General features: G+C 42.1%; 4 protein-coding genes across 15 annotated transcripts; 2 read left to right on the forward strand and 2 right to left on the reverse strand.

Annotated features, from left to right (window-relative positions):
- Positions 1–16,595: 16,595 nt before the first annotated feature.
- IFTAP (intraflagellar transport associated protein) lies at positions 16,596–78,251 on the reverse strand. 10 transcript variants are annotated; one of them, XM_059709626.1, is made up of 8 exons: positions 78,127–78,249; positions 63,270–63,397; positions 60,330–60,485; positions 39,472–39,704; positions 37,596–37,667; positions 35,187–35,253; positions 24,642–24,817; positions 16,596–16,838 (listed from the first exon to the last, which is right to left on the reverse strand). In XM_059709626.1, exons 3-8 carry the CDS (start codon positions 60,460–60,462, stop codon positions 16,671–16,673), a joined length of 849 nt encoding a protein of 282 aa, XP_059565609.1. In that variant the 5' UTR covers positions 60,463–60,485; positions 63,270–63,397; positions 78,127–78,249; the 3' UTR covers positions 16,596–16,670. The 10 variants fall into 10 exon arrangements, with proteins under 10 accessions (XP_059565609.1, XP_059565612.1, XP_059565610.1 ...); XM_059709629.1 differs by having other exon boundaries at positions 78,170–78,243; XM_059709627.1 differs by lacking the exon at positions 63,270–63,397 and having other exon boundaries at positions 78,170–78,251.
- Positions 78,252–78,605: 354 nt separating this feature from the next.
- RAG2 (recombination activating 2) lies at positions 78,606–80,189 on the forward strand. Its single transcript, XM_059711220.1, has one exon. It carries the CDS (start codon positions 78,606–78,608, stop codon positions 80,187–80,189), a length of 1,584 nt encoding a protein of 527 aa, XP_059567203.1.
- Positions 80,190–89,360: 9,171 nt separating this feature from the next.
- RAG1 (recombination activating 1) lies at positions 89,361–92,492 on the reverse strand. Its single transcript, XM_059711222.1, has one exon. It carries the CDS (start codon positions 92,490–92,492, stop codon positions 89,361–89,363), a length of 3,132 nt encoding a protein of 1,043 aa, XP_059567205.1.
- A 23,857-nt stretch (positions 92,493–116,349) lies between these two features.
- On the forward strand, positions 116,350–135,757 carry TRAF6 (TNF receptor associated factor 6). 3 transcript variants are annotated; one of them, XM_059709636.1, is made up of 8 exons: positions 116,423–116,563; positions 120,170–120,325; positions 122,598–122,915; positions 126,559–126,709; positions 127,792–127,950; positions 130,019–130,090; positions 132,046–132,123; positions 133,209–135,757. In XM_059709636.1, exons 3-8 carry the CDS (start codon positions 122,620–122,622, stop codon positions 134,064–134,066), a joined length of 1,614 nt encoding a protein of 537 aa, XP_059565619.1. In that variant the 5' UTR covers positions 116,423–116,563; positions 120,170–120,325; positions 122,598–122,619; the 3' UTR covers positions 134,067–135,757. The 3 variants fall into 3 exon arrangements, with proteins under 3 accessions (XP_059565618.1, XP_059565619.1, XP_059565621.1); XM_059709635.1 differs by lacking the exon at positions 120,170–120,325 and having other exon boundaries at positions 116,350–116,563; XM_059709638.1 differs by lacking the exons at positions 116,423–116,563; positions 120,170–120,325; positions 122,598–122,915 and adding an exon at positions 124,084–124,233.
- The last annotated feature ends 8,422 nt before the right edge of the window (positions 135,758–144,179 follow it).

The following is a 144,179-nucleotide window of genomic DNA, read 5'->3' on the forward strand; positions in this document are numbered from 1 at the left end:
CCGGGTTCCATTCTGGTCAAGGGCATGGTTGCAGGTTCCCAACCCTGTTGGGGTGCAGGAGGCAACCAGTCACTGTGTCTCTCTCACATCAATGTTTCTCTCTGTCTCTCTCTCTTCCTTCCAATATCCTCAGGTGAGGATTAACAAACGAACAAACAAACAAAACAACAACAACAACAACAAAAAACAGGCTTTCAGCCATGGAAGCTAAAATTTTTTGTTTAACGTAAGGCTCTTGCCAATTTTATAACCCAGAAATGTTTCCACAGGGACCAGGGAGCCATCTCTTTGAAACCCAGAAAGACAGGGCTTCCATCTCTCAGTGTGCTGGGTCCTTATCGCCAACCTACCTCCTGTCATAGAGACATGAGACATTTACTTTTTTGGGGGGATAAAGGCACTTCAGCAAATGCAGAAAGTCATCCCCCTCACCAGGTGAATTTAGGAGGAACTGAGGGCAAATAGTTCTGTCGAGCCCTCTGAGTTGGGGAGCAGTTATGAATGGTGACCTTGAGGATGCTTATGTAATGGGTTGTATCTGCTTGGCTATATGAAAGTGAGAGGTTTCTCTCTGTCTTTGTCCTCTCTTAGTGGGTTGCCTGGGATACATGTTTCATTCTGGTTTCGTGCCTATTCAATAATAGGCACGATTTCCTTTCCCTTCTACCTCGGGGAGAGGATTTCTGGGTTGGCTGGGTGTTTTGGATTTCCTATGTGGTTTTTGTTTGCTCCAAGTTTTCTATATTAAATAAATTTTACATCTGTGATGTTATGCCATGAAATTCACATAATAATTAAATTTATCTGAATACTGTTTAGTTGTCTGGGATTTTTAAAGACATATATGAACTAAGTATCAGGAAGGAGGGATAGTTCTGGAATATCCTGGATAATATTTAACACAATTGATCAACTCTTATAGGCCTTGGCTTCTCCATCTGAAAAATGAGGATTATGTAACTCATGTATCAATCAATCACGGGTTTTAAAAGATGTTCAAACATCTTTTCAATATGTTCCAAAATAGAGTAAATATCTGACAATCACACACCTGTATCTCCATGCCCTCCGGCCACCTATAGGCCACCTATACAGCTTTCTTCAAATGAAACTGAAACTGCTTTTCAATCTATGGCTCTCTGTTAAGAAGAATGCGCGTGCGCGCGCACACACACACACACACACACACACACACGTTCATACCTTTTTCTGTGATTTCCAAGAAGTGAGAAATACAAAAATAAAGCCATGGTTCTATTTGACATTTGTATAAAGACAGCACTCTACCTCATTCACATTATCTAATTTATATCTATCAGCAAAATACTCAGAGATTTGCCGATTGGGCGTGTTTGGTTTATTTTTTAAAGTAAACAATGTACTTTCAATCCTAAAAACAAATATTTTCTATACTTACTTTTACTTACATTTGAAGAATGCCATAGCAATGAATAATGGCCTCATAACAAAGATCAATAATACTTTTCATTGCATTAAAATGTTTATCAACCCTAAATTCAAACAGGGTCATGCTAAGATAACCATGAGCAAAAGAAACAGGAGGCCATCTCTTCTCTAAATCCCTACATTACAGCTCACTATTAGACTAAACACCATATAGACCTTAGAAGGTATATTTTGTTAAATTGAGATTAATGTTAGCAATTTGGTATTTACCACCAACCACACAAGAATTCCCCAAAGTCCTAAGATCCTGAAACCTGAACAATGAAGAGCACAGATCTGGATCAACAGATCTGGCTTTCAATCCAGGCTTCACCATTAACCAACAATGCAAACTAGGTCAGGTTATTTAATCTCTCCGCAACGTTTCCTTAACTAAGAGTGAATTAAAATTAAGTGAGATACTACTCTCAAGAAAGAGTAGCCATTAAATATTGTGATGGAATTGTTCTATCCAGCTCTGTCATTCCAAGGTCTCAGGGTTCTGAGCTTTGTGGTTGCCAGTGTCTCAGTTTAAGATCTTGGTAATTGGTTTTGTCGTGTGTGCGTTTTTTAAGACAGAAAATAGGAGAAATTGGCAAAATGCTCTCAGAAATTATCATGCAATCAAAAGCCTGATTTCCAAAAGAGGCACAGATTCTTCAGTTTGTCCCTTTAAGAAAGCAGAGCTCTGAGTCCATCACTCAAACAAAAATAAAACCAAGACCCACCACAGCTCGTTCTGATCAGAGAGATGTTTTGCTTGCAACACAATTTATCGCCCTATCAGCATCACTACAGCCTGCTTCAAATTAATTAAAAGACATTCCTTTCCATCCAACCTATAATCAAGGCAATTTATTTCCAAACATAATCAAGAAATTATGTAAAGGTCGATTAAGTATATGAGCAACTTTTTCATATGTGCAGTTGATTTATTTTCATATCTTTTTATATGTTTCAAATGAGGATTCTAAAAGACAGGGTTTTCCTAAAGAACTCACTCAGCCGAGTGTTGAAATACTCCTTCAGAAGAGAGGACACTCCACCTAAAGCAGCTCCCGGGCTGTGGGGCGGGCCGGGGCACCTTGTGAACTCATGGGCCTGCAGCCGCAGCTGCATTCGGGATGCCCAGAACCCTGGGCCAGAATTACTTCTGAACCCTAGGAAGAGGTCAAAAGGAGTGAGGAAAACATGATCATTCTTTCTTTCAATCAAGCTTGGAGCTGGGTATTTTAGTCCAGCTGAGGACCAGATAGATCTCTAGTAGCTCTTAGAATGGGAGAGCAGTGGGGAGGGAAAACTGCCAGCCATGTTTGTTCATCTCCACTTTTCTGGGGGGAAACACTGTTCACTTGCAATATTCACTTCCATCAAGAGGACTGGTACCGCCGAAACCGGTTTGGCTCAGTGGATAGAGCGTCAGCCTGCGGACTGAAAGGTCCCAGGTTCGATTCCGGTCAAGGGCATGTACCTGGGTTGCGGGCACATCCCCAGTGGGAGATGTGCAGGAGGCAGCTGATCGATGTTTCTCTCTCATCGATGTTTCTAACTCTCTATCTCTCTCCCTTCCTCTCTGTAAAAAATCAATAAAATATATTAAAAAAAAAAAAAAAGAGGACTGGTACCCTCTGCTGAGAACCAAATCAGAGCCTCATGGAGACAGCAGACACAGCTGCCTCGGTTGCAAATGGGGGTTCTAATCCTTGGTCCCAAATCTCTACACCAGCATTTCCTGGGCCCTTAAATTGACTCCTGAGTCATTCCAATCAACCCCCCTCTGACAGGGAAACATTACACAAGGGCAACATGATGGCACCATGAACAGTTCTCACCCCCATTTACCCATTATCTTCACAATTAAGGATCCTGTGATCATACACTTCTCCACACCTCCATGGAGTCCATGTACTGAAAGATCTTGCCAATCAAACTTAGGGCATTTATTAGCCATCCCTTGAGCCCATTTTTTTTTTTCATTTATGAAGGACATAGCAAATGACAAGCTCTGGTCGGCACAGGGCTACCAACATCATCACCACAGTGAGTTGGTATAATTCCAACCAATAGCCAGTAAGAGTGGTTCAGAGCCAGAGCACCTGGCCTAGAAACTCAGCTCTGCCGGCTGCCAGCTGTGTGACTTTGAGCAAGTTATACAGCCTCTCGGTGCCTCCATTTTCTCATCTGTAACACATAGCCATCCCTTCCCAGTGGGCTGTTGGAGAGACGTAAGAGATATAAGTTAATTTACTTAAAGAACGTATAATCGTGTCTAACATATAGTAAATGCTCACTTATGAGAGCTCTAATTTTTTAAACAGCTTAATTTCTAGAGCTGTCTCCAGGAAATATTCCTAGAAAGTTGTGTTCCTAGATGTTTGGATCTACGTGAAGGAGTTCAAGGCCTTTTAAAGTTTCACCTTGTTTTTATGTAGTCCACAATGCAACTCTCATCACGATAATTCATTGTAGCTTTCATACCATCCTTCTGGTAAAAGTGAGGTGAGAATAAAAATTATCTGTAATAGACTGTGTCCACAACACTAAACTCTAGATCTTTTAAAATTACTGTCTCATCATTCATAAAGAGCCACTGGGAAGTACATATTGTTTCCATTTCCCCCATTTTATTTGAAAATTCAAGATACGAGATTTTGTCTGATAGAAGCCAGACACTCTGGGGAGTAGTGGGTTATAGAGGGGCAGGAGAAGTCACTGGGTCTAATCAGATGGCTGAGGGAAATAGCTCAAATGCCCTACCTGGGAAACTATGTTAGTATGCCCACATGACATGAAGAATGCAGGAAATTTCGACGTAAGGAAATTGGCAGTGGCCCAATCTTTCCAGTGCTGAAATGGATAACTATGCAAAGGGTGAGAGAGAGTTGGACTATACCACCCCCCTACCAGCCATCCTCGGGGCTCCCAGCACTTGGAACACTGTTCCCAAAGGCTGACCCTGTAGACAGACACCCCCCACTCCCTCCCCACCAACCAGTTTCCAACACTGGCTCTGTAATCTTGAGAAGTGACTCTGTGGCTTGAGTTCCTCATTAGTAAAACAGAGGTAACACCATGAGTTAATGTATGTAAAGTTCCTAGAACAGTGCCTGGCACAGACTGTATTATGTAAATCTAAATTATTGCCTTTATTTAAGAAACCTAAAATAAAAAAAATGGGTTCCTGAGCTTCTGCCCAATCCTAGTGAGTCAGAATCTGTAAACCTCTCCGAAGTGATTCTGATGTGCAGCAGGTTTGGGAACCAAGGGTGGGCACCTTGACTTTCAGTGAGATTATCACTTGGTCATCTTTTTAAAAATATCTCTGAATGGCCCAGGAAGAGAAATATGAGACACTTAGATGGATCAAGACCGCTACGCCCTGAAGACCCTCGATAAAACAATGAGATGCCTGTAAATCCTATTGTAGCTAAAGAGGGGTGCAGACAAGTCATGTCTGTTGCTTGGTTTCCTCGTGAAAGGCACCTCCTAAAGTTCCCTTGGCAAACACTTCCCACGGCCAATGTGTAAACTGAGCTGCAATAGCAGGTTACTGTATTTGTCCAGATGAATTTACAACTACACGCAACTTGGGTTTATGTCAAAACAGGCGGAAAATGGGTTCCCACGCCGATTTCACAGAGATGTGGATTTGTGAAGGAAGCTCATTGAAATCACAACGCTGAAAACTGAGCCTTGTGAAGCACCACCCGCCACCTCTGTTCAGTTTGTGGCGGGAAAGATCCGCATGTGCCCTTTCTGCTTGGCTTCGGGACCCAAGGGGACTTTTTCTTCTCAAACGATACCCTTGGGATATCAGCTTCTTCCTCTGTAAAATGAGGGAGTGGAACTAAGCAGTCTCCGAAGTGTCTTCCAGCTCCAAATTGGATGGCTTTCTGAAGTAGCCAAACCAGTTTCAAATCGCCCATTGGGAGCAGCTTATAGAACACTAGAGGCCCGGTGCACGAATTCATGCATGGGGCGTGGAGCGGGGGGGGGGGGATCACGAGAGGTTGGCTTGCAAATACACTGGAAAAAAGAAATGCTTCTTAGATGTCACAGCGATTTCAAATTGTTATAAAAGTTTCTAACTGTCTGCTTTTCACTTCCAACCTACCTTGGCATGGACCTGTAACAAACAGCTCAAAACAGAAAAGAAGGACGATAGCATGTGACTTGAGAAATATCATAATCGAGTAAGAGAACATGATGTTTAATTGGGAATGAAACCTCCTAATATTATAGGAGTTTATAATATTATACAGTGTTATGTTCACAAGTTCCAGACAAATCTCAACACTCTTTCAACACATTTTTTTCTTTATCCTGGCTTTAACCTGTGGAGACTGGAAGAGAAGCCTATAAAGCCAAAACCTAGGATTCGGCTTCTATCCTTCCATCCCCTAAACCTCCCCATATTTAAGCCCTCACTGAGTCTCATCAACTCCAGAAAAGATCCTGAATCCATCCCCCTGCCTCCACCTCCACCACTGACACCCAAGTCAATAAGCCACCATCACCTACCACCAGACCTGGCAGGTCTCCCTGCTTCTTCTCTTGACCCAACTCAACCCCATCAAGCAGATTTGATCTCTTAAAATATAAGTTCATCAAAGGCTTAAAAAGAACCACCCAAGGGTTTCCCATAGCACTGAGATTAGAAACCAAGTCCTGACCATGACCAACAATGTCATACAGTCTCTTGATCCCCCAACCTGATCACCTGGTCTCCAGCAATCTCTGCCTCCCACACCTGCCCTCATTACCCTCCAGCCACATAGGTTTTCATGTCCCTCTGGTCACCAAGCCTGTTCCCACCTTAGGGTCTTTAACTTAGCTACTGGTTCACCCAGGAACACTCTTTCGCCAGGTCATTGCAAGCCTGGCTCCATCTTGCCATTCCAGACTCAGCTTAACTGTAATATTCTTAATAAGTTTCACCCTGAGCACCTAAATGCTCTATTGTACTTCATCCAGATTGGCATGCTTCGTAGCATTTATCAGTAATATGCACTCTGCCTTGTTCACTGCTGGTGCTTTGCATATCCTAAGCACTCAACAAATATCTATTGTCTACAGGAAAACTTTCAACACTGCAGAAGTGTGTGCTTAGTTGCTACTTAGCAATATGAAAGAAAATAACTAATTCATTTCAAACATGGGGCAATAAAAGAAGCTGAGGGAATTGTTTGCTGACTTACTTGGGATTTAATTACATGGAGGATTGTGATGAAAAGAAGGAAGAATATTGTAGTACATTATGGTGTTAATGTGTGGGAGTTTCATTGTTTACCCTTGTCTCCTTCCTAGGGTTTTATTAATGAGCCAACTATCTTGTAAGGGAAAATGTATTACAATGAGTTCCATTTGGTTGTGGATCAAGATAAAAATAACACAGTGTAATTTAAACGAAATGATGTTTGCTCGGTGAATGGCAGACCCATTTAACACTTGCTTCTCTTCTTACGCGCTTTGGCGGTGCACACCCCAAGTTGAACAGACTCAGCCTCCCTCCCATCTAGCTCATGGGAGGAGGTTGATGAGCCAGCTGCTCAACAGCCCAACACTCTTTGCAAAGACTTGCCACCTTGCCTGGCAGCTTTTGAGTGTTAGTGGGTCTCTTGACAGCTACCTCTGATTTTCTGGGCAGGTATTCACCACCTGGTTACTTCTCAGAAGCAGCTTCATGGACCAAAGCAGGGCACCTATCCCAGGGAGGCGGCATTCCCCTTCAACAGATAACCTTCAAAAGAAGGGCAGCACCTTACGCCCACCTGTGTCAACTGCCAGCCGCCCACAACAGAGAGCACAGCGGTGGGAATGCCCCCGTTATCGCCAGCTTTCATCGCTGTGATGGAGAGGAGCTGCTCTTGTGGGCTGAGAGGGATAGATTTCAAGGGTTTCTTTGCCTTTGATGTCAACCCTTCACCACCACAAGGTGAACATGTGCCACCTGTGGTGTGGCAGCGTGTCTAACAGGGGAGTGGGATAAGCAGGGAGAGGCAAACATATACAGGTATTTGCCATTGGTGCCATCTCTCCCCAAAGAACATGGAGCTCAACTTCTAGAAAGTATGAAGAATGTTTATTGGCTTCTCTTCTGAGCTATTAAAGGTCAATACGTTAATTGCAGCAATGAATGTAGCTAGTGCATTACTGGGTCACTACCTGGTTCCCTGGCATATTGCACTGACTTCTCTGTCCTGTGTCAAATCTGCCTCTCTGTGATGTTGTAAAGTTTTTTTTTCCTTCTACCCCAGTTCACCTAAGACGATGCTGAAAGTATGACACCTAATTGATACTCAGCGTGTTCTTAATACTTTCTATTTTGATCAGTTATTGCTTAGGATGTAATGACTGTCAGATTTTGAGAAAACAAGCCTGGAAGCACAGTTTTCACAAAGTTTATTTTCTCATTGCGATGGCATTGGACTGGTTATGTATTGATACACAGCATACTAGACTTTAACTCAGCACAATGAGAGCTGATCACTTTGAGTGCCAACTATGGAAAACTCCCTGTGGTCCTTACAAATTGAGGACAATACCAGTAATAAGATATAATGGGCTCATTCACACTGACAAATACAGAAGCCATGATGTAAATAAAGAAATTTTCCAGAAACACTATGACTGACATTTCACACAGCCTCTGACATGTAAGGGTCCTATTGAGTTTTGAACACAGAAGAATCTCAAGTCCAACACCCAAGCCCTTATTTGCAACATGCATATATTCTTCTCTTTGTCTTCAAATCCCTTCTCCAGAGTTCTGTGCACCTGCCTGTGAGCAGCCAGGTGTTCAGCTGTTTAAACACAAACAACAGCCAGCATGCATTTCTCTCTGCTACTTACACCTGGCGGATGGGAGTGGGGATGGGGGAGGCAGATACAGATGCTACAGGCAAAGCCCCAAAACCAGAACAATGAATAGGAAGACCATTGAACAAAGACAAAAGCTGCATGATTTTTTCCTCTGAGAAATGTTAGCAAACTCAATTTTCAACAAAACAAAAAAGCAATACAGACTAATCTATAAAACTTAGATTTGAAAGTAAGTTGGAAAATTATATATATATACTAGAGGCCCGGTGCACAAAAATTTGTGCACTCGGGGGGAAGGGGGGGTCCCTCAGCCCGGCCTGTGCCCTCTCGCAGTCTGGGACCCCTCGGGAAATAACAACCTGCTGGCTTAGGCTACTCCCGGGTGGCAGAGGGCAGGCCCAATCCCTAGGTGCAGCCCCTGGTCGGGCTCAGAGCAGGGCAGATTGGGGAGTTGGGGCGCCGCCCCCTGTCATGCACAGAGCAGGGCAGATTGGGAGGTTGCGATGCCACCCCTAGTCACGTTCAGGGTAGGGCCGATTGGGGGGTTGGGGCACTGCCCCCTGTCACACTCAAGGCAGGGTCGATGGGGAGGTTGCAGCGCCACCCCCTGTCACGCATAGAGCAGGGCCCATCAGGGGGGTTGGGGCTCTGTACCCTGTCATGCACAGAGCAGGGTCGATCAGGGGGTTGGGGAGCTCCCCCCTGTCACTCACAGAGCAGGGCCGATCAGGGGAGTTGGGGCACCGCCCCCTGTCACATACAGAGCAGAGTGGATCAGGGGGTTGGGGCGCCGCCACTGTCACACTCAGGGCAGGGCCGATGGGGAGGTTATGGTTCTACCCCGTCACACACAGAGCAGTGCCCTTGGGGCGGGGGGGTTGGGGTGCTGCACCCTGTCACACACAGAGCAGGGCCGATCAGGGGGTTGGGGCACCTCAGCCTGTCACACACAGAGCCGCAGGGCGATCAGGGGGTTGGGGTGGTCCCCCCTATCAGGCACAGAGCAGGGCTGATCAGGGGGTTGGGGCGCCTTCCCCTGTCATGAACAGAGCAGGGTGGATAGGGAGGTTGTGGCCCCGCCCCCTGTCACACACAGAGCTGCAGGGCAATCAGGGGGGTTGGGCGCTGCCCCCTGTCACGCTGATCCCAGTGCCGGGAGGCCTCACGGCTCTGCAGATCCCGGTGCTGGGAGGCATATTACCCTTTTACTATATAGGATAGAGGCCTGGTGCACGGGTGGGGTCCGGCTGGTTTGCCCTGAAGGGTGTCCTGGATCAGGGTGGGGGTCCCCACTGGGGTGCCTGGCCAGCCTGGATGAGGGGATGATGGCTGTTTGCAGCTGGTCACACACCCTTCAGGGTGGGGGTCCCCACTGGGGTGCCTGGCCAGTCTGGGTGAGGGGCTGAGGGCTGTTTTCAGGCTGGCGGTGACTGAAGCTCCCAACCGCTCCTTTTTTTCTTTTCTTTTTTTTTTATTCTGGGCCAGCTTTAGCTCTGAGGCTTGGCTCCAGCTCTTAGGCCTCCACTGCTGAAAGCAGGTATCTGGTTTGTTGGGTTCTATAATCGAAACACTGTTTCAACTCTAGCTCTGAGATCCCGGCTGGCTGAAAGCAGGTTTCTGGGGTTTTGTTTAGCTTCTATATTTGTAACAATGTTTCAAACTGCAAGCTCAGAGGCTGGCAGCGGCAGGCGGGAACGTTGGAGTCCTCCGTCACTGAAGCAAGTAAGCCTCATGTTCGCTTCAAGCTGCCTGGCTGCCGGCCGCCGTCTTGGCTGGCAGTTAATTTGCATATCACCCTGATCAGCCAATGGGAAGGGTAGCGGACGTATGGCTAATTACCATGTTTCTCTTTTATTAGGTAGGATATATATATATTACACACACACACACATTTCATCAAAAATGATTAGCGTCAAATGCATCAAAACAGTGATCAAAACATTCAATGAAAGACATAAACTAGTCTTCATGAACTCAGCCTCTCCAGGAATCAGCAGGTCTTTGTTCTCCAAACATAAGTCCTCTGCAAGTCTGAGACACTAACCCATTTAAACCCAGAGGACCTAGAAAATCATTTTGCAAGGATATCTGACCCCATGGTGTGTGTTTTTTCAAGTCCCAATCTGTATGATTAAAATATTTTCAAAGGAAAAAGAAGATGAGGATAATTAGTGGGTTTTCTGCCTGGTTGTTAAACACCCTAATTACTTCAAGCGCCATTACCGCCACTTGCACATAAGCCGTCTTTTGAAACTACTTTTCAATCTAAACTAAAATTGATGCTAAGTTCTTCTGAGGGTATAGCCAATATTAACACAATTTGGAGAGTCGCTGAATTTACTCTTTTATCTTAACGTGGATGTCAATATTCTAAGTGCACACAATGGAGCTAATCTACTACCATCTGAAGTAGAACCAACACCAAAACCTCTTTAAAGAGACTGCACATTTTTTATAAACGTGAAAAGTATTATAATTATATATCATGTACCATAACTTTTACTACTGATTTGCCATTATTCGGATACTAAAATGTCTTTCTATTTCCCTTTACGCCAAATTTACTTACTGTAGAATTACACTGCTGGGTTTTTTTTCCCCTCCCACTTTTCACTGGATAGAATTGCTTGGTTCTGATTGTTGACTCAATAAATCATTCTGGTGCAGCGTGTGCAGACATTTTGCATTAGTTTCTTTACTATACTTTCAATGGGCTAATAAATCATGGCATTAATTATTCGTTTCTATAATAAACTGTAACCAAGAAACCAGACACTAGATAAATATTGGTTGAATACGAAAATGGGAATGGGATCCATTGTTGTCGGCACTCCACCTGGGCTCTGGAAGTAAATGAGGTCAGTGGGAGCACCATAACAAGCAAGAGACAGTGCTTAGCTGAAGCTGTAAGGATGAATGAGACTTGGTGCTTGCCCTCAGGGTCAGATGGGAAGACATGTACACGAATGGCTAGGATACAAGGCAGAAAGTGGGAAGCACCCATAGTGCTACAAAATGATAGCAAGGTTCTGGGGAAGGTGAAATGAAAGCTGGTTGGGAGGATCAGAAAGGCTGCATGAAGGAGGCAACCCCTGTGGTGCATCATAAAGGATGAGTGGAAACACACGGGGCAGAAATGAAGGGGGATCATCCGGAAAGAAAGAACAGTAGGAAGAAAAGCGTGAAGGTAGAAGGCAACCTTCAGGAGCCACGTGTAGTCAGTGTTGTCTGTAGCATGGGGGTCTATGGGAAAAGAGCCTTGAATGCTAAATTGAGAAGTTTTCACAAATTCAATAGACAATGAGCAGCTAGTGGTGGTTTTGAAACAAGATAGCAACATGAAGATTCATATGAAATCAATGTGCAAAACAAGCTAGAATGGAGAGAATAGAGACATTTAGAGACTAATTGGGAAGCAAGAAGACTCCCAGGAGGGGGTACGTAAAAATGAAGGCTTGAAGAGTGGCGAGGGGGAATACAGAGAAGAGACTGGAATCAAAGGTACTACAGAGGCAAAACAACACTCTGCTAACCAATGTAGTGTTGCAAAACAACACTCTGCAATAGGAACATCGGGAGGAGGAGGATCTGCTTTTGAGGATGGAGCTGCTAACACATGAATGCTCTATACATACCAAGGGCAACCCAGCCAGAGACCCAGCACCCTCATGCATCTCTCCCCTCCCTGCGCCGGGTGTCCTAGCTCTCAACTAGCTACCACATGGTCACATCTGAGGCTTTCTACAACACGATAGAATATGCAAAACCCTCCTGACATCTCGCTCCACTTCCTATTGCTCATTCACTCAACATAATAAGCGCAAGTGCTTATTACCATCAAGAGGCACTATCTCACACACTCAAGGATAAGACACTCTCTTCACCTTTTCTGCCTAATAGTCTCATCCTGATGCAACTCTGTCCCCCCCTCCCCCCCGGGAATGGCTTTACTGTTTTGCAGATTTAAAACTAAACTGAAATTTTTTTTAAAGAAAATAATACATTACAATTAAAATGTGGAAGGTAAAGTTGGGAAAAATATCTCAAAAAATAGAGCAAAATCAGGGGGTAAGATAGAAGAGAGTACAAAAATACTAGAGGAGCAATCTAGGAAGTTCAGCATCCAAAACATGAACATTCTGGAAAGGAGAAAATAAAAGGAAGAAAAATCATCAAAAAATAATTCAAGCCGAAACCGGTTTGGCTCAGTGGATAGAGCGTCGGCCTGCGGACTGAAAGGTCCCAGGTTCGATTCTGGTCAAGGGCATGTACCTGGGTTGCGGGCATATCCCCAGTAGGAGATGTGCAGGAGGCAGCTGATCGATGTTTTCTCTCTCATCGATGTTTCTAACTCTCTATCGCTCTCCCTTCCTCTCTGTAAAAAATCAATAAAATATATTTAAAAAAAATAATTCAAGACAGTTTTAATAATAATAACAATAACAATAATAATTCAAGACAACTTCCTAGAATTGAAGGACATAGGTTTGCAGACTAAATGGCTACTTAGTGCCCAGCACAAAGGACAAAAGAGACCTATGCCAACACATTCTACATTTTCAGAATACCAGGGATAACAAGGTCATATGAACTTCCAAAGAGAAAAGTGTGAAGGTCCTTCACATTCCAGCCCTGCACACCCCTCCATCCAGGTGACCTCCCCCAATACAATACAGCCCTACCCTCTTCCTACCATCCTCCATCAACTGAAGTCAGATCACGTCCCTCTGCTTAGAACCCTCATGTGGCTCACAACGCACTCAAAATAAGTAAAAATATAAAGAATGCAGGGGAATTAGGTTTTCAAACCACCTCTAAAGTTTGATGACTCTTCTGAGCATTAACATTATTAAGTGAAATGATAAAGGATTCTGCTTTACCGAGAGCGACAGTGACTGGGGTGAAAGTTTGTGAAAAGGGGTTAGATAGGTATTCAGAGAGAGGCTCTAGGGGGATACTTCTCACCTAAGACCTTAATAATGAGAAGGATCCAGCCTTTGAAGACCAAGGAAGACCAGGCACAAAGAAGAGTGAGAGCCAAGGCCCTGTGGTAGAAACAAGGTGGAGCGTTTGAAAAAGGAAAACAAATACAAGCTGGTCAGGACCGGATATAAAATGAGGAAGAAGGTAAGGGTAAGTGGTGGCCATATTATATAAGGACTGGACAGACCATGGTCAGGTATGAATTGCTCTTCCTCATACTGAGAAATATTTTTCTAGAAAAGTCTCAATAACATTGCCTCGTTCAAATCACTACCTATTCATTTACCATCAATTCCAAGAAATAAGCACATGAAATTAAAATTGTCTCTTTCATATTTTAATTCGACCATACAGTCACATACAGATAAAGAACATTTCTATTTTAATTGAGGATACAGTTCTATCTCTTTCATGGGGTTGTGGGGATTCTTGATGAAAGAATCAGGAATTTCAATACCCGGTCAATATTTTTTCTCTAAGATTGCTCAATGTGCCACCAAACTCAGGGTGGAAGGCTTGAAATATTCGTTCAAGCTAGTTTGTGTGGCAAACGCCACATTATTTCAAGACACTTTACAATTTCTCATGTTCTCCCCTCCCATGTTGGTGTATACATACAGGTGCACCTCCTTACCTTCTACTGCGCATTAATCTTACCTCGGGTGGCGCTACCTATTCCACATAGGCATTATCCATCAATACACACGCGGGCTTCTCCTAGAGGCACTCGGCTAGGGGTTGCCAGCTGGCGTAAAACAAGCCATTTACATCGATTCAGGGGATCCATAAAGCTGAAAGTCATGGAGGAGGAGTTGCTAGTTAGGGCAAGAGTAACGGTACAACTGAGACAAAACTATTTCATTGAGAGGCTTTCAGGGACCCATTTTCCAGTGTCACTTTGCTGTAATGCACAATTGCCCCCAAATAATGCAGGAATCAAGAATTGCTGGAAGGACCGAAGCCAAGACGCAGTACACCAACTCTACAGACAGAATGCTCTGCGGTATCATTCACCTGCCACCCACCCAGCCCAGGTAATGAAATACGACACAAAAATGCCATTCTTTTTAAACACTTGGAAGGATGGCTTTGTTTCTTCTATTAGAAAACTATTGAAGTCCATAAAATTGAGATGCCTTTAAAATGGTGAAGTCTTGTCTTTATTTAAAATGCCAAAGTGCTGTGTATAGATTGAGTCAAAAGAGTGTGTCTGATCCTGTGAAAAATTATATTACCACGGGATTCCCTCCTCAAGTTGGTGCGCTATATAGTTTGCATGCTAAAATCTCCTTAACCTTGCAATTGCTCTCTCATTCCCACATCAGTCAACAATCCTTGCTAGTTCTACATCCAAAGCTCTAATCAAATGTATGCCCTTTACTTCCAAGTACACCGCTTTAACTCGGGCTCCTATCATCTCCCAGACAAGCTATTCTAATAGCCTACAGTCAAAAACTCCTTTCTTCCTGGCCACCTCCTCTGTGAAGACGCCCCAGCTCTCCATGGCATGGTGCAACCACTCCAACTTGCTTTGTCCCAGGAGCTCACATACACAGGACTCTTACAACACTCTTTACTGCAGAGCTGCAAGTAAGAATATGCAAGCCGCATGTGTGATTGTAAATGTTCCAGGAGTCTCCTCTAAAAGGTAAAAAGGAAAGGGTGAATTTTAATAATACTTTTTATTTAATCTGGTGTATCCAAAATATCATTTCAACATGTAATCAATACAAAAATATAACAAGACAGTCTACAGTTTCTCATATTAATCCTTTGAACTCTAATGAGTATTTCACATTTGTAGCATATTTCCAATTTAGACACTAAGCTGTCATCAAAAATAATTGATCTGTATTTACATGTCATAAAAGTACAGTTGAAAAAGTACAGATGCACATATCTAAGTTGTTCCAAATGTACTAGAAATTTTTGTAAGAACTGTATCAAATATCAACTTATTTTAAATTAAAACAAAATTAACATTTAGAAATCAGTTCCTTGCCCTGGCTGGTTTTGCTCTGTGGTTAGAGCATTAGCCCATGGACCAAAGAGTCACTGGTTTGATTTCCAGTCAAGGGCACATACCTCAGTTGCAGGTTCAATCCCTAGTCCTAGTCAGGGTGCAAACCAGAGGCAACTAATAGATGTGTCTCTCTCACATCAATGTTTTTCTCCATCTTTCCGGCTCCCTCCATTCCACTCTCTCAAAAAATCGATGGAAATAGTATCCTCACTCCTTGGGTGAGGATTAAAAAAATCAGTTACTCTGTCACATGAGCTACGTTTCAAGTGCTCCATAGCCACATGCAGCCAGGGGCTATTCTGTTAGACAGCGTAGCTCTACGATAATTATTTGTGTATACATCTGTCTTCCCCACAACATCAGACCACATCTACTTGTATCCTCCCCATTGCCTTGGCACATAAAGGGTGTTTAATGAGAGTTTGTTGACTAAATAAAAAAAAAATGTGGAAATCACTTGACTCTATTGTAATGTTAAATCAAGAACATTCTTTCCTAAGGATATAAATGGCCATTTCTATGAATACACATATACACACACATGCATGTACATGAGCACAGGCCTGAGTGAAAACTAATTAAGACTAAGTGCATTTGATTTGTAACGGATTCCTTCAATAATAAAAATGACTTCATACATTCTACTCCCCCTGCACCTGTGCCTCCAGCCATCTATTCTCCTTTCCTTAAGGCATGTATGGGTAGTCTACACAATTAGCACTTCATAAGCTTTACATTCTCTAGTTGTTTTTTCTATCTACATCTTGCCTCTTCAAATTATATTTTATGCTTCTGCAGACAGAGATCATTCCTTGCACTTTGTAGCTATCACAATGGCGATAACAAAGTACAAGAATTTAATACATGACATAGAATCAATTCTCAGTTGCCTTCTTTTCCCGTCATGCCTTTCCCAATCAATCCTAGAAGCCCAGCCTCTCAGCAATCAGATTCATACCAATATGTCTGGATAGCTGTGGCCAATAACCTCCCCACATAATCAGTACTTCTCTCTGTGCTACAACGCATTTTGCATGTGTAACTGTCCTTCATCCCAAAAAAGGTGGGAAGATGCTTCCAATCTTTGTTAAAATGCCCCGTGTTACCTAGTTGTACTGCTCTCTTCAAACTGACCCTTCAGTGGGCGTTGACTCCTGTCCCAACTTGCCACCTCCATCGCCCCCTACCCGCCATGGATGCAGCAACAACGTGACAGAAGGGAGCTCTGTGAGGGTGGAGATCTCTGGTCTTGTTAGCAGCATCTCCCTATAGGCAAGTAACTCTGACAAATCAATGCACACATAAATTTCCACAGAGGGGCTTCCAGTAGGTTTATCATTTATTCTATTTTTGCTTGAATAAGAACAAAATGTAAACAGGAAGATGTCTTGGTGAATCAGTCACGGGGTTCCTCCAAGTCCGCGTTGGTGTTCTCTCGCTTGTGCTTGGATAGTTGTTCTTTGATGGCTTCTACCTCTGCAGGAGTGAACTTGGGGGTTAGCATCACAGTGTCATAATCAAATTCTTCATCAAGTCTGAAGGGCTGAACTTCATCCCCGAGTATCTGCAAGAGGTAGCAAAGGAGGAAAATCATTTACAACCATTGTAAATGAAGATAAAGTCCAAAACGTGAATTCCCTATTACGATTTAATTTAACATTTTTTAGACTCCAACTCTCTCAGCTGGTTAGGCCGTCTTTTAAGTAAAGAAATACAGTCACTTATTCAATTTGACCTAATGTAAGCCCCTTAAAATGCCCCATTTGTACCTCCCTGACTCTAAACAATATCACTAACTAATTCTGCCCACAGCAAGAAGCAGAAAATCTCTCTTGCACACATTCATTACATTTTTACCACCTGTAGTGTTAGGACTGGAAGCATATGGAAAAACTAAAGGTTTATATTTAAAGTGTGAAAAAATACACCTGAAGATTTTGATCAACCTTGAATACATTTTCACCATTTACCATAAAAGACATATCAACAAAACAATTTTCTTTTTTTAAATATTTTTATTGATTTCAAAGAGAAAGGGAAAGGGAGAGAGAGATAGAAACACCAATGATGAGAGAGAATCATTGATTGGCTGCCTCCTGCATGTCCCCTAGTGGGGACTAAACCCACTACCTGGGCATGTGCCCTTGACCGGAATCGAACCCGGGACCCTTCCGTCTGCAGGCCTACACTCTATTCACTGAGCCAAAATGGCTAGGGCTTAACAAAACAATTTTCAAAGTTAAAAGTACTTTATACTTATTTAATTTACTTCTTCAGATAATACCTATAATTCCTGGTCTAATAAGAGTAGGAATTAAAACACATAGTATCTCCTTAAATTTAAAAGTCCAGGATCCTTTTGTCCTACCAAGAATTTTTAAAATATTACAGAATTTATCTACAAGCCAGAGTAAATGCAAAGAGGTATAATAATTTTGTACCAATTTATTCATAATCTGTGTTTTAAACACTTTCTAAAAGAAGTTAGATTTTTTTAAAAGCGTATGTCCCACTAAACAAAAAGAGAATGCCTTAAATCTCACTGTATCACCCCTTCAAGAGCCTCTCCCCAAGCAAATGGTGTGTGACACGTGAACTCATCCGGCACCCCTGTGCAGCTCTATAATATGTATGGTGATTCTGAAATAATTGAAAACTATGGTTTATGCAGGAATGAAAAAAAATGCCCTGAAGCCACAATCAGCTTTAAATATTCTTGCCTGGAAAATGATCTCACTGAGTGGCTTTTGCAATGTTCTTGATAATGGAGCATATAGCTCAGAAACCGTGCTGTTATTAAAGGTGAAAGAAAGCAAAAAACCCACAACCATAAAAAATAGATAATCTCTGGTCCGTTGGACAAGTTGAACCTCATAGGGGTGCAGGGTTAATAGCAAATACCCGGCCATCTTTCGTCCTTTCTCAGTAAAACCAGCAAGGGGATGCACTTCAGAGGCCTGCTGATTTCCTCTTTATTAGAAAGTGCGCGCTCTCCTGACAAGGGTGATGGGAGCTCTCACTGGAGTGAGTTCCCACCAAGGGCCAGCCCGGTACTCGGAACTGTGTGGGCAAGAGCAGTGATCTTCAAACAACCCATCTCTCAAGGAGCTGAACGGCGAAGTCACGTGCCCCAGACTAGGCAGTCAGTTAGAAAGGGAAGTGAGTTCTGAATCCAGAGTCTTCAGGGAAAGCTTCCCCTTCTCCAAACACACAGGAAAAATCAACCTGGAAGTCTTCCCTAAGCCTGGTCATCGCCGTCGGGGAGAAAAGCCCTTTCCTGGATAAGCTAAACAAATCCCATGGCATAGAACAGAAAGCACTCAAGGCTCCACATAAGACCATGCCGTCTGGAGCAGCCAACAGAGGGGGCCAGTCAGCCTGCAGAGGGACCGATCATCGTGGTCACTTTCTGAGATGAAACTTCAACGCCACACAGTGACCATGCGGTAATACTGCTGAAAGCAGCTCAAGTGAAGAAACACAGCAGGCAACATGTTCATTTCCTGCATGTGAGCATCCCTGCAGTCTCCACGTCTACTCAGCGATAAGCACTGAGGCTTGCAGGCCTGGCCCCATCCTGAAGGACCCTGACAGGGACACAAGGGAGCACCATTTTACCAGTGCATTCCGGCTCAGGGGACCCTTGCTGCCTTGCATACCTGGTTAAAGGAAGTAGGCATCATGCCTTGTTTTTATATTACCGGACCCTGTGCTAGGCATAGGCGAGCAATGGTACTAGAATGAAAAGGCTGCCGTCCCAGTCTACCAAGAGATTACAGTTACATGGGGTCGAGCAAATTGAAAAGAAGCAAATATAACACAATGTTGTTCCGGGAGTACATACAAGGTGCAATGGGATCCTAGAGCAGGGACACTAACCCCAGCCTGGAGGTCAAGGAGAACTCCCGGGAGTGATGCCTAAGCTGACCCCAGCTCAGAAAGGACTAGTACAAGTTAAAGAGGAAACGAGAGAGTGAGTCTGAGAGAACAGAGAGGACAGAAAACACCCCAAGCAAAAGAAAATGAACATCTAAGAACTAAGGGCAAGAAAGAATATAAACTATTTAAGAAATTATAAGTATGAGAAGTAAGAACAAATGTTATAATGCAAAAAGTGAACCCAACTGAAGAAAAAATTGACTTCTTACTGAAGTTGAGGTGTCTAACTTACTTTAGGACTTAGTTTATTTTACACTATAATTTCAAAAGTAAACTTTCTACCTCACGTTCTTTCAGAATATGCACACACATACAGATACAAAGAGTGGTTGGGGAAGGGAGGTATAGATGGATAATTTGTAAATCGTAGCAATTTTAGCATACATTTTTACTAGGATGCATCTTGGGTTTTTTCCAAGCCTCTGACATTATAATTTTGTATTAACGTATTATTCTGAGTTTTATTAACATTTAGTATATATCAATGGCTCTTGCAGACTGAATAGTAATAAATCAGTTATTAGAGCAAAGTAATTGTGAATATGTAATTATGAATACCCTAGTATTTATAGATTTATAAATCAACAGAACATTTAGAAATTTATAAAACAACATAGGACTTAAAAGGTAACTATTGCCAAGCCGGCATGGCTCAGTGGTTGTGTCGACCTATGAACCAGGAGGTCACAGTTAGATTCCTGGTCAAGGGCAGGAATCCCTTGGGTTGTGGGCTCGATCCCCTTGGGGGGCATGCAGGAGGCAGCCAATCAATGATTCTTTCTGATCATTAATGTTTCTCTCTCTCTCTCTCTCTCTCTCTCTCTCTCTCTCTCTCTCTCTCTCTGAAATCAATAAAAATAATATTTTTTTAAAAAGTAACTATTATTTTACTATATATGTTACTGATGCCATTTAAAAATCCTAAATATAAATAAAAAGTATTTCGGGTTTTTATTTAGTATTTTTTACTATATACATGCCAAAATGGTAAATTTTACTCTGTAAGTGAGATCTCAATAAACCTGACTTTTAAAAAGGAAAGAGAGAAGGAGAGAAAGAGAGAAAGGGAGGAAAGGAGGAAGGGAGGAAGGGAGGGAGGGAGGGAGGGAGGGAGGGAGGGAGGGAGGGAGGGAGGGAGGAAGGGGACACACACTGCAACTCAGAAAACTTCACTGCGAACTTTAAAATGGCAGCTTTCAAAAGACATCAAAGTCGCAATTCTGTTTATGTATTTCAGCTGTTGGCTACTCTGGCACACTTTGGGAATTCCCTTCTTTCAAGTAAGGTTCATCTTAGGGTCCTGAGCTACAAGACTCCAAATTAGTTGCAAACTCCAATTCTGATTTATTTCAAAGAGAAGCATTTGTGCAATGGAATGCCAAGTCTCCCACTATTATACAGAAAACAACTGTGAATTAAGTTATTAACTTGTTATTTTTGCCTAAGGAGCTGAAATATGTGGATTTCAGGTATATAATTTCAAATCTAATTGAAATCTTTTTGAGCCTCTGGGGGAATAGAATTCGTACACTAGCAGAACACTGCTAGTTTCCTTAAATTGCTCATGTGACTTATTCTAAGTTCAACTGCTACAAGAGGAGTCATTTTCATTCAGAATACCACATAGGCAAGTCAAAGAAAGCAGAACTAATGCTCAAATCAATGACAGCAGCATTTGGCTGTAGGCTCTATTACAAAGCAATATGGTAAGTAAACTGTCTTTATAGGTGAAAAATTTTGAAGACCCTATATGAATTGGAAAAACAGGAGATCTCCCATCCTATCTAATAAAAGAGAAAAATGGTAATTGGCGTACGACGATACCCTTTTCATTGGTTAATCAGGGCTATATGCAAATTAACTGCCAACTAAGATTGGCAGTTAACTGCCAACAAGATGGCGGTTAATTTGCATATGTAGGCACAATGCAGGGAGGCGGAAGGGAAAGCAGGAAGAAGCCCCCTGCCACTGACAGTGATTGGAAACCCAGGGGGGAGCTAAGAGCTGGGGGGCAGGGCAAAGGCGGCCCCAGGGCCGCCTTTGCCCTGCCCCCCAGCCATGATCGGAGAATCAGGTGCCTTTTCCACCCTGGCCAGTGATAGCAGGAAGTAGGGGTGGAGCCAGCGATGGGAGCTGGGCACAGTCGAAGCTGGCAGTCCCAGGAGCTAGGGGTCCCTTGCCTGGGCCTAAAGCGAAGCCCACGATCGCGGGGCCGCTGCAGCTGCGGGTCCCCGCTGCCCGGGCTGGACGCCTAGGCCAGAGGTGTTGGGCCTGGGCAGGGGCGGAGCCTGCAACCACGGGGAGCTGGGGGTCCCCTGCCCAGGCCTGACGCCTCTGCCAGAGGCCTCAGGCCTGGTCAAGGGGCCGATCCGGTGATTGGTGATCGGAGGGTGATGAGGGTCAACTCCTCTGGCCGAGGCATCAGGCCTGGGTGGGGGGCGGAGCCGGGGATTGGGGGGATATGAGGGTCCCCTTGCCCAGGCCTGAAGCCTGGGTCAGAGGCGTCAGGCTTGGGCGGGGGCTGGAGCAAGCGATCAGAGGGAGATGGGGGTCCCCTGCCCAGGCATGATTCCTGGGCCAGAGGCCTCAGGCCTGGGCGGTGGCCAGAGCCAGTGATCAGGGGGAGATGGGGGTCCCCTGTCCAAGCCTGACACCTCTGGCGGAGGCGTCAGGCCTGGGCAAGGGGCCGATCAGGCGATCGGAGGGTGATGGGAGTCTACGCCTCTGGCCGAGACATCAGGCCTGGGCTGGGGGCAGAACCAGTGATGGGGGAAATGAGGGTCCCCTGCCCAGGCCTGACGCCTCTGTTAGAGGCGTCAGGCCTTGGCAAGGGGCCGATCCTGCGATTGGAGGGCTCCCAGTATGTGAGAGGGGGCAGGCTGGGCTGAGGGACACCCCCCCCCACACACACACACACCCAGTGCATGAATTTCGTGCACCGGGCCCCTAGTTAAAAACATAGTCTACAAGTTTCTTCTATGACCTCTTCTATGGGTTGGGGATGGGGAGGAGGAACTCACAATTTTTCATCTTTCTAATGTGAATTACTTTCATCAAAATATATTAACTAAGGCAAGAAATTATTCACAAATAGAAACTGGAAGGTTCTTGGGAAATGTTTGACTCTAAGGGGGGAAATGCACATGTATAAAACCAGTGATCAAATTAACAACAACAATTTTTTTTTAAATTGGTCTGATCCATACTAGGAAGCTGTGGATTCCTATTAGGCAATTACAGGAAGTTGGGCCATCCAGGGTACATTTTCATCTTTCCAGACTGAAGTCACAGAAAGCAACTGTGTCTAGCCCCTTGGTAGGCCCTTACAGGACACATTTGCTGGAAGTTGATGCTAATGGTCTTATACTGGCATTGGGTGCTTTAAAATAAGATTAATACTATTAAACCATGGCAGAGTTGGTGCAGTATTATGATTTCTAGACAGTTCTGAAAAGTTTCTCTTCCAAATGGTGATTAGAAATAAAAATCCCAAACCAAGGGATATTCAAAAGTTACTCATCTATGTCTCATGAGTTTGCCAACACAAACATGTTTATATCATTTTGATTCCAATATTTTAAAATGTTGACATTTTCTGGGAAGAAATGTATATTCTTTTTGAAGATACAATCATATACAGGGTTTTAAATAGCATTTTACTGGATGTTTGACAGGTTCCAGAAATCATTCCGGGTTTTCTTTTAACCCATCAACTAAAATCATTTTATAAACAGTTCCACAATGGCACCAGATGCAGTGACCACGAGTTGGTCCAATCATTTGTATGGTCACAATGGAAGTCATAAACAAGTCTTTGAAAGAAACTCATTTCTGCCAGAAATAACCTTGCAATTTTAGTTTCTTACTATTCAACAAAAGCAATCCACAATTCAAAAAGCACACCGAAAAGTGGCCAACCCTACCAGTTTACCTGGTAACCAATTTAGGGGTTTAACATAAGCCTACTAGCACCCTAGACATAAGTTTGCCATACCAGTGAACAAAGTCTTATAATAAAGGGGTAATTTAAAATTGAAGTGCATGGATTATTTCTGATTGAACGACTGCTTCCATAACCAAATATCTTCAAGTGGCAAGACTAGTACCTGATAATTAAATAATCAAGAAACATCCTAAGGGCTTTCTTAGAAAGAGATAGTGAAGAGCCCTTGGCAACCTCTGTTCCTGATCCCCTTTCGTGTTCGAGTGAACTGAGTGCTAAAGGTCACATCTGGCAGCCTCTGCTGGTGCACCTTTGTCGAGTACATGCAGAAGAGCTGTAAAGGACGGCGAAGGGTGACTTTCAAGTGGTGCATTTGGTAGAGGACGCATGTGGCAGAGGTTCCATTCTACCCTGCTGGGGAAGCAAACAGCTGATGACACTTCCCAGCCTCCCTTGGGGTGGGTAGGAACATGTGACTGAGTGGCTGTCAATAGGGCGTGAGCAGAAATGGAGCCCTGAGCTCTGAGCCTGGGGAAGCAGGCTGCCTCGGGCTCTCATCCCCTGCCCCGGGAAGGATGGGGACCTGACTCGCAGCAAGCGCTCTCATCCCCTGCCCCCGGAAGGATGGAGACCTGACTCGCAGCATGCGCTCTCATTCCCGCCCCCAGAAAAATAGGGACCTGACCCGAAAGCATGCACTTGAGGACAGTGTCTGGAGGCAGAGTGGAGTTCCAGAGAGAAGGAGCCGTGGTGAGTCCAGGGAACAGAGCCACTTGCTAACTTGAGAGACCCTCCACAGGTTGTTCCAGGAAAGAAAAAAACTTCTATCCCCTCCACCACCGAATTATTGTTGGGGTTCTCTCCTGGAGCAGCCTAGCTTTACCTTAACAAATACAGGATGTCTACAGGGCCTTAGGAACAATCATACAAAGAGAAAAGGCCAGTTCGGACTAAAAGACATAAGAAAGCCATCTGTCCCCTTCCTCTGTCCTTTCGGTTGCATTGTCCCCAGGTAGCACTGGCCTATAGAGATACGTCATGGAATAAAAATATTTTCCATGGCCGGTGTGCTCAGTGGTTGAGCATTGACCCATTAACCCATTGGTCACTGTCCGGTTCCCATTCAGGGCACGTGCTGGGGTTGAGGCCTCGATCCACACTAGGGGGCATGCAGGAGGCAGCTGACTGATGATTCTCTCTCATCATTGATGTTTCTCTCTCCCTCGCTCTCTCCCTAAAATCAATAAAAACATATTCTAAAAAAACTAGTTTCCATGTAAAAACACAATCGCTCTCTGTGTTTAAAAAGAAACATATACAATAGCAATAGACGGCCGTGAGAGAGGCCCAAATAAGCAACTTGAATTTGGAATTTTCCCAAATCTGAGAAAAATACAAGAGAGAAGGGTAGAGGAGCATTTCTCTGAAAGGACAAGTTGCAAAACCACTGCAATTTCGAGACAGATAGAGTCCACCATGGAGTACCTCGTCCTTTTGCGTGTCCGCTCTTTCCACCGTGGGCCTTGGATTGACTGCAGGGGTCAAAGGCTGGGCTGCGGGAAGAATGTCGGCTGCGGGAAGAATGTCAGCCGCAGGAGGAATGCTGGAAGGAATGTGGGTGCTTACGTCCTCCACTTCCCCGGGCAGCAGCGGCAAATCTGCTGGACAGAAAATATTTCATTTGATCCTTTCTCGGAATTTACAATTGACCTAAATCATCTAAAAGCCTGTAATGGTCCCAAGAATAAAGCAAATATGCTCAGGTAGAGTAGGTCCATCTCACAAGGCCTGTCCTGGTTTGCGATTCCCCTTTCTAGAAACTAGAAGTCCCTGGTACATCTATTTCTACCCCGTTGTTGCAGTTAGATTCCATCCAGAAGGTCTCAGAGAAATATTGTTTGGGGAGTAACTTGTTCATGCCTCTCACCCCTCAACCCACTGTCTACCTCTATAGGAAAATAAGGCAAGAAGATGCTGTTTTTGCCTCATTTTCCCATATTTTCCCGAGGGGAGAAGAGAAAGGAAATAGAGTGTAGAATTTCATCCTGTAAAGAGATGGCAATATTTCAACAACAACAACAACAAAAAAAAGCATATTAAAAAACAATGATGCCAGAAGGAAAGAACTTTAACTTTTAACAGAAAAATGAACTACTCTGTCACATTCAGAATGCATACTCTACGTTTCAACACCTGCAAACAACAAAAACGTGTTTCCGGCTTATTTGGCACAGTTATAAGAATTCAAGAGCCAATCTTGGTTTTCTGATCAACTCATGATGAAGGGATGCGTTCCCTTATATTTGCACGTGTGAGAGGACGTGGAGGCATCACAAGTAAGGGATATTCTCCCGCAGCTTTCTTTAAGGAGGACAAAAAAAACACACAAAACACACAAATAGAAGCACAACAGCCTTCGCCCTCAGTAAGTTTTCACAGAACCAGAGGCTGCAGGAGATACCCAATAACTTGCAGTTGGCTCAGGGATGCTGCCTGCTACTCAAAGACGATCTTACAGAAGAATACATCCTCCCTGGAAGTGACTAACAATAGGCATGCCTTGACCATTGCCAGTGGCAGCATATATGGGGAGATAACTGAGCATGATTCGATATTCAAAAACTGAATCTTATATGAAATACATCTTTCGCTATTGTGATGCTGTCGCCTTCACAAAAAAATGTAATTACAAAATTCATAAGACTCCAGCAACAAAGAACATAGCCTAGAAACTGAGCATGTGAGTGGAGGATTGGTGAACAAGGTGGTTTTACTATGATTAATTATGGAAACCATAAAATATGACCTGATTAACTAGCAGAAATAAAAACAATAATGGTCAACTCTTATAAAGCTGATATATTACATGCATTAACTCAGCTAATCCAACAGCTCCATTACTTCCTGTTTTATAGGCAATGAGCTCTAAGCACTAAGAGTAACCTCACTGAAGGTGCCACAGCCACAAAGTGGCACAGCGAGGCAGTCTGTCTGCAGAGCCCACGATGCCACATTATAAACTTCTTTTGAATAAGCATTTTCATTATATATATTTTTTAAATCTATCAGATTAGCCAAACTCAAGGCCAAGAAATGTCACTGCAATAGCTCATTAGTATGGCTAGTCAGTTGTAAGTGCACTCAAACATGTTATGCCCAGAGAAGTACTTTTTTAAAACTCATTAAGGTTGGTGGGAAGATTGACTTTCTAATATATCTATGTATGAGTTCAAAGCCAAACTCAGTGCAACTGCCTAGGACTGGTACAAGCCTGGTTAGGGGCCTGCCAACAACAAAGGCAAGATGAGAAAGGTTCGGGCCTCTTAATGTAAAAACCAATGTCTACCAGACCCATTGACCATCAGTGCAAACATCAGTTCAAGTGTAAGATAAAAATCAATTCTGCCTTCAGAGCTATTTAAAATCTGATTGAGAACCGTATGCACCAAGGAGGGCAACTCTGCAATTACTTTGCTAAACCTCTTCACCTCTAAAATTTTAGAGAAGACGTTTTCTTTCATAAAAATTCTACTGCCATGGGAACAACTTCAAAACAAGAAGACTCAGAATCCTCCACACTTTGCTTTGCCATTTGCTGCTTCAGTACAAAAGCAAAATGTACAAATGCGTATCTATTGGTGCCTAACACAGCACCTTACACATAGTATAGTCTCAATAAACACTTAAGGATAGGAAATAAATTTCCTGCATCTCAACTTTTAAACTGAACAGCAAGTATCAAGAGTCTGTGTGCTAATAGGACATTGTGGATGATGTAAAATATATATAGTTCTTACCCTCAATAATTAAACTTTGTTACAGGAATAAGACTTTCACACATAAAATCAAGCAGAGAATAATCAAAACAAAATTGAACAACCTTAACTCTAAAGAGGATAGATTCATAAAAGAGTAAAACCAATATAGATGAGAAGAGTCTGATAAGACAGTTATGAAGAAAGCTACCTTATCTTTTAGCCGTTCTATAATCACGGGTGTGTTATTTATATACGCATGTTCTCTCCAGGAGAAAAATGATGGTATTCATAAATGGTGGGGAATGGAATTTGGTATCTCTGTAAAACCTTCTAAAACTGAAATGTTTTAAGAAACTTGATCCTATCTTAATTGTTTCTGAAATACCAAAGGCCTTGTTTTCATCTTCACTAAATACCACTCTCTTGGCTGATGTACATGTAGAGTCAAGGCAACTCTCAAAAACAAATTTTGATGCTGGGCAGCAAGACTGAAAACACTTCACTCTCTTCTTTCTCAACTACATAAGAGTTTCCAATATTTATGGACCATGTGCTCATGCCATTTGTCTTTCTGAATGTAGTCAATAATCAGCAAGTCAAAAGCTATACTCACAGAATCCAATACAACATTATAAAGCAAGCAATCTATCTGACATCTAATAAATTAGGTAAGAATAATATTTAATTGTGTGACATAGGTATTAAATTAACCAATCTGTTCCTTTCTTGTCATGTAGAAATGACAAAAATTTTTTTGAAATTTTGGGCATTCTCCAAGACGAAAAAGGATGTAGGTAAATGCTTTAATAATCCAGGCCTCTTCCACACATAGCTTTCAGCTAGGACAGTCTATCTCAGTGGTCCTTATTCTTAAATTTTTTTTGAAAACTCCAGAGAACTTTAGTTTATGTAGGTTAATGTCCATGAATATTTATCATATTATAAATTAAAGACTGAGACTTTTTTCAAATATTTACTTAACTATTTAAAATATCATTACATATTAAAATAAATATTTTAATGAGAAATCTATTTTCCCAAAACAAAGAAAATAGTGAGAAGAGAAGCACTATTATATGGTTAAAAAAAATTTTTTTTTTTGTCTGCCTTAAGCAAAGAAAGCTGGATTCTAAACTTGTTAAGTACTCAAGTTTGGAATATTGTTTCACTTGATGTCAATGAAAATAATCTAGTCTCACACAGATTTATAATTGGAAAAGGGAGGAGTACTTTAATAGTCTTTTTAGATACTCATGGACATTCTTCTTTGATACTATACTAGATCTCAAAAAATGATAATGTAAAAAAAATAAATTCAATGTGCAGTCTGAAACCATTTCAGTGAATTTTTCATACTGTCATGTTAAAATCTTGGTCAATTTTACATGTTGAATGGTTCTTTTTCTAATACATGATTTTGTAACATCACAAATTTGGAAAATACTGATTCACTGCTTTATACAGGTCCCTCAAATATAGACATATTTCATTATACAGTATAACAATCACATTAGCTAACATTACCAATTTTATCAGAAAAGTCTTTAAATATTGGGGAAGTGTCAAGCTCACAGTACTGGATGCACGTCTCCAAAACTCTGTTTTTTCACTCAATGCACTGTCAGTTTTGTCACTGACAATGAATACTATCAGTTGCATCAGGCAGAGGCTCCTTTGGTTGAGCATCGTCCCATACACCAAGAGACTGTAGGTTTGATTTCTGGTCAGGGTACTTGCTGGTGTTGCGAGCTGGATCCCCAGTAGGAGGCATGCAAGAGACAGCCGATACTGTAGATAGTTCTCGCTCCTCAATGTTTCAATCTCTCTCTTCATCTCCCTTCCTCTCTCTGAAATCAATAAAAACACACTAAAAAAAATACTATCAGGTTTTTTTTCTTAAAGAAATAGGCCTACTTTATTCACTTTTTTTACTTCATTTTTTTGAGAACTATAGTTTGTCATTCTTTCAAGTAAAAATGTTGATCTACATAAAAAAAAAGAAAAAAAAAACTGGTTCAAAACACCACTCAATCACACGAATGATTTTCCATGAGACAATCATTGTATTTCAGTATGTAGCATTCAATGTTCAGCATTCAAACAAAAACTACCATGTCTACAAAGACAGTAGATCAAAAGGGGAAATTAATAATATAAATGGGCCCATAGGACACCTCAGGTATTAAAATTATAAGACACAAAATTTAAAATAACTGATTAATATGTTTTAAAAAATGCATCACAAAAAATTGAAAATTTCAGCAAAACTAAAGTCTATAAAAATAGATATTCCAGCCCTAACCGGTTTGGCTCAGTGGATAGAGCCTCAGCCTGCGGACTGAAGGGTCCCGGGTTCGATTCCGGTCAAGGGCATGTACCTTGGTTGCGGGCTCGATCCCCAGTAGGGGTGTGCAGGAGGCAGCTAATCGATGTTTCTCTCTCATCGATGTTTCTAATTCTCTATCCCTCTCCCTTCCTTTCTGTAAAAAATCAATAAAACGTATTTTAAAAAATAGATATTCCATATCTTTTGATAACTTTAACAACTGGAATATTTAGGCATTTATCAGCAAATTAGATCCAATTCAAGAATGGATTAGTAATCTACAATACAGATAGTAGAATATACTCCAACTGAAGCAAGAAAGGAAATAAAAAAGAATGGAAATGCTGATAAGAGCCCAAGAGATATAGGGGATATGTAAAAATGTTCAGGCACAGGTAATATTTGAAGAGAGAGCAGCTGAGGATTTCCCAACACTTACAGGAATCTCTGCGAACCCCAAACAAAATAAATACAAATAAAACAATACCAAGGGATAGTGAAAATCAGCCAAATGAGAGGGGAAAAAAACATATTATCATCAAAAAACCATATTACCTTCAAAAGAACAATAATCAGATCGATATCTGATTTTTCAACAGTTTTCAGTAATGAAGATAAGAAAAGATTAGCATATCATCTTTAAAGTGCTGAAAGAAAAAAATAACAAACCTAGAATTCTCTACCCAGTAAAAATATGGGAAGATGAAATAATAATAAAATAATACTGGATTAATACAAAATAGGCAAGAAATAAAGAAAACATAACTGGCAGGATAAGTATATATGTATAGATGCATGTGTGTAAATGATAGGCAGTTCTCAAGAGACATAAAATTCAGAATAAATGAAAGTAGGAGAAGAAAGAAAGATTAAAAAGTGCAAAAGAAGAAAGGTAACTGCTATCCAAGGAGAAGGTGGCCAAGTTCAGGGAAGACTTACTTCAAGGATGATATTGGCATTCAACAATGATAATACATCATACCCCTCTCCCTCCAAGTACAGAAATAAAAAATAAATACAGGAGTCAGAAAGATGGGGAGCAAAATATGAAATATATAATGGGTGGAGCTGAACTTAAAAGTGCTGCTTGTTCTGCAGTCACAATGGGCTTCTTATTTTCCCAATTCTGTTCTCTTCTCAGGAATGGACTGAAAGTTTCCTCATGAAATCATGAGGCCTGGGCAGCAGGTTTGCCCTGTGGTTGACATGGCTTTTGAGCTGGACCTTAAAGGATTGTTAAGTTTGCACATATAAAAATTGGAGGGACAGAGATAGAGGAACACTTAGAAGCAAGAATTTTTCCCTCTCTGTGTTTTCAGTGATCTAGGCAATGAATGAATGATTTTAACAGTACTAAGTATAAAATGAATGAAATGCCTAAACATTAAGTTGGCTGAAACATGCTATCGCCTAGCTCAGTCCCGTTATACATGCTGCACCTTATGCTGTTCCTATACTCTCCTAACCCTCAGCCTCACTCCACCCGCCTCATCTAGTTAAAGATTACTCATCCTCTAGATCTCAAGCTCTCAGAGTTTTCTCTGACCTACACACAAATTTAAGTTCCCCTGCCATATGTATGTTCTCATGAGATCTAGAATAATTTATAATTATACTAGGGGCCCGGTGCACGAAATTCGTGTACTGGGTGTGTGGGGGGGGAGTGTCCCTCAGCCCAGCCTGCCCCCTCTCACATACTGGGAGCCCTCAGGCGTTGACCCCCATCCCCCTCCAATCGCAGGATCGGCCCCTTGCCCAGGCCTGACGCCTCTGACAGAGGCGTCAGGCCTGGGCAGGAGACCCTCATTTCCCCCCATCACTGGTTCTGTCCCCAGCCCAGGCCTGATGCCTCTGGCCCAGGTATCAGGCCTGGGCAGGGGACCCCCAGACCCCTCCGATTGCTGGCTCTGCCCCTTGCCCAGGCCTGATGCCTCAGCCAGAGGCGTAGACTCCCATCACCCTCTGATCACCTGATCGGCCCCTTGCCCAGGCCTGACGCCTCCGCCAGAGGTGTCAGGCTCGGACAGGGGACCCCCATCTTCCCCCAATCACTGGCTCTGGCCCCCGCCCAGGCCTGAGGCCTCTGGCCCAGGAATCATGCCTGGGCAGGGGACCCCCATCTCCCTCTGATCGCTTGCTCCACCCCCTGCCCAAGCCTGACGCCTCTGACCCAGGCTTCAGGCCTGGGCAAGGGGACTATCATATCCCCCCAATCCCCAGCTCAGCCCCCCGCCCAGGCCTGATGCCTCGGCCAGAGGAGTTGACCCTCACCACCCTCTGATCACCAATCACCGGATCGGCCCCTTGACCAGGCCTGAGGCCTCCGGCAGAGGTGTCAGGCCTGGGCAGGGGACCCCCAGCTCCCCGCGGTTGCAGGCTCCGCCCCTGCCCAGGCCTAACACCTCTGGCCTAGGCGTCCAGCCCGGGCAGCGGGGACCCGCAGCTGCAGTGGCCCCGCGATCGTGGGCTCTGCTTTAGGCCCAGGCAAGGGACCCCTAGCTCCTGGGACTGCCAGCTTCGACCGTGCCCAGCTCCCATCGCTGGCTCCACCCCTACTTCCTGCTATCACTGGCCAGGGCAGAAAAGGCACCTGATTCTCCGATCATGGCTGGGGGGCAGGGCAAAGGCGGCCCTGGGGCCGCCTTTGCCCTGCCCCCCAGCTCTTAGCTCCCCCCTGGGTTTCCAATCACTGTCAGTGGCAGGGGGCTTCTTCCTGCTTTCCCTTTCGCCTCCCTGCATTGTGCCTACATATGCAAATTAACCGCCATCTTGTTGGCAGTTAACTGCCAATCTTAGTTGGCAGTTAACTGCCAATCATAGTTGGCAGTTAATTTGCATATAGCCCTGATTAGCCAATGAAAAGGGTATCGTCGTACGCCAATTACCATTTTTCTCTTTTATTAGTGTAGATGTGTGTGATTATCTGGTTAATATTTGATTCTTCCAACTAATTATGAATTTCATGAGAACAGGAACCAGATCAATTTCATTCTCCCTTATATTCCAGGCACCAATCACAGTTGTTAAATATTTGTTGAATAAGAGTCCCAGGTCAATGATAAGCTACATAAAGCTGCTTAAAGTTATAGATAAGGAAAGAATTTAAAAAAAAAAAAAAAAAAACAAGAAAGAGATGACTGATACCTTTGTTAGAATTGGGAGCACTGGAGAGCTTGAAAATGAAAATCAAATAAGGCTGCCAATCTTTGGACAGGAATTATTTGCCCGTTCTCCTCCAATACAATCAACCACAGAATAAGTACACACTGACTAAAAGAGTATAAGCCTGAGAAACAGACCTCAATAAGGCTCTTCAGCCCACCGCACTCAGCTAGAGAGCAGGCTGGGCCAACTGAAGGGAGAAATAAATAGAAGATTCTCCCTGCTCTAATGGCTCAGTATAGCTAATACCTACTCCAAATAATGATGATTCTGGATAAAAGCCAGGGGTACGCTAGTAATTACCCTGCTGGTTAATTACCTTATCTCAAATTCAAAGGAGGAAAAAGTGGTTAACTTGATTTCAAATACACACAGGGCCCCAAACTCAGTGGCAACTACTAGTGCTCGACACCACTGCAGTGAGCTGGTTCCTCTGAAAAACTGTGTCCGCCTGAGCTGCCAAAGTCAAACACTGGGGAAGCATCATAAAGCCAAACACTGGGGAAGAATCCTGCACCTGAGTCTTAAAAGAATATTTACGAAAGCAAATAAGGTGAGCAAATGACATCAATGGTAGAAAAACAATGCTCAGCTCACTTCCTGGTTGCCCTAGGCATATCTGCTGCTTGAACAATAACAACAGACTCTAATCAGTAAGCCTCTCAGCTGCCAACATTTTACAAGCAACTCGCCTATTTGAAATGTCACATTTCCCATCTGACATAACTGTTTGCCTTCTGCTCACAGTCCTGGGGCATAATACAAATTAGGCCCAAACTACAATTCGCGCTGGCACAAACTCTTTAATTTTTTCCTTGTAAGTGACCCAGACTGTGCATTATGAAAATTGTGAAGCCCTGGTGGTCCCTGCTGGTAATGGAATCGGGCAATGAAGCCAGGGTTGCTTCGCAGCCTAGGTTTCCCACATTATTTTACATGTGGGAAGGTCTTGACTAGCTCATTCTAGTCCACTGAGACTTGGTTCAGGCCCCAGTGACCTTTCTCATGTAAGTGCAAGATGGCCTGTTACCTGATTTCTGGAAAAATCATATTAGTGAGACTTTTTATGCAATTTTTTCAAACTAAAGAAATAGACCTGATTTTTTAAAAAATCATTAAAAACATAACTTGAAAAAACATTTAAGGAAAGACAATATGAAAATAATAAAAAGTGAAAAAGGCTAATTGAAGAGATTTCTATAACCAAAATCACATTCGTTGGTTAAGTAGGTTTATGTCAGTGTATACCAGATCTTCTCATTACTCGCAGGAAGCAAGAAATTTAAACCATCAGGAAAAATGCCCAACCAATGTATTTTTGTGCCCTCCTGTAAAACTAACTTTATATTGTAAATGTACTAAGTGCAAACTAGAACTATTTGTCTCCAAGTGTCATCCACACACGTGAACTCTGTCCGAATCCCCTGGGGTAGTGGCTGAAAACACAGATCACAAGATGCCACCGAAGACCTTCTGAAGTAGACTCTCCCTTGGCACTAGGCCCAGGAATGTTCCTTTTTAACAAGCTGGCCCTCCCAAAGTCACCCGCAGCCCCAAACCAGTGTGCTTGCTCTACAAACTTGGCTCTTGATAAGTCCATAGCTATCCCTTCTAATGCAACTGGAGTCCCTAAACTGCTCTTACACAGAAATTCAGAGCAACCTAGGGTATCACAGTTAAGAGAACCTTTCCTTGGACTATGTGATTCCATCAGATTTCTGATCTCACTTGAACCAAGTCTGCTGGTTAATAAAATGCTTGAAAAACAAACCCTTCAGTAGAGTATTGTGATGTTCAGAAGCAGAATATAAATGTTAATTGCTTCCAATTACCCTCAATCCAGGCAACCAAAGAAGCCAGAACAGGGCTTATGGCGTGTCATCATTCCCAAACCAAGTACACCCAGACATGCTAACTCCTGTCTGGTTATAAAGAAGTCCCCATCCAATAATCGTGACCATAATTCATGATTATGCTTATGACTGCCTAAACACTGTAAGCAACACCAAATCCCATGGAAACTGCCCCTTCCCTAACGTTAGTTCAACATTGACTTTGAAATATTCTTGCATATTAAATTAGGAATGAGAGTTTTCAAAACAAACAACTCTAATTTGGAACATATTTCAAAAGTCCTTTAAGCAAAAAAGGATACCTATGTTTACACAAAAATGCTAACCAGGAAAGGAAAAAGGACTCATCTACATAATCATCAGTTAATTAGCATAAAGCCTCTCTCAGGCCAGCCCATATGAGAAGATGCCCCCAAAAGAAACATTTATAATATACCTTCAGTCTTCTTAAGTGTTTGGTTTACATATTTAATAAATTTTTATGAAAGCAAAGATTTGGATTTTTTTGTTTATGATGAATTCTGATATTTTTTTTATTTTAATGATCAATTGATGTTCTATGTTTCATTCCAAAATAACCTCAACTTACAACATGGTGCTTCTAAGAAATTGGGTTTGACTTAGATGACTTTACTTGAGACAATCATTCAAAAATCAAGCATATGGTATATCAGTGTGGGGAGGGGTAGAGGGAGAGTGGACATCTTTATTTCATTTAAGATGCAAGACTTTACAACCTTCAACAGGCTTTGACCTTTCCACTGAAATCTCTGCTATTGAAAAAGAAATTGCAGAACTCCAGTTTTCCCTGTCTCAGGGAAGATGGAGATAGGATTGCCAGGAAAGAAAAAAAAAAAAAAAGCTGCCTAAAGTATTACTTGTAGCTTCTAGAAAGAGGCCAGGCAGTTTAGAAAGAAAACAGAAGGCATACCCTTGCTCATTTGGGGCTTAATCTCTTCATCCATGTCCAAATCTTCTACTTCTAGGAAATTATCTACCTAGAGAAGAATTAACATTATTTTTATGCATACGTATTAGACTTTTTAAAAAAAAAGGCAATTAAGAATCAATGAATCCACTTCCAAAACACTCAAGTGAGCAACTGAACCCAATTTTCTCATTAACTTTTGAGTCCCCGCTAAAGGTCTGTGTTCACACAGCTTTCCCAGAGACATCTGAAAGAAGCAGTAAATTTGGAAGTTGGCCTGGATTTTGCAGGCACCATAGTAAGGTCTTTATACTGAAAGGGAAAAGAACCATCTGGGGAGTTCTTGAAAAGGGACTTCGTTCCAGATTCTATCCCAGAATATATTCCACAGCCACGACAGTCCAAAACAGTGTCGTGCACAGGTGGGGTCCCTCTCGGTGGCCTGCGGGGATTGGGCCGAAACCCGAAGTCCAATGCCGCCTGCAGCTCCTACCTGCTGCTCCCGCTCATCCCGGTCCCACTGCGCCTGCCGGCTTGAGCCCCATCAGTGCTGATCTGGAGAGGATCACCAGCCTTGAGCCCTGTGGCTGGCGCCCTCCCGAGGGCAGTGGCCTGCGGGTTCGGGCTGAAACTGGCTCTCTGACATCCCCTGAGGAGTCCTGGATTGCAAGAGGGCACAGGCCAGGCCGAAGGACCCCACTGGTGCACGATCGGCTGGGGAGGGACCGCAGGAAGGCTGCAGGGCGAGTCTTGCTCAGTCCCAATCAGCCGGACTCCAGCAGCAAGCTACCCTACCAGTTGGAGCGTCTGCCCCCTGGTGGTCAGTGCACGTCATAGCGACTGGTCGACCAGTCCAACAGTCACTAACCTTTCAGACCTCACAGACCATAAGTAGTCCACGGACCATCGGTTGGCTACTGCTGTACTAGTCGACTGTCTGCTCCCTGGTGGTCAGTGCACATCACAGCAAGTGGTTGAGTGGCCTTAGCATATCATTAGCATATTACGTTTTGATTGGTTGAACAGTCAACCTGGTCACCAGACAACCAGATACTTAGCATATTAGGCTTTTATTGTATAGGATTATTACTGCTGCTGCTGTTTTATTGCTTTTGATTCTCAAGCAAATGATGGTGGTGGGTCTAGCTATTATCATAACAGCACATTTTTCACTGGAAAGAGCCAGAGAGTAAAAAAAAAAGAAAGAAAGAAAGAAAGAAAGAAAGCAGGAGAGAAGGGTTCATTCAAAACAAAATCATCCTGCCCTAGCCAGTTTGGCTCAGTGGATAGAGTGTCAGCCTGTGGACTGAAGGGTCCTGGGTTCGATTCTGGTCAAGGGCACATACTTCGGTGACAGGCTCCTGGCCTTGGTCAGGGGCATGTAGGAGGCAACCAATAGATGTGTCTCTCTCACATTAGTGTTTCTCTCTCTCTGTCTTTCTTCCACTCTCTCTAAAAATTAATGGAAAAAATATCCTCAGATGAGGATTTAAAAATAAAATAAAATATAAATATCGTTATTAAAAAAAAAATCATCCTGCCCAGGTAAATCACAAGCAAGGTGAGCAGGGCAAAAAAATCAAGTGTTCTCTCTTTCGAACAAATAAAACTGAATATTACTTCAAAGGTTAAAAAAAAGCAGAGCAAATGACCTTTACAGACACAATAGCTACATTTCAATGAAAAACTATTCCACGAGGAGTAACTGCTTTCCACTGCAAGCTGACAATGAGACATTTTAGATTAACAAAATGGTAACATTTCAGACACCAAACTAATTCATCTCAGGTGAATATCAAAGAGTGTAAATAAGAAAATGATTTCACCACTGGCTCCAAGGAGACCTAGAGTAAAGGCATAATGTCAAAACACCTTTTATGCTTATGACCTGAAATATGTGCATAACAAAATACCTTCAAATTGCAAATTTAGAACATTATGAGTTCAAAAGATAGCCTGGGCCTTTCTTCTTTCAGCTCTATTTGTCAGGCCATGGCTCTTACGTAGGAATTTCAAAGGGTAGATTCCAGGGCTTGTAAGTACAAAACTGCAGTTATTTCCTGGCATCCAAGTGACAGGAAAAATTTATCTTCCATATGCCAGTTTCAGTACGAAAATGGAAGAATCTGTTAAATCCCATTTTTCTTAATGGTATATGCTAAAGGGGACTAGAGCCACGTTTCCCTATTGAAGCACCCCTTCCATTTATTAAGCTTTGGGGGAAAAGATCTGGAACCTAGACAACCATGCATAGTGTAACATTCTCAAAAACAAATTTTTTTAAAAGTATAAGGATGAAATCTGCTGAATTCCCCAATTTGTATGAGACAGCAAATGAGTCCTGCAGGTTTTTCTGCTTTTATAGTCTTTGGGGGGTTTTGCCACAGGAACAAAAATTAAATCATGCCTTACCTTCACCTTTCCTGCCCAATTTGGATCACTTTGAAAGGAAATGCCAACTTGTTGGCCTTCATCCAGCACTATCTGAAAAATACAAGGCAGACATATTGATGGGAAAATGGAACAACTGAAAATAAAGGCACTGATCCTGTAGCCCTTCAGACAATAAAACTTTCCTTCCAGCTTTTGTAAATTAGCTATGCATGATGAAACCATCCCATCCGGTGAACCCTTGAAGGGCAAACCTGAAAATGCTAAAACAACTTTTTCAAGTTATTAGAAAACAATGCCATTGAACAATCCTTTGTGTCCAACACGCTGGTCAAAGATTCAATAGATGATATAATTCCAGTGGCTAAAGATTGCCAGTAGATAGTGAATTCACTGGGGGACAAAGTTTCTGTCCCACAATTATCTCTCTATATATATATATAGTCTCTGCTATATATTAGCACATTTCTAATGCAGAGATTTTTGTTCCCTTGGATAAAATCACAAATACAATTCTGTCCACAATATCACAGGGAAGATGTAATAAAGCAGAAACTCAAATGGCTTAAAAAGTAGAACATTTTTTGCTGGAGGCAAATACCAAAAAGTAGTTAACATGTAAATGCAAGAGGTCCGTCAGAAGGCTGATGGACCTTGGGCTTTAGCAAGGGCTAAAAGCTATGCACCGATTGTTCTGTGGAGACAATGGTGGCTGAAGGCAATCTCCTAACCTGAGAATCTTTTACTATTTACCAAACCTTACCTTTGATATGTCTGTTTGGTTTGCTAAAAGGCAAATGTATATTCTAGGAAATGAAAAGCCTTGGGTCCGGACATTCAGAGAGCTTCGCCACTAGAGTGAAGCCTCCGCCTGGTTCCCCACGCCTTCTAAATTTATATTTCTTGTCTAGTGTATCCATTTATGCGTGGCCCCTTCTCCAGATTCTGAATCCTTGCTGCAAAAGGCTGCGGCAATTTTCCATGACTATATCTACTGCCTTGTCTTGATTTATAAGCAAAACCTGGACAACCTACAAAAATGTGTTTTGTAGTTTATCTAAGAAAATATACAGAAAATATTGCTGTTATTTTTAATGAAGAAAATCAATCTTTATAGTTTATTTCAACCTAAATAAAATATGCATTTGGTTTTAAAAAATAATAACTTTCACTTAGATTCCTTGATAGTTAAAAACCACAGCTAAGGATAATATGACTACAGTCTTTTAAGTCTTGAAGGTTTGGGAGAGAGACTATAATATTCATTGACCAAATCCTGGAAAAAAAAACAAAGATAACAGTTCTACTTTAAGCTCGAAAGAGATGAATTCAGAACAGGTAGAAGAAACTCCCATTTTACACAGAGAATTTAAAAAGGAATTCTTTGGTTCCACATAGAGGACAAGTTAAAATGTATTTCAAGAAGAACTTGTAGATGACAAATTCTTAAGAGGTTTTTCTTTTTGTTTTGTTTTTTATCCTCACCTGAGGATATGTTTACTGATTTTAGAGGTGGGGGAAGGGGCAGAGAGAGAGAAACAGCGGTTGAAATGTAGGTTAGTTGCCTCCCATACACGCCCCAACCGGGATTGAACCCAGAGCAGGAATCGACCCGCAAACTTTCAGTGTATGGGATGATGCTCCAACCAACTGAGCACACCAGCCAGGCTGTTAAGAGGTTTTTAACAAGAATTGGGGATAACCAAGTTATCATCATAAATGATGGCTGTTAAAATCATACAATGTAATAATGATTTTCAATAAAGTATCCCAATGACATGCCTTCTAGAATTTGGAGTCTGAGTTATTGGTCTAATAACTGTCCAGTGATGTTCTTTCAGATATTTTTTTAATTAATCAAGAACGTCTTTTCTCAGACTGTTTCTAAAAGTATTACCTGTTCCTCTTCTGAAGACTGTGATGAAGTACGAAGAAAGATGGCTTTACTCCTAAGGCGGTGATCATTTGGCCCATTTTCATGAGTAAGTTGTACTGAAATAAATATGTCTTCTGAAGATCTGGTTCCAAACAAGCCTCTTTGGGTCACTTTATCCTCTGAAATAATAAGTGACATAATATTGGAAAACATCCACCACACCCAGACTAGTTCATTTCCAGTCGAGAATCTTCCTTCCAAACAAAAAAAAAAAATAGTTTTCAAAGAAATTTATAAATGCAAAAAAAGATAACACTATTTCATTTACTACACAAAAATATATGTTATGTGCTTACTATGCACCCAACATTGTTCTAAGTCACTGTTAAAATGTTGTTAAAGTATAGTACTTCCAAGTCTCCTTGGCATTACCTACCTCATTTTTTTTCCTAAATTTGAGGGGGATTTTTTTCTTATATGAAAGCAATATATGGAGGATTTTAGAACATTTGTAAGATAAAACATAAAAATTTGAAAAGTACTCCTAATAGGACAGAAAAGCTGCAACAACATTTTTTCGGTGGTATTTTTCTCATATTTTTACCTATGCGTTTTGTTTGAGGTAACACAGCTGGTAAACTGCAGAGTGGGGATTTGAAGCCAGGCCTTCTGACTAAGAACCCATGCTCCTAACCACTGTCTATACCACAAAGGAAGGGAATCATGCCACAAAGGAAGGGAACGAGTTCATGGAAAATAGAAGAATGACATGAGAAAAGAAAAAAAATTCCAAAAAGAAGAAAAGTTTACAATAGTACAAAAAGAACCAAAGGTGCATGGTACATTCCAAAATAGAACTCATTTGCTGCAACCGCAATAACAAATACAGGACTCCACATCAGTGATCACTAGACAAGTGATAAAAGGGTCCAAAGAGACCAGGTGGCAGAAATCAAGACGCTGTGAGGGTGGTAGAGTAAGGTTTCATCCCCTTACAATACTCTACCATGAGACACAGAGACTGTTTCTTCTGTGAGCTCCTTAGGCAGGTATGTAACTGGAGGGGTTATGAGAGAGCCTAACCCAGTGAAGTGGCCATGCTTGCTCTTGAGCTGTTAGTTGCATGGCATGAAAATAGGTGAGATTCTTGTTGTTCTAATGATCATAGCCTGGTGCTAGTCCAGTCAGGATCCTTTGTTTGCTTCTGAATACCCATCACTAGCAGAATTAAAACCTATAGGGATGTCTAAAGGACATTAATGCTGAGATACTGTTGGGGAGCAGAGGCAAGATAACCTGGGGTATAATTATTAACTCAATCAGCCAGAGAGGCAAAACACAAATATTGATTGAACTTAGCGCTTTCTCTGTAAAAGGGTCATATTAGTGAATGACACACACTCAGGCCAGCTCTCCCTACTGCCTCCTGCACCAACGCCCATGGCTCCTAACAAGCTACTCCTGGGACAGGTGACCCCTGCCTTTGGCCTCAACATCCCATCAGCAACTCTAATGTGAAGCACTAGCTTGGGCTGCTGGGGTAAAGGGGCTGGGGGCGCTCAGTGAGTAGGGTAATGGGAGAGTTGCTCAGAATATTGCTGCAATAACCAGCACTGTGAAAGATCAGGTAAGTGAGGAAGGGATAGTCTTAGAGGATTTATCCCCCTGAGGTCTTCCTCTTTAACAGCCACAAAGATGTCCTAAATCAGTCCTAGGGCAAAGATAAGCAGTGTAGTAGCAGGGTAGAGCAAGGTAGTTCTAAAAATGCTTGGAAACAGAAGAAGTTCTCTGAGAAATGAAAGGGTTCCTCAAAGTTAGAATCAGGGCTTCCTTTGGCCACCTGCCATTCTTCAGTGCACTGTTCTAATACGAGGTGGAATTACTTCAGTTCTCCCTGCTTATCCTTTAAGGCTTGAACAGACTAAATCTAGTATTTACTAAGAAAATACTGTGTACCCAGCACACTATTGTAACAGTCTATTGACTTAAATACTTGGAAGGCATTTAGTGAAACAGATATTCCATAAGGACACGTTCTATTTGTTCTCATATCACACAAGGCACTGCCATTTCCAATAAAATAACCAGGGTATTTGACAGATGAAACTCCTTTGAAAGGAAGAGCAAAATATAATGAAGTCCCCACTTCTGATGCTGATGTTGAAATGCTGGTGGGGACTCGGATCTAATAAAATTTCTTGTTCATGCTTTTAAAATTTCTTCATTTTGGAAACATAAAACTTTCATTTTTAAAATATTATTAAGGGTGCTGAAATAAATTACAAATTCCTAACTGGGCAGATCATGGTGGGTAGTCATGCCCATGCCTACAACTTCTTCAGAAAGGTGTGTAAGCCAGACCTGTCCATTGTTCTTGTGCATCTATATCAACACACCTTTGAAATGCCAGAAGTAATACCCCTTGAAGACATAACCCAACAGAGCACAGAATCTTAACTCTCCTGGGGTCCATTCCCTGCCTTGCTTTCTCCCACCTTCACTTAATCTTCCTTAAGTTCCCTCAATAGCAAGTGCATACTAGAAATTGCAAACTGCTATTCTCCTATTCTCCTGAGCATTTGAGATCTTGCTTCCTGGCAACAGTAAGTTTGGCTCAAATAAATTCTTAGAAAAATTCTCTACAGGTTTGGATGTTCTTAGGTCAGCAAGAAGGAGATTCAGGAAAGAACTTATTCTCTCTCCAATTGCTCCTACAGTTTAAGGCTCCTTCCTGCTCCTCACATGAATACATATTTATATCACTCCAAAGACCCAGAAGTGATTCTTCCAAGGCTTTTATCACTTTCATAAAAAACCAACAAATAATAAATCTCTTGGCAGAATGAGGTAGGAAAGAAGTTCTTTTTCAGTATGATAATGTCAAAATGAATCCAAAGGGGCCTAAACCTGATGAGACACACTGCTTCCCAGAGTTGTCCTGGTGGCCTGGTGACAGTCCACATGAGCCACCAAGTGTTTGTTTTTCATCAGTCCTTTTTTCAGTATTTCAACTTGTCCCTAATGTTTCTTGCTTTGAAATAAGTGTCAGACATAATAAATAAATAAAAATCTAACAGCAATATTTCAGAGAATAAGTAGGTTGTTCAGACCTGAAAGAGCATCTCTTTGGCATTTCTTTTTACAAAAAAATATATTTTTATTGATATCAGAGAGGAAGGGAGGAGAGAGAGATAGAAACATTAATGATGAGAATCAATGATCGGCTGCCTTCTGAATACCGCCTCCCCCCCCCCCCCGGCCACCCCCACACACATTGGGGATAGATCCCAAAACCCAGGCATGTGCCCTGATCAGGAATCAAACAGTGGCCTCCTGTCATAGGTTGATGTTCAACCACTGAGCCACACCAGCCAGGCTCTTTGGGCATTTCTGAGTCAAAACTTCAATACAAGTGAAACAAAGGTTTCTTAAAGGTTTTATTATTCTGAAGCAATGGAATTTTTAAAAAAATGTATTACATACCGAGCATGCAAACTTCCAACAGATCTGCCTTACTAGGCCACACCAGCTGTACCTACAATGTCTAATTTCAGGCCAAAGCAAAAGGTTCCACTCCTTGAAAAGATTGAAACTACTGATGCCTTGATAAATTAATACTAATCATACATTGATTATATGGCTTCCAGATGAAAGTGATCACTTTCAGAGAAGTCTGTTTTGAAAGAAACTCTGTAAAAACTCAGATTCTTCCATACAAGAGCCAAACCAGTGTCCACGCGCTGAGAAGCATCGCCACCCTCGCAGGAGAGTTTTCACAGATCTACACCAACCTCATCCGAATTCACGGCCAGGCCCTGTCAGCACGGCCGAGGCTCTGTTCTTCTGCACATGGTCAAGAGCAATATAAATCAAGAGCAGGTTCTCGGCCGCAAACAGATACTGAATATGTTGCTAGAAGGAACGAAAAATTCATGGGGGATATTTCTGTGCAACTCTGAGCAGTTGCAAAAGGCCTTCTGCAAAGAGAATAGGGGATAAGCAATCATGCTTATAACAAGGTTGGGTACTTTGAAAGCCATGGGGTGATTTTCACATTATACTCCTAGCCTAGAGCAATGTTTCTCTGGACAATAATATCTGCTCCTCATTTGTCCAGCCAAAGTACTTCGCTCAACTGCTTCCTGATCACATGCTACGTGGTATCTGGCCTCCCCTGGAGCGACAGTCGTTAGGATTAAATAAGCAATTTAAAAACCAATCAATCATAAATCAGAATGAATCCAAAGAAGCTAAATTCAGCAGACCGATGTTTTGTCTAAATTCCCTCTGCAGTGCTCTGAATTCCACCTGTTTTATGTTCTGCATTGAAAGGGCACAGGGAGGAGAGGATTACTTCAGCCTGGCTAGTGGGGAGTAATCGCGCTTTCCCTGAGGCCGGATGATAATTGACTCATTATTCACAGGCATAGCTCTCAAGCTGCAAATGCACAACCCAGGCCGGAAAAAACTGTGTCAAAAGCCCAAGGTGAGGGACACAATGGCAGGAAGTTGAAATTTTTCAATGTCCAGTGCTAGGCACTTACACAGAGAAAAATGTTTAGAGTGTCAAGTTGCTGAAAGTTTCTTTCCAGGAAGAAAATCTGAGTGGCCATTGAGGTAGGCAACTCATTCGATCCAAAAGTTATATTCTGGGCCTCAACCAAGTGCAAGGTGCCGAAGATGGGAAAGAAGCAATCCTGTCCTCACAGAATTTACAAACGAGGAAGTTCAGCCAGGTATGCAAACCACCAAAACAGAACACAACCATGGCAGATGATACAAGGGAGGGGCAATGGTAAAGAATGGTGAAAGCTCGCCATCCGTTTGGGAACCACGGAAGGCTTCACACAGGCATGGGGCGTCTGAACTGGGCTTTGCAACAAACTACAGTTTCAACAGGTGGACACTGCGAGGAGTTCTCCCACGAAGGGAGCAAAGCGGCGAGGTGGGAAAGCACAGAGCCTGAGAAGAGTCACCAAATACTCCAGGGAGATGGGAGTAACACTTGGTGACACACGGGAGGGGTGATATTTGACGGGCACAACGAAAACTCTGTACGTGACGCAGGCCTTTGGGAGTCACAGCGCTGTGCTCTCAGAGGAAGTGGATAGAATAGAGCAGAGTGGTTCAAATACGGGAGGTAGGAAGTACAGAGCGATTGTAGTCATCGGGGTGAGGGGTAAAGGGAGCCTCAGCAATGGGTTTAAGATTTTGAAAAACTCACCAAGGGAATTCTGTGTTTCTGAAACAGAAATGAAGACATTATCACCAAGTGCTTATGTTCCCTCCCTCTAGATATCTCAGAATGTTAACCTTATCTTTCCACTGCAATCTGTACTAGTCTTCTAGTTTAAGTCAGCATGACTTAGGTAACATCTTGGTTTCTTAACAATTTCTGTGATGGTGGAAGTAGATAATACAGTGTGCTTGCAGCTTGTCAAATAGGTTACAGATTGGTGCAAAGAGGCCACACGCATCACCCCACAAGGTCGGCTCCTTCCCAACCGATCCAGTCAAGGCCACGGAAGGGAGGTGGCCCAAGGGAGGCAGATGCAGCATCTTTCAGCACAGCTTCCCGTAGCTCCCAGAACCCCTACCAGAGTGACAGCTGCTGGTGACACTGTCTACCAGTGGTTCTCAACCTTCCTAATGCCGCGACCCTTTAATACAGTTCCTCATGTTGTGGTGACCCCCAATTTCATTGTTACAAATGGAACATAATTAAAGCATAGTGATTAATCACAAAACAATATGTAATTATATGTGTTTTCTGATGGTCTTAGGCGACCCCTGTGAAAGGCTCGCGACCCACAGGTTGAGAACCGCTGAATAAGCTTAAATCTTGCTGCATCCAAATAATTCACTTCTTTTTGTATGGCAGTCCTTACCTACTTAACACTTTCAAATCTATGCACAAATGACTTATTTTCTTAATAGGAAATATGTACTACAAACAGGACCTTCCTATTTCTTGAGCCAAATCCAGAGTCACAAGGTCATGTGAAGAACTCAAGGTCAGGACCTAAGTATCCATGAACAGCATCTCTGCCACTCCACACACAGCTTTACCGGCGTGTAATTTACAAAATGCATTTGTCTTAAGAGTACAAGTCTATGATTTTTAGTAAATACACCGACTTGTGCAACCATCATCATAATTAAATTTTTAGATCATTTCCATTCTCCCAAAAAGGTCCCTGGTGCTCATTTGCAGGTACTCCCCATTCCTACCTCCAATCGCAAGCAAAACCACCGAGCTACTTTTTACAGCTATGTTTTCCTTCTCTACACATTCCATATAAATGGAATCATACAATATGTGGTCCTTGTACCTGATTTCTTTACTTAGAGTATAATCCCACTTTTATAAAATAAATTTGCTGACTATATAAATGAAACTTTAGTTGAACCCTTACTGTAATTCACATACTGCTAATATAAATAAACATATATGTAATGTGTATGTGTGTGTTTATATATATATAATCATTTAATCCTAGTAAGAAGTCTAGGAGGTTGAGGTATTATATCCATCTTTCAGATGATAATTGTGAAGCTGAGAGATTTTAAAGACCACCTAGTTGGGAAGTTGCAGAGATTAGACTAAAATCCTGGTTGTCACCAATTCCCATGTTCTTAACTAATAATTATATATATATGTATATACACATAACTATATCTGTATAATTATATATATATATCCTTCCTGAACTTTTCTGTTGAATATGAATATATATATGTACATGTGTGTGTATATATGTGTGTGTGTGTATATATATGTGTGTGTGTGTGTGTGTGTGTATATATATATATATATATATATATATATATATATATATATATGTTCAGGAAGGATAAATACACCCATAGTTTATCTCTAAAACACAGGATTATGGTATTATTAATTAATTAATTGAGTATAGACATAGATAAGTCAGGGCTAACATGGTTGTTCTGCTCCACAGTCATCCCAGAACCCAGGCTCCTTCTATCTTTCTGCTCTGCCATCCCTAGGGCAGCACCCTCCTCCACATGGTCCAGGATGATACACCACCACACCCTTGCTCCAAGCAAGAGGATGAAGAAACAGAAGAATAAAGTGTGTAGTACATCTGTTCCCTTCCGTTATTAGTGAAGGTATGGTTTCAGCTACTGTATCATGGAAGCACCAAAACAGAGCAGCTGAGACAAAAATTGTTTCTCTCTCTCAAGTATCAGTTGAGGACAGGTGGGCAGGCTCTGTTCCATGCGATGATCCAAGGATCAAGGTTAGTGGGGTGCTCTGCTATCCTCAGCACACGTCTTCCATTTCTGCGTCTAAGGAGTTGCTCCAATGATTGCCTATTTCCAGCCAGGGGGAAAGAAATTTTTTTAAAAAGGCCAGGGCACATATCTTAAAGATATGGCCCAGAAGTTATACATATCAGTCCCCTCACTTCTTATTGGCAAAAACTTAGGCAAACGGCTATACCTAACTGCAAGGGAGACTAGGAAATGTAATCTTTATTTTGAGTGGCCACAGAGTAGCTAAAAATTCTATTGCTATAGAAAGAGCATGGCTTTTTGTTTGTTTGTTTTTCTCTGTGTTTTGATGTGTATGTGTATTTTCTAATTTTCCTCCCATGACGCCAAAATAAATTTTATTTGTAGAAGTGAAGAAGCATTTCCTCCTAAATCTGCAATCTAGGGAGAATACTTACATGTATCTCTTCTTTCTTAAAAAATATGTAATATTTTACATTTACACTTTTCCTATTTTAGAATCAAAATTCCTTTAACTTCATGTCTCTCTTTTAAATCATAATCACCCTCATCATAAAAGTTGACACTTGAGTAAATTTTTTGAATTTACCAAGTGCCTTCATGTATGAAATATACAACAGAAAAGGTACTAAAAGCAATGAAAGTACTGGAGGGGCATTTCCTAGAACTACATCAATAAGATGCCTCCATTGCCCATGTGGTCTCCCAAGACTCTTGCCTGTGCACTTGCTAATGGCGACTGCTCACAAAGAACCCAGTTCTTCGGCAATAGAAGTCGCCAGGAGATTTCCCTGTGATGGAGTAACACTGGCCCTACAGACATGTGAACAGTAATCCTTCAGCTTGGGACAGAATTTATGCTAAACCAAAGTCTGCAGTAAAAGTCTGTAAACTATTATATTCTAGCCTCTGGATCAGAGTTTAACAAGACCATAGTGAAATTATTCCTGTAACCCACAACACCATCAAAGTGCCTTATGAATAATATAAAATGGTGCCCTAGCCAGTTTGGCTCAATGGTTGGAGCATCGGCCCACGACTGAAGGGTCCCAGGTTCGATTCTGGTCAAGGGCATGTACCTTGGTTGCAGGCTTGATACCTGGCCCCAGTCAGGCCACATGCAGGAGGCAGCCAATGGATGTGGCTCTCTCACATCAATGTTTCTCTCTCTGTCTCTGCCCCCTCCCTTCTACTCTCTCTAAAAATCATGGAGAAAATATCCTCGGGTGAGGATTAACATAAATAAATAAATAAATAAATAAATAAATAAATAAATAAATAAATAAATAAATAAATACATAAATACATAAATAAATAAATAAATAAATAAAATGGTGACATGAAATGAAAAGTTATATTTAAAGTAAAATGATTGTTGTTACCCTTTGAGTGGCAAGTGCAAAGAGTTTCACAAAAGCTATGGTTCTTCTTCCCAGAAAAATGAAATATTTAAAAAGCACAGAATTTTGAGGAATTCATACATCTCCCCATACCCTCCTTGATCTCATTTAGGGTACACTTCTCACCGCTGGTCTGAAAGTCAAGGTTCCTGGGCTGCACACTAGAACTACGAGATCAAAGTGTGTGGCTTGATCCCCAGGAATCTGCATTTTAATAAGCAGATCTCCCGGGTGACCTTTACGCATACTTAAGGTAAAAGTCCCAGGTAAAGAGTCCATGCGGTAAAATCTAAAAATTGAGACTAAAAAAGAAGTATCTGATACCTCATTTTTATCAAAGCATAAAAAATACCCTTGCCTGAAGGCCATGCGTAGACAAACTATTTAATCCATCCACCAGAGGCCAGTGTAGGATTAGTCCCTGTAGTCTTACTACACAATAGACACTATACATAGACACTATTCAATACATACTAATAGTTGGTCTTAACTACTTCAAGGAATATGTTGTAGACAACTAACATTGTAGATAATATTTTACACTTTTCATATTGTAGATGCAAGATTTCTTAACCTTATGCCCCGCTCTTAAATCATAATAGTCCCAATAATCATAAAACTTCACACTTGAATAAATCTTTAAAACTTACCAAGCACCTTCATATATATATTTCCTCTGATCCTCACCACAACCATATGAGACACCCTGATCAGGCAGAATTATCCCTGATTTATGGGTTCAGAGAGAGTAAGCGACAGGCCTGAGGTCTCAAAGAATTAATAAATGCCTGAAGTCCGACTTCTGAATTCTATGCTAGAATTGTGCCTTTTCCATTACACTGGCCCTGCCCACGACGAATCAGAAATATAAGGGCACTCGATGAAACTCTTCATACAACTACATCCCTTCACCCCAAAATCATGCCCTTCTGTCTGCCTACACAAAGATGCGTCTACTTAAGACAACCTCTTTTACTCACGTAGGTGGAAGAAAGTTAGAGGGAGTAAATTTTTTCTCTCTCCTTTTCAAATAAATGCTTCTTAGAAGTTTTCAAACTTTCTGAGGTAGAATAACCTCTTCTGCACAAAACTGTATAATCCAGGACTCATCCATTGGCATACAGCCAGCATTAGGAAATGTAAGAGCAGACCTAAATGCTACATGTCTTTCATTCCCTCGTTCTTTCAGGGCACTCCAGAACATCCCTGGGGTGGGGTGGGGGTGGGGGGGGGGGAGCTTGAAGTAAAAAAAATAAAAAAGAAGCAGTCTAAAAATTCACAGATCTTATCATTTTTATTGCTATTTTACTAACTCATAAACAGTATTTATTCAAAATAAAACTGAGACAATCAAAAAACCAACAGCAACAGTTTGGATATTGTTTTATCAGCACCAACTAGAGTAGTTAGTATTGCCCTACCAACCCCTACACAGTCTATAAGCAGTTGCATTGCTATTGTGCCTTCATACGTCGAGAACATGTGGAACACACAGCACACAGAAATAAATAAGAAGGACACATCAGAGTGGGGACCCTGTCTCCTTCACCTTGTATTCCCAGATTCTAGCTCAATGCCTAAAATATAGCAGAACAGTCAGTACTGAAATGACCTCCACATTAGCAAGAAAAATGGGATTGATGCTATAATTAGGGACTGAACGCAATACCCAGAAATTAGATGACTGGCTACAAGTCACACAAAACAGAACTTATGGGGAAGAAGAAGAAAAAAAGAAAATATGGTACTTGATTCACAATCTAATCAGCAATTCGTACACTGTAAAATCCACAAAACACATAAACACAGTGTGATGATTCCTCCCCGTGCTAATGAAGCAATGGGCTGCAACATGAATCTCTCTCATCTGGGACGAATCCAAGTAGGGGGAAAAGACACTAAAAATGTCATACAAGACAGACTGTGGTTTGATTTTCACATAAGAAAGATCTGAGTTTTGGTCAAGATACAGTTTCCTGTTTGCATCCTTTGGGTTTAGCTGACCATTTCAAAGAAAATATTATTGTTTTATGGCTGACAGAACATTTTGCTAAAACCATCCAGATGTGACTATTGTACCCATTCAACTGAATCAGGGGATGCAGTCTTATGATCACCTCAGTGTCAAACCGGGTAATTTACTCTTTTCCATCAGTATAACACTATCTTTAACAACAATGAGTCAAAGTAACGTCTCAAGTTAAAGAGAAATGCAAACAAAACAAACGGGCATGTACTTATCAGTGTTTAAATTGGCTACTTAAAGGTTGATAGTGACTATCTTAAAAGTTTATTTGTGTTACTATAAAGGTCTCTGCTTGTCTTTTGTAAAAGTTCAAAATTCCATTTGCCTACTGAAAGTTCACCTCTCTAATTTATATGTATGTATAAAATATACTGTAAAATATATATGTGTGTTGAAAAGATATTGAGAAGTAAAAAAATGATTTTTTATTTGCGCTTAAATCAAATTTAGAAACTTCCCACAATATCTTTCTTCACTGAAAAAAAAACAAAACAACTAGAAAAAAGTATTCATTGTAACAAACTACTAGGCACTAAAGACACCGCCCAAAGTAAAATTTAATGATTGTAATTCAAAATGTTGTAAATACTCAAATACATTTTCTTTCCTTATCCAATTATACCTAACTACAGCAGACACAGAAAACAAATGAATATCTATGGACCAAATATGCATGGGTAGACTAAAAATGAATTATCACAACTGCAGCTGAAGATTTATGCTAACATATCTAACATCAAAATGGTTCCATCAGCTCAAAACCCATCAAAATTGGAGGGAGGTAATTTCCTTCTGCAACTGAACCAGCATTTTTCTGTGTTTCATAATTTGTCAATTTATTCCCTAAGTGTAGTGATTTAGTGATGACAAAAGAATTAGGGAAACAAACGAAAATTGCTTAATTACAGTTTGCAGATGTTCCCCCAAAGAGAAAGAACAGGTTAATGCTACTGATGCTGTTTCTTCCATAGGACTGTGCTATACATTAGCTTCACCCAATACTATTTTCCTCCCTCAGTGTTCTATGTGATGTTTGATGTAATGTTGTGATAAAGGAGTCACATACAGATAGCTACTGAATTTATGATCAGTAGAAAGCCATAAGCTTTTTTTGTTTTCCTTTTATCCTTTGCAGCAATACCAAAAAAGAAAGAAACATCAATAAAAAGCTTTAAAATAACACCACGACCTTATTCTCTCCCTTGGGATGCCAGATTAATTGAGTTTTCTAATTTCCTCATTGCTTCTATTGGCAAGTCCTCATGAGATGCCTTCTACGAATTTCTCTTGAGGGTAACATCCCAATAGCCTAATGTCTTAAGTTAAAATATGTTTATTGCTGTTTGCTGTGTTATTTTCAATTGTGCGCTTTCCTATTCAACTCACATATGCAGGGGTGCTTCCAGAGTTGCCTTTTTTTTTCTTTATGTGGCTAACGGAAAAAAAGGAAACAGAAAGACATTGCCAATGGCCTGTGAACTAAAAACACCACTCAATATTCAGTAGGGAATTGAATGACTGATAACAACAGCGCAGAAAATGTGGCTTTAAGTGCCACCTGGAAGGGTAAAGCCGGTCAGTTCGTTTCCAACTTCCTGTGGCAGACGATCTGCCAGTTGCAAGGGCATCAAAACAATGCTAAGCCTGCTGGTCTCTGGCTAATGCTCTACGGAAAACAACTGCAAAAGGCTACCCAGCAAGACGTGTTTGCTGCTGCTGTGTTGTCCTTCATGAGAGAAGGCCGTTTTTATGCTCGGCTGACATTCCTTTCCTGCTCTGAAATTGGTTAAGAGGGCCAGCTGCTTTCTGCCATTTCCTCAGTGGTGTTTTTCTCAACAGGTTTTGAAGTCATTCTTCAGAGTGGGAAAGCCTCTTTGTGGCCCTATGGAAGCTTAAAGGTGCACTTAAAGGTGGCACTTAAAGGTGCATTTCTAATGCTAACATTCAAAACAGCTCTGGGCACCCAAATGATATGTCAGCTTAGGAGATGGGCTGTTTCCTGCACTGTCACCAGTTTCATTTTTAATTACATTTTTAGAAGCTGTTAAATGTGAGCAGTGATAGTCCTCTGGCTGAACGGACAACTCGAAATGTATCAGTCGGGAAGTATAAGCCAAACCCCGGCCCAAGATTCTAAGCTCTGGGCAGAACATACACTCAATAAGGAAAACGTAAAGGACTCCTGTAGTGAGAGCTGTGGCCTCCGTGGGCCTCAGCGTCTCCCAGGCAAGATGCTGGTGACTGGCCTTGGACTCTTTCTTCTCCCTAATCCTCTGTCAGTCACCTGTTACCAAGTGCAGCATCTCAATGGCCCTTTTTGCTTCCCATTTCCCCTTCCACTACCCTAGTCCATATCTCCACACACAGATTTCTGTTCAGCCTCCTAGCTTGTCATCAGATTCCAGCTGTCTTTCCTTCTTGCCTCTACCTTTCCCACCAAGTGTGTGTGTATGTGTGTGTATGTGTATATGTGTATGTATGTGTGTATGTGTGTGTATTGTATGTGTGTATATGTGTGTATATATATGTGTGTGTGTTTAAACTCTACGATGGCTCCCAGTTAGCTAATATATCACACCCCAACGTGAGGCATCGGGACACAGTGCACTTTGCAGGCTCTTCTTCCTGTGCCTACCCATTAAGTGTGAATGTTCTTTAGGACTCAGTCTGAGGCCTGTCTCAGTCTGTCTCTTCATCATTCTGAATTCTCCTATTTTCTTTTCACTTATTCAACAAATATTTATTAAGCATCTTCTCAGTCTACCAGGCACTGGTTCAGGCCCTGGAGTAATAATGGTGAACAAACCACACAAGCAACCAGGCCCCATGAAGCCCACATTCTGGAAAAGATAGAAGAATCCTGTTTTGAGATAGCACTTCTATTTCTGGCTCAAATCACCTGCATACCAGAGACTCCCTGATCCTGAGAACTGCCCAGCGCTTAAGGTAAGGCAGAAAAGTGAAGTGGGTCAGAGCATGGGCTTTGCAGCCACACTGATTAGGGCCGTAATCCAAGGCCACCCCTAAGTAGTCACGTAACCTTGGGCAAGGCTGTTAGGGCTGCCATCACAAAACACCACAGGCTGGTGGCTTAAACAACAGAAATGTATTTCCTAACAATTCTGGAGGCCGAAAGACTGAGATAGATCACGGTGTTGGCAGGTTTGCTTCTCCTGAGCCCCCCACCCCCAGCCCTCTCTTTCGCTGCTCTCTTGCTGTGTCCCCTCACAGCCTTTTCTCTCTGTGTGCACTTCCCTGGTGAGTCTCTCTCTTCTTACAAGAACACCAGTCATACTGGATTAGGACCCACCCTTATGGCCTCACTTAATCTTAATTGCCTCTTTACCGACCCTAAATCCAAATACAGTCACATTGGAGGTTAAGGTTTCAATGAATAAATTTTGAGGGGACAAATTCAGTCCTTATCAGTAAGTTACTTAACCTTAAGCCTTGGTTTCCTCATCTGTAAATTGGGAATAATAAAAATTAAAATGTAAAAATACTCACTAGGTTATTCTAAGGATTAATTAAGATGATCCAAGTAAAGTACTAAGCATAATTCCAAGTACTTAGTAACTGTTAGCTACTTATCAATAATATTACACTAGATTTCTTACAATCTCACAATCCCAGATGTTTCTGGGGGGGAAGGGGATAGAAGTACAGAGGAGGGCCAGAGGCCTGAAGTTTGAATGCTTGGCCACATCTCAAGCAAATTGCTAATCTACAACGACTTTCATTTCTCTGAGCTATAAAAAGGAGTAGTAAATAGCTATTTGTTTGCATCATTGTGGTAAATAAATTACTCAAGACAAATGCTTAGTGAATATACCAATGAAGGAATCCTATATAATAAAAGCCTAATATGCAAATTGTCCCCTCAGGCGGTCCTTCAACCGCTTGCTATGACATGCGTTGACCACCAGGGAGTGGCTCGGAACATGGCGGAAATCGGCGACACACTGCAACCTCTCGCCCACTACTTGGGGTGGGGGTGACGGGGGGGGGTAGAATACAGGGTGTCCACCGCCGAGCTCACTCTCGCTCCCCCTGCTACCCTCCCCCAGGACACAAGGGCTCGCAGGCCGGGGGACCACCCCCTCCCGCCCTCTCCCCGACCCCACGCAGAGCACCTGTGTGGAACCTGCCCTGGACCCACATGGCCTCTTCCGGGTGAACCGGGCCACAGCCACCAGGACCACAGCCACCAGGACCACATGGGCCAGTAGAGCTCCCTATGGGTTTATGCAGGAGCCGGTCTGTGAGGCGGGCAAGAGCACGCTGCCCGCCCACTTCCGTGCGGTGCCATTGGGTGGCCCAGAGGCCCACTCTGTGCCTCAGCCCACAGTGTCCAGCCACGCTCACCACATCTCCCAGTGGTCGCATCTCCGAGTGGGAACTCGGGCACCATGACTCAGGCAGAGGGGGCTGTGCAGAGGCCTGGGGGGTCCAGGTGCTGCCCAGGGCCCAGAGATTAGCTGGGACCTGCCCTTCCACCAGACACTTCCACTTCAATCACCAGCCAGGCCTAGGGACTGCACCCATGCATGAATTTCATGCACCAGGCCTCTAGTCTAAAACAAGGAGCACTGGACTGCCTCTTCCAAGCCTACAGTTTAGACAGAAACAAACCTGGAGCTGATGTCTTAAAGGAGTATCGGTAGTCTTGCTTTTGAAGGGTCTGCATTAGCAGAATTTGTAATCTAAACCAGTAGTGTTCAAAACCAGTGAGGCATCAGAATTACCTAGAGAGCCCTGCAAATATAAAACTTCCTAGACCCCTAGCTATTGGGTTCTCACTTAATAAGCCTGGGATAGTGTCTGGAAATTTCTATTTCTATAAAAGTTTGCTACTATACAAGTCTTTCTGAGTATCAGCCACTCAGAAACTACTGGACCATAGCAGCGCTTCCCAGTAGAAGTACAATGTAAGCCATACGTGTGGTTTAAAATTTTCAAGCATACTTTTTAAAAGTTTTTTAAAAAGTGAAGTTAATTTTAATAATATATTTTATTTAAGCCAATTTTCTAAAATATTATCATTTCAAATGTAGTCCAAAAATATTGAGATATTCACATCATATTTTAACTGTCTTTAAAATCCTGTGCTCACTTTGTACTCACCACATATCTCAGTTCACATGCAAAATTTCCACCAGAAACACTTGATCTGTATTTATATTTCATACAATTTACACTTTAAAAAATTTGATTTATAAGTTGTCCGAAACACATTTAAAAGTTATCCAACAACTGAATTAATTATTAGTGTTTTGATGGAGATTTAAATTAAAATTAAGAAGAAGTTAAAACTCAGTTCCTGGGTAGCATCTGCCACATTCCAAATACTTGGCTGTCACCTGTAGCTAATGGCTCCTGTGATGAGCAGCGCAGGCCTAGTGATCACAAATCATGTGATAAGTGTACATTCCTGAAATATGCAATGGTGGTAGACTATTGGCATAGCTCCTTAAAGAACTAAATATGAATAAAGTAAAAAGTACAGATTAAACTCTCTTGTGATTACATAATATTAGTAAAATCTAAGAAAAATTAAAGCCTATTCAGAGGTTTTGAAACTAAGTTTCAAAGATATTAATTCAAACAATCAAAGGTCTGACCACCACCAGTGAATAAAGCCATGGGAATGGCCATTTGTGCTGAACATTCAGATATATGATGTTCTAATTACAGGAAGGAAATTTAGTTCAAATATTAACAAGTACAAAAGGAAATAGAGAGGGTGAGTTGACAAGAATGTTATTCAAATACCTGTGGAAAGAATAGTAAAATGCTAAAAGGACAAAGTATTGCAAGTGAAATGAGAATAGCATAAAGAAAACTGGAAACAAAAATCAAACATTAAAATAAGAAACAAAATATTTGATCTAGACATAAAGTGGATAAATATAGCAGTGAATAGAAAGCTGTTTTAAATGGTAATATAGAAATTGGTAGAATCACTTGGGAAACTGGATCCTAAGGATTTTAAGAATGAAATGGGAGAATGAAAAACAAGGATTTAGTTAAGAGTTAATGATAAAATCATAGTGATTCACTGCAATTTCCAAACTGTTTTAAGATGAATAGCTGGCAAAATGAAAAAGTTTAATGGAAATTAATCATTTAGGCTGAAGCACAAAATAGTTGTGTGTGTGTGTGTGTGTGTGTGTCCCTCCTATGAGCTTTCACAGAACTCTGCTTCTGTCCATTATGGTACTTTTCACACATTAGTGTAATTTCTTGTTTTCTTATTTCTCTCTCACATTGGACCATCTAGAGCTTGAGGACAATTATTTATTCTTTGCTCCTCAGCACCTAAAATAATACCTAGACTATAAGGACTCAGAGAATGAATGAATGCATTAACAAAAAATCAAATGTAAGTTTTCATGTCCAAGTTTTTATAACCTAAAAAAATGACAGCAATATGACAGACAAGGAAGAAGAGCATTTTTCCCTTTAGATGGATATTCTAGAAAGGCCTATAAACTAATCATATTCACAAAGAAACTGAGACACCTAAGACTGCAACCTAGCATCTTATCTTTAGCCACAATAATGTCAACAATATAATAATGTCTTCATCAATAATGAATAAAGCCAAAAATCTGCATTCTTATTTTCTCATGTAAATCTTAAAACTTGGTCTTACTCTCTTGAACTGAAGACACTATTGAGAATTCAATTATAACTGTCTCTTTAAAATAAATGTCTCCTTAAAGATTTTGATAGAACATTATATTTATTATCAAATATGTACCTCAGTTTAAAAAAACAGAGCAGCCCGGCCAACGTGGCTCTGTGGTTGAGCATCAACCAAGAAGTAGGAGATCATGGTCGATTCCCAGTGAGGGCACATGCTTGGGTTTCAGACTTAATCCCCAGTGTGGGGCATGCAGGAGGCAACCGATCAATGATTCTCTTTCATCGTTGATGTTTCTGTCTCTCTCTCCCTCTCCCTTCCTCTCTGAAATCAATAAAAATGTTTTTTGAAAGTAAATAAATAAATGAAAATTAAAAACCAGAGCTGTTCTAAGAAAATAAAAAACCTGTAGAATATGATCGACATAAATGTACTGTAGGGAGGATTATGCTATAATATGAACAGTTTCCAACTGTTTTCCAAGAGACTGTAGTGGTAATGTGGATATCTTTCAATAAAGCTATAGTTTAATTTTTTCCAGGGAAATATTTTTAATAGGATTACTGACCCTTTTAACACTCTTAGAAAGAAAATGAATCCCATCAGCACTCTGGCATATAACTATTATAAAATTAAATAGAACAGTCAATCAGTGGAAATGAGAATAGACCTGAGAAACAAAACTTATTGAAGAAATGTGCATAAGTATGCATGGTTTTAACCACACATACTCTTTAACAGAGAAAGATTCCACTACATAGCAGCAAAACGACCAAACAGACTAAGAGAAATTAAGGGCTGAAAAGAAGGGGAAAACTGTGAAGAAACAACTTTCATGTTTTCCTTAAAACTGAATGAAAGCCTGGCCGGTATGGCTCAATGGTTAAGCATCAACCTATGAACCAGATCAAAGTTTGATTCCCTGTCAGGGCACATGCCCAAGTTGCAGGCTTGGTCACCAGTAGGGGGCGTGCAAGAGGCAGCCAATTGATTTTCTCTCATCATTGAAGTTTCTCTCTCTCTCTCCCTCTCCTTTCCGCTCTCTGAAATCAATAAAAAACATACTTTAAAAAAACACACAACTAAATGAACCATATTTACTTTGATCAGTTCTCCTATCACTCAACTCTTAGGCCTGTCCCTAAGTCCCGTTTGGTTCTTCAGAAAGTACTTAAATGTTTCAGGAGGAAAAAGGATGCTTACTGATTTAAGACACATTTCTGCACTCACAACTCTTTGTGCTTTAAGAGGAATTTTTTCAGGTCATTAGTTTATAATGTGAATGGCGCCTAGGGATATTTTGAAAGGAAAAAAAAAAAACTAGTGTGCTTGGCGATGCAGTTTATGTGATTTGTGTCATCATTTATTTCAGCTCAATTTGGGGCCCAAACTAAACTCAAAATGAAGTGACCACATGTGTAACAGTTTCTGTCTCAGCATGCAATTATCATACAGAACTCTGAAAAGAGAACAGCCCTCCTTACCCCCAAAACCAAAATATTATAACCTCCTTAAAACACCCAAGTCCTTGCACATTCTTACTCTGCCATAGTACAAAAATAAAGTCAGCTTTACAAATAATTTGCAAAATAATTTTAATTATCAAAATGCCATTGGCATACCAAATTGCATAAATTCAGCTGGTTCTACCCTTGTTTTCACACACACACACACACACCACTAGACATTGCATACCGGCATGTTTGGGTCCAGTAATTATGGAACTAAATCATTCACCTCAAAGAAAGCAAGCATCTTCCTAAACCCAAGTTCATAGATTAAGGTGATTCGGCCATTATCATGATTAATCTGATCCACATATCATGTCAATATAGATCATTCAGAGTCCTAAAGGTAACTAGAGATTTCCGAAAGTCTCCATTTCCCTTAAGGATAAACAAAACCACAGTCCACAACTTTTAAGGGTAAACAAAACAGATATTGATATTCCAGCTACTTTGTACAATGAAAGAAACAAGTTAGAATCACTTTCTCTTTGCTTCCTGATAACAACCCTACTTTTACATTTGTCAAGGACACATGAATCATGACTTAAAAGCATGACAAGTATTTTGAGTGTCATGATCTTTAAGATTATGAAACTCCTTATTCTCATTCTCAGGTACATGTTAGAATCACCAGAGGAACTTTTACAAATTATTGATTTCTAGACCCCAGCTAAGACTTAGAGTGAGCCCTGGTATCAATATGCTCTAAAACAGTGGTTCTCAACCTTCTGGCCCTTTAAATACAGTTCCTCATGTTGTGACCCAACCATAAAATTATTTTCGTTGCTACTTCATAACTGTAATGTTGCTACTGTTATGAATCGTAATGTAAATATCTGATATGCAGGGTGGTCTTAGGCGACCCCTGTGAAGGGGTCGTTCGACCGCCAAAGGGGTCGCGACCCACAGGTTGAGAACCGCTGCTCTAAAAGTTCCTCCAGTGAGTCCAAGGCGCAGCTAAATGGAGAACCAATGGCCTCACAAGTGTGGATCAATGACCCAGAAAGGACCAAGGTTGAGATCAAGCCAATGAAGATCCGAAGCAGAATTTACAATATAAATTACAAACTCAAATGCCTACAGGAGCCACTTAAGTGAATGAAACAGGCAATGTATACACACATTTTTAGATTGTGTGAGTGCCAGAGAGCGCTACAAACTAGGGAGCTCACGGGGCAAGGGCTCCTGAGCTCTAGCTGATATTGCCGACAGGGAAATTACAGGTACCAGATCTCACTTATCAGAAAAAACACATCAAGATTTTTATGTACAATTTCGCAACTCTTAAATGTTGGCTCAATTTAAAAAACAAAAACAATGCTGTGGGTGGCAAACAAAAAACATAATGACACACACACGACACAGGTTTGGCCTTGAGGCTTCAGTTAATCACTTCTGGTCTAAAAGTTCGTTCTCGTTGTACAAAAATCAGAGCACCATCATCATCATCATCATCATCATCATCATCATCACAACAACAACAATACCTAGCCTTCAGTAAGTACTTACATGTTAGCCAACATGCTAAGAGTTCTACACAGATTCTCTCAATTCACTGGCACCAACCTTTGGGGGTCTATTATTATTCCCCTTTTCCTCGATAACCCTGTTCCCCAAGATCACATAGCCAGAAAGAGGCGATGCCAGGATACAAATGTTTGCAGTATAACTCCACAGCCTATCCTGTGCTATATTTCTTTAAAGTTTTAAACATGCTTTAAAACCCCTCCACTGTTTGCACTTGGGTTTCTCCATAAATAAAATGAAGAGATTATACTGATTGATTTCTCAGGTCCTTTTTAACTCTCAAATTCAACAGTTCTGACTCCATCGTACAACTCCTGGTTGCATTAAAAATGTTGGTATTTACATGAATCAGCCATGAATGCCCTGATAAGAATTGTCTGATCAAAGGAATGGAATGAATGAATGAATGAATGCTCATCAAACAGTCTTTTGGAAAAGGAGCAAAGACATAAAATTACACTAAAATTCTTTATCTCTACTACTATAGAAAGTTTACTTTTCCATTTTACCTTTCGAAAGATGAGTAAAGGTGCTCAGAAATTCTTCATATGTTTGCTCGTGACAATTAACAAACTTATCCAAGACTTCTTTCATTATTTGATCTTCATCCATGGTCTCCAGTTCTGGTATTTGGGCAGGCATTCCTATTCACGGGGCCACTTTATCTATGAAACGAAGAAAAGCATGAGCTGGACAGAGTCACGCAGTACCAGCCTCTCAGAAAATACTGTCATGAGCAGGTGAAAGAATTGCAAGACCCAAAAGGACAGGTCAAGATAGTTACTACAACAGTAATAAGGTCTAGTTCAAGAGGTCAGAGTTCATTCATATCCTGGCTTCTGAAGTGCTATCACAATTTTATTTTTGCTTCAGTTTCCACATTTCCATCTCCTTAATTCACGCCTTTTCATCTTTGTATCCCAAATGTTTAACAGCTCAGGAAAGGGCATAGAGCTGGCAGTCAATCAATATGAGGCTAAAATTATAGACAGTCCCTGACTTAAGATGGTTCAACTTAGGATTCTTTTTTTTTACTTTAGCAATGGTGTGAAAGCAATATGCTCTCACCATACTTCAGATTTGAATTTTGGCCTTTTCCTGGGCTTATGCTATGCAGTACGATACTCTCTCCTGATGCCAGGCAGTGACAAGAGGCCGCACCTCCCAGTCAGCCACATGATCAAGAGGATAAACAACTGACACTGTCTAGTGCAGTATTAAATGCATTTTCAACATACAATATTTTCAAAAGCTTATGCTGGCTTTATCTCGATGTAAACCCATCATGAGTCAAGGAGTATCTGTTCTCATTTGAGCAGGTACTACAGTCTGATGTGGCTAGAAACTGGTAAAACACTCATGTAAACTTGCCCAATTACTTCACCTGTGCCTCACCGGACATGGGTTCAAGTCCTTTCATCCTCCTGATCAAGCTACCTGGAAAAGGTTACACACCACCTCCTTTCCTTTAAAACAGGCCATCCAGAAATGAAATATGGACACGGTCTGGATACACTGAGATGGGACTAACTCCCACCCTAAATATTGCACTCCTGCTACATAGCTGAAGACCACGTTCACGTTGCTGGTGGCCCCTCCAGTGTCAGTTCACTTGCCATAACTAAATGCCCGTTGGCTAAGACACAGTGACTGCCTCAATCCACACACAGTTTAAACTTTGTCTTTAGTGATGATGTTTCACCTTGTTAAATTCCATTCATTCTGGATGGAATGTTAGTCTCACCTCGCTTTGAGAAAACTGACTACCTATAAAAAGCACAAGGGCCGTTACTGCCTAAGTAGCTGGTGTGATTCGGGGAGGATAGTAAAGAGGAGGGGTTCTCCAATACTGTCTAGCAAAGAGAGAAAGCACCAAGATTCTTATATTTTTCTAAAACAAGAAAAAAATCAGTTCTGTTATTAATCATATTTATTTGGTTAGCTCAGAAAAAAAATAAAAATCTTTTCACAAGATGATATCTAACCTCATTTGATGGAAGGATCTGATCTGAATTAACATGAAAGTACTTACAGCTTTAATTTTTAATTTCACTCAGAGTAACTATTCACATAGTTCCCTGTAGAAATACTATCTGGCTTGCTTTTGCGATGCTTTTCCAGACCCCACTGGAGATTTTGTGTAATATGTGGCATTTGCCCTGATTACCTTTGTGAACTCCAAACTATTCTGAAATCTGAAATACACCTGATCCCAAGGTTTTAAATAAGAAATTGTGAAGCTACATGTACCTCCCAGGATTGGAATGAGGATTAAATGAATAGACACGGCACCTCAAGAAGTGTTAGCCATGATGATCATGGTGATGACAATGGATCGGGCTTAGCACTTGGTTCTCTGCCTACACAAGGACCTCTTTTGACTGTCACTCCTCTGACTTTGAAGGCGCTGCTATTACCTTCAGATAAATCAAGATAAGTAAGTCCTCACTCACTACAACCCCAGATAAAACAGGGTGCTATAAAAGACAGGGTGAAAATAAAATGTGGAGCTCTGTACCAACTCAAAATGAAAGAAACTGTTTCAAACTATTTTTGTTGTTGTTGCTAATCCTCACCCAAGGATATTTTTCCATTGATTTTTAGAGAGAATGCAGGGGAGGGGAGAGATAGAGAGAGAGAAACATTGATGTGAGATAGGCACATTGATTGGTTGACTCCCACAGGAACTCTGACCTGGGCCAGAGGACCAGGCTGGGGATTGAACCTGCAACCCACATACGTGCCCTTTGATTGGAATCGAACCTGGAACCCTTCAGTCCGCAGGCCGATGCTCTATCCACTGAGCCCAACTGGCTAGGGTTCAAACTACTGTATGAATTAGATATAGGAAAAAGCATCAATTAAGGTTTATGAAAGTTTACTTCTAACACTGCCAACCTTCAGCAATCCAAAGTTTAATCAATTATGTTTGGAGTTGCTAGATAAAAAATAATGATAAAGAAATTCCCAGGTAGCTAATATGCCACTACCAGTAGGACATGTACTTAATTCCAAGAATGTCAATGTCAATCCAATTTTCCAGAATTGAACCCCAACAAAACTCTAACACTGAATTATATCAATGTTGCTCGAACCATCTCAGGTAACTACTTCAGCAAGCAAACACCACACAGCAACAGTCACCCGTATTGGAGATTGCTGTAGATGTCTCCTTTAAGACTTTAAGTGATGACAGAAATTCCTTTAAACTTCCCAATTCTCAAACTGGAATAGTTTGAGTAGTTCACCTTAACACATGTCAGCTTCACTAAAGGCAAATAATTAACAGACTGTGCCCAGCACAAATTCAAAATCCTTCAAGACCTTTAATTTCCTTCACATGATTATCACAGTAAAGAAGAGGTTATGCTTTCATTGACTTTTTTAAAGACTTTTGGAAAATCAGTTTCACAAAATGTCATTATTGGAAGCACTTAACAAATACCCACCTTCAAATGTAGAACTTGCCCTGTCTGTGAAAATACAAAGAACCTAATGTGAAAAGTCCCCCGGGACTGACAGAGCAGCTCAGCGTTTGCCAGACAGTCGAGTGGTTTATGCAAATCCCAGTGGTTTTCTAAAAGGAAGCAATGCTTTTTCAGTTACTATTCATATTGTGTTTGTGTTTTGATCATAAAGTATTTTTCTAAAAGAAAGGGAGAGAGAGAGAGGGAGAAAGACTTGCCTGAATAACAAGATTCTTTGTTTTGCTTTGGTTTTCATGTTTTTGGGCTTAGAAGCTCCACATGAAAGACCCAGAACATATGATGATCAGTCAATGTGTATAAATATCTACCGGTAAATCATAAGTATCACCATCACAATCACAGCCTCCAGTAGGAAACACTGGGAGGAAGCATTGCTCTCCTCGGACGACTAAACATCACAGGAAACCACAGGTTTGGTGAGGAACAGGGTTCTCTTCTTATCGAGCCGCTGAGCTACAGCACAGGAGCCCTCCCTGGAGTCGCTTTCTACCACCACCCAAGCCCATCAGAGTGTGTGCTCTCTGAAAGGAGGTTATTATGAAATATGGGATGTGGAATTACCACCATGGAAGTAGCACATCGTTGATGTTTACCTTCAGATGCCTGCTCCATGCAGCTAACCTACACACAACTTTCAAAGACAAGAGTGTAAGCCTTAAGAAACAAGATGCCATGAGCTAGTCTCCTCTCAATGTGCATAGCCTGCTTTCTAAAATTATTTTATTGCTGAGAGAGAGAAAGAGAGAGAGAGAGAGAGAGAGAGAGAGAGAGAGAGAGAGAGAGAGATTGAGATTGTTTGGTTGTTCTACTTATTTATGCATTCATTGGTTATTTCTTGTATGTGCCCTGACTGGGGATCGAACCCACAAGATCGAACCCACAATCATGGCATACTGGGTCAATGTTCTGACCAACTGAGTGACCTGACCAGGGCCATAACCTGCTTTTTAACAGTACAGAGAGAGCTCTATGTCCACAAACAGGTTTTTTAAAAAAAAAAAAAAAAACACTGGGAGCCTTACCACTGATACTTAAATAAATAACACATTTTTAAAGATTTGTCCAGGAGCCATCAAAACGCACTTCCTCAAATTCTCATAGTTCTGCTCAACAAAAATCTCCTACTGTGCTCAAAGGTAAGATGGGATATTATCAAAATAAGTCTCCTTGCATAAGGAAACGAAACCATCAACCTTGATATATTATAGAATGGGTCTCCCTTTGTAGTTTGGAAAATGGACAAATCTCAAAAAGACCAAGTTGCATTGTAAGGGTACTGAGTTAGTTTATGATAGAAGAGACCCGGTGTGAACTAATTGCTTCTTCCTTGACAACTACACCTATTTTGCATCCTCTAATTTTTTTAGGTCTTTTAGTTCATATTAAGGAAAGAGAAAAAAGACCGGTGACAGAAGTTGCCATAGATTCTTAGACTTGAGAGAAACAGGAAGGTCATCTAGTCCAACCACTGTGAGTGAATCTATGAATCTGGGAAACTTTAGTTGGGGTTTTTGTCATCTAATGACTCTGTTGATGAGAACTATTGTGTGGCTCTCAATGTCATAAATAATAATGACATGCTCATGATTATGAATCTCAGGGTATATATGAAGTCAGCAGGAAATTAGGCAAAAAGCAACTATCTCCCCCCTGGATGGGTATATCTATGCCTCCGACTATATTCTGTACCCAGTAATACTGTTGTTTCAAATACTTACCAATACAAACAAGGAAACAAAGGAAAATATAAAAGGAATAAAGAAGAAGGCATAAATACAAATCTTACAAAATAGAAAAGAATCTCAACTCCTTTACTTTTTTCCCCCTAAGCATGAGATAATAACATACAATTCTAACATCAAAGAATACACTGCACTTCAAGTTATAAGCTTCTGCCAACAAATCTATTCTAACACTTAAAAGGCATGGAATTTTTCATTATCACCAAAAATGTTGATGGCATAAGCATCTATATTTTACAAAAATTCTCCCAGGTACACTGCAGTGAATATCAAAGGAAGCACTGAGAGAGAGGACTTTAAAAAAGAGAAGTTGTGTTGTCATCTATGCAGAAGTCTCAGTAGGAGGCATGTCTTAGCTATACTTTTTTCCTTGACCAAATCTCATCTTAAGGAAAAGTGAAGAAGAATTGCATGTAATAAAAAATGCGGGCTTACTACATGCTTACCATGAACATAGATATCACGAAGTTTGCCTTAACAGAACAGGTTCTAGTTCCTCTCCTAATGAAGATTGTAATCTACACGTTCAATACAGGACTCTATTTTTGTAACAGGAATGACTATGATGACCTGTTTCATGATTAGTGATATGAAATGGAGTGAAAACTTTCTATATAATAAAAGCCTAATATGCAAATTGACTGAACAGTGGAACGACCATGGAATGACCAGTTGTTATGACACACATTGACCACCAGGGGGCAGACATTCAAAGCAGAAGCTTCCCACAGCCTGTAGGTCCTGACATGTGTTGGTGAGGGAGGGTGGGGCCAGCGAGTGTGCCGGGAGGCGGTCCATCCTTGCTGTTTCAAAGGACCTGGCATATATGGCATACTGTTCTTAAAATGTTTGCTCACCTTCTTGGCACTATGTGTTTTAACCAAGGTCTCCTCTCTGAGAAAGGTTGTTTCCCCAGGTAGGGATTTTCCCCTGAAGTTAGGGGGGGAATAAAACCCCTCAACTAAGTGCCAGGCGGGTAATTAATCACTTTAATTACGAACAATCATGCTTAAGCTACATAATCTTTACTCCCTGGAATGGAGATAAGAAACGCCCTAACCTTTGTAATAGAGATTGATAGGATTGAATCAACTGGTATAAATACAGATGTAACAAGAGAGAAAGACACAGGACTTAGAAGACAGAACCAAGAGAGACAGAACCTAGGCACAGAACCTACACAGAACGTTCTCTAGAGACAGAAGGACTTTGCTGGAGAGAACATGGCAAAAGATCCTGGACTGAACCTGACTACAGAAATTGGCAAGAGAACCTGACTAGAACCTGGTGACTGAACCTGGCTGGAGAACCTGGACAGAACCTGGCTGGAGAACCTAGCGAGGGAACATGGCTACTGAACCTGGCTGGAGAACTTGGACAGAACCTTGCTGGAGAACCTGGAGAACCTAGCAAGAGAACATGGACACAGAACCTGGCTGGAGATCCTAACCAGAACTTCGCTGGAGATCCAGAGCAGAACCTCTCTGGAGATCCAGACCAGAACTTGGCTGGAGATCCTGGCTGGAGATCCTGGCTAGGCTGCTGGTCAACTGAACACTGTCTCCGTGTCCTTCCTTCTTCGCCGACTCCGTCTATGCCTTTGGGAACCCCTGGACCTGCTGGGGTTGGACCCCGGCACGAGTGGACGGTGCCAGGCCAGTCAGGCAGGTGTCAGCAGGAGGCCCCAATTGCCCTGCCAGTCACCCTGCAGATCAGCCCTGATCGCCAGCCAGGCCTAGGAACCCTACCCATGCACGAATTTCATGCACTGGGCCCTAGTTTTAAAATAAAGGATGTAATAGGAATAAGGACAATAAAACATATCAAGGCAAAATAGTGAATTTTATAAAGGAAGCAGGAAATATATATACATAGACAATCTGTAGGATATGGGACTAGGGAAAAGTATGATTCATAAAAAGAAAATTTGATCAATTGCACCTTAGGAAAATTAAAAACTTTGCTCTGTGAAAGGTCCTGTTAAGATGAAAAGAAAAATTTCAGACTAGGAGAAAATATTTATAAGTCACATATCCAATAAAGGACCAGCATATAGGATATAGAAAGAACTCTCAACACTTGCTAAAGAAAAAATCCAATTTAAAAAGGACAAAAGACACACATAGATATTTCAGCAAAGAGGATATATAACTGGAAAATAATCTCATGAAAAGATACTCAATATCATTAACCACTAGAGAGATGCAAATTAAAACCACAATGAGTAACTTATTAGAAATGACTAAAATAAAAAAATTGTGTTAACACCAAATGCTGGCAAGGATGCAGGAAAACTGAGTAACTCGTATGTTGCTGGTGGCAGTGCAAAATGGTTCAGCCATTCTGAAAAAGATTTCAGCAGTTCCTGACAAAACTAAAAATGGACTTAGCATACAAATGAACAATTGCACTCTTTGCATTTACCCCAGAGAAATAAAGACTTATTCCCAAGCAAAAAGTTGTATATGAATGGTCATAACAGCTATATTCACAATAGTAAAAAGAAAGGAAACTATCCAAATGTCCTTTAGAGGGTGAATAGTTAAACTGTAGTACGTCCCTACCATGGAATATTACTCAGCAATAAAAAGGAATAAACTATTGATTCATTCAATAAGCTGGATGAACCTCAAAGAAATCATGTGGAGCGAGAAAAAGCCAATCTCAAAGGGCTATACTAGTGTACAGACTGCATGATTCCATTTATATAACATTCATGAAATGACAATTATCAAGATAGATGGGGAACAGTTAGTGCTTGCTGGGGTTATAAACAAGGGGAGGAGATGGGTGAGTATCAACGGGGTAACGTAGTAGATTCCTATAGTGGTGTTAGATTAGTTAGTAGATTCCTATAGTGGGACTAGGGAAAAGTATGATTCATAAAAAGAAAATTTGATCAATTACAAATGTATTGATTGTGGTAGTGGTTATGCAAGGCAACACGTGTGCTATAGTTAAACTACTCACACATACAAATGAGTGTATATATACATAGCTAGTGAAATCAGAATATACTGTGTGGATTCTACCAATGTCAATTTCCCACATTATACTACTACATTTGTACAAGGTGTTAACATTGCAAAAGGCTGGATTATGGAATCTCCCTGGACATTTCTTTACAACATCATGTGACTCTATCCTGTAAATCTATAATTATTTCAAAACTAAAAGTTTAAGAAAAGGCAGGGCGGGGGGAGGGGGGGGGAAGTTGTAGAAGAAGGTTGAGCCACCTAAGGCAAAAGAGATTTAGGAAAAGAAAAAATTATCACTAAACGTTTTACCAGGAATGTTGGCACTCAGCATGTTGATTGCTTTCCCCCTGCAGAAAGCTCTGGGGGATGGGAATAATGCTAATCTATAAAATTACATGTTTAAGCAGAAACTTTCCTCTTGAAAAATTTGCTTCCCTATCCTGCTCATTCATCCAAGCTACTATAATGACGTTTCTTGAGGCTATCATTCATTAAGTCTGGCTGTTCATCAGCAGATTGTATAAAATCAATTTTATTTCCCCCCAAATATACTCTTCCTCCAAGCTGTTTAAGTCAATCCAGACATATTGGCATTGGCTCACTGAGGCAGGTCAACTGAGTATTAGGCTGTTTTCAATTACACAGTTCTGCATTCCATTAAACAAAGAAAAATGCAAACAGTTAAGCATTCAAACTTCCTCTCTCTGCTCACTCCCTGTCGTTTTTTAAAAAACAGATCACCCTTGGATGTGGAATCTGAAGGATACACCCATAAGACAAATTTCAGAAAATCCGTTGTTTCTGAAATCAGGAAGAATACCTTTTCACCACCATTTTTGTTTCTTTTACCTGCTTTTTTTTTTTTAAAACTTTAGAGTTGTGGGTAACCACAAGTAAATACCCTATCTTCATCCCCTAACAAAACTCCCACATCATTTGACCTCTAGGCTAGCACATTTATTAAGAAAAATGTGCAATATACATTTATCAACCATATTCAAAATTGATCTCCTACCTTCGTAACTATGATCAACTACATGAATGAGTTATGGACAATGACAGTGTTTGAGTGAACATTTCTTGAAAGGCCCCTTTCAAAGAACCCATAAGGTCAACTTACAGCTCTATAATCATGCAATAATGTTTAAATTATAAAAGGCTTATTAGCTCATTATAATCCCACCTTCACATGGGATGCAATGTCCCATTAACGCTTATTTAATCTGTACTGCACAACTATAACTGGAAGGCATCCACTCCTGATTAAAGGTATCCCCCTCTCTCCAGCTTCCTGAGCCTGTCGGCCACCTGCGCCCAGTGCGGTGTAGAGCACTTTACACCAGAAAGCCTATTTTAAAGCAAAATGTGCACAGTGGGTTAGGAGCAGGTGTAGACCAACGGAACTAAATCAACTCTGCTTGCAGGAGTTCATTTCTAAGTATTTCAAAATGCCAGATCTTGCAAATAAAATCGACCTTTTCATTTGACATTCTCTTAAGAGAAATGAGATTTTAAAGATGTATTTCCCAACTATTTTTAATTCTAAATTCCTAAGAATGTGAAATTATAAATGGGCTTTAAAGATAATGCAGTGATTCCCCAGCTTCCACTTAATCTCAGCATTTAAATTTGCAATTTTGCCTCAATGTACACAAAACAAACACACAGACACACATACAAAATTTCTTCTTTCCAACATGGTTTCTATACTCAAAGGTAGAAATTAAGAACACAAACTCCCTCATCTAAAAGTGAAATTTTTATTAGTACACCACTGTAAAACACCTATGAAATTTCCCCCCATTTAACTTTATAGCAAAGAGTACACCTCAAATCAGAAAACATGGAACATAGACAAATACAAGTGATTCTGGTCAGGTGGCCATATTTAATTAATTGCTTTAAACAAAAAAATGACAAGTCACTTGTCATGTTCTTCTCTTGACAATCCATCATACTAACTGTAGATTGCTTCTGTGCATATATTTGCTTTTCCTTCCTCTTTTCTCCTCTTTGTCAGTTTCGGTTGTGGCTCCTCTATTGCGGGATTCACTCAACAAGCCAGACTTCTCCCTTTCCTTTTCTATTCATATTATTTTCTTAAAAATCAACCACCTAGCCCAGCCAGTGTAGTTCAGTGGTTGAGTGTCGACCTACGAACCAGAAGGTCATGATTCGATTCCGGTCAGGGCACACACCCGGTTTGCGGGCTCAGTCCCCAGTGTGGAGTGTGCAGGAAGCAGACAATCAATGATTCTCTCTCATCATTGATGTTTCTCTCTCTCTCCCACTCCCTTCCTCTCTGAAATCAATAAAAAAAAATTTTTAAAAAATCAACCATCTATTAAAATTTCTTAAATTGTCTATGCCTATCCAAATGCTACGTAAAGTTCACCAGCCTTACTTCAAACGCTAACTCATTGAGCAACGATGTAATTTGTTTCTGCATTTATAAAATAGGGGTGGGGATGCTTGAGGGGTACCCTGGGCTTCTTGGTTAACACTGTCATGAGTTCACGGAACAGCGTTTCTCCCCTACCTCCGCTCAACCCACTAGGTACACACACCTGCAGCTCTGTCACCCTGGTCAAGTTACTTCACTTCTCTGGCCGTTAAGTTGTTTGATTGCAAAAATAAAGGGACTGGACTTGAAGCTGTCTTCCATTTCTGACATTCTATTTTTCTCCAATTATGTTGCTTTTTGTTCAATTACTATGTCAGTATATCTCATTACTTTTATGTCGCCTGTGGAATAAAAATTATTTTATTCTGTAATTACACTGATTTGTATTCTTTAATTGTCCACAGTTTCTTGGATTTAAGGTAGGAGAAATCAATATATTTCAGGAGGAGTTTGAATTTGATTCTGCCTCAAGGTTTAAGAATGGGCTGAGTAACCTATAATTGAGATTTCTTGGCGAACTTTTAAGGGTAAGTATGGGAAGAATGTGGGGCATCTTTATCCACAATCAAAAGTTGCTTCATCCTACTATCATGCATGTTCCTTAAGGGCAAGATCTATGTCTGTGATTTTCCCCCCATTTCTCCCCATGACTGTTCATAGGGGACATACAATAAGTTGTTTACTATTTCACATTTAGTTTCTATGCTGAGCACTTTGGTAGACTGGCACCTTGGATAAACATTAGACTAGAGCGCAAAAAAATGAACATTTTTATGGTTATGTGATAGGCTTACTGGGTGGTATATATTTTTCTTGATGCAACAGTTCTTAATTAATTGTTTTAAATTATGTCAGCTACAATAATTAAGGCATTGGTGAAGGAAAAGGCAAATGGATCGATGGAATAGAATAGACAGCCCAGAAATAGACCCACACAAACATAGTTAACTGATCTCTGACAGAGGAGCAGAGGCAATACAATGTAGCATGGACAGTATTTCTACAAATGATTCTGGAACAACTGGACATCCACATGCAAAAAACAAAAATAATCTAACCACAGACAGCACACCCTTCACAAGAATTAACTTAAAATGGACCATGGACCTAAATGTAAAACACAAACCATAAATTTCCTAGGAGAAAACATGGAAGAAAGCCTAGATGACTTTGGATATCTCGACAACTTTTTAGATACAACCCTAAAGGTATGATCAATGAAAGAAATAATTGATAAGAGAGACTTCATTAAAGTTAAAAACTTCTGCTCTCTGAGAGACACTGTGAAGAGAATGAGAACACAAGCCACAGACTGAGAGAAAATATTTGCAAGAGACATATCTGATAAAATGTTATCCAAAACACAAAAAAACTCTTAAAATTCAACAATAAAACAGTGCAATTTAAAGAATAGGTGGCCATATTTAATTAATTGCTTTAAACAAAAAAAATGACAAGTCTAAAGACCTTAACAGACACCTCAACAAAGAAGATATACAGATGACAAATAAGCACAGGAAAAGATGCTCCACATAATATGTCATCAGGGAAGTGCAAATTAAAACAATGAGATACCATTATACAACCATCCGAATGGCCAAAACCCAGAACACTGACAACACTGAATGTGCAGCAGCAGGAACTCCAGTGCACGGCTGGTGGGAATGCAAAGTCACACAGCCACTTTGGAAGACAGTTTGGCATTTTCTTACAAAACAAAATATACACTCACCATATGATCCATCAATCCCACTCTTTGGTATTTACCCAAAGGAGCTAAAACTTATGCCCACACAAAAACAGGCAAATGGATGCTTATAGCAGCTTTAATCATAAATGTCCAAACCTGGAAACAACCATGATGTCTTTCAGTAGGAAAGTGGATACACACACACACACACACACACACACACACACACACACCTATCAAGCCAGGAACCTTTAATGCATATTACTAAGGTAAAGAAACCAATCTGAAAAGGTTACGTACTGTGTGATTCCAACTACAAGCATACCTAATTTTTCTGTGTTTTACTTTATTGTGCTTCACAAATGTTTGTTTTTTGGTTTTTTTTGCAAATTGAAGGTAAGACCCTCCACCAGCAAAATGATCATAACTCGCTTTATTGCAATACTCACTTTATTACAGTAGTCTGGAACCACAATAACTCCTAGGTATGCCTGCATGTAACGTTCTGGAAAAGTCAAAACTATGGGAACAGTAAAAAGAGGAGGGAGGTATGAATATACAGAGCACAGAATATTTTTAGGGTAGTGAACCTATCCTATATGATGCCATAACTGTAGATACAGGTCATTTTTCATTTGTCCAAACCCGCAGACTACATCACACCTGATGCGAAGTATGGACTCTCGGTGATAATGATGTGTCCCTGTAGGTTCGATTGTAACAAAAGTACCGCTGGTGGGGGTGTTGATAATAGGGGAGGCTATGCATGAGTGACACAGGAGGCATATGGGAATCTCTGTAACTTCCACTCAATTTGCTGTGAACCTAAAACTGCTCTAAAAAATATTCTATTCAAAAATTAAGTCAACTTTTGCCATCTTTCATTTATTCTTCCTTTGATTGTGAAATTTCTGGGGTGGGAGTGGGAGAGGCTACCAACATAGTTGGATGGGCACTCTAAATACAATATCTCATTTAATCATTTGCAACAACCTTTTAATGTAAATATTTCTATTATCCCCGTTTCAGAGATGGGGAAAGAAGCTTGAAGATTAAGTAACTCCACCTGGAAATGGCAGAGTGAGCAAAGAAAATCAGGTCAGCTTGACTCCAAAGCCCACCGTCTCGATCATTCCCTTGTACAACATTACACAGACGCTCCCTCATATAAGCTAGTAATAGCTCTCCAATAATTAGAACTCCTTTCTGAGGTTTACATTAGAGAAAATGAAACTGTCAAAGAACAATTCCAAGTCAAAGTGACTGACAATGGGTCCAGCTGGTGCGGCTCAGTGGTTGGGCATCAAGCTAAAAACCAGGAGGTCATGGTTCATTTCCTAGTCAGGGCACATGCCCGGGTTGCAGGCTTGATCCCCAGTGTGGGGCATGCAGGAGGCAGCCCATCAATTATTCTCCCTCATCACTGATGTTTCTATCTCTCTCTCCCTCCCTCTCTGAAATATATATAATGATTAACAATGGTATTAATGGTCACTGCTTTAGGAAAAATAATTTCCCATTTGATTCATAATAGTATTTATTTAAATCATAGCAATGATATTCATTTTCTTCTGTGTTTTTCTAAAATTTTTTCAATAAAAATATAAATAAGGTTTCAACCAGATTTTTCCTTTGTCTTTACAGATGAACAGTGGGCTGTGTGTCCATTGTTTACCAGCAAGGAAATAGTTAAATCTTGAGGGTGCACCCTTGTGGATATCTCCCTCAACCATCTAAAGAAAAAAAGGTCACAGTCAGTTACTCCCGTTAGAGCAGTGTTCGCCTGAACATCTGCAGGCGCGCACACACACACACACTCTCTCTTTACCGTCCGCCTTCTGCCTGCCACGGCCAGAGTGGGCAGTCAGTGAATCTTCCCCAAGTCCCGCTGACATTTAATACCTGGTTTAGCGGCAAAGACTCAGAGAGGGGTGAAGCGGCCCCTCTGGCATTCAGGTAGGTCCAAAACCTTCATTTCTACCAAAGGCGAAAGATGGGCACCTATGTTTGTCATCTGTAAGGGAAAGACCCTTCAGCAGCGTGTTAGTTAGCAGGTGGACTGGATGTCCAGATGGGGAAGGGATGATGTCGAGTTTGGAAACTCTGGGGCCTTCTGGTCTCAAGCTGCTGCAAGGATTTAATCCCTGTGGCATCAGAGCCCATTATTAATCTTAGCGCATAAATGCTTCTCTGGCCTAAATGTCACAAGGAAGACCTCATTCTGGTTTGACTGCCAGCAAAACAAAATCAAACAAACAAACAAACAAATCAGATAATGTATGCCTCAAACCTGATTAACAGCACCAGGTATGGTTAATTCATGCACCAAATGACTGCAGTTGCATGAGATCACCTGTTATTTTGGAGCAATCAGAAAAACATTGGTGACACTGATGAGTAAGTTTTCATGCTTTGGAGTACAGTGGTTTTCTTTGAGAGGAAAAGAGTCCATTCAGGCACAAGAAACTACAAGCCCAGACCTCACACCATCAGTCCTCTTTTGATTCTCAGCTATGCCCTGGCTTCACGGTGCACAAATGAACATCTCCCAGCTGAGAAACGTTCGCATGGGGTTGAGAAAATTGTTTAAGTTTATTGAGCCTACAGAACTGTCTTTTAAAAAGAATACTGAATGTGTTGGTTTTGAAACTTCCTTTGGTTGAAGAACAGTGTCTTCTTTTTCAAAATCTGCCTGTTTTATCCAGCCTATTTAATGAAAGTTGGTTATTTTAATTCTAGTATAACCTTTTAAAAACTCTTACAAGAAAAGATGTCACTAATATAGGTATATTAAAACCATGGAAAATATACAATAGTCTATTCTAGTAAAAACATATTCAAGTGAATAAAGCAAAATTTCAAAAACTAAATAAATATTGCAAAATAATGTGAAAACACCTTCAATGTTCCTGTTTATTCTTTACATACCTAAGTTATCTGGTCACGGTTCAGTTATGGGTAATCTAACATTAAGTACACCAATAGCTGAACTGTTACAAGAGGCGTTAATTCATCTTAACAGAAGTAAACTTGAGCATTGTTTTTAGGTGCCTGAAATGATGAGGTGGGCCGACAGGGCATCAAAGAGAGAACAGGTCAAAAATCTTTAGGAATCTGAACTAAGCTACAACAAATGGGCAGTATTCCTTATGCCTTGCCCAAGAAAATGTTTCTGTTTCATCTACGTTAATCATGTTTTCACTCATGAGAAGCCGATATCTCTATGACAACCTTACCATGAAGCCAATGGGCTGCAATGAAAACAGTTTTTTTAAAGCTTGCTGCTTAAAACCAAGTGTTCTTGGCGTGTGTTCACCCTGGATGGGCTGCTTTATATCCTAGTAACAGCCTTCATCAGTGTTTAAAACAAACAGGCCTTGGCTTCAGCACTCCCTCCACCCAAAAGTGGGCAACTCTGTGACCATCATCGCACAGTATGCTGGGTGTGATCATTTTGGGTTTGCATTTACGGAATTGAGGGTCAACAGTTTTTCCTTTTAGTTCCTTTTCCACTTTCTTAGTGGCACAGATGCCTTCTCTTATGTATACTTGGGTAGGCCACAAAGAAAGAAAACACTTGCCCACGTTATTTCAAAAGCAGGGCAAGCTCCTGAACCTACAAACCACTGTGGTCTGAGGAAGAGAGTAGCTTGCTTTAGCAACAGTCCGTCTCATTCACCATTCATTTCTCACTTGGTTTAATAACCCACAGGTTGATTGATTATTAAAAGATCTCACCTTGAGGACTCTCCCAACTAAAACTAATGGGTAGAAAGGATATTTAGCAATTAATTACATCTGTCTACAGAAGTAATTCAAGGCAGAAAGCCCCACAAACATCTCAGACTGACCATAGATCCTAAATAGTCCCAGGAACCTTTGGAGAGGGTATAAAAATAAATTATAGTATCAACATTTACTGAATACTTATGTGCGAGGCACTCTGCTATGAGATTTACATACACAGGGATTTACAACCCAATGTAGCCTTAGCCAGTTTTGCTCAGTGGATAGAGCACTGGCCTGTGGACTGAAGGGTCCCGAGTTCGATTCCAGTCAAGGGCACATGCCTACTGGGCTCGATCCCCAGTAGGGGTCGTGCAGGAGGCAGCCAATCAATGATTCTCTCTCATCATTGATGTTTCTATCTCTCTCTCCCTCTCCCTTCCTCTCTGAAATCAATAAAAATGTATATTTTTAGAAGACCAATATATAGATACTAATATTATCCTCATTTTACAGATATGAAAAGACAGGGGGAAAGTAACTTGTCCAAGATGGTTCTAGAGCAACTAGTTTTAGAGCCCAGACTTGGACTCAGACAATCCAATATAAGTCTGCATTTTTTTTAATATATTTTATTGATTTTTCACAGAGAGGAAGGGAGAGAGATAGAGAGAGTTAGAAACATCGATGAGAGAGAAACATCGATCAGCTGCCTCTTGCACATCCCCCACCGGGAATGTGCCCGCAACCCAGGTACATGCCCTTGACCGGAATCGAACCCAGGACCTCTCAGTCCGCAGGCTGACGCTCTATCCACTGAGCCAAACCGGTTTCGGCAAGTCTGCATATTTAATGAGGGGTTACAGAAAGGGTCACAAGAAGGGTGAAATATTTCCTTTGATCTAAATTGAACCCATCACCAGCATCTCCACTACATATGCTTATCCAATTTTCATTAGTCTAAAAATAATTACCAGTCTATACCTACTGACCAGATTCCCGAATCCTAAAGCCCTTCTAATCATCTTAGTATTATAAATATGATCGGCCATGACCAGCAGGTAACTGTGTACTAACAACCTTCCTTTTGATAAGTTCAAGTATAATCATAACAACTATCATGTACCATGTGCAAAGTCCTGCTCGAAGTCCTTTATATGTGTGCATTAATTTATTAATCGAGACTTACCAACCTATGAAGTAGGTAAAATAATTATCCCATTTCACAGATGAGGAAACTGAAGCAGAGAGATGTCAAATTACTTGCCCACATTCACGTACTTAGTGGCAGAGCCATGAGTTGAATGCAGCCAGTCAGCCTTCAGAGTCCTACTGTCAGCCACTGTTTTATGAAGCATATTAACAATTTACTCTTAAAAGTCAAGGAATCTGTGTTATTTTGTTTCCTTTCTCCTTGTAGTGCCTAGGACTTCACTCAGCAAACAGGGAAGGTGCTTCTCATTAAGGCTCCTGACATCTCTCTAAGGTAGGTGACAATATAAAAATAAAAATTCATCAAGCTTACTTCACCTAGCAGATACCTTTGGAAAAAATACTGTCATACAAATATTAAATCCTGGATAATTGTGGCACCTTTTGGCTTAATGCCTGCTTCAGGGTCACTAAAGAATTACTTCAAACGTTTTGGGCTGGAAAGAGAGGTCTGAATTAACAGCCACTAACTCTATTTTCGGAAAGGGAGAGGGGATGGGAAGAAGTGAGAGGGAGGGGGAGAAAGAGAGATAGTGGTTTAGGATTCTTCTCTGCTTCGCTAAAAGAACCCTAAAACCCAAAGCAAGCGCAGTTGAGAAAACAAAGGGCCTTTGACGTGGCACTCACTCAAAGTCTAATTAATGTATATTTTCATGACTAAATACAAGAATGGTAAAATCATTATCAGGTCGCTTCTACCCTACACTCCAGGTATTCTGAGACTCGCCTTTCTGTTCTGCAAAACAGTCACGGCTTTTCCAACCTCGGCGCCGCCCTGAGCTCCCAGCCCCGGCCACCTGAGGATGCTCTCAGGGGTGCGATTCCTGGCGGGGCGCCACCGCTTCCAGGCAGCCCTCTGCAAGGACACCCGGCCTGGCGTCCTTCAGGCTCCGGTTTCCAGGCAACCCCACTCAGGCCGGAGCAACTCTTCTTCCTCCTACGTCGCCAGTTTAAGAGTCCCCGGGAGCAGCACCCGGGGAGCCCTGGGCAGAGGGCTGGCTTCAGCCGCTCCCGGTGCTGCAGACTTCCCTGACCCGGATGTTGGGGCTGCGGTAGCCACTCTCACCTCCCAATCCCTAGATTTCCGCTCTGGCTCCAAATCTAGTCACCTCGCACTTTTGACGTCCTCCTTCAGAAAAAAAAAAAAAAATCCTAGGAGTCTCCCCTCCGAGCAACAGCAACGGACCCTATCTTAGCCATGCAACTCATAGAGAACTGATTCCTGGGAAATGTAGTTCTTTCTGACGTTAAGTGGTGAGTTTTAAAGAAAAAGGACTACAATTCCCAGAAATCTAAGGGAGGCTTGTCCAATTCTAAAACGTGTCCCAGCTGCTTGCATTGTATTTAGACAGGAAGGTTCTGTGGCTCTTTGCTTACCTAACTGCCTGGATTGTACTAATTCAGTCCCACTACAAGCTTGTGGAAGAACTTTTGTTTAAAACATGTGTGAGGGGATCTAAACACAGTTATTTATAGAAAGAGTTTTAGTAAGTTAATTTTTTTTGTAATTCTTTCAGATAAAAGAACTATCCACAATCAGAAAATATGTCACTTCAGATGGTTACAGTCAGTAATAACACAGCCTTAATTCAACCAGGCTTCTCACTAATGAATTTTGATGGACAAGTTTTCTTCTTCGGCCAAAAAGGCTGGCCCAAGAGGTCCTGCCCCACTGGAGTTTTTCATTTTGATGTAAAACATAATAATCTCAAATTGAAGCCTGCCGTTTTCTCTAAGGATTCCTGCTACCTTCCTCCTCTTCGCTACCCAGCCACTTGCACATTCAAAGGAGGCTTAGAGTCTGAAAGGCAACAATACATTATCCACGGAGGGAAAACACCAAACAATGAGCTTTCAGATAAGATGTATGTTATGTCTGTTGTGTGCAAGAACAACAAAAAAGTTACTTTTCGCTGCACTGAGAAAGACTTGGTAGGAGATGTTCCTGAAGCCAGATATGGTCATTCCATTGATGTGGTATATAGTCGAGGGAAGAGCATGGGTGTTGTCTTTGGAGGGCGGTCATACATACCTTCTGCCCAGAGAACCACAGAAAAATGGAATACTGTAGCAGACTGCCTGCCCCATGTTTTCTTGGTGGATTTTGAGTTTGGATGCTCTACATCATACATTCTTCCAGAACTTCAGGATGGGCTATCTTTCCATGTCTCCATTGCCAGAAATGATACCATTTATATTTTAGGAGGACATTCACTTGCCAATAACATCCGCCCTGCCAACCTATACAGAATAAGGGTTGATCTCCCCCTGGGTAGCCCAGCTGTGAATTGCACAGTTTTGCCAGGAGGAATCTCTGTCTCTAGTGCAATCCTGACTCAGACAAACAATGATGAATTTGTTATTGTGGGTGGCTATCAGCTTGAAAATCAAAAAAGAATGGTCTGCAACATCGTCTCTTTTGAAGACAACAAGATAGAGATTCGAGAGATGGAGACCCCAGATTGGACCCCAGATATTAAGCACAGCAAGATATGGTTTGGAAGCAACATGGGCAATGGAACTGTTTTCCTTGGCATACCAGGAGACAATAAACAAGCTGTTTCAGAAACATACTATTTCTACATGTTGAAATGTGCAGAAGATGATGTGAACGAAGATCAGAAAACATTCACCAATAGTCAGACATCAACAGAAGACCCAGGGGACTCCACGCCCTTCGAAGACTCAGAAGAATTTTGTTTCAGTGCAGAAGCAAATAGTTTCAATGGTGATGATGAATTTGACACCTATAATGAAGATGATGAGGAAGATGAGTCTGTAACTGGCTACTGGATTACATGTTGCTCTACTTGTGATGTGGATATCAACACTTGGGTACCATTTTATTCAACTGAGCTAAACAAGCCTGCCATGATCTATTGCTCTCATGGAGATGGGCACTGGGTCCATGCCCAGTGCATGGATCTGGCGGAACGCACACTCATCCAGCTGTCGGAAGGAAGCAACAAGTATTACTGCAATGAGCATGTGAAGATAGCAAGAGCATTGCAAACCCCAAAACAAGTTCCCCCCTTAAAAAGGCCTCCACTGAAATCCCTTCACAAAAAGGGTTCTGGGAAAATTCTTACTCCTGCCAAGAAATCCTTTCTTAGAAGGTTGTTTGATTAGTTTTACTAAAACCTTCCAGACTCAAGTACATCAAGTTTTTAAACCAATTATAAAGAATCATAGCAATGATGAAATTATATTCATCCTTTCCTTTATTGGAAATGTCTGCATTTGCTTTTAGTTAGATGAAATTTGGTACCAGTAAAAAGTACTTATAATACAGTACTAAGTAATTGAGAATATTTTACTCAAAGATATCTTAAATGAATATTTCTGATCTGAATTTCTTCAAAGAATCTTAAATGCAGAATTAGTAATAATAATAAGATAGATAGATAGATAGATAGATAGATAGATAGATAGATAGATAGATAGACAGACTCCATTGGCATGAATAAATAGAAAAGGAAAAATCCTCAAGTTAGTTAAATTTTTATCAAGTATCTGCATGAACTTTCTTTGAAGGATCCCTCATCATACGGTATACAAATGATAAACCAAAGCCAGTCACTTGAACTGATTCTCTCCAAGAATCAGTTCTGATGCTTAGTACTCTGAAAAAAAAAAAAGAAAATGAGTGAGAGTACACTAAAAAAATTAGGGGGTACGGGATAAATCTCACAGAGAAAGACCGTATTGTTTATTTCCCCAAAAGATAAAAAGTTTAAAGAATTTCCTATAGTTAACAGGTAGAAGACTTCAAACAAAGGGAAATAATTTTTGTATGTGTCTAGTTAATATGAGGAATTTGCTGCCAGTGAAACTGTAAAATCAGTGAGCTTGTTAAGGTTCAATAAAATACTTTCTAGAATGCAAGTTAAAAGGACGGTTAATTTTGAGGCTTAGAGACATCAATCGATAATTAGATGACCTTTGAAACAAATATCTCCCCCCCCCACCAAAGTATTTTTCTGGAAAGGAGTTTTACCTTAACCCAAGAGCCTAAGCCATAGACTCTTGTCATCAGTCTTCATTGAAAGTCCACAATGTAAGTTACTATTGCAAATTTTTGAAAAATATGAACCATACAAAAGATAAAGTCCTGGAACCCAAGTTCTTTTATTCCTAACAGTTCCATGTCTTAGATGTTAAAATTAACTTGAATAAATTAAATCATGTTAACTTTGTTTCAGTAATGTTGTTTGATGAATATTCCTTTTGAACAATTTGCTGTGCCATTGTTCTGATTTTTTGTTATTTCTATCATCTACATGAAACTAATAAAATATTAAAATGCCTCCTGTTTATATTGATTTACTCCAATTATATACCCAATGAAAGGCAAAATTATACTATTTAATAGTCTCAGGATCCCGGTAATTTCTTTTCTATCTGTTAGTAGAAACTGGTATAAGTTACTAGTAGATCTAAAATATCCTTCACAGAGTTCAAAAGAGTTATTCCTTCTAGAGGCAGATACAAACTCTTATCTTGATTTGTCTACAGATTAGAAAAAGTAATATTGTCATTCATTCATTAGTTCTCTGTGGAAGAATCAAAATGTAAAATACATGTACAAAGATATAGTGTTAATAAACATAGCAAAAGAGCCACATACTAAGGTCGTTTTTATTAATATCCATTGTTCAAATATAAGAAAATTTTACTTATCCAAGTTAGTAAAATCTTTTAAAATATTATCTTTAGAGAATATTATTTAAAAGGGCAATGTCATTTGCAGACATGTTCTGAAATTTAAACTCATTTTGTAACAGAATTACAGAATAGCATCTTAATTAAATTAAATAGTATCTCAAATTATTGTCACACTACACAGATGTCATCATCTCTCCTAAATACTGTTTCAGCATCATCTAATGATTTCTACTCTTACACCTAAACCAGTAAACTACTATTTACTAAGTATACTAAGTATACTAAGTTCTGACTTTAACCAACTATGAATTTCATGAGAACTCAAATGGTGACTTTATAATTTTGGTATTCCCAGTACTTAGCATTATGCCTGGCCTATTGTAGGCTTCTAAAGTGCAGTTGAACTGAATTGAATTAAATTAAATTGATTGGTGAATTCCATCTATATTCCAGTAAGGACAACCTATTCTTTGTCTAACATAACACTAAGATACACACACACACACACACACACACACACACACACACACACGAGACAGCCTATACATATATATGTGTGTGTATTCTTAATACCAAACCCTGTTTCTGGTACATTAGTTAATGATCAATAAATGTCCATTTAATTAAGTTCACTGTATATCGACTGAAATGTACTCACTTCTGTAGTTGTTTTCTCACTATCCTTCTGATTCCTTAGTAAGTGAAAGATGAGATATGGAAATGCATCCCTTGTGTTCCAAATATCTTTACCACTCAAACTATCTCATCCCACAGAGCTTGGAAACAAACAAAAAACCAAAAGTGTACTGCACAGAAGATAGGGTGAGGTCTTGATTAAATTTATTCTCTTTTGTAGTGAAAAGAGGTCACACAGTTTTAGAATGGATAACATGGTAAATTTAGGTAGAAAAGGCAGCCATTCTAATCCCCAGTGACAAGAATTCCAAATAATTTATATGCTACCAAATTCCACCACAGCATAGAATATTGCTTTTTGACTGGGGATTTAGCATAGATGATGCCAGCTTTTGCCAAACCTACTTCTGTCAGGAAACACCTAACATAGGGATCTTATTTCTAAAATAACTAATACCTCATTCTCTCTCCAGATGTCAATCTAGTAGATGTGTATTTATTTAAGTCATAATTTTGTGAGACTAGATAGGAAAACTTACCAATAACATTCCTTTTAAAAGGCTGATTAGCATGTATAGCTTAAGGATAAAGAGCCGAGTAGCCTCTTTGGGGTATCCACCAGTAAGCATTTATAGACAGTCCAAGGTCTACGCAAAATATGATGGGACCTGCAAATGAAATGTAAAAGTGGAGCCCGATCTTTGGGGAAGTTACAGTCTCACTGGAGAATGAGGCAAGGGGGCAAGGCAGGAAAGTGATAGAAAACAAATACACTTCAAGCAACTGGTGACAAATTTAAAGTAGGGTATCCATGCAGGAACACTTTCCCTTTTTTGTAACAGTAAGTCAGTATGTATTTTGAGACAGCATTGTCACCATCAGCAGGGGGAAAATGATTGGGTAAAAGCCAGAAGGAAAAGGAAGTTTCCATGAGAAATAAGGAAACAAGTCAGGGGAAGGAATGCTGACTTCATGAGAGGATGAGTCTGCCAGGGAGGCGCCCACAGAATCTCCCTTCACCTCCTCCCCGTGGGGCACAGTCATCGGAGGGCATCAGATGTGTGCAGGAGGACATGTAGAACATGTCAAGATGTTTGAAGTTGCCACTCCGTCATTTAAATGTGTAGGCATAACTTTTCTCACTCTTGGACAAATCCCCTCACACTTAACACCTTCCTAATGCATTCTGCTCGTATCCCACTCCTCTCTGGCCGTGGACTGTATCAGTTGTCTGCCTCAAACTCTTCAATGGTTTCCATTTGCATTTGGGGTAGGATTGAAAGTCTTGACCTAGCCCGGCCGGTGTTGTTCAGTGGTTGAGCATGAACCCATGAACCAAGGAGTCCCTGGTTCGGTTTCCAGGCAGGCCTGATCCTCAGTGAGTCGGGCCGGAGGGGGGGTGGGGGGGGGCAGGGGGGGAAGGGGAAATGCAGGAGGCAGCCAATCAATGTTTCTTTCTCTGTTCCTCTCTAAAAATCAAATTTTAAAAACATTTAAAAAAAAAAAACAACAATCTGTTGTTGCTTTAAAACAAAAATAAAATAAAGTCATGACCCAATCAACCTGTTCCTGTGCAGTGAGGCCTCTGCCTGATTCTCCACACGCACTAGCCCCTCCCTCGCCTTCGCTCGGTCAGCTCCTACAGGAAGGCCCTTCCTTTTGTTCCAAAACATCCTGCCTCAGCATCTGCTCACAGTCTAAGTGTTCTCCAGTCCACCACCTCTCACCTGTCTCCATCCACTCATTCTACCAGCCTCCTCCTAAAGGTTCCTCCTTCCTAGGCGGTTTATTTGGTTCCCCAGATTAAACCCCATTGTGCTATATTGTGTTTTTATTGCACCTGGCACTTTTCCTTCACGAAGCCAGCTAGAGTGTGTAGTCATGCATTTATTGGGTTTATTGCTGGTGATGTCACCTCCCCCAAAGTCTTTGTGAGCCATAACCATCTGTGTTACTGTAGCTCCAGTGCCAAGCACCCATTGCCTGCTCATAGAAGGCATTCTATAAATACTTGTTTAAAATATAGGCTGTAGTAGTTCGAAAAAGTACCGGGAACAATATAGAATATAGCTGGGTTTTCAAGGGTAAGGAAAGACTTCATTATTTTTAAATTATTTCAAAGAGGAAGGGTGGGAGAGATAGAAACATCAATGATGAGAGAGAATCATTGATCAGCTGCCTCCTGTATGCCACCTACTGGGGTTTGAGCCTGCAACCCGAGGCATGTGCCCAAATCAGGAATTGAACCATGACTTCCTGGTTCATGGGTTGACATTCAATCACTGAACCACACTGGCCAGATAAGATACTTCATTTTTAAATTCAAAGGTAATATTCAAATAATTGGCCAAAGAGTACCAACTTTCAGTTATGAGTTTTAGTTCTGAGGAACTAGTGTACAAGGTAGTGATTATAGTTACTGATATTATACACTTAAAATGTGTTAAGACAGATCTTAAGTGTTCTCACCACACACACACATACACACAATAAGTATGTGAGGTATTGGATGCATTAATTAACTTGATTGTGGTATTTTACAATGCATATATATATCAACTCATCATGTTGCACCTTTAAATATGTATATAATTTTGTTTGCCCATTATACCACAAAAAAAAGTTGGGGGGGGGAAATGAAACAAGGCAAGGAAATACTAGTAAAAAAGTAAAGTAAATCGAAGAAGATTCTAGCCTAGTGCTGGATCCATAAGGCTCCTGCTGTGCTGGGTGTTAACCTGCCACTTGCTGGATTGTGGGTTTCTGGAGGATGAGGCAGAGCTGCTGGAATAGGGAAGGGTAGTGGGGGCCTTGGAGCACAAGCTGTTTACCAACAAATACAAGCATACTTTGGTGTTTTAAAGCTGTATGGTTACTGAGGCAGCCCGGCTGACTCTCAGTTCTGAGTAGGATGTCTCCTGTAGATGACAGAGAGATGACTGAGCAGTGCTAAGGGGAGGAGGACGTAATCAGAGGGGAAATTGTGTAGAGGTGACTTGGCCATTTCCTATCTGAAATAAGCTTCCATGACCTTGAGTGTAACATGGAGAGAAGAGTAGTACCAACTCCAAAAGGATCCAGTGAGAACTCCATATGCAGAGTGGGTTTCAGCTCAGTTCTGCCAATGTCTGCATAGCCCTGGACAAGTCATCCTCTCCGACCAAAATGTTGAGTTTATGAATATGTGAATTTTCTAGGGAATAGATCCATATTTTTATCAGATTCTGAAAGGAGTTAAAACCCACTGATTTGCAAACCCGACAATTTTCAAAGGCTAACTATTCACCTCAAGTATCCAGGACCAAATTGTCTCATTCTGCATTAGGATAAATGATACTCATTATCACAATTCTGTTGTCCTTTATTCTACAGATCAACAAATTTATTTTGTGTTTCCCTGAAGAAAAATGGTGTAACTTCATTTTTCAAATGTTGGACTCAATATTATTACTTGAAAATAGATCACAATACCCATTATTTTCAAATTTTAAACTTTTATTTCAAATACTTAAACATAACATTGTTAATAGTAACCATAATATTAATGAGTAGAAATATTAAAATATAAAAATAAGTATCGAAACACATGCTTCATTGAATTTGAAAATAGATGACATGGAAATATAGGTCTCCCCACATCAAATAAATCCATTTCATCCTGGTACCTTAACTTTCCCTAAAACAAAGTTCATGAAACAAACTGTGATTATTTGTAAGAAAATAAAGTGAACTACAATGCCACAAAAAGAAAAAATCTCACCAAAAATGATCTGAGGTAAATTACTGTAGTTAAAGAAAAAAAAATAGGGACAAAACAGCCACTCATTTAAAATCTCTCAGCTTTGAAAGGATAGACCCTCTCTCATACAATAACTGAAGATACGTGCAAATCTGCAATCAAAAACCATTGCATCCGAGGGGTGATTTGTTCCTCCAAACCACCACTGGTGCTTACAGATCCTAGCTCCCAGCTGTGTGGAATTTGAATTCTGTTTGATGTAATGCAAGACTCACACGCTCACCCAAAATCTTTATCTTCATCTATATTTTGTGAAAACAAATTGAGGCAAAACTAAATTCCAGTTCACATGGAAGGAAAAGACATCTTTTCCTCCTGCTCTTGCTTCTCAGAGCGCTTTTATTCATCCCAAAGTGCCTTTTGACTTCACACAGACCATTCATCCATTTTCATCAGCCATTATCGCTGGTCCCTGCAGTGCCCCTCGGTGGGCTGGAAGGAAAACTTGTAGAATCGGTTTCACAGGAGGAAAAGGCATTGCACTTGCGAAGCTCCCACCCATACTTCAAAGAAATGCTCCATTCACTGTGCTGCATTTCCCTGGAGTATGTGATTGCATTTACAATGCGCATTGTCAAAAGTCAAAGTGGAGCATAAAACCAGGGTCTGCAATATTGTGGTCTCAACAACAAGGGCAAAAACAACCACAGGCAGCATTTCTACATATTGAAATTCCCGTGGCCAGATGTTCCTGGGGTTTATCGAAATGTGATCTGATTAAGGGATCATAGGGATGGTTGTGCTGGAAATCATGCTGTTAGTCACATGCATTGAAAATTGTTCCTACAAAGCTAGAAAAGGGGAATTTAATGCTGGAAAGTATTTATAGTGCCACCAATTGAGTAACAGTGGAAATGGGGGGAAATCCACAAACCAGTGCCAGCATGCTTTGGAGAGTAGGCTGATGGCATGAATTCCGCTGTTTATTAGCACAGAGACATGCTGTAAGCATTCAACAGGATGAAAAAAAAAATGGGTGGCTTAGAAGTCCATTTATTTATAAAATGTAAAACTTTCATTTTTCAAGAAAAAAAGAAAACTGAAATATGTATATGGTTTTGATGACTAAATTACAAATGTCATTGTGATTTACATATATTCTATATATAAAAAGTAGGAAAAAAACTGCTATATTTATTAAATGACAAAATACTGGGCTCAATCCCCATTAAAAACACCAAATGCATATCATTTAGGAAAATGTCACTGATGCATGTTTGACAACTAAATTACAAAGCTCCTCGATATATATTTTGTATGAAGCGTGACACTTACAGACAATAAAATCAAAAGAAGGAAAAACTAATTAAGACTAACATATCGTTTTGACTCACTACACATAAAATCCCATGCCTGCTCTAAATTGCCAGCAATTGGCAAGTCCCAAATTCCTAAGGGATGCTGATAATAGTTTCCAAATAACTGAAACCACCAGAAGTCTGGAGGTTCTTGGGAGCTTTAGCATCACTTTCTAGCAAAAGTCCTAAAGCTCCCTCCATCCCTGCCTCCAAGAAACATAATCCCAGAATTATGAACTGTAGGGATTAATGGTGGGTCCTAAGCAAGTCTGATCCTGCCTAATAAAAAAAAAAATAGTGAATTGTTGTGGTAAAAAGAACATGGCATTTGGAGACAAAAGGCCTGAGTTCAAATTCCAGGTCAGGTATCTATTACCCTTATGACTTTGGGCAAATCATTTAACCCTCCATCAAATAGGGATAATAGCAATGTCTATGTCTACCCCACAGAAAAATCAGGCAAAATAAATGTAAAAATATTCCAAAAGTGCCATAAAATAAAAACACCCTCCAAATGTTAACTCTTCCACTGTACTGTGAGCAGGCTGTACCTAAACTTAGCAAGTAGGAGAAGTCCAAAGGTATCCAGCTACAAAAATCTCAGTACGCTTATCATGATAGAAAGAGTAACACATGCCCTAGCTGGTTTGGCTCAGTGGATAGAGCGTCGGCCTGGAGACACATGCCCAAGTTGCAGGTTCGATCCCAGTAGGGAGCGTGCAGGAGGCAGCCAATCAATGATTCTCTCTCATTATTGATGTTTCTATCTCTCTCTCCCTCTCCCTTCCTCTCTGAAATCAATAAAAATATTTTTTTAAAAACATACAGAAGTTCACTAAAATTAATTAAAAAAAAAAAAAAAAGAAAGAGTAATATATTGTAGAGAGAAAGATCCTGGGAAACCTGGATTTCGTAAAATTGACCCAGGTATCATTTATAGAAAATATGGCAGGTATGTACACCAAGTTATTAAATCTGTTTTTAAGAGAGCAAACCCAGGTTTTAGAAGCCTCTGTGGCTCTGAGATTATAGAACAACACATTTGGAGACTAAATTAATCAAAATTAAAAAGTAAAAATAAAAATCACACCTGGTTCCTGATAGCTAAGTAGGCATGTATTACCAAAAGATTCAATAACTAACTGTAGCTAACAGCTGTATTCTTTAAACTTCATTAATTAAAAATGCTTGGCAGTAGATGACGTCCTAACCTTTTAAGGTTCCAATAGAGACATCATTTAAACCTAGGAAAAGTTTAATTTTCCAAACATTTCTCTGGATATAAGGTATTTCTGTATATCCCAAATGAGAAAACACATTAAATATCCTTTGTAAGGGTCATTGTTCCATACAAATGTAAGATATTGTTATTATTATTATTAGAGAAATCTGAAAAGCTCTTTCATATCCTGTAAAATAAGCCAGGATATGTGAACATTACAAAATAAAGAATTCTACAAAATTGATATAGAAAACACTTGTATCTCAATACAAACTATAATAAATGAGGGGTGAAATGGAAACCACAAGACAAATTACTTCCCTGGCTGCTCTGGTCATTCTTCTTTGACAACCTTGGCTTTGATTTTCACGTCACTCATGCGTACAGACACACACATATCTTGTTAATCTCTGGTCCCCTGCAGTTACTTCTGTTCTGAGTTATTGAGCTTTTCAAATAACTGATTTCTCCTGTTGCTTCTCTGAACTCCCTAAACAGCACAAGCAATCAGCTCATCAGCTACCATTCCTGACATGGTTTCAGCCCCGGTGGCCTCTCCAACCTACCACCTCTTGAGTGGTAAAGCCCCGCACACGAGACCGAAGGGTGCTAGGAGAAGACCTCAGCGCAACCCAAAGGAAAACTCATTTGCAAAACCAACTCATACGCGGCTGCCCTGCTTAAAATTCCATTGAATCTTGAGTTTCCAGAGAGTCCTCTAGGCCTAATGGGTCCTCTAAACTTGCCTGTGAGTTTATGGTAAACCCGGAATTTTTTAAGGCATTATGAGCATTCATAAACTTCTGGAGGTATTTGGAGGTATACAGCCAGTGATGTTTCAAGACATCTTCCATTTCGTAGCACTTCGACTGCCTGGCATTCATTTTCCGGAAGCGCCTGAATAGTTTGTTGCCAGACTCATTGCCCTCACTTGCCCAGGCCCCGATGGAGCCATCCCTCTCAATAATTTCAGGGACGTGTGCCAGGGTTTTGTGAAAATAATTGGTGATCTTGCCCTCGTATCTATACTTGAACTTGGTCGAGAGGAGCTCAGCAAAACGCTGGGAATTGAAACTATACTGGCAGAGGGATTCTGGGCACTCTTTAGCCGGGCATGACGATCGCCACACGGGTTTCATCTTCAGATAAAGGTCCATCAGCTCCCTCAGAGCTTCGTGTCTCTCCTCGGAGGGGATTAACTCACAAACGGCCTCCACAGTCTCTTTGGTCATGAGCTTCCTGGCAAAGTTGCCATTCATCCTCATGATGGGTTTGAGGTTCATCTTCTTCCGGAGATGCTTGTCCAGTGTGGCCTGCCACCTTTTCCTCTCCTCCTTGGAGGCGTTGGGATTCCTATACACCTCCCCGATCTCTAGCTGGAAGATCTTATAGAACTCGGCCGCATTGCCAATGTCACAGTGGAGTGCATCTATGGAAGGGACGGTCTCGATGAAGGGCTTGGCCGAGACCCCTTTCACCCGATCCCGAAGTTCTTCCACAGACTCGTGGTAGGGGTTGGATCGCCAGACCTCATAGCGCTCCAGGTTTTCGGCATGGCTTCTGGTTATGGAGTGGAAGACAAGGTTTTGAGAAGCCTCCAGGCGGGTGGCATCACAAAGGGTGCAGATGTAGACGGAGCCAGAAGCCTCCAGGCCTTCCACTTCGCGGACGAGTTTCTCATCGTATCCGGTGCCCCTGAAGATGAACTTGAACGTCCGGAGGATGCCTCCCATCTCCAGCATTAATTCGCTGCTCTTCATGGCCTCCCTCTCGGCAATGAGAGGGCTCAGGATGGCCGTCAGGGTCTCGTGGTCGGACTCATCTGCCAGCATAAGGCACAAGGGCTTGCAACAGAGTTCAGAGTTAGGCTTGGCTTCCTCAAACACCTTCACATCCTGTGAGCCGTGGGCTACGGTAATCCTCATGACTGTGAAGGAGAACCGAACCGCCTTTTCGGGGACCGCTGGCCCACTCCCATGCTTCTCGCTCACATCTCCCATTCCATCACAAGACTCCTTCACCACCACGGTGAAGGGGCCATTCAGGTAGTCATCCAGGTCTTGGGCTTTCATGCCTTCCAAGATGTCTTCTTCCATGTCCATCAGAGCAGACACCAACGCTGAATCGTAGCGAAACCGCTTTGCAATGGTGTCCACGGGGTAATCATCCACAGAGGAGGACAGTCCAGACAGCCCATCAATAATGCCCACGTCGGTGCTGGAAGACACGTTCTTCAGAGGTGGCTGCCACTCAAAGGGGTGGTAGCCCGGCAGAAGGACCTTCTCGGCGCTGCGAAGGGCGTGCAAAGGCTGAAAAATCTGCCTCCCCGTGATGGCTTTCACGGTCCTGTACATCTTGTGGTACTGACTACAGCTGAGGAAGGTGTTGATGCGGATGGCCAAGCAAACAGCTGGCTGCAGGCCAGAGCCACGTCCCTGCATGATGGCCTCCAGCTCATCGGCTTGTCTGTGCTCATTTCTCGCCCTCAGCGCCAGCAGGAACAAGGTCAGGCACACGGACTTGACATCTCCGCCTTCTTCTTTGTCAGCAAAGGCCTTGACTTGTAGCTTGAGCTCCCTGAGACGGTGCTTCTGAGCCCTCCGGGTCAGGGACAGGAGATGCTGGCGGGGCCGGCCTCCTTTATTAATATGCACAAAAGTCTCTTTGGAGTCCTTGTGGCTTGCTACATGGTGATTATATTTTTCCAAGCTGACCTCCTCATTGCACTCTTGCGCTGGACATTTCACCATCAGGGAATTCAAGATGCTCAGAAAGGACTTCACTGGACTCTCTAGGTCAGTTGGGAAGCAGGGATATCTGCAAGAGGGACAATAGCTGCCCATGACTTTGAGGCATCTGAGAATGCAGATCCTGCAAAATACGTGCTTACAGTTGGTCTCCACGGGGTCGGCCAGAATGTGTTCACAAATCTGGCAGGAGATAGATTTCACAAAGTGGGCCGGGAAGTCCACTGCAAGGAGCTTGGTACTAAGATGTATCTTACTGCAGTTGGCGATCTGCTTCATCACTTCCTTGCTACTGGTCCTTGCCTGGGCTCTCTTCTTGCGCTGACGTGCTTGTCTTGCTCGGTCAAGCACGGTTTTGAGTTTTTTGCTGAGCTGCGCGTTTGGCTCACGACCTTTCCTCTTGAGTCCCCGACGGGGAGTGTGGCAGATGTCACAGGACGGTGTGTGGGGGTGCCACTCCATGGTTGCATTCCTCGGGAAGTAGACCTCACATGGGGCGCTGCTGAACTTCCTGTGCATGACGCTCCAGCAGTTATGGCAGAACTCAGTGGGGTGGATGGAGTCAACATCTGCCTTCACATCGATCCGGAAAACCTTGGCAATGAGGTCTGGCCAGGAAGTGGCTCTCTTTTCCTTCTTTCGTAAAAGGACTTGGGTTTTACCATCCACGGGCCCGTGGACTGGATATCTCCTACTATGTTCACCACTCTTAAAAGAATTCCCACAGATGCGGCAGAGATGCCGAAGGTTGGCTTGGTGGATGGCTTTGTCTCTTGCCTTCCCATCGTCACGGAATTTCCTCAAAAACTTAGGGTGAGGCTTCAATGCTGGTTGCGTCAAGGCCGGCTTCTCACCACCAGCCTTGTCCAGGACTGCAGGAGACTGCTCTAGAGGGAGTTTCCCCTCAGAGGACTCTTTCTTTTCCGTGTGAGCTTCTTCGGGTGCCTTTTCTAAGGATCTCACCCTGAACAGCTTAAATTTCCATTCAGAAAATTTAATATGTGGGTGCTGGATTTCATCTGGGGCCGAACTGAGTCCCAGAGTGGGTGGCAAAGAGACAGCCATGCTGGCTGAGGTGCCTGGGAACAATGAAAACAAGTCATATTAGGAAAAAAATGTCCATATCCCATGGAGGTTACTCGGCAGACATACAAATTAATACATTCAAATATTCACTCATTAATTCGTCCAAAAAGTGACTTATAAAGCCTCCTACTTTAATATCCTACTTTAGATGCTGATCATATAGCAGAGCACAGAGTCCTCTCCTGTTCTGACACTGCTTCTGGTCTCCATACCGTGTACCAAAGTGCACACACCACCCATGGTTCATCATATATACACATGTACCATCTTATTTGCTTCCCGCCCAAATCGTAGGTTCCTTGAGGACAGAATCTTTGAATGATTCATCTCTGTCTCCCCAAGTTTCCTAGTACACCTTAGTGCTCACTAGTTACTTGCTGAATACATGCAAGGAAAAACTGGCTACTAAAACCAGAGAAAAGTCATATTTTTCACATTGCATTAGCCTCATTGCACTTGCTGGCCAATATATTTCCAGCTTTTTAAAGCAGACTCCCAAGAGGTTGGTAGTTTATTTCTTCCAAATGGGTCATAAAGGGATGATAAAGCTACTAACCCAAAGGAAGTAATTACTCACTACTTGAAGGATGAAGTGAATTTTGAGGTTTATGAATGCAAACTAATAAGAAGAATCATGGATAGTAATTTTGCTTACAGTTTTAATTAGTGAACACTGCTGCAAATTATAAGGCTGTGTCCTTATTCGAACCAAAAACCACATTATTCTCCAAACCTGCAATAAACCACAGTGGGCACATACCAAGATTCCACAGGACTTTTAAGATGAAAAATTCAAGTTGTTCCAGATATAACCATAAGCAACTCTGAGGTGTTTATTGGGCTGCCATCCTGAAAGTCATTACCGGGCAATGGTCATTAGCTCTATAGCTGGTAGCAAGAGGTAGGAGTAATATTTATCTTCTGGTAATAACAAAAACAAAAAACATTGGCCATTTCATATGCCAGGAAAGCCTACAAATCTGGGTTGTGGTGCAGACATCAATAGTGCTGTAGGGCCCTAACCCGTTTGGCTCAGTGGCTAGAGCGTCGGCCTGCGGACTGAAAGGTCCCAGGTTCGATTCCAGTCAAGGGCATGTACCTTGGTTGCGGGCACATCCCCAGTGGGGGGTGTGCAGGAGGCAGCTGATCGATGTTTCTCTCTCATCGATGTTTCTAACTCTCTATCCCTCTCCCTTCCGCTCTGTAAAAAATCAATAAAATATATATTTTTAAAAAAATAGTGCTGTAGGAAAAAAGTCTGAAAATGCTATTTGGATCCTTTCTAGACCCAATCAGCCCAATACTTGCAAAATTCTTTAGTGCTGCTAATTGGAAAAACAGCAATCATATTTTCAAACCACCATCTTTCTCTCCCAGATTTGCCTGGGTGAATACTCTTGACCCATCAATTATATCAGGCAACACTTCTCCCACTCAATTAATTAACTAACCAAAGTGATGTGGTCATGGAAGCTACTCCTCAGGTGAACACACTTTGGCCACGGGTGGCACGGGAGAGGGGAGCACAAGGGTTAATCCTGACTGCAGCCAACAAAGTTTCTTTTTAGGTCTTCCTTTAAACTATGGAAGTTCATCTCATCTTGTAAGCATTATGCGTCAGAGATTGATTTTTTCATAAAAGCTAAACGCCAATTTCCAAGACTTGGTTAAAGGGAAAATCCTGTTAAATTGTTCCATATGCAGAATTGTGTGAGAACTAAACAAATTCCAAACTATTTCCAAGTCTCGTTAACCTCAAAAATATTTCAGCAGCAACCCCACAAATACCTCAAATTGGTTTATGCTTCAGTGATGTTCCTAAATTCTATCCTGAGTCAGGTCACCCTGTCCTGTGGGTTTGACCACATTCCCACATGTCTTTTCATTCCTTTAGCCTTTCCTTTCCGAGTCTTTGTTGAATGCACTCGTTGTCTGGAATTCCAAGATAATAATGACCCTCTCTGGAGCTAATTACAGTTGAGTTAGTCAAGCACCAGGCATGTTGGAAGGGTCTCTGTATCTATATCTTCCCTCCCTCCCTGCTGCTCTGCTGACTCCCACTGGCCTGTAATGATATACCAGAGTCTACCATAATACGTTTATCTAAATACCATCATAGAAAGAGTGCCATCAACAAGCAGTTATCAGTGCTTGAGGTCCAAAGCAAATGTATTTATTAGATTGTTTTTCAACTCAACTTCTAAAAGTTTTTTCAAACTAGAAGCAAGAAGGTGGGGAGGGGGGGAGTTGTTATTCTTGTTTTTAGGAAATATTCACCAAAATGCTAATAGTAGCGGTCTTTGGAAGCTATAGATATTTTGGGGTTTTTTTTATCCTCACCTATGATTTTTTACTTTTCCTAAAATTACCATGTATTACTTTTAAAAGAAGATAGAACTTTTAAGAGCTAATGAGATATTTTTATCTATATAATTAGCAAAGATTAAGAATATTGATATTACTCAGCTTTAATTAAGGCATGGGGAAATGAAAACATCTTCAGACGTTTTAGGGAGGCACATACATTGGTGCAATATCTCCAGCGGAAAACTTAGCAATGCCTATAAAAAGCTTAGATACGTATTGTCTTTGGTGCAATATAGCTGCTTTTAGAAAGTTATGCTATAGAAACATTCCCACATGTTATTCTTGTGGAAATAAACATTCCATAGGTTATTCCCACATACGTGGAGATAGAAAGAAAGATTTGTTTTTAAAAGTCGTTACTTTAAAAATAGGAAACAGTACAAATAATCACCAATAGATCATTATTAAACTACGGTCCAGTATAGAATGGAATACAAGACAGAAATTTAACATTTCTATATGTATTGATGTATACGTGCAATTTCGATATGCATCAACATTCCAGCAAGATGCCCACATGACAAAGCAGAGAACAGAGCAACAATAGCATATAGCAATAGCATATAGCTCCTTTATGCAAATTTGTTCATGTTTGAGTGTGCCTGAAAATACAGAGATTCTGAAGGACATGCACTAAAGTCTTAACCTTGTCCACTACTTAGAAAATAGAATTGGTGCTGGTAAGAAGGTCTCGTCATTTTCTATTTTATTCATTCTTATATCATTTGAATTTTTCACAACGAACATTATTTTTAAAATTTTTGTCATCAATTCAATTTAGGGGAAAATGTTTTAAAGACTAGATTTACATGTATATCCATAGTCACTTTTTCATATTTCTTTCTAAATTTGCCCGCAGGAAAGTTTCAGACCTGGCTAAATCTCAAATCTGACCACCATCCTTAGTTTATCGTTCTTTTCTGGGAAGCATGTAGAGAGGGGACTAAAAAATAAACCGGTAGACAGCATGAAGTTAGAAAAGAGTTCTCTTGTCGTCAGATTTTTTTCATGCTCGGGAATCTTGCAAATGCTTGATCTCCTCGCTTCTAACAAAAGGTCTTTGCAGTAGACCAGCCTCAGATTCTAAAAAGGCACAGAGACATCTGTACACACCAGTCTGGTGTGGCTTGGACGGGGCAGAGCTGTCACTGGTGGCGACCACTATCATGACTTCCTTCAGGAGGTTGGGCCACCGCAGCAGCAGCAGCATTCCACCCTACACACATGTACATCCTAGTACTGGGTCCTCAGTTTCCCCTCTTAACATATTCAACTTGGTCTACACACAATTTCTAAGTGACTAATGTGTGACCCCCTCATTGCGGCATCTGTTCCACTCATTCATGCATTCACTCCACACATACTATTGTCTACAACTTGCCCGGCACCGTCAGCCAAAAGTTGGCAGCATCAAATGCCTTTTTCTAAGTCTCAGGCAGCAACAAATTAACCCCAAGTTTCCTCCAGGCAACGCATTGCTTGAACCACTTCAGAAAGAGAAGTGTATTGTTACAAGCCCTGGTCAGGAATCCTGGCTCAAAGCCATAACGTCAAAGCAGGGTTTCTACAGTGGTCTCAAAATTATTAGGTATCACAATCCTTAGGGAGCTTGTGTTTAAAAAAGAAACACACACACACACACACACACACACACACACACACACACACACACACACACACACTAATGCAGATCATCAGCTCCCAGAGAATCTGATTCCATTTACAAGGGATGGAGTCCAGAAATTGTATTGTTTAACACACATCCTAGTGGTCCTGCTGTGGGTGGCCCACAGGTCACCCTTTGAAAAATACTGGTCTCCTCCTTAGTCCAATCTGATTCAAACACATCCCAGCAATACTTGGCAATAGCTGGGAAAGTACACATTTCCTCCCACCCTGCAATTTGTTTGCTCCTGATCATCCTTCCTGCCTGGACTCGCACAGTATTTTCCCCCCAGAGACTCACACCTTTCCTTCTGCTGCTTTGTTGACTCATTCATTCAAGAAGCACACCTTAAACCCTTCCTCTGCCTGCAACATTCATTTATAGTCACTCAGATAGTCTGCATCTTCTCTATGAATCTACTGTGTCTTCCTAAACTTGGTATCTTGTTCTTTCCTATTGTCATACACTGGAGAGCCAAATCCAATTGATGTCAGCATCCCTCTCTCCCTCCCTTCATCCCCTGCAAGGAAAAAAAAAAGCCCAAGTATTTCTGATTAGAAACATAAAAATGTAAATAAATATGTAACTCAAGGCAGGAAAAGTCTGAGTGTTACCTTGCTCAGCAGGCTGCCTGGGCAAAGTGTTGGGATGTCTGTAGTTCAGTTGATATTATTGGATACCAACAAGAAAGCCAAGTGTGTTCTCCTCTCCCTCCTGGCTCTCTTGTCCCTCAGAACAGACTGCTGCATTATTTATCAGCTTCCACTGCCCTTCCCAGCCTCCCCCACCACGGAGGGCTAACCACAATAATGGCAGCCAATCACAGCCCAGGAGCCCCCAGCTCCAGCTGGCACCTGGCTCTTCAGGAAGTTTTGTTGGGGGACTGAGTGTAGAACCCTGCATTGGTGGCAGCGGGGGGGGGGGGGGGGATTTGGGGGAGGGGAGCGGGGGGGGGCTGCCAGTTCACTCCCCTGTTTGGCTGGAGATGATCTTGTCAATATAAGCTCTGGCTTCTGCCAAGATTCTATAGCTCTGTGCCTCTGTTTCCACATCTGCAAGATGGAAATACTAAGAGTATATACTTCAAAGAGTCAGTGAGGTTATATAGGGAGATTTAATAGTGAAGTGCTTAGAACAGTGTCTGACCTTGGTAGATATCCATCAAATATTAACTATACAATAATTTTTATTATGATTTTGAAATGGTCTTCAAACCATCCCAGAATTGCTCCTACCTGGTCAATTCTCAGTCCAGGGATGTTGGACTCCTTGTAGCAACACTAACTTTAAACACTAATAGAGTTTGAAGTCAACAGACTTTGATGTCACAATTTCTTCATCTAACCTAAGATTGATAACATTAGCTCCTAATTATTGAGAGCAATAAGTGAGTGCTTATTGCTTCTAAGTGCTTTAATATCATTTGCCACAACAATCCTACACATTTGATGTTCTTATCTCTAAAGAGAAGCAACAGAAGTTTAGAACAATGAACAGCATGCCGGTGGTCACATAGCCACTACACAGTGACGGTGGGGTAGGCTTCCAAAGCCTGTGTGCTTTTTAATATATTTTTATTGATTTTAGAGAGAAGGAGAGAGAGAGAGAAACATCCATGATGAGTGAGAACCATCTATCAGCTGCCTCTTGCATGCCTCCCCACTGGGGATCAAGCCTGCAACCTGGGCATGTGCCCTGATGGGAACTGAACCTACGACCTCTTGGTGCATAGGTCAAAACCCAACCACTGGGCCACACCAGCTGGGCAAAAAGTCTGTGTTCTTCAGCACTCCACTCTATTGTAAATGGAGAATATTGAAGGCCACTTGTAGCAATGGTGTGAGGATGACTGAAAAGTGAACATCAGTATACCTAGTGCAATCTGTATCTCAAATCCCCTTTATAATTCTCAGACCAGCTTTATCCCCAAAGTACCACTGTGTTCAGCTAAGATGTGAGGGATGGCCTTGCTCTCACTGGGTCCTCAGCAGGAACTGTCGAAGAGGCAGGTGCAAGGATCTCTCCATGCTCTGCAGCCCTTATTAGATGCTCCTCTTATATCCCCACTAGTTTGCACTTGGGCCTATCCAGCCACACAAAAGTCCTGGGGACACAGTTTCTGCTCAGTAAGTAAACTCAAGACAGGGCAGAAGCCATTGCAATAATATTGAGAGGGAGAGGAACTGGCCTGTGACCTCTAGGAGCTTTGGTGTTTTTATGCCCAAGGGGATGGAACCTTCACCTGAGGTTCACGTGACATTGTGAGGCTGGGCAGGTGGGAACAGAGTATTTCCTGGCTGACAGCGCACATGTTCAAGTCAGCAGGAAGCAGGGCCTCCAGGATGTGCCTTGATGTCCTCTTTGAACAATGGGGTCAAGTACAGAGGAGTCACAGGTGGCTGACATGAGAGAAGATGCCCTTTGTGTCCATCCTCCATGCTCCAGAATCCTCCGTCTCCACTGAACTCACAGAAAGAGAAGGAAAAGGCCAGATTTTCTAGCTTTACTTCAAAGGAAACAGGGAAAATAAAATCTTAAATAATTGGGGAAAAGTAGCAGGTGCCAGCTTCCAAGGATCAGGCTTAGTCCATGGACTGCCTTAGAAGTTTAGTGACACCAGGGTGACCAGCCGACCCAATGTGCCCGGGACCTTCCTGGATTTAGCCCTAAAGTCCAAGGCAAATTGGGTCAGCTGGTCACCATTTAGCTCCAAACCAGAACTAAAAAATATTCTGAGCTCAAAAATTCATAAAGAAGATCTTTTTCAATTTTTCTTGGGGAAGTCAGTGTTCAAAGAGACCCGTCAAAGAACATTATTCAGTCCATGGGGCACAGGGCATGAGGGTCAGACCAGATAATGGGAGAGCGTTCTCTTTTTATCATATTTAACCATTGATTTTTGTATTGTTTCATGTTTATCAGTCATGTATTGCTTTTATAAATAGAAAAAACACAAGATTCATAAATAAACACAAGTGTTGATAATGAATTTAAAAGAAGACAAAAATGTTGAGTGCCTAAGAAAAGAAACTCTTCTCATTGTTTTGTTTCATAAAAGTCTGGATTTGTATATGTCAGATTCTTCAAGGGCAGGATTTCCAATGTTTTCTTGTTCTTCTCCATTACACCCGGGGGCTCTTTCTCCAATTCATGTTGAAACCCTGTTGTACCACCTATCCTCAGCTGTGAAATGGGTCCTCCACTGGATCACCAAGAAAAACAACTCGAGTGAGGGGCCCTTCTCCCTTTGCCTGGCCACTAAAATGCCACCCACCTGTTCTTGTTTCGAATCTTTTCCACGCAACAAATTCCACCTGAAGCAAACTTTGACTTCCATCATGAAACAGCAAAGTCAGAGCTACCTGAGATTCTACGTTGTTCCAAGCAAATTAAAAATAAAAACACTGTTGACAGATCTCGGCCAATTTAGCAAGTGGAAAAGGGCAAACTAGAGTTTGAAAGACTCAATGCCAGGTTCCAGCATCCAGCACAGCTCTCCCGCTGAGTGATTAGCTGTGGTTAATCCTAGTAGTGCCAGCAGGCCCTACACAGACCAGGCTCCCACTGGGCGCCGACACCCCACTATTCCTCCTGGCACCCACCTCTCCACCCAGACCCCAGTCCCTCCTTAGCAAGCTGCCCACACACACACTCCCCTTGGCTCCCTGTAGGCCCTTCTAAGAGACCTTTTCAAATTCAATTTCTTCCCAGACAACCAGCTCTGGTTGCTGATATCAATCAAGATCTACTCCCGCTGCTGTGGTCTGAGTGTGTGAACACAGCATTTTGTGCTCTTATCATCATCCAGCAGATGCTGCTTACTGACATTATGATTACAAATATAAGCATGTATCTATATATGCCCAGCTAGCAAAACTCTTGTCTTCTAACATCAAATTGAATGCTAGGGCTTGCAGCGGTTCTCAACCTGTGGGTCGCGACCCTTTGGCAGTCGAATGACCCTTTCATAGGAGTCGCCTAAGACCATCCTGCATATCAGATATTTACATTACGATTCATAACAGTAGCAACATTACAGTTATGAAGTAGCAACGAAAATCATATTATGGTTGGGTCACACCATGAGGAACTGTATTTAAAGGGCCAGAAGGTTGAGAACCACTGGCTTAGAGGTTCTCTGACCCAATGGAAGCATTTTGTAGGTGAGAAACAGTCTCCCCAGAGGACAAAGCGCCCTGTTCATTGTCAAGGGAGGGAGCTGGTTGCAGAAAGAGCATTACGAACCCGGCCTTCTGGGTCCCAGGACCATCCCTCTCTCCATGCCACCTTGTTTGTTTCTTCAGCCAGCGAAGGAGCTGGAGCTGGCAATGCAGCAGAACCAGAACAGCTCATTGCTCGATTAGCGCCTTCGGTGATCCCCAAACTTGCCCTGGTCCTGATGGTGAGAGCCAGCGTCCCCACACGCTCATTTCTCCCTCGCTTCCCCAGTCTTGCAATTGCTTTCTAATTAACTCCACGTTGATTATCCCTGTTAGTAAATTTCCTAATGCATTATTAATTGCCCTAGACGTCAGCTGCAGCTCATTCCCCACAAATTCGGGAGTGCCGCAGCGGACTTTCTGAGGTTAGAGAGGCCGTTTTCTAAACAGCTAGTGCCATCATGTGGGCAAAAAGGTCTATATCACTGAGCTATCGGAAAAAGTCTCCAAAATTAACTGAATCTGGGAACTGGCTTGGAAAGAATCATACCTTTGGTTTTCTTCTCTCCTCCCCTTATCCCAACTTGTATCTTCCCTCCCTACCCCTCCACTATTTCCTACCTCTTAGAAATCCCCCATAATCCCTTTTGATTAAGAAACAGCCCCCAAAGCTTAGGCAGTCATAGGCCCCACAGCTAACTAACCCCAGAAACAACAGAAATTTATTTTCCTGCAGTTCAGGATCCAGGGTTGGTCTCCAATGAGTCCTTTTCCTTGACTTGCCGATGCTGCCTTCTCACTGCGTCCTCACTTGGCCTTTTTTTTAAATTGACTTTTATTGTTCAAAGTATTACAGATGTCCCCTTTGTTTTGTTGTTTTTCCCATTGACCTCCTCTTCTCCACACCCGCCCCTCCCAAGCCTTTGCCACACTATTGTCTGTGTCCATGGGCTGAGCATATATGCATATAAGTTCCCCTGGTTAATCTCCCCGCCCCCCCCCCCCCCCCGCACCACAGACACACCCCACCCCCACCTTCCCTCTGTAAATCATCAGCCTGTTCATGGTTCTATGTCTGTGGATCTATTTTATTCATCAGTTTATCTTTTAAGAGACTTCCTAGTCTCTTTCTCTTCTTACAAGGACTGTAACAAGGATACTATGAATTTATATGGAATAATCTTTAAGAGTTACTGTTAGGAAAAAAGCAGGAGGAAAGTGGGGTACAGAACAATGTTCAGGCTCACATAGATAAAAAGTGAGCAAAATATGCATGTAAATACCTTTTAGCTTATATATGCATCTATTGTTTCTGGAAAGACACACAAGAATCTAGTAACACCGGTTTCCTTCAGAAAGGGGAACTCCTGGACAGAAATGTCCAGCTGCCTCTAGTACCTTTTGATTTGGAAGGTTCTATGGCAGAATTCGTTCCTTCTTCCTGCCTCCGGAGCTGCATCCCTGCCTTCCACTGGAGTGGCTCTGTTACTCCAAGCTCAGTAACACACTGCCTTCTCTGCTCACTGTGCCAAACATCCCTCTGCTTCCCTCCTATACGGACCCTTGTGGTCCCATTTAGGACCCATTTGGATAATCAGCCCATCTCAAAAGCCTTAATTTAATCGCATGTGCAAAATCTTCTCGCGGAAGATAGCATTTAGAGCTTGCAAGAATTAAAACCTGGCATCTCTGAGGGCCATTATTTATTTAGCCTATTGTATCTACCTTTAAAAAGTTGCCACAGGAGGCCTACTGGCTCAATAGTTGTGGCAAATGAGTCATATCAATGTCATAGGGCAGTGGTCGGCAAACCGCGGCTCGCGAGTCACATGCAGCTCTTTGGCCCCTTGAATGTGGCTCTTCTACAAAATACCACGTGCAGGCACGCACATACAGTGCAAAGTTGACTTAAAACTTTAAGTAAAGTTTATTAAGTTAATTTTAAGGAACATTGTGGAGTGAAAGAAGATGTAGTGTCGAGGATTGAGAAAGGTATGTTGAGATGGTTTGGACATATAGAGAGGATGGACGAAAGGAGATAGACGAAACAAGTATACAAGACAAGTGTGGATGGGAGAGTTGAAAGGGGTCAACCTCAGCGAACGTACCTCAATCAGACTGAAGACATTTTGAGCAAAGGCCAGCTTAGGAGTACCCTAATTAAGTTAACAGTGTACCTACCTATATAGTTTAAGTTTAAAAAATTTGGCTCTCAAAAGAAATTTCAATCGTTGTACTGTTGATATTTGGCTCTGTTGACTAATGAGTTTGCCGACCACTGTCCTAGAGGAAACTAGGCAAGAGATAGAGGAGGATTGTCTGCACTACCATCTCATTGTTTCCCATGCCTCTTAATGCCTCAGAGACCACACTTCCATGGACGTCATGTCCTTTCTCCTCGCACTGTCCTTCTCTTTGCCTTCTGGTGACCCGTGGGAGGGTGGCTGGTCAGAGACCTCTGTGTGTGTCAGGCCTTGCCATTGGAAAGGTCCATGCAGACACCAAACTCTGACCACTTCTGGGGCAGCCTCTCCTTCTTCTTGGACATCTATTGGTCGTAACAGCGGCCACTAGTCAATTAGCCCGACTACTCCAAGTCAGCCTCTCAGTGAAACTTTACAAAGGGGAGCTCAGTTTATTTGTAGAAGCAAAAGGGGGCGGGGATAAGATGCCAGTATCTGCGTCATTTCACTCTGTATCACCTGCATTGTGTTTTATCCAAATAGCACCTGTGCTATCACTTGTTTAATATTTGTCTTGAAAGGAAGTCGCCCTGCTTACTTAAGGCAGGAAGGTTAGTGAGCATAAAAACCTACCAGCCCCAAACAGATATTCTCCCTTTCCCCTAATCAAAAGGATTGATAAAATTTGGAAAAACCATTCAGTGTTAACGTGCACCCAGTGTTAATGTGTCCCCATCTAAAATCCTCTTGTGTGCTATACCTACCTACAATAGTCCATGTACCACGATGAGACTTCGTAAAACGTCAGCGTGTGATGTCTAAGAAACCTTCCAACTCTAAAATGCTGCCACTTGTGTGCACTGCCAATCACTCCATACCTGTCGCTGATTGGCTGGCTGCAGAAAGTCAATTCAGGAACATGCCCAGTGGGTGGCGGGATTGAGAGGAGCAAGCACTGCAGATGCACTTTCTTAATATAGCCCCTTTGTTGACAGCTCTTGTGGCCTCACCTGCTGTTTGTCTGCATCTTCCTCTGGTCCCAGAGGAAAACAACAGCCGAGCATATCACTTCATGCGGAAAGCAGACTGGGACTCCAAAATACTACCATTTGGTGGGAGATGGCCCATCCCCCTGCCTTCACTCCTCAGGACTCTGAACTCACCGTCTACTACACCTAGGAAACATAAGGGATGGAGAATATCCCTGGGCCTTGGGTCCAATTTGAGGCTATAATCAATCAACCAACACTCCCACGTTTTTAAATGCAGGCGTATTGTGTTAGACAGGCATCACATCATTTAACCTGCTCTGGGTAGATGATATTAAAGCTGTTGCTATTCATGAATGGGAGAAGATAGGACATAACTGTTAAATTACATGCTAAAACCCAGGAGAAATGTAAAGTTTCAGAGGAGACTAAGGGAAGGCCAGTGTGTAATGGAAAATGAAGATGCTATACTTACATAAAACTACCCATATTAATCTTAGTATGTGTTAAACCCAGCTTGTTACTCTAACCTGATTTTTCTCTCAAAACTAGAACTTAACATGGGGGGAGAGGAGAGAGAGAGAAAACATCGATGTGAGAGAAATACGTTGATTGGTTGCCTCCCCACAGGGCCTGACTGGGGACAGAGATGAAACATGCAACCCAGATACATGCCCTTGACCAGAATCAAACCCACCACCCTTCTTATAATTGCATGTGAGTCTGCAATTATCTCAAAATTAAAATTTAACTTTTATTAATTACAAGCAATTGCAAACTTGAACTGAATCCTGGATTGCCGGGGTCCAGCCCCAGTAGGTCCAGGGGTCCCCAAAGGTGTGGACGGAGTCGGCGAAGAAGGAATGACACGGAGACAGCGTTCAGTTGATCAGCAGCCTAGCCAGGATCTCCAGCCAAGTTCTGGTCTTGATCTCCAGAGAGGCTCTGCTTAGGATCTCCAGCCAGGTTCTGTCCAGGCTCTCCAGTCAGGCCCAGTGTCCAGGTTCCAGTCAGGCTCTCCCGCCAATCTCTGCAGCCAGGCCCAGTCCAGGATCCCTTGCCATGTTCTCCCACTAGACTCTGTCTCTAGGCTCCAAGGCCAGTCCCTCTCCAGGATCCTCCGGCATGCTCTCTCCAGCAAAGTTCTTCTGTCTCTAGGCTCTGTGTAGGTTCTGTGTTCTGAGTTCTGTGTAGGATCTGTCTTCTGAATTCTGTCTCATGAGTTCTGTGTTCTGAGTTCTGTGTGTTTCTGTCTTGTTACAACTGTATTTATACCAGTTGATTCAATCCTATCAATCTCTATTACAAAGGTTAGGGCGTTTCTTATCTCCATTCCAGGGAGAAAAGATTATGTAGTTTAAGCATGATTGTTCGTAGTTAAAGGGATTAATTACCCGCCTGGCACTTAGTTGAGGGGTTTTATTCCCTCCCTAACTTCAGGGGAAAATCCCTACCTGGGGATTCAACCTTTCTCGGAGAGGTGACCTTGGTTAAAACACATAGTGCCAAGAAGGTGAGCAAACATATTAAGAACCGTATGCCATATATGCCAGGTCGCTTGAAACAGCAAGGATGGACCGGCTCCCGGCACTGGATAGAAAACCTAACCAAATTAACAGCTCTAACAGATTATTTGGGGTACAATTGGAGGAATTTAAATTTGGATATATATTAGATAATATTTATTATAGAACCCCTACGTTCATTGCAGCATGACATGGAAACAACCCAAGTGTCCTTCAATGAATGATTAGGTAAAGAAGATGTGGCACGCCCTAACCGGTTTGGCTTAGTGGATAGAGTGTCGGCCTGCAGACTGAAAGGTCCCAGGTTTGATTTCGGTCAAGGGCATGTACCTTGGTTGCGGGCACATCCCCAGTAGGAGGTGTGCAAGAGGCAGCTGATCGATGTTTCTAATTCTATTCCTCTCTGTGAAAAATCACTAAAATATATTTTTTTTAAAAAAAGGAAGATGTGGCACATATATACAATGGAATCCTACTCAGCCATAAGAAAGGATGAAATACTGTTAGTTGTGACAACGTGGATAGATCTTGAGAGTATCATGCTGAACAAAATAAGTCATGTGGAAAAGGACAGGAACCATATGATTTCACTTACATGTGGGTCATAAGACAGAAAACAATGAATGGATGAACAAAACAAACAAACAAAAATTATTGACACAGACAATGGTATGGGAATACCAGAGGAGAAGAGAAAGGCAGGGGGTGGTTAGTAAAGTGTAAAGGAGATCAAATAAATGGCGACAAGAGACTAAACTTTGGTTGATGATCACACAATGCAATATACAGATGATGTATTATAATAATACTAGAGGCCCGGTGCACAAAAATTTGTGCACTCGGCGGGGGGGGGGGGGAGCGGGGGGGTCCCTCAGCCCGGCCTGTGCCCTCTAGCAATCTGGGACCCCTCGGGAGATAATGACCTGCTGGCTTAGGCCTGCTCCTGGGTGGCAGAGGGCAGGCCCAATCCCTAGGTGCAGCCCCAGGTCGGGCTCAGAGCAGGGCTGATTGGGGAGCTGGGGCGCCGCCCCCTGTCATGCACAGAGCAGGGCGGATTGGGAGGTTGCGATGCCACCCCCAGTCACAATCAAGGTAGGGCCGATTGGGGGGTTGGGGCACCACCCCCTGTCACACTCAAGGCAGGGTCAATGGGGAGGTTGCGGCGCCACCCCGTCATGCACACAGCAGGGCCCATCAGGGGGGTTGGGGCTCCGTACCCTGTCATGCACAGAGGAGGGCCCATCAGGGGGTTGGGGAGCTCCCCGCTGTCACTCACAGAGTAGGGCCGATAGGGGAGTTGGGGCACCGTCCCCTGTCACACACAGAGCAGGGCGGATCAGCGGGTTGGGGTGCCGCCACTCTCACACTCAGGGCAGGGCCAATGGGGAGGTTATGGCTCTACCCCGTCACACACAGAGCAGGGCCCGTGGGGGGGGGGAGGTTGGGGTGCCGCACCCTGTCACACACAGAGCCGCAGGGCAATCAGGGGGTTTGGGCGCTGCCCCCTGTCATGCTGATCCCAGTGCCGGGAGGCATATTACCCTTTTACTATATAGAATAGAGGCCTGGTACATGGGTGAGGCTGGCTGGTTTGCCCTGAAGGGTGTCCTGGATCAGGGTGGGGGTCCCCACTGGGGTGCCTGGCCAGCCTGGATGAGGGGATGATGGCTGTTTTCAGGCTGTGGGTGACTGAACTCCCAAACGCTCCTTTTTTCCTTTTTTTTTTTTTATTCTGGGTCAGCTTTAGCTTGAGGCTTGGCTCGGCTGAAAGTAGGTTTCTGGCCTTTGCATACAATGTTGCGATCCTGCTGGCTGACCTCCGGCAGTATTTGTCACAATGTTTCTTAAACTGCAAGCTCAGAGGCCTGCAGCCGCAGGCGGGGAACGTTGGTTTCCTCCGTCACTGAGGCAAGCAAGCCTCCTGTTAGTTTCAAGCTGCCTGGCTGCCGGCCGCCATCTTGGCTGACAGTTAATTTGCATATCTCGCTGATTAGCCAATGAAAAGGGTAGCGGTCGTACGCCAATTACCATGTTTCTCTTTTATCAGTGAAGACTAGAGGCCCAGTGCACGACATTTGTGCACTGGGGTGGGGGTGGGTGGGGTCCTCAGCCCAGCCTGCACCCTTTTGCAGTCCTGGAGCCGTGAGGGGATATACATGGGGAGTGGGCCTAAGCCAGTAGTCAGACATACTTAGTGCTGCTGGAGGTGGGAGAGGCTCCTGCCACTGCTGCTGCACTCACCAGCCTTTAGCCTGGCTTCTGGCTGAGAGGTGCTCCCCCTGTGGGAGGGCACTGACTACCAGGGGGCAGTTCCTGCATTGAGCGTCTGCCCCCTGGTGGTCATTGCATGTCACAGTGACTTGTCATTCTGCGGTTTGTTCCATTTGCATATTAGCCTTTTATTATATAGGATAGGATTATACCCTGGAAATTTATATACTCTTATTAACCAATGTCATCCTGGTAAACTTAATAAAATATTTATTGTATAAGTTAAATTTCTGAGTGTGATAATGGTGTTGCAGTTATTTCAGAGACTATATAACTGCACTTATGCTTAGTATACTGAATTTAGGGAAAATGTATAACATCTGCACCTAACTCTCGAGTAATTCAGAAATTTTTTAAAAAATAAAAACTTCTCAAATAATTTAGAGGGGGTAAGGGGTGAGGGAGGAGAGGAGGCAGGGAGGGAGAACATGGAATATTTCTGGAAGATAAGCAAATAGGCAAGACACTCAGGAGTGGTGGGGAGGCAAACAGCCTCCATAATCAATAGTTATGAACTTTTTCCTGTAATCGGAGTGGTTAATGTCTTCTTTCCCTAGATAAGCATAAGGGCTCCTTTCCCACTCTCTGAGGTAAATGCTCTTCGCTTCTTAGAAATCTTAAGTGTTTTGCTGACTAAATACTGTCATGTCACCCTTTTTCAAAAGCATCTGAGCGGGACCTCTAAACAGCCTTTTCAAGTTGGCCAGCCTATGGCTTCAAAGTCCCCCTTCCCCTCCTGACGGAACATGCTGAGGACGATCTTCCCCGCTGGACTGTCAGCAAACGGCAAGGCAGTTCCTAGAGGTGGCTTCAGGTTGTGCTCCTGCTGTTGTGTTGTGACGTTGATGCATGCATGGGTTGTGCAGGAGTGGTCCCCAAGTGCCGGAGACCAATTCCAGCATGTTATAATTTCAAGAGTTTCATCAAAGGTTGCTGAAACTTGGGGACTCAACAGGTTTGAGTCACACATGTAGTCACCTGTTGGGAATGGCTAAAGGCACTTCCCCAAACCTGAATAGGAAACTGATTGTGGCTGCCAGACAGTTAAAGGGCATCTTAATCTACATGTTTTGCCTCCTACTGGCCAAACACCTGAACAGCCATAGGCTAATTCCCCCAAACTGACAATGCTCTGTACCCTTTGAAACCTTACCCTTTGAAGTGTATTATCTCCACCTTGCCTTAGGACAAATTGTGTTAATAAAAGCAAGGGTCCTAGACAAGGATGGAGTATTCAGTTCCTTTAGCTGAAGGTCCTCTGACCTCCAATGCCTTTCAAAATTATAACTCGTCTCCGGACTCTTTATTAGTCTCTGGATTTCTATGTCATCTACGCACAGCCCCTTTTCCAGATTCCTGAACCCTTCGTGATGCTGGGGCAAGAGCACCAACAATAAATGACGCCCGAAGTGGGACTTCCTGAACGCTGGCAGCTCCAACACTCAAGCCCCAGCAGGAAGCATGTCCTTCACTCTCAATGTAGTTATATAAATAGCAAGGCCTGCATTTTACATTTTAAGTTGGTCATATTTTTTTTCCCCTTCACAGTGGTTTCTTCAGGAAAGTAGCACTTAGTTTCAAACATATAAGGAGAGAACTTTTTCCTTTTGTTTTTCAGCCTTCTGTAACGTGACTATTTTATGTGGTGTGTGAATTATAATTTCTTTTTTAAATTATTGGTGTGTGTTTATTTTTTTTTAAAATAATGCTCAATCCTAGAATTCTAGGGAGAATGAGTAAAATACACGCCGAGAAACAGATGGAAAACAAAAATGACAGTCTTTCTGGGAAGTCCTTTGTAACACAAGCCATAAATATCTACAGCCTTTGACCTACCAATTTCCATTGAAGGAATCCATCTTAAAGTGATAATTTTAAATGGAGGGAAAATATTCACGCACAAAAGTTCATTGACACATTATAAAAGCAAAGATAGTAAAAATGACTTTAGAGGAAGAGCTCATTTACCATAGACACAGTCATATAAATAGGAAACTGTACATTCTTTAACATTACTTTGAGGCATTTCAATCACATAGGAAATGCTTGATATAAGAAATGAAATATAAACTATTTTAAGAGCAAGGGAACTAAGGTTGATGAATCACTCCAGTTTCCAATTGTGTTCCAATTTCTAATACTTTATTTCCTCTCCGGAATATGATGTTTGGCTCTTTCCAGTTAAGTTTGAAGGGATTTCCTATCAGAAATCTTGCCCCTCTGATCATGGCTAAAATGATCTCTTGCTCATAGATTTCTGGCATTGACCTTTTTATCTCTAGTTCACTGGTACAGAAAACAAAAACTGTAAATGACTTTTAATAGATTCTGTAAGAAGAAACCACCACCACCACCATCCTCAGAAAAACATTTTATAAATCTTCCAGTGTGCATGCGTCAAATCTCCAAAGATCATTATTAACGTAACATTACTATATGTTGTATGCCCTACAGAATCTCCTTCAGGAAAGTGGTCGAATACAAACTACCACCCAGAACAGAAATTTACTTTGTTATAAGGAAGTGGTCAATTTCATGTTATTCATTCAAGCAATGTTCTACTTAGAAAATCTAGAAAGAAATATGTTCCGTTCTGGCAAAAATTGGGATGAAAGTATGATATTTTGGGTGGATGAAATACTGAAATTGAAAACTAGTTTGTTCTTAAAAATAACAATGTATTTACACCATAGGAAAAATGCAAATTCGGGCAAAGTCTTCAGAGGAACTTGGAATGTGACCTACTCTATATGATTAAAAACAAAACAAAACTCTAAAAGGTGTAATAGCATTAACACACACACACACACACACACACACACACACACACACACACACTCACTTTCTATTCCCTCTTATAGTGAAGCAGATTTTAATTAATTTGTCATTGTAAAGAACCTCACTGTCTCATGGTTGGCTGTTCTCAATCTGTAAAAGAATTGTATATTCTCCCCAAAGCATTTTTATTTAGTTGCTCCAAACAAAATACATATTTTCTATAAAAACAGTGTTATACATTGAGACTGGTTTCCAAGTCTGCCCTGCAAAAGACTTTGATTCATATTGCAATGAAAAGACACAATTACTGAAAATAATACTGTTGCATCAGAGACATTATTTCAACTACATTTTGGGCAATTCAAGGAAACTAATATTATTCATTTAATTGCCTTTTGGGGGAAACTACATAGTAAATTAGCATCAAGAACACTGGAAATCTGTCTCCTGTTCTTCCCACCACACTGCTCAAGCCACAGTCAGGACATTTCCTCTTGTCCTGTCTCAGATTCTCCTGCTGCTGCTGTGAGAGTCTCCACACCATCAACCAGTAAGAACACACACAAATGAGGCTTTGGAACTCAGAACCTTCCTAAACTATTAGCCTCTAGTTGTTCCAGAATATGCATAAGCCAGAAGTTTAAACCTACATTTTTGGTTTTGTGCTACGATGTCATGTTTAAAGTTTTTTGGGGTTTTTGTTATTGATTTCAGAGAGGAAGGAAGAGGGAGAGAGAGATAAAAGCATTAATGATGAGAGAGAATTATTGATCGGCTGCCTCCTGCTCACCCCCTACTGGGGATCAAGCCCACAACCCAGGCTGACCTGGAATGGAACCATGACCTCATCCATGACCTCATGGTTCATAGGTAGACGCTCAACCACTGAGCCACTCCGCTGGGCTAAAGTTTTCTTTGTTTGTTTGTTTTGTGTGTGTTTTTAATAAGGGATCCCAATGTCCGGAAAGATTCAACATTTCCCATTCAAGAGGTCAAACATGCGAAAATCTGACTGAGCGATTTATTCGATACGCAAAAATTGGAAAGAAGCAGACTCAAGCAGGAATGTTGTAATGTCAAAATAATTTTCAAAAAATTAAACACAACTGCTAAACAAATAAGAATTAACATATAGAATGAACACATCAAAGATTTTATTCCATCCATTAATTAATGAATCAGCAAGAGGATAAAGCTAGTTCAAAGGGAACTTGGAAAAATAGAGCGTTTATATAGTCAGTCAAAGGAACGCTGAAATTTGTTTCCATGCTAAATAGATATGAAACCAGTTAATATCTTCTAATGCATTAACCTCTGGGGTCTGGCTTTTTACTGGACAAAAATATCTAAGTTAATGTGTAACCTCAGTGTCCGGTCTCTAATCAAATAGTAAATAGCAAAGTCAAACATGGGTGAATTCTCAGTCATATATAAATAATTATTAGGTGAACACATTAAACAATGACACTAAAGGACAGTAGTCTTCTTCCAGCTATATTTCATGTTTTGGATGATTTTGTAATAGTAATTGTTTGTAAGGTATCCAGAAAAGAATGTACAAAGAGAAGTCATAAGGGATTATATACCTTGGCTCTGTCAGTCCAAAAACTGATTTTATCCACCAGGTAGGTGTGCCTTAGAAAATGGTCAGCAAGCAAGATATCAGAGAGCAGAGGAGGGAGGAGGGAGTAGGGATGACCAGTGAAGTGTGTGGGGGGAGGGGGGCGGGGGGCGGTGCTGGGGGTAGGGGTGGCAAAGAAGGAAGGTGAGTGAGTCAACAAACGCAGACAAAAGCAATTCATTTATATCAAAAATGTAGCTCACAAATAGATCAGATACATGCATCCTATGGCTGGTACATTCTTTCCCTCAAGGAAAGCAATAAATTGGGTCAACTTCTCATCTCAACATTGCTTGATGAGCAGTGGTGAAACTATGGAAAAACTGGTCCTAAGGGAGTGGAAATTTGTTTGCCCTCCCCATTTTTCCAAGTGGAGAAGAAGAAAAAAATCCCCTCCTTTCTCTAAGAGCAGGAAAAATGACTGTGCCACAAAACATTTGGGTTCTTGATTGGGACTTGGGAAGAAGGTGAAGAGTGAAGGCCAAGTATTTTTACCCCTTTGCTAGTAGACAGGCTTTACCGATTGCCAAGGACAACACTGGGAACTTGCGCAGATTCCAAGGCGGGTTCCAAAACTAAGCTTCTGCCTCCTAGTGGCTGTCAGCGCTCAGCCTAGACCAGTGATGGCGAACCTATGACACGCGTGTCACAGGTGACACGCGAACTCATTTTGTTGGTTGATCTTTCCTTGTTAAATGGCATTTAAATATATAAAATAAATATCAAAAATATGTCTTTGTTTTACTATGGTTGCAAATATCAAAAAATTTCTACATGTGACACAGCACCAGAGTTAAGTTAGGGTTTTTCAACATGCTGACACGCCGAGCTCAAAAGGTTCGCCATCACTGGTCTAGACAGTGGACTGAACCCAGGGCACACCACCCAAGCCTGTTATTACTGTCTGAAATCCCCCAGGAGCCTTACCTCACACACCCACAAGACTACACAACTCACTCACCTTCCCTCTTTGCCACCCCTACCCTCCACACCCCCTTCACTGGTCATCCCTTCTCCCTCCTCTGCTCTCTGAGATCTCTCCCTCATTTTGGTAGAATGGGGTGGAAAGACGGAAGGAGAAATGGTGGAGGCTACTTTGGAACTTATTGTACTTGAAACCTATTCCAAGGCCAGAATCCTCTCTTGGATAACATCCTTTCACGTGCCCCTTTGGCTCCATTTGGCCACTGTTAACGCAAGTGCATTCCTTCAATAGGTAACTGCTTTCGCAAGTCAGAGCAAAGGTTCAAGGCATCAGGCCGTCTCCAAAGCTCCTGGACAACAAAGGGGACATTTCAAGGCAGGGCACTTCTCCTCCCTGCAGAATGCAGGTGGGAAATGCCACATTGAATCACTCTGACCTTTTTCTAGGCTCCGTCATCACTAATGCCTCTTCTGATGAACTGCGTCTTTCCTGGTCTGTAGCTGGATCAAAGGGTTATTATAGTTACTTTCCTGCTCTTCCTGTGTCTGGGGTGAGAAAGATTCCGACTTTAAGGTGCTCTTGTAAGATGACATATTCCAGTGCATACTTTTAGGTTGGCATGTGAAAATATTTTATAAGTTCAAATAATTGCAAAGAATGTAACTCTACCATGGTGTATATTTTACACGTGCTTTACATGTTTTTGACAAAAGTTTGGAGCTGCACAGATAGATTTTTCAATTTTCATTCAATTTACGGAGGGAAATCTACTATATAATCTAATTAACCAAGCCAGTCCTCATTGACAAACCAATTCAACCAATCAGATTCACTTTCCATCAGTTTTCAGTCAAAAATCAATCTAATAGCATGCATCAGGAAAACCATCTTATTTGTGAATTTTAACTCTGAAATAAACATAATATGATAGATGAGTGGATAAACAAATGGATGTTCAGATGAAAGGAAGAATGAGAGAGACAGAGAGAAAGAGAGTGTGTGTGTTAGCTTGATGGAAGGAAAGATAGAAAACTGGTTTGTCTTGCCCTACCCAGTTTGGCTCAGTGAAGAGAGCGTCAGCCTGCAGGCTGAAGGGTCCCAGGTTTGATTCTGGAAAGGTCACATGCCCGGGTTGCGGGCTGGTTGAGGGTTGGTTTCGGGCTGCGGGCTGCGGGCTGCGGGCTGCGGGCTGTGGGCTGGTTGAGGGCTGCGGGCTGGACCCTCCGTGGGTGGCATGCAGGAGGCATTGATGTTTCTATCACTCTCTCCTTCTCCCTTCTCCTCTGAAATCAATAAAAATATTTTTTTTAAGAAAAAGAAAACTGGTTTGCCTTGAGTTTGTTTTCTGAATGAAATGAGATGCAGTCACTTAGAATATTTCTTCCTGAATCTCTCCTGGCTGTCCAAGAAATCCTCCCTTAGCAGCTGCAAATTCCGGACGAGGCTCCGTGGGAACCCTGGAGTCAGCCTGGCCTAGGAAGGCGCACTCTGTCATTTTCACATCTTATTGGTTACAGCCTCTTCACTGTAGAGGGGTCACACAGGGGAAAATACATCTCCGCGGCTGTCTGCCACACTCACATCATGGTTGTTCAATAAGTGTTCAGAAGAAATGAATTGTGTTTTAATTTTATAATTTAACTCTTATTTATAATTAAACATCTGCCTTATTGCCAAATGTTTGGGGAAAGAATCTCTCACCTGCCCACCCTCACCTGCAATAGTCTGCAAGGTGTATCTTATTTCATTTCTCAAGTAAAACATAAAAAAAAAATCAATCCTGGAATGTGGTGATGTTTTTGTACACTTTGAGGTACTTATAGAAGGACAGCTGAGCAAAATATTTTGAATTAGCAGCATTTCCGAAAACTGGGCATTGTGACTGTACAGCCTGGAAGGTAACTGTTATCCCTGCGTTTATGGTTTAGGAAGCGGAAGCCATGAGGGTTAAATAACTTGCTCCAGAGTTCATACTAACCAGAGGGGGGATCTAACTCCCTCGCTCTTCCTTTTCTCCATCTCTCAGTTTCAAATAATGTTCTCTTTGTCATCCATAAGTGATTTAGTTTTAGAAAGAGGTGGGTGGGGGACCCATAGGGCCTGGCAAGTCTACTGACAATGTTTTATTTCTTGAGCTGGGTAGCAAGCACACAGGTGTGTGTGTGTGTGTGTGTGTGTGTGTGTATACTTCTTTTTATGTCTTAAATATTTCAAAATATGTTTTTAAGAAAAGGGGGGGCAGATGGAGTCTGAGAACCAGTGACAGGTTCCTATCTTAAAAACATAAGCATTTGCTATGAACATTCGCAACTAGAAAGCAGGAAATACAGTATTGTTAGCACATATTATATCATAGACCAGCGCTTTTCGACCGTTTTCACCACACAGCACACATAAACTAATTACTAATATTCTACGGCACACCAAAAAAACAGATTACATTTTTTGCCCATCTGACAAAAAAAAAAAGTGTAATTTTGATTCATTCACACCGGATGTCTATGTCGTGTTGGCTGTTGTCATTTTTTTTATTTGACAATCTAAGGGAAAAAGAGGTCAGTGCCCCAGGCTAAATAGTCAGGTATCGCATGTTTTAAAAATTCTTGCGGCACACTGGTTGAAAATTGCTTACCTAGATAGTTATAGTGTATTTACATTACTAGCTAGTAATCTCACCTTTCCAACAAACCTGTGAGGTAGGTACTATTATCATCCTCATTTTAATATGAAATTTAAAAAATTGAAGTAGATTATAATTTATAAAGGGGGGAACGCTAGACTTAAATGAAGTACTCTGGTTTTAGAATATGTGTATGTAAAAACCACCACCCTGTGATGCCTCTCTCAAGAGGCAAGTTTGCAGCGGTGGGTGGAAATCCTGTGTGCCTTCCCTGCAAAGTGCCTGTTACATTCCTTAGAGATTTGCATCAGTTAAACAAGGAATTCAAAATAGCTTTCTGGTGACATTCACAGGGAAAAGGGTGGTATCGTTGGCAGCAGTTTCGGGGAGGGGGAAAATATTTCATATATGGGCTTGCTTGCTTGGACTGGTCGAAGGGGAAGGACCAGGTGATAACAGAGGATTCTGCCAATCATGAAAACTTTCTTGGCAAGGGAGGTGGAGTCTGGGAGGTATTTAAGAATTCTGGATGGTCAAGTGATCTAACCCAGTTAGGGGCTTCTCCTAGGCAGGTCTCATCGCGCTAGTTGTGGGAGAGGAGCCCAGCCCCAGCTCCGGGTTGACAGCTGGCCCAGCCTACGCATGCGCCGCAGCACGCAGCATGCAGAGGTGGAGGACCGCCGCCAGGGGCCGCCCCGGCCCGGCCGCTCCTCCCCGCCCCCTCCCCGCCCCAGCGGCCGGGCGGGCCGGGAAGGCGGAAGTAGGGGCCTCCGCGGCTGGAGTTGGGGCTCCCGGAGGCCCGGGGACGCGGGAGCGGCGGCCTGCGGGCCGAAAGATCGGCGTCCGGGCCGCCTCGGCTTGGAGCGCAGTGTCCGTTCTCTCCTGCTGCCTTGGCTGAGCGGAGTCGTGCGGGCGGAGGAGGCGGCGGCCAGAGGACGAAAGCGGTGAGTCCCCTTCCGACGGCCCCGGCAGCCGCGGCCTCCCCTCTCCTCTCGCTTCCCGCTGGTGGCGGACGCCGCCCCCTCCCGTCTCCTCTCGCTTCCCAGGGGTCGGGGACCCTCCCCCGTCCCTTCGCTCCCCCGAGGTCGGGGACCCTCCCCTATCCTCGCTCCCCCGAGGTTGGGGACCCTTCCCCCTGTCCCTCCGCTCCCACAGGTTGGGGACCCTCCCCTGTCCCTTCGCTCCCCCGAGGTCGGGGACGCCTCCCCCTGTCCCTGCGCTCCCCCGAGGTTGGGGACCCTCCCCTGTCCCTCCACTCCCACAGGTTGGGGACCCTCCCCTGTCTCCTCCGCCCCCACAGGTTGGGGACCCTCCCCTGTCTCCTCCGCCCCCACAGGTTGGGGACCCTCCCCTGTCCCTCCGCTCCCACAGGTTGGGGACCCTCCCTCTGTCCCTGCGCTCCCCCGAGGTCGGGGACCCTCCCCTGTCTCTCCGCTCCCACAGGTTGGGGACCCTCCCCTGTCTCTCCGCTCCCACAGGTTGGGGACCCTCCCCTGTCTCCTCCGCCCCCACAGATTGGGGACCCTCCCCTCTGCTCCCACAGGTCGGGGACCCTCCCCTCTGCTCCCCAGGCCCGCGGGTCCTCCTTCGCAGCTCCTCCCACTCCCGGGCGGGAGCCCCGCGCCCACCAGCTCAGCCCCTTCCCGGCAAAGGCAGTTGCCTCCTGGATTTTCCCGTCCCTCCGAGCCGACACCGGCTTTAAAAGAAAAAAGAAAAAATCCCTTTCAGTTCCCAGCGAGTGCCTCGGCCACTGTCATGGGAGAGCTATTTTTGGGTTCCCCGGTGAACTCGTTTGAGGTCCCAGGCAGCAAGTTTAAAAAAATAAAAAAGGTTCGATGACACGAGTCTTCCTCCCCGCCCCGCGCGGCGCGGGCCAGGCTCCGGCCGCGGCGCGGGGCCCTTCCCGGCACCGGCGTTAGCGGAACTCGGCCGGAGGCGGGCGGGCGCGGGCAGAAAGCACCGGCCGCGCCGGCGGCGGAGCCTGCCGTGCCCGCGTTCCCCCCGTTTCTCGGGAACTGCGCGTCACTCAGCGTCTCGCTCCAAAGCCACAGGAACCAGAAAAACTCGCTAAGAAGGGCTCGTGCCGGCCCGCGCACCTGGCCCCGGGCGGGCCCGCTCCCCTGCGACTCCGGGGGAGGCGGAGGGGCTTTTCTGCCCTGGGCGGGGGGCGGGGGGTGGGGAGGGGGTGGGGGGGGCGCGCTCTCCGTAGCTGCAGGGAGAGGTGCCTTTCAGGCCCTTGTTGCGTACACGATGATCCGAGTTTCCACCCGCACACGCTGTGCGTGTCCTTCGCGGTGTTGCAGGATTGCAACCTGAGGGTCTTCTGTTTGAGAACGATGCCGATCGATCGGTTTTGGGCCCCGTGGGTTTTGAAAGAAGTCGTGTGAACCACTAGTGCCGAGGCAGGGGACTGCCCCTTGACTCTGTATTCAAAATCAAGACAGCTGACTGTTGGGCAGCATTTGCATCTCTGCAGGTCTTTGCATTTTAAGAATAGACTTTAAGGAGTCAGCAAACAGTTCCTATCTATTCCTGAAGCTAGCAGCAAACTAAAGGCAATTTCTTTTTCTTTTAAAAAATATTGTAAATGAAATGTATTGGGATGACACTGATTAGTAAGATTATGTAGGTTTCAAGTGTACATTTCTATGATGCATGATCCTTTTACATGGTTTTACTTTATGAGTCATCTGTTTAGCCACGAATGAATTTCTGCTGACTTAAAATTGACCAATTCATGATAGGACCTGTTGATTTCTTTAGCTTAGACATTTCTCTCATTAGCACCTGTTGATCTTAGGGAAACCCTACTCCCCACCCCCCAAGACATTTAACAGTATTCTCTCTGGATTATAATACATTCCCAGAGACAAATAGGTGGAATATGAAGTTTGGAAGATAAAGAAACACAAGACACGCAGGACAGTTCCCCTGAAATGACTGCTCTGGCTCTATTATAATACGGCCCCACCCTGTCATCTTCCAGAGCTTCTGTGGAGGCAAAGCCTGCGTTGGGAGCAGCTCATGAGGTGGATATCCGTGACACCATATAAAGTAAAAAGACTCCTGAAAGAGCACGTTTCCTGCATGGGTGTCGGATCATGTTCTGTTCACGTCTACAGTGGACTCAAAGCACTTTTTATTCTTCCCTCGGTGCTAATTAACATCGTGATTGTAGTTAGGAAAGTGATTTTCACTTAAGTCGTTATGCCAGTCTCTAAAATAAAGGGGGAAATGTTTTAACTTGCTAGAAAGAAAGAGTAAACATACATACTGAGTGGCACTCAAAATACTCTTTTATCTTAACTTTTTCTTCGCAGTACAGTTACGTGGGTCTATATACTGCAGGCACAGAGCGTAACTATCTGAAAAATTTATTTGGAGGATGTAGAGCTTCTGTGTTACTTCTTAAAGCATGAAAAGTAATGTGAAAATCGAATACATCTAGATCAGAGGTTCTCAACCTGTGGGTCGCGACCCCTTTGGGGGTCGAACAACCCTGTCACAGGGGTCGCCTAAGACCATCGGAAAACATATATATAATCACATATTGTTTTTGTGATTAATCACTATGCTTTAATTATGTCCAATTTGTAACAATGAAATTGAGGGTCACCACAACATGAGGAACTGTATTAAAGGGTCGCGGCATTAGGAAGGTTGAGAACCACTGATCTAGATGTTTAGAGTGCTCACTTCCATTTCTTAACACTGCATTCCTACAGTGGAATTCGTTTTAAGGAATTGTGACTGATAAGACAGGTTTTCTTAACAACACATTCGCTATAAAAGGTCTCTTTAAATCAAAATACCTACAACTCTTTCGAACTGGACTGCAAGAGGGCAGTATATAGACTATCCAGTAAACTGAATTTAACTGAACAGTTGGGCAGAAAAAGTAGACTTTGCTCAGTAAGTTGCTTTTTTTCTTCTGACTTTGATATATTCTGTACAACGAAGCAACAAATACTAATTTCTCAAAGTGATTTTACTTTTTTTTAAAAATAAGTGGTTGAAGATCCAAAAGATAAAAATACCTAGAATTGTCAAAGGTATGTAGTAAAATGGTCTCTCTCAAACTTTTTTGGGGAGTGGGAATTAAAAAGCCTTTGATACATATTGGATAACCAGACATCATTGGGTTGCCTTAGAAAGTTACATACCCTTTCACCTAATAATTCTACTTCTAGGAGATTTACCTAAGTAACTGGGCACAAAAATGTGGATGGGAAGAAAAATAACAAAGGCTATAAGCCCTAAGTGTAGCATAATAGTGTCATATGTCCTCAGGTTTGGAGGGTATAATCAGGGCCTTCTGCCCCATCCTGGACCACAGGTACATGACTAGTTCTGTTTGCCACTGTCTTGCCATCCCTTGCTGCCTCTCAGCTTGTACCAAGTCTTCCCTAGGGATCCGAATTAGCTATAACAAGGCTCTGGAAGCTTTTATTTTTTTGTTTTAATCCCCACTGGAGAATATGTTTATTAATATTTAGAGAGAGAGAAAGAGAGAGAGAGACATCAATTGGTTGCCTCCTGTATTCTCCCAGACCGGGAACCAGACCAAACTCACAACCTAGGTATGTGCCCTGACCCGGAATCGAACCCACGACCCCTCGATGTACAGGACAACACTTCAACCAACTGAGCCACACAGGCCAGGGCCTGGGAGCTATTTTTAACTTTTCGAAAATAATATGTCAAAGGTAAAATAAAATGCCATTTTTTTCTCTGTTGATTCTTTGAAATTCTATCAATCCAGAATGACAATGCTAGACAGGTCATGTTTTGTAGAAGCTGGAGGGTCAGCACCTTAGTCGAGTGCAGTGGTTGGCAAACCATGGCTCGCGAGCCACATCCGGCTCTTTGGCCCCTTGAGTGTGGCTCTTCCACAAAATACCACTTGCGGGCGTGTAAGTACAGTGCAATTGAAACTTCGTGGCCCATACGCAGAAGTCAGTTTTCGGCCTGGGCGAGTCTATTTTGAAGAAGTGGCATTAGAAGAAGTGGGGGGTGTTGGTCGGACGGGAGACAGGGCGCAGGCGGGCTGCGGGATAGGCAGCGCGCGGGGGAGGTACATTGTTTTGAGGTACCTTAGCTGAGGTAGACCCCTTCCAACTCTCCCATCCACACTTGTCTATCTGAAACAAGTATACAAGACGAGTGTGGATGGGAGAGTTGGAAGGGGTCGACCTCAGCGAACGTACCTCAATCAGACTGAGGACGTTTTTAGCAAAGGCCAGCTTGGAAGTACCCTAATTAAGTTAATAACAATGTACCTACCTATAGTTTAAGTTTAAAAAATTTGGCTCTCAAAAGAAATTTCAATCGTTGTACTGTTGATATTTGGCTCTGTTGACTAATGAGTTTGCCGACCACTGGTCTAGTGTAATAAAAATAAAGGAAAAGAAATTTTAAATGCCTTGTCGCAACTCGAAGAGGCAAACATAGTACTATTACCAAGTGCACAGGCTCTGGGGTCAGGTAGACTTGGGTTCTCATTCCAGCTCTGTTACTGATTAGTTGACTAGTCCTGGGCAAGTTAGTTCACCTTTTTAAGTTCCAGGGTCTCCACTTTGCTAAAGGGGAGGGGACAGTGAAATTACTGCATACAATTGCTCGAGAGAGCTGCACAGAACAGTGACTCGTTCTTACTGCCAGGCACAGTTCTAAGTGCTTTCACATACCAGCCCATTGATTCCTCGCTGTCATTCACCACTTGGCTGTCCTGCCCCCCAAGCCAGAACAGGGCCTCAGCCTTTGTAGGTGCTCATCAGACTGTTTGCAAAATCTTTTTGAGCAGAAGGAAAAGATGCCTCTGGTGGCCAAAACAAGGCTAGAGGGTTGCTTTCTTAACCCAGGGGGGAGATTGTTCACCGTTCTGACCCGAAGCTTGCATTCTGTTTCTAGAACTATATCTGGCACATATTGGGAATTCTCCACAGTCTACTGCAGAGACCTGGTCAATAGGCCGTGAATTGCCTTTAGACATTAGTCTCTCACTCAGTAATATATGATTTAGAGTTTGAAGGCGTCCCGCCTACCAACGAAACCAGTAGTTTTCCATACACAACAGAAACCTCACTTGTTTTTCCTGTCACATGATGAAATAGAGTCACTTGACATGACTGAAGGCAGAAGGACATACAAATATACTTTTTCAAAATTCTGTTCTTTCTACATAATAGAAATCTCCACACTGAACATTTGGAAGTACTCGTGGAATTTCAGATCTAGAAGAAGAAACCAAGATCCAAATGGCTAAATGGCACCAAACCACATGCCTAATACTTGCACATGATCATCTAACCTAGGGGTGGGGAACCTGTTTTCTGCTGAGGGCCATCTGGATATTTACAACATCATTCGCTTAATATAATTCACTTCATGTAACTTTATGTTGCTGTGAAAGAAGCTCCTAGATTTATTGCATTTTGAGTCCTGCCTGCGGTTGCCTTGGCCGGGCTGGACCAAATGATTTCAAGGGCCTTATACGGCCCACGGGCCCCACCCCTGATCTAATCCCTTGTACATTGCTCTTCCGTGCACTGCCTGCTGGTCCTACTGTTCTCTTCAGCTCAGGATACTTGAGGGAACTTCAGCAGCGTAATAAGTGCTTCAGCAGATGCTTAATGAACACCTATTATGTGAAAGAGCTTGTGCTGAGTACTACGGGTATGAAAAGTAAATTCTTGACTTCAGTCACAGGAAACAGAATTTAAACATAATTGAGAGATAGCTCAGTATCAATGGAGGTCATTTCTTCTTTTAACTTTACATTCTATCTACCTACTAGATCTTGAACTCCTTAACTTACTATAGAATACTAGTCATGAAGTAAAGCTCAAAAAACTTGTAAAATTTTCTATAAATAATATTAATGCAGTTTTTCTATATCAATGAAGAGGTGACCTGCCTCGATAAGCTACGGTGTATGTGTATGCATGTTAAGGCATTTTTCTCTTGCTATTTTTACAGAGTAATTGATAAGCTCGTTACTATGAGTCTGCTAAACTTTGAAAGCAGCTGTGCCTCCAGCCAGTCTGAGAGCGACTGCTGCGCGGCCATGGCCAGCTCCTGTAGTGCTGCAGCAAAAGACGACAGCGTGGGCGCCACTGCCAGCACAGGAAACCTCTCCAGCTCTTTCATGGAAGAGATCCAGGGGTACGACGTCGAGTTTGATCCACCCCTGGAAAGCAAGTATGAATGCCCCATCTGCTTGATGGCGTTACGGGAAGCAGTGCAGACACCATGCGGCCATAGGTTCTGCAAAGCCTGCATCACCAAATCAATAAGGTACGTGAGCATAAGAAAAGAACTGTGTGTCCTATAACAGAACCAAATACAGAGAATGATATTGCACAGGACACGGGTCATCCCAAGAGTAGTCTTATATGTAAACACCTACTCAAGAACACTGGACAGAAACTTGAGACATCTACATTCTTACCCTAGTTCCTACTGTGGTATAAAAGGTAATGTCTGTCTTCTACCCTCCTCTGATCCTCAGATAAATAAGTTCTCTATGCTTTAAGAAAATAATATAACACCTTAAATGATAGTGGAGTATGATCAGCTCAACCATACAAAGAATGCTGACTCTATAAATCGATCAGAGATGGTTTTACCCACATTAAATTCTGTCTGTTATCTGGTATCTATGGACAAAAGTGAAATAACCAGTATTTTTAAAGAAAGTATTAGTCGACGCCTCTACCTTTACAGTATATCCAAAATTCAATCCCTTCTCGCTGCCTCCACTGCTGCCACCCTATTCTCAATCCCCGTCAGCTCAGCCGCAGGCCTGCTTCTCTCCTTGCCTTCCAGACTGTTCTCAGGGTAGCAGCCAGAGGGAACCTGGTCACCTCTGCTCAGAACATTGCAGCAAGTCATCTGCGTGTGAGGCCCTGTTCTTATGTCCATAATCCGTTTTCTGACCTCCTGTCCACTATTCCCTCCTTCCATCAAGTCACTCTTTGCTGTTCCTTCAACATGCCAAGAATGCTCCTGCCTTGGGGAATTGGCTTTTGCTGTTCTCTCTGTGGAACATTCTTTCTTCAATTAACTATCTAGCTAACACCTTTCACTCCTCCAGTGTGGCTCAGATCTCACCTCTCATAGGTGCCCTGGCTACCCTGTTTATACCACAGCATGTTCCCCTCTGTCGCCCCCCACACTCCCAGCCTCTCTTACCCAGTTAGAAATAAGCTCCTTGAGCCCTAACCGGTTTGGCTCAGTGGATAGAGAGCGTCAGCCTGCGGACTGAAGGGTCCCAGGTTCGATTCTGGTCAAGGGCATGTACCTTAGTTGTGGGCACATCCCCAGTAGGGAGGTGTGCAGGAGGCAGCTGATCAATGTTTCTCTCTCATCAATGTTTCTAACTCTCTATCCCTCTCCCTTCCGCTCCGTAAAAAATCAACAAAATATATTAAAAAAAAAAAAAAAAAAAAAAAGAAGCTCCTTGAGAGCAGGGCTTGAGAGCTATTTTACTTCTGGATATTTCCTATGTGCCGGAAGTAGTGCCTGACACCCAGCAGTGCTCAGTATCATGGTTGCTTTAACTGAATGAAGGTATGTGGGAGTCCATCGATGATTCAAGTTCATCTCCCAAGAAGTAAATACATTTTACTTAATTCAAAAGTAGATGGGAATATTTTAGGTGACTAAGGAAGTAGTAGGATGATTTTATGTTGTTCAGTAAATAAGCATCAAATTATGTTGGTGAAATCATTTGTAAGTAGGTAAAGCTGGCTACTTATATCTTGCAGATTTTTCTTTCAACTTTTAAATTGACTTTTCTTTTCTCGTGGCGTCCTTGTCTGGGTTTGGTATCAGGGTAATAAAATGAGTTTGGAAGTGTTCGTTCCTCTTCCATTTTTGGAAGAGTTTAGGAATGGTAGGTATTAATTTTTCTTTAAATGTTTGGTGGAATTCACCAGTGAAGCCATCTGCTCCTGGATTTTGTTTGTTGGGAGGTTGGGAGGGGTGTGGGTTTTTTGGGAGGCGATTACTGATTTACTCTGTATACCAGCAATCCGCTCAGATTTTCTGTTTCTTCATGATTCAGTCTTCATAGGTCGTATGTACCATATTATGGATCACTGATTTTTGTAGAGAGAGAGATGTATTTTATTAGTGTCATATGCCCAAGAAGATCATCTTTAGCAGTTTTTTAATAGCAAGATATTCATGAAAGTAATGGACAGTGGTCTTAAAAGGAAGTAAAACCCACAAAAGGAAGTCTGAGGCTTTCTTTTTCTATCTCCCTCTCAGCTAGAAATGACCGCTTACTTTGAGTCTAATGTTCTTAAAAGAATCGCTTCAAACTTTCTCATCCATTATAATCATTCAGGAAACCAAAATACATGCTAATCCAGTTCCATTTGCTGTGGATAATGGTTTCCACTTTACTTTGTAAGTTTGTTTTTTTTTTTTCCTCTTTGACATCCATAACTTAGATCTTGGGTATATACGTCAATAAATTTGTTTATAGTGTCCTATGCTTCTTATAAAAGATTTGACTATACGAAGACCATTATTCTGACAGAAGCCTCATTAAAGATTGGCTGTCTCTCTCACCTTTATTAGTTCTAAGGCGTTTGACAGTAGACCCGTTTTTTACCTACCATGGCAATTTCCACTGTGGCTTACACACAGGAGTTGCTCAGGAAATTATTTGAGTGATTGATTAATGCTTCAGTGGTCTACCTGACCTGCCACATTTTGTGAGTGAAGATTTAGACATCCCAAAAAGTTAAAGGGAAGGGGACAGACCACCAAACTTCCTGGGGATGGTTTTTCCCATCATAAGTCACTGAAAATATTCCCATCTGGGAAACCACTGGGAAAAAAGAAATAGAGGTCCTTTAATTCCCTACTAAATTGTCCCCTAGACATAAAAACAAAGGAAAACTTTGGTTGTCCATGAGCTAGTGAAGTGTTATTGGTATTACGAGTAGCATATGTAGTTTATCTCACTAGCATGTTGTGTAGCTGCTGACACAACAGAGGCCTGCCAGACTGCAAAATCCCCATCCTTAGCTTGACTTCATTTAAGGACAATCAAAATAGGACTTTATTCAGTTAACTTTTCTCTTTTTTTTTCTTTTTGTTGTTTTTGTTGAAATCTATCCCAGTCTAAAATCCCATAGTTTTGGGGGGCCTAGCTGGTTTGGCTCAGCGGGTAGAGCTTCAGCCTGAGGACTGAAGGATGTCACATTCATTTCTGGTCAAGGGCACATGCCTGAGTTGCGGGCTTAGTCCCCAGTAGGGGGTGTGCAGGAGGCAGCCAATCAATGATTCTCTCTCATCACTGATATTTCTTTTTCTTTTTCTTTTTTTTTTAAATATATTTTATTGAGTTTTTTTACAGAGAGGAAAGGAGAGAGATAGAGAGTTAGAAACATCGATGAGAGAGAAACATCGATCAGCTGCCTCCTGCACACTCCCCACTGGGGATGTGCCCGCAACCAAGGTACATGCCCTTGACCGGAATCGAACCTGGGACCCTTCAGTCCGCAGGCCGACGCTCTTTCCACTGAGCCAAACCGGTTTTGGCTCATCACTGATATTTCTATCTTTTTTTCCCTCTTCCTTTCTCTCTGAAATCAATAAAAATATTTTTTAAAAAATAAAATTAAAATAAAATCCCATAATTTTTTATAGGTCACCAATATGGTATTAGTTATATTCATTGCATAAAGGAACAGTTCATGAACTGTCCATAAAAGGACAGGTGTTGGTTTTTTTATTTGGGCTGGGGGAGGGTAATGTTATGAAACATAATGTGTTAAATTATTTTCCATAGGAAATAATAAATGGAGAATGTATATGTGGTGAGTTACACACATATATAACTCTTGTAAACGTGTAAAAGTTGTTTGTATTTTTTAATGTTAATAGTCTACTAAAATGTATGTATCTTATTTGTTTCTTTTAGGGATGCCGGTCACAAATGTCCTATTGATAATGAAATACTGTTGGAAACTCAACTCTTTCCTGACAATTTTGCAAAACGAGAGATTCTTTCTCTGATGGTGAGGTGTCCAAATGAAGGGTGTATGCACAAGATGGAACTGCGGCATCTTGAGGTACTAAAGTTATTTCTTAGCCTTAGCATATAGGCAAGGCAGTTCCTAGAGAATAGAGACTTTGCTGTGTCCATCAGTGTATTGCCGACGCCTAGCATATAATTGCTTAGTGAGGTACCAATCCTTTCATCATCTATAATAATAAAAGCATAATATGCTAATTAGACCAGACAGCCCAGTGACCTTCTGGGCATCCTTCTGGATGAAGACAGGGCTGCGAAGGCCGAGGCACGATGCCGCAGCTGCGAGGGCCAAGCCCCTTGCACGAATTTCATGCATCGGGCTTCTAGTTGGATATAAGTAGAAACCAGAAATTTCTAATTCCATCTTCTCTGGCCTTGCCAAATGATAAAGAAATCAGTATTCTTTAAGTTTTGGGGTGAACATTATTAACTATAATACTGCAGAGCATTTTAAATACAAGTGTCATATTTCAATCCCATAACTTCACTTATTTCTATCTTTTTGTTTTTAATCCTCACCCTAGGATAGGAAGGACACACACACACACACACACACACACACACACACACACGTCAATGTGAGAGAGAAACATTGATTGGTTGGCTCCCGTACATGCCCCAACAGGGTATGGAACCCGCAACCTAGGTATCTGCCCTGACCAGGAAATCAAACGCTCAACCTTTTGGTGTATGGGATGATGCTTCAACCAACTGAGTCACCCAGCCAGGGCTATTTTTCTCATTTTGAAATAAGCAACAAGTCTCACAGCCATCATCTTGGTACCCTCATACTTTTTTCTCTTTTTTCTAAATTGTGCATTTTATTATTGACTAAATGGAGTCTTTCTATAACTTGAGATGAACTGAAGCAATCCGGTAAAAGAATTTGCTTTTAAATTAAATTCATTTTTAGCTTGGTGGTTTTATGAGAAATTAAGTATCGTTTCTGATTTATTCGAAATTAAGTGTTTAAAACATTTACAACTTGTCCCTTTTCCTTAGGTCCTTGTGAAGGAATAGCTGTTTTGAGAGAAAACAGTATATAGTCAGAAGAGATTATATTTAAGAGATTTCTTAAAGATTAGCAGGTGCTCATCAATTCTTTTTTTCTTATTATAGGATCATCAAGCACATTGTGAGTTTGCTCTTACGAACTGTCTTCAGTGCAACCGTCCATTACAAAAGTGCCAACTTAATACTCACATTCTCCAAGAGTGTCCGAGAAGACAGGTTTCTTGTAAGAACTGTGCTGTGTCAATGGCATTTGAAGATAAAGAGGCACGTACTACTTGGATTTCCTAATTTCACTACTTGGTAATTTGTTGTTATGTCCGCTTGCGGGCTTCACAGTAGATGAGGATGCTGTCCCATTTCTGAGTCTATATTATTTATCAGTTGTGGGAGATTGGTTTTTAGGAAAGAAAGTTCAGTAAACCATTTTAGTGACTAAATGTGGGGTTTATATTTGTATATCTTCTTTTTAATCATTTTTTAAAATACATTTTTATTAATTTTAGAGAAGAAGTGAGAGGGAGAGAGACAGAAACATCAATGATGAGAGACAGTCATTGATCGGCTGCCTCCTGCACGCCCCACACTAGGGATGAGCCCACAACCCGGGCATGTGCCCTGACCGGGAATCGAACCGTGACCTCCTGGTTCATAGGTCAGTGCTCAACCACTGAGCCACCCTGGTCAGGCTGTATATCTTTCTTAGAAAACATTGTTTATACTACTTAACAGCATAGTAGATCTGCAAGTAACAAAACCTTCCAGGAAAGACGTGCTGATCTGCTTTCCTATGTGATATTTTAATGATCAGTCTTGGATTTGAACAAATAAGTAGAATGATGCCTGTATAAGACTTATGCTTTACTCTCTGAAAAAGAGAATGGGATGTTAAAACTTTTATGGAGAATAATTAAATTTAATCTCACAACGTGTGTTTTTTGGTGATAAATCACTGAGCTATGCACATATGAATTCACTTTTCTGGGAGTATGTTACACTTTCAATTAAAATGTTATCATTAAAAAGAAACTTCGTGGCACCTGACAGCATCATGATGATAGAACAGTTTTTTCATATAACTATTAACATACTTCCTTAAACTTTATTTCTTATATAGTCAAATCTTGTTTCTTGATCATCTCCCATCTCAAACAATTCGGTCCTTGACCAAGTTGTTCACAGAAAAAATGTCTGGGTTGTGGAACCAAACTACGGCTTTCAACCTGACAACACGTTCATGCTGATACCTCAGCATGGCAAAAAGTGTCTTTCAGGCAACAAAGGAGAGAATGCTTTTGTTGCTGGCAGAAATCAACAATTAGCACAATTTTAGAACATAAAGTGGCCTTATTAAAAGTGCTAATGTTGCTAAGGGTATGAAAGAAGCAATAATCACAGTCAATTGAAGAGGTAGAAAAACTGAACCAGCCAAGATACTGCATGCTGACCTGAAAGACATCCTGGACCCAATGCTAAAAGTGATTCCTTTAAGGCGAGTAGGGGGTGGTTCGATAAATTTAAGAAAAGAAGTGTATTTATACATTAAACAGTACATTAGACATGTACTGGATATAAGAAAGGTTAAAACGGAATCATTTGTGTGTCTGGAAAAGATTAATTCAATATACATTATTTCTTATGGGAAAAAATGATTCGGTTTTCAAACAAATTGCTTCTGGAATTAAGTTCGAGAACCAAGGTTCCACTATAAGTTTATCTTGGTAATTTTTCCTACTTTCTTATGCAATCAAGCATATTATACTCATTAAGTTGATGAAATGTTCAAAAAAGTCAGCTAACTTGCTAAAAATGGGGAGAAGGCTGAGGCATAGTTAGAACAAATTGATGTTTTCCTGAACTTAAGTAAATTAAATGGATATAACCTGAAGGGTTAGTTATTTCTCAAACTCATTGTACTTTAGAAGACAAGGCTCACCCTTGCAGGGCCTGTGAGAATCTGAGCACCAGGGCCTCCTGCCCTAATAAGTGCTCTGTTCTCTAACCCCCTAAGAGCTTGAATTAGATATAGTATTGGTCAATGATGTCCAAACTAGTCACAGATGCCCTGCCTCCGGTTAAAAGAAGGGATTTCAAAGATTCTCTTTTGTGTACTGTATTGTTTGAAAGAGCTGAAACGCAAGATGTATCTCATTACTTACTATACTGGCAGAGGGAGAGAAAACAACCTTTACATATTATTCTCACTTTTTTTATTTAACACACATCAAAGTCCTTAATTTGTTTATGGTGAAAAATTACTTTTATAAAAGTAAGGGTGTTTTTGCTTTTTCAGATTTTTCTCATGTTTTTCTTATATTTTTCTATTAAAATTTAGAGCCATGACCAGAGCTGTCCTTTGGCAAATGTCATCTGTGAATACTGCAGTACCATGCTCATCAGAGAACAGGTATAATGATTTCTTTTCATGAATGAATATTTCCATAATAGATTAAAGGAGTGGGCTTGGTTTTTTATTAAATCAATACAGCAAAATGAATACAGGTTGAAGAAGTGTTAGAACTATGAAAATTTTTCATAAAATTAATAAATATGAATATTTCAGAAAAACAAATACTCAGACCTAAGTACTTAAAGTCATTAATATAATCTCCATGTTTATGTATATTTATACAAGTTCCAGACAAAACCAGGTAATTTTTAAGATACAAATCATCAAAATTCCCATTTAAAGGGAAAAAAACGCATCTTAAATATGTATTTACACACTGTGCAGTAAGGGTCGTAGGTATCCAGAGACTAGCCAAAAGACCAGTGAAATAGAGGACAGCAGGTTTGTTCAGTGGTAGAGCATTATTTGTCCCCATGGCCCCTGGGACATACTGAGAGATTCTGAGACTCCCAGGATCTGTACCCCTCTGTTCAGTTGTCCTATAGACCACTGATGGGGCAGCGGCAGCAGTTACAGTAGAAAACTGCATTTACATTATTAATAGAGATAGGAAAATTCCATCTGATTGCTATCTTCTGACATTTGGGGAATTTACCCAACCAATTTCAATACTAGTCACTATTTATACATCCATGAAATCTGCAAACCCAAAGCTGATCCAAAGATCATAATTGATTACCTTAATAATAACTAGAAGCAAGCAAAACCTGTCCCTCCACTAAACTTTTCCATTTGTCTAAACAGAGTCCTGTAGTTTTTTTCCAACAGTCTTTATGTGAAGGTGTTAAACTTTGTTTTGCTAATGAAATCTCACCTCCCTGGCTTTTCTTTCTGCTCTGCTGTAATATTTAAAGGAAACCATGCAGCGCATCTGAAACCCAGCAAAAATAAAACTTAATGTAGGAAAAAATCCTTGGTTAACAGAAAACTTAGGTTTTGACCCTGTTTGTGCCACTGACTTGCCGCTGATCTCTGGCAAGAAAGTTGAAATTCTAGATAAGGATCAGCAGAGCTGCCTGCAGGCCCAGTCTGGCCCACTGCCTGCTTTTATAAATAAGGGTATTGGAACACACCCATGCCATGTGTCCGCACGTCGTCCATGCCTGGTGTTCTCCCACAGTGACAGAGGTGAATACTTGGACAGCGACCATAGGGCCTACAAAGCTGAAAATACTTACTGTCTGACCCTTTCTAAAAAATGTTGCTGTCCACTGTTCTGGATTGTGCAAAATTGAAAGATTGGATTAAATGGTCTTTAATATTTCCACTTGAAATATTTATGACTATAGCTAACCCAAATTTCTAAAGGGAATTTGGTAACCAGTTTCAAATATGATCCTCCATAATGGATCTTACCTTGAAGAGTCCTCAGCTGAGACATTCTTTAGAACCTTTATTAATGTGCTTATGAAATACTTTCTAACAGCTGAGTCTCCCATTGTAGTCAAAACATGCCCAGGCTAACGAAAGGTTAGGTGGTTTGTGAAAGGCGGTCATGAGGGAAGTACCGGGTACAGTCCGGGGCTTTAATGTGTACAGTTGGCTGGTCCCTGTTATATGGCCTGGGCCACACTGAGAGTCCTGGTGAAGTTTGCAGTTGAGGCTGACGTCAGAAGGTGCTTTTTCTTAAAATGCCACTATCGCGTTCCAGTTCCCAGCAATAGGAACAAATTCATTTTCTTGAATTGAATTTTGAGTGATTTGGGGGATGGTATGTGATGTCGGTATTTCCTTTTCTCTGTGACTTTTGGAAGTAAATATTATTTTAATCTTTGTGGGCTACCTGGTTTCTGTTGCAACTATTCAGCTCTGCCATTGTGATATAGAGACAGCCATAGATAACACATGATTTTGTTTATATGAAATGTAAATCTTTATTTCAAGTGTGATCTCATTAACTAGAACATGATATGCAGGGAAAAACATTTTTCAACCTCTGCTTTGGTTTTCAGATGCCTAATCATTTTGACCTAGACTGTCCTACAGCCCCAATTCCATGCACTTTCAGTTCTTTTGGTTGCCATGAAAAGGTAAGGTGTTTCTTTTTTTTTCTTTTGACTCTTGAATATAGATCAAGAAAATTCATTTATCTAGTGCAGTGGAGAATACCAGTGGGAATGGAGGTACCTGACAAGGTTTTATCTTTCATCACCAAGGACACTTAGGAGCAAATGGTGTACACATTCTGGACTGGGCTCGGTCTCAGTCCCTCTTCAATACACTCAAAAAGATAAATAACCAGAAAATAAAGCTGGCCCCTTTACACACACATTTTGATGAATCAACATACTGAGGGACACATCTGAAGAGCTAATGAATATTCTGTTCGCTCCTTCCCAAAGACCTCCCCTAGGATTCCATCGGCCAAAGAGAGGTTAAATAAAAGTTTCAAGACAAAGGGTATGGCACGCTTTCCCTCCCAGGAGCACACCCACACCTTTCCCTTCCCCAGCTTCTTCCACAGGCGTGCATCTCCTAAACTTCAAGGGAATCCCACAAGACTTGCACCAGGAGAGCGGCGGGCAGTGGCAGCTCGTCCTAGGCTTACCCCTTGAACCTGTCATCAGGGCCCCAATTTTCTCTGACTGCCCAGTGAGCTCACTGTCACTGTGACTTTAATTTCTCAGAGAGCCAAAACAGCCCCATCTAGGCTCTCCCATGTTACTTCCCCACGCCTTGTATCTTTGCTGTTTTTCTCCTAAAGTTTAAGGGACCCCATGGGACTTGTAACCAGGGGAACAGCACGCAGTGGCAGCTCTACCCAGGCTACCCTTCTGAACCGGTCTCCAAGACCCCTTTTCTCTGACTTTTTCTCTCCTATTGCTTCTCCTGCCTTACTGGCCCAGCTTGAGTAAACATACTCTCAAAAGCCACCCAGACTCAGGTTGTGAAGTCTTTACTACACAAAGTCAGGAGCCCACACCCACGGTCAGACCATCCTGGGCCCAGACCCTGTCCAGTAGCAATAGGATCGAGAATGATGGAGACAAAGAAGGTTGTAGGGGATTGAGAGAAATGGTGATGTTACTTAAAACCTTTTATTTGGCGTGGCTAGGCCCCTTTCCTAATCCTCACAGTACCTATTCCCAGCCTAAGGCTTGTGCTTAATTTTTAGATGCAGAGGATTCACTTGGCACGCCACCTACAAGAGAACACCCAGTCACACATGAGAATGTTGGCCCAGGCTGTTCAGAGCTTAAACCTGGCTGTAGCTCCCATGCCTCAACGATACGAGCCTGCATCTCTGGCTCGGGTCCCCTCTGGGTGTAACTCAGAGGTCTACAATTTTCAAGAAATCATTCAACAGTTAGAGGGTCGCCTTGTAAGACAAGACCATCAAATCCGGGAGCTGACTGCGAAAATGGAAACTCAGAGCATGTATGTCAGTGAGCTCAAACGAAATATTCGAACCCTTGAGGACAAGGTTGCTGAAATAGAAGCACAGCAGTGCAATGGGATTTACATCTGGAAGATTGGTAACTTTGGGATGCACTTGAAATCTCAAGAAGAGGAGAAACCTGTTGTCATTCACAGCCCTGGGTTCTACACAGGCAAACCCGGATACAAACTCTGCATGCGCCTGCACCTTCAGTTACCAACTGCTCAGCGCTGTGCAAACTATATATCCCTCTTTGTCCACACCATGCAAGGAGAGTATGACAGCCACCTCCCTTGGCCCTTCCAGGGTACAATACGCCTCACAATTCTCGATCAGTCCGAAGCACCTATCAGGCAAAACCATGAGGAGATCATGGACGCCAAACCAGAGCTGCTTGCCTTCCAGAGACCCACAATCCCGCGGAACCCAAAAGGTTTTGGCTATGTGACTTTTATGCATCTGGAAGCCCTAAGACAGAGAACCTTCATAAAGGATGACACTTTGTTAGTGCGCTGTGAGGTTTCTACTCGCTTTGACATGGGCAGTCTTCGGAGGGAGGGTTTCCAGCCACGGAGCACGGACTCAGGGATATAGCGTCCCTCGTTGGTTTGTTTTTCTGAAAGCCTGGAGAAAACGGCCTTTTCTTGCCCTGTTCGCAGTAATAATATGTAAACAACGAAAGCAGTGGGAAAATGGGGTACCCACCAGTGAATGTGGTGAAGGAGGTCGCTCTTGTCACTTGTTTCTGTTATAAATACCTACAGCAGTTTTTCCCGGGACTCTGCGTGTCCCCTGCTTTTTCACGATTGTTACTACTGACTACTGAAGCACCTGTGGCACATGGTAGCAGCTACCTGTCATTAGTATACCTCTTTGTTGTGCTTTCATGGGCCTTTTTCCAGAAAGTTCTGTCAAAAGCCCAGGGTTGGAGTAGTAAAGCTCAGCCCTTTTAATAGTAATGGATGCTCCTTAAAACGTTAGCTTATTTTTCTAGTATTGTATGTAATATATTAAACTTGAGAATCACTACCACCTTGTGCTGGTGCCAGTGGGAAGTTGCTACTATAAAGCCGAGTTCTCATTTTATTTGACCACCGGTAGCCTTCAGAGGATTTGAACTTCAATCCTTGGAAAACTTAAGTTCTCATTCACCCCGTTTCCCTCCGGGGTGTTACTAAGGATATTCAGGGACTAGTTAAAAGCCCTGGCTATTAACCTCACTTTTTTAGTGTGAACATGTCTGTTGAAAAATTCTTGTTAAAGCCTTTCATTCTTCCTTGCTCACTTATTTCTTCAATACTACAAAGTAGCATTTTCAGAGTTTAGAATGCCGGCGGCTCAGTGTTGTGCTATAAACCCCTTGATGTCTAGTCAATACAGAGTGTGGTCCACAGCCCTGCAGATGTTCTCTGACGCTTAATGCTGTAGACAAGGAGAGGCACACACAATTACCAACATAACAATTTAAAATGGCTCAGCTAGTCGGCTAATAGGCCTTCTCAGTGGTGGTGACAAAAGCTGTTTGAACCAGACATTTTCAACTTTTCTGAACACCCTCTGGTTTAGTTAAGTGGAACAAAATTGATTGTCAAAGAGCAAAATTTCTTAATACTTGCGAGATCGTTGGTGCTCCCTGAGCTGTCACTAAACTAAGGTTGGAAGTCATAGTGTTACATCAGGACTTGGCTTGAGCAGTTGCTTTAGTCCATACCTGGGGAGGACCATGTAGAATTCATTAAAGTGGCTAAATGCTCCTAATAGGGAGAGATGACTTCTGTGTCATTCTATGTTTATTAAATTCTCATTCACCCCATTTCCCTCCAGGGTGTTACTAAGGATATTCAGGGACTAGTTTAAACCCTGGCCTGTAGGTATTATCATGGTGACATCTAGTTCTCAGGGTGTCCTCCAGCTAGTATGGGCTCTTCTCAGGAATCTAAGGGCCTTCGTACCTTGCCACGAAGTGGTTCGAGACTCTCCCCGGGATCGCCACCATGCGTGCGCACTTACCACCCCCAGGCTGCCACTGCGCATACCCGCAGCTTCACTCACGGGGCAAGGGGAAAGGCTTGCCTATTACTCCTGTCAGTGCACTTTGTGGGAAAGAGAGGGTGTGTCTGTGAAGGTAATTGTCACTATATGTCGAAGAGTTTAGAGAACAATGATTAAGGAAACATTTTCCCGATTGATGAAAAATAACAGCTATACTGATCTACCCCTGCTGTAAGGTTATTATGTAGCATGCAGTGTATTATGTGGTGCATAATAAAATTTAAAAAAAAGAATCTAAGAGGACCCATACACTATACAGTTGGCACAAGGCTGTTTAAAGTTGTGTGGCCATGAGAGATTGCACTGCCTCTCCTGCGAAGCCATTTCAGAGCCCCCGACCAGTGTTCAAGATCAGCCTCAGAAAAAGCTAAAAACGGTATGATTTCACTCATGTGGGATATAAAACTGAAACGCAGAGACACAGACGACCCTGTGGTGGTTACCAAAAGGAAGGGTGAGGAAGCAGTGAAGTGTAAAGGGGGCCCAAGTATGGTGATGGGAGATGATTTGACTTTGGGTGGTGGGCACACAATGCAGATCATGTATCAGAGAAATCTACACTTGAATACTAATCTTATTAACAAATGTCACCCCAATAAATTTAATAATTTTTTTTTAAAAAGATCAGCCACAATTTCAAGAGGAAGCAGAGACTTTGTGGAGAAGAAAGGTTTCGGTTCCAGGCAGAGCCAGACTGGAAAGTCACTTTGACCTTTACCTTTACTCACCTCTCTACCCTCCCTCCCCACCCACATTTAGGCTCCTGCTCTGGTGGGTTTTTGTTCTAAAATGAAAATCACGCCTCGCCGGTTGGCTCAGTGGATAGAGCATCAGGCCCAGACTGAAGGGTCCCGGGTTTGATTCTGATCAAGGGCACGCACCTCAGTTGCAGGCTCCATCCTGGCCCTAGGGCCCATGCGAGAGGCAACTAATCAATGTATCTCTCTCACATGGATGTTTCTCTGTGTCCCCCCGCCCCCGCCCCCGTTCCTTCCAGTCTAAAAATCAATGGAAAAATATCCTCCAGTGAGGACTAACAAAAAATAATAATTAAATGAAAATCAAGGTCATGCAGAGACCCTGTTCCCCAGTGCATTGTCAGTACCCCCCCCCCCCCCCCCCCCGTCATCGACTAGGTGACAGTCTGTTCCTTAGCCACCCCGCTTTCCAACTGGCTCCCTCTCTCTCGGCAGGGACCCCGGAACCCCTGCTGTCCCTGTGATTGTGTGTCAGAGGAAAAGTAATCGTCATGTTCCATTTACAAAGTAAATGCTGGTTATTTTTGTTGCCTAGAAAAATGTCTGAAGGAAATATAATAAACTATTTTTGATGGTTTATTTTCTTTGTGCTTCCTTGTATGTTTTACATTTTCTATAAAAAACATGTACTTTCACCAGAAAAAGTTAAATGTTGCCACAAAACATTGAACCTCACCAAAAAAGGACATGGTATTTAAAAGCTTCCTGGTCTGGTCAAATTTCTATTAAAAGCATGTATGTGCATTAGGTACTGAGGAGTCATTTCCTGCTTTGTTTTTTGTGGGTTTTTTAAATTTTTTTGTCTTTTTTTTTTTTTCTCTACTCAGGAATCTTAATCCAAATAGTAAGGGGTGTTTTTAATCTAACTTCAATTTCCAGCTCCAGGTTTCCTATTTGTAAAATGAGGAGTTGGGTTAGATCAGTGGTTCTCAACCTTGGCTGCACATTAGAATCACCTGGGAATCTTTTTAAAATCCTGATTTCTGGGCCTCATCCTCCAGAAATTCTGTTTCTTTGTTACTAATGTTGTGGACCCACCCCATAACAAAGAAACAGAATTTCCGGAGGATGAGGCCCAGACATCAGGATTTTAAAAAGATTCCCAGGTGATTCTAATGTGCAGCCAAGGTTGAGAACCACTAGGTTAGATATTTCTAAGGTCCACGCCTGCCATAACATTCTGCTTTAAGACATTAGGTTCTAACTAGCAGCTTATCAATAATACTTACAAAAGGGTTTTGCCAGTAGAAAATTGTTTTAGCTTATTTTTTGCTGACAGAATACTTCAACTGGGTCTGTCAGCTGGGTCTCACTGTAATTTTAACAAGCAATGTTTTTAATCCCTAACATTTGGCATTTTGTAATACACCAGCCCTTATTTTAGACTAGTCATTCATTGTGATTATAGACTAAAAGTAATGATCAAACTGTCATTCCAAATAGACACATTTGTTAAGACTTCAACTCCGAATCAAGTCTTTCCTGGAAAGCAGGTGTGTTTTTCAAATTCCTGCCCCCCTCTCTGAGATATGATGGTGTCACTCAGCTGGCCTACAAGTGTTTGGGCCATGTGTTTATATTTTATCAACTTTTAACGTATTTATCGCTTAACATTATTCTTGGACATTGCTAAATTGAAAATAAATTGTTTCCTCGTTTCCCAGACATATCTGACCCAATGTTAGAGGAAACTTGCCTCAAGACATACATTTTGCTCTTGGAAAACAAGTTGGGATGTTGGTTTGTAGTTGGGTAGTTTCTTACTACCCTTTGGCTGTTGCAGCAAAGATAGTTTCTGGCTATATCATAATACAACGATGTTCACCCGTGTGCCGCAAGAATTTTTAAAACATGCAATACCTGACTATTTAGTCAGGGGCACTGACCTCTTTTCCCTTAGATTGTCAAACAACAAAAAAAAAATGACAATGGCCAACACAACAATAGCCACTGGTGTGAATGAATAAAGATCACATGGATTTTTTGGTCAGATCGGCAAAAAATACCTTTTTTGGGGTGCTGCAGAATTTTAGTCATTCGCTTATGTGTGCCAGGAGATGACGCAGGTTGAAAATTGTGGCTATGATTCAACTTTTATTTTGAGGAATAAAAACAGAAGAGAAAAAAGTGAAATAGAATGAAAGGTGAAGAGATGTTGGGTGGGTAGTTTGGGGGCAGGTTTGAGATTATAAAATGTCCCTGCATCACTGTTCACGCCAGGAAGTCTTGGATAAACTAGGAGAACATTTGTGACTTGTGCATGCAATTAGAACACATTCTCCGCAGGGAGAGCCCTGGCTTGTCATTCCTCTCTCCAGAGAATCTCCCGTCTCTGATCACCAGATGTGTTTCATTATTTGAGAGGTTTCTCTAACTTAAGACTTTGAAGTACTTTTCCTTCATTCAGTTACTGCTGCTCTTTTCTTGGCTTGCCTCAAATTCTACTCATTGTTTTCTAGAAAAATACCATCAGGTGTTTTGGGGATGCCTAGCTCCTTGGCAGTACAATGCCTTTAGGGCAGTGGTCGGCAAACTCATTAGTCAACAGAGCCAAATATCAACAGCACTTCTTCAAAAACAGACTCACCCAGGCCGAAAACCGACTTCTGCACATGGGCCACGAAATTTCAATCGCACTGTAGGCGCCCGCACGTGGTATTTTGTGGAAGAGCCACACTCAAGGGGCCAAAGAGCCGCATGTGGCTCGCGAGCCACAGTTTGCGGACCACGGCTTTAGGGAAATGAAAAAGGGAAAATAAAGAATCATTTGTATTTTTCTTTTGAAAAACATTTCTTTTAAGTTCCCAGGTTCGCATGATGACTTGTAGTTAGTTTCACAGTTGCAGCCGTTGCATCTGTAGAGTGGGGTTGGCACCTCCAGATTCCCAGTATCCAGAGAGATGATCTGGTGAAATCCAGCAAGATGGATCTGCAGATTGTAACCTTGAATCACAGCCTTCACTGTTAGCGGACGATGCTGGGTTGTTTTTGCTAAATGCCACCTAAGCCTTTAATGCTTTAAAGCTTTCTCCTCCCTGAAAATTCGAATTATTATAAAATACCTGTAAAGTGGGGACCAGAATTTGGAATTTAGATATTGTTATCTAATGGCTAACACTTATTAATGCGTGGATCTATTAAGAAAGACACTTTATGAATTTTTAAAAATTTTATAGCTGTATGACACACCATGGGATGAAATCTGACTTGAAAAATCGAAGCACATGGTGCAAGAGTTCTATCAAAAAACCTGCTGTTGCCCAGCTGGTGTGGCTCAGAGACTGAGCATAGTCCCATGCACCAGGAGGTCACAGGTTCGATTTCCAGTCAGGGCACATGCGCAGGTTGCAGGCTCGATCCCCAGGAGCGGGCGTGCAGGAAACAGCCAATCAATGATTCTCTCTCATTGATGTTTCTATCTCTCCCTGCCTCTCTCTGAAATCAATGAAAACATATTAAAACACACACACACACACACACACACACACACACACACACACACACACACACACACTGCTGTTCTTAGAACTTAATTGTCATGGCAGAATTTGTGAGTGGGTCTTCCTAACCCATCTGGACTCTGCCATTAATGTGTTTTGTGAGAAGGAGTGAACACAAAGACTGAAAAGACTGAAAATCAGGGTTCCATTGAAGAGCAGGTTGTATGGAAGGGGGAGGAGCTTAAAGAAATTACTCAGATTTATTGCAACACACTCTCTCTGAGGCTTCCCACTCCATCACCATGCACATTGTGAAAAATGAGCCCTGGCCTGTCTGCCTGTGGCTTAGCCTTAGAGGGTCTCCCTCAGGCCGACCACTGAGTTGAGGGTTGCCTGAGGGGTAACAGGGTCAGTGGGCTCCACTGAGTAGATGCATGACCTGCTCTTTCTAAGCCCAGATTACGAATGAAGAATCACAGTGATCTCCCGAAGGCACAAAGGATTGTTTACTAGATGACATCTTAGTTGAGGTTGCAAGGATATGACCAAAACAGTGTTTCCTGAATGGCCCCTTACTGAATACTAGAGGCCTGAAATTCATGCAAGGGCCTTGGCCCCAGCCCCCGCCCACCACTGCCACCTCTGCCCACTGTGGCTTTGTCTGGAAGAAAGGATGTCCAGAAGGACGTCTGGTCTAATTAGCATGTTACGCTTTTATTATTATAGATTAGGTAAAAGAAAACAAATGCTCGATTGACAGGATTAATTCCTCCTGTTTGTTGTTGATATTCTCTTATCAGCCTGTATATTGCACTCATATCTTTACCCAGAAAGTACTCTCTGAATCAAAATGAAATCATTGTATCTATTAAAACACAAGTGAGCCCGGCCGGTGTGGCTCAATGGTTGAGTGTCGACGCATGAACCAGGAGGTCATGGTTCGATTCCCAGTCAGACACATGCCTGGGTTGTGGGCTCCATCCCCAGTGTGGGGCGAAACAAAATCAGGCCCTACGAGAGAGGATACTAAACAGGTAAATAGAAAGTGTGAAACCGGACAGATAACAGCACAAACTTCTTTCCAACTAATGAACAAAAGCCCCAGTCCTCTGGGTTCCAGGGCTCCTGCTGCCGGCATCCTCCCCCTGCCCAGCTCCCTGGATGAGTGTAAGTGAGGCTGCCTCTACTGTGCGGCACATCTCTAGTGAGCTCTCCATGGGTCCACCCCTGTCTCTTCTAAAACAGACTCAGTTGCCCTAAGTGGGGCGTGAAAGCTGGTGAGACGTGTCAATGCTTTATAAAACTCCACCGTTATCTTTAAGCTCCATAAATTGAACCACTTAGTATTAATCTCAGAATTAACCATACTTTTTTTTTAAACATTCCACCTCTATTTGGGGGTAACTTCTTCACACTTCTGACTCATTCTTGTGAGTGTCTGTTAAACTGTTGTCACTTTTTATTTTGTCACATTTTTTAAATTAACTTTGGTATGGGGACCAATAGCACAGGGTTACTTGATAAAGTAATCATTGCAGCCGTGCTGGGGAATGACCCATAAGCACACGTTTTCTTTCGGCTTGGTGGGTAGGGATTTCTACATTTCAACATATATATGAGTCAGCAAGTCTGATCCTCACATAATTTATGCTCCTGAAAGCGTAACAATAAAACCACATTGAAAAGTAGATCCCAAAATCCTGAAAAATTAGCTTTCCGTTCTGCTCTATCCTGACTGGCACAGGAGAGGGGGAGGGGAGGAGGGAGGAAGGGAAGGGAAAGGGAGGGGAGTGAAAGGGAAAGGGAAAGGGAAAGGGAAAGGGAAAGGGAAAGGGAAAGGGAAAGGGAAAGGGGAAGAGAGAGACCCTGTCTGAGGAGCTCTGGCCTCTTTGTCTTAATTTGTCTCAATCCCAGGTGCCTTCCCGGCAGCGGGTCATTGAACTTGGTGAAGTAGACAAAGCCCCACCAAAGGTCCTTAGAGAAGGTAGCTGCCCTTCCCTTTAGAACAGTTAGGAGCCTGAAAGTAAACTGTATCTCAAACCTAATGTGATAGTCCTTAGGAGTCATTGTTAAAGAAGAAAAGGAAAGAATACAACTAGGCTGATAGAGCCGAATTTGGCTTTTTTTTATGTCTTTAGGGTCAGTGTTTGCAATTTTTTTTCTCACTGTCTACAGTAAATTACATACATGGATGGATAGATGGATGGATGGATGGATGGATGGATGGATAGATAGATAGATAGATAGATAGATAGATAGATAGATAGATAGATAGAATATGTACACTGATCTCAACAGGAATGAAAAGTTCATGAAACACTTGCTTTTACTACATCTGCTGCATCCTGGTATTTTCTGGTCCTGATGCTCCTGCCTCTCTCTCCTTCCCTCAGCAGGAGGTAGAGTCTCAGTGCTTTATTGAAAGGAAAGGCCCATCTCCTCTCTCTCCAACATGTGGGTCTGCTCCAGCTCCTCTAAATTCTCCAGCTTTAGGGAAACAACATCCAGACATACTTGCAGACTCCTTTGTTTTGCTTTTGCCAGCACACCTCCCCTGAGGCAATGATGCCATGGTGGGCTACCTGTTTGGATAAGGGGAGTTGGGGTTGGAAGAGGAGGGGGGTTTCTTTAAATCTCAGAGTTGCTGGCAACATTGAATGTCTCCTTAATTAGATTTTCAAGGAAGGGGCCGGTTCTTCCATATCTCAGATGGCAACCAGAGATCTCTAGTAGGATCCCAGCCTTTGTTACAGAATCATTTTCCAGAACAGAGTCCAATGATGGCTCTTAGACAGATATCAAATGAGCACGTGTTAAAGATGTTATTAACTCTTACTGAAGGGGCCAGGCAGATGTTATAACCCAGACAAAGGAGAATTCAAAGAACAAACACGCCGCCCAGGAATGTCTAAATGAATGTGCACAAGGAGGCAAGACTTGGCTTCATTCTTGGTAGGGGAGAGAAGTCAAGAGGTCTGGAAACAAGAATTGCTCTGCCTCGCTCTCCATTATCTACAGCACAGAGCGACAAAACAGCTCCCCTAGAATCAGCATCTGATGACCCTGAGGGGATGCATGGGTGTTCTGTAAAGCACAAACTTTCCCCACACCCTGTACCAACAGTACTGTTCAGTGTAATGTGTGAATTATGAAAGCGTGCGTCTGTGGTGCCCACGCCTGCCCAGAACGGGGCCGCTGTCAATCAGCTGGTGTGAGATGACAGCTGGTTCTCTAGCTCCTACAAAACTCCAAACCAGAGCCCAGGCCTGAATAGAGCCAACCCAGTTGGAGACCCAGGTGGCAGTAGGGGGCAGCAAAGCTCCACCCCTAGAGGAGGCAGCCTTCTGAGAGGAATCTGTGAAACAAGGTTAACAAATAAGGAGTCCTTGGCCTCTTAGAGCCCAGCAATCTCCCCGAGATTGGATGCAGAAAGTTGTACTTTGTGCATTTTTCTGGGAAGAGCATCCTTATTTTTATTTTCGTTTTTGCTTTAAGCCTGATGAAAGCTCCAAAACACTTCCCCCAGAGAGTGCGAAGTCCATGTCCCAACTGTCATATCCACAAGTTGGTTGCCAAATTTGCTTCAAATGAGAAACACCTGAGGAATTATTAGGCCCACCCGTACAAAACCACCATTATCGTAAGGTCAGAAAGAGTCAAATATCAGCAATTTCAGCCGATAGATAGATAGATAGATAGATAGATTGATTGATTGATTCCTGGTCACCCCCTCTCCCCTGCCCCTGTTCTGATACAGCCAATGGGAGATGAACATCTGGGATGAACTGCTATCACCAAACTGAGGTTTAGGAAAATGGACTGTTGGACTCTAGTCCATCCCAAGGCACCAGTGTTAACCCGGTTCATCTCTGACCACGCTGAACAGTGAGAGCCAAGTCGGCGTTAGGACCACCGCCACCAGGCAGTTCACGGCAGGGCATGCTCAAGGTGTCTGGCCTGAGGACCGAAGCCTTGGGGTCTGCTGGGTGCCTATTGAAATGCGTATCATTAGACCTCCCACCAAACTCCCAGAGTTAGACTGGGGGGGGGGGCGGGTACTGGGGCATCTGCATACTAAATTGGCATCTATTTTGAATCTTCTGCAAAACAGAGTAAGTAACCGCAGGCAGGACTGAAGCTGTCCTACCCGGGCTCTCATGAGAAGGCCGGGCTCTTTGGAGAAGATAATAATGTTCAGAACTAGACGGCAGCAGGAAGAGAGGAAGACCCAGTACGAGATGGACCGACTCCAAAAAAGAAGCCACAGGCATGGTCTACGGGAGCTGAGCAGGACTGCTGAGGAGAAGGCTTTGAGGATATAACTCATTCACAGAGTTGCCAGAGTCAGAGCCGACCCAACAGCGCATACTACACACACAGTCACAGAAAATGGGAGGAGAAAGCATCATCTGAGGTCTGTCCACTGCATTAAGTATTTTTGTTAAAACGGTAAAATG

This window comes from Myotis daubentonii, chromosome 9 (assembly GCF_963259705.1).
Source record: "Myotis daubentonii chromosome 9, mMyoDau2.1, whole genome shotgun sequence".
Lineage (NCBI taxonomy): Eukaryota > Metazoa > Chordata > Mammalia > Chiroptera > Vespertilionidae > Myotis > Myotis daubentonii.

Bases quoted from the DNA above. Each gene is read 5' to 3' on its own strand.
- RAG2 (XM_059711220.1), top strand. From the start codon at position 78,606: ATGTCACTTCAGATGGTTACAGTCAGTAATAACACAGCCTTAATTCAA.
- RAG1 (XM_059711222.1), bottom strand. From the start codon at position 92,492: ATGGCTGTCTCTTTGCCACCCACTCTGGGACTCAGTTCGGCCCCAGAT.
- TRAF6 (XM_059709635.1), top strand. From the start codon at position 122,620: ATGAGTCTGCTAAACTTTGAAAGCAGCTGTGCCTCCAGCCAGTCTGAG. The intron at 130,091-132,045 runs GTATAATGATTT...TTTGGTTTTCAG, and splicing joins CCATGCTCATCAGAGAACAG to ATGCCTAATCATTTTGACCT. The intron at 132,124-133,208 runs GTAAGGTGTTTC...CTTAATTTTTAG, and splicing joins CTTTTGGTTGCCATGAAAAG to ATGCAGAGGATTCACTTGGC.
- IFTAP (XM_059709627.1), bottom strand. From the start codon at position 60,462: ATGCCTGCCCAAATACCAGAACTGGAGACCATGGATGAAGATCAAATA. The intron at 39,705-60,329 runs GTAAAATGGAAA...TTTGTTTGGAAG, and splicing joins CTTTACTCATCTTTCGAAAG to GAAGATTCTCGACTGGAAAT. The intron at 16,839-24,641 runs GTACTCCATGGT...TACCTCTTGCAG, and splicing joins CGGACACGCAAAAGGACGAG to ATACTCGGGGATGAAGTTCA.